Source organism: Topomyia yanbarensis, chromosome 3 (assembly GCF_030247195.1).
Source record: "Topomyia yanbarensis strain Yona2022 chromosome 3, ASM3024719v1, whole genome shotgun sequence".
Lineage (NCBI taxonomy): Eukaryota > Metazoa > Arthropoda > Insecta > Diptera > Culicidae > Topomyia > Topomyia yanbarensis.
In genome coordinates, this window is record NC_080672.1 from 53,403,085 (window position 1) to 53,547,263 (window position 144,179).

Sequence of the window (144,179 nt, forward strand, 5' to 3'; positions counted from 1 at the left end):
TTTTTCATGAAATTCAACTCGGCAGCGGAGTAATGAGCGAAAGAAGTTTGTTTACAAAAATCTCAATAGCCCTTTTGAAGAATTAATATTGAAATGATCGATTCACCTCGATAACAGCAAATACTTTCATTCTTCTGTATATAGCACTGAGCCAGCCTTTCGGGATATTCCATGCATCTCCTTTAGCTTACTTTTCATGACGATATGATATTACCCTGCATAGCTACTACAGCCATTGAAAAAAAAATCTGAGCTCTTCGAACCTTCAAAGTTCATCCGAACCTGGGGAAATCCGGCACCCACTCTCGCAGCTGACACTCAGTTGGAAGCCACCGCTGCCTCCCCTATCGCGAGTTCCAAGCGCACCGAAAGTGGGTAAAAAAATTGCGCGCCGTATAAAAGCGTGCTTCTCGCTGGACGCTCTTTTGCGTTTACTAAAGTTCGACGTCGAATCGGACGCCGAATTGTTTGTTCTGTCTCGATTATTCCGCACAAGTCTGCTCCACCGTAGTAGTTAGGCTGCCGACTTAACTGATCCCCTCTCGCGCAAGCTAGCACCACTCTCCACCGGTGGAGCGCATTTTTGTCGTGTCGCCGATTTGTTTTTTTCATTCTTCTTCTTTCCTACTGCTGTCAGCGTTACCGTTGCCGCCGCCACCGCCACCGACAAGTTAACAGCCGAACCGCATCCAAAAAGGCAGCCCTAGTGGCCGTGCCTGTGCCAGTGTGCTTTCAGTGTGAATCAGTGCTTCAACGCCAGCGCCAGCCAGCAGCACTCAGCAAATCTCTTACTTTGGGGACACTGTATACCACTACCAGCCAGCCACGGTGGTGAACAATCGAGGATACTGTGCAACTCTAGTGCTAAGTGTGCTGTATAATTGTAACCCTCTAGCCCCTTAGGGAAGTTCTAACGAGCGCGAAACGGAAACCGAAGAAAATTGTACGGTACTGTGATCGAAGTTGGCCGTGCTGAAGTGCCCCGTCAGTGACTTAGCTGTGTAAGTTGTCCTTTTGATTTGATTCGATCTGAAGTGGGACAGTAGTAACGAACAAATAGGCTGATCGTAGCGGAAAATATGGCGAAAGTGTATGCCTTAATTGGCATTTTAGCTCTGGTGGTTTCCGGTGAGTATTTGTTTCTTCTAATAAGTTTTGAAATTGAGTTAAGGGATTCATGAAATCGTTCATAATTTTTAGAAAAGAGTGTATACTTAGAAAAAATGAAAATTAGATTTCACCATTTAGCGTTTCGTTTTTCTACTTGATAACAGTATATTACGAGTTTTTTGACGTTTAAAATAAAATATTGCATGTATTGAAATGAAAAATTCAACTGAATAAACTAAAGAATTCATATTCAGTTTACACGTGCTTAAATGTAAATTCGTGTTAATTGTTACGTACTTTTTATTTACACTCTTCATAATGCAAGATGCAAACTTACAGTATTTTTAGCAATTTAGGAAACTTAAACGCTTCTGACGACGAATCCGTTATTTGTATCCAACTTTCATTCCTTTATATTAAATACTGAGAATAAAACTATTAAAATTATCAAAAAACTAATTCGCATATAGTAACATGATTAATTTTTCACTGGAAATTCGATTATGACCCCTCTAACCACAATGTTACAGATTTATTGTATTTTTTGGTAGTTGAAGCGTTGGACTTCATTAGGTTCATTAGGAAAATATAAGATTTTCATAAATTTATTCGACAAACGTGTGAACATTTCCAAAGATAAAATTCTTCTTTAAAATTTACATTATTTTCACATTTTTTCTTCAAAATTTGTTTAATTAGCTTCTCAGCAAAAACTATTTCAACCAGAAAGTTTTTTTATTTTTCGCTAATCTTCGATGGAATAGGAAAAAAATCAACTAGGAATTGATAAAAGAATTTGGTGTCGTTCCTAAATCCATAATTATTTTCTACACTTAATAAACAGTAGAAAAACAGTATGCCAAAGTATTGCCTAAAATAATGAAATGTTTATAGTTTCTTACATATTCATTTTTCGGGTCATTTTTTTAAATTCGAATGATTCTAGAAAATTTGTTTTAGATACCTAGTAAAGTTTGAATCAAAAAAATTTCAGGCCAAACATCGCTGTTTTGCAACAATTTTCAACCCTAAAATTATTTTTTATTTGTAATTTGCCGAGTTTTGGTGGGACCGATCAGGTGTTTAGAAACAAAGTTTGTATCTAAGCAGCATTAGGATTATATATGTGCACGAAAACTTTTTCGAACGCTTAATAACTAAATTTTTAGTAGTCTTTCCGAAATCGATTGGCTAAATTATGGTACAGCAGGACGATTATTTATTTTTGTAAATGACTTTTTTAATTCGTCTATTTGACACGGTTCAATGCCTTACTTTAACGGAGTCGTGTGTCTTTTATTTATTTTCCACAAAAATCATTTAACTAAATATTATGTGCCCATCGATTTCTTTGCATGAAATTATCCATTACATATGTAAATTTAACGCCAGAGAGTTATACGGTCCTTTTTTTCTCTTTACGCATTCGTCAATGCACTCGGCACAGCTGGTGTCATGGAATATTGTTGATTGATTTGAACTGTATCTTCGATTTGCGGATTACGGTTGTCAAACCATGCTCCTAGTTTCCTAACATCTCGGTGGCACTTCTTCCAATGCGCTGAAGGAGCCGGTGTTACCGGTTGGATAACAGTTATTGTTGAAGATTTTGTATTTGTTTCTGTTTTGCTTATTGTTTTTGTCAGAAATTTTTGGAGAGCGCTCATTATTTACAGTACTGGTGAGAGTCTGATTATCATAAGTACATAGCGTTGTCTGAGAATAAGCAGATCCAGAGTAACGAAGGAAGGAATGAGGTTTTTCAACCGCATTCACACCACTTCAACACCGTTGAAAATGCATTTTTCCCTTTTTTATTAACGACTAAGAGTGAGTCAATCTTTCATGTTTTATGTTGTAATGACAACGTGAAACATTTTCCAATATTAAAAGCCATAGTACTCAAGAAAGAGCAAGGAATTGAAAGTTTAGAAAAGCGTGGAGTAGACCCTACTCCACGCTTTTCTAAATGAGCAAACTTAGAGTGTTCGTACATGCCACAGACTTAGATGATTCGCATCTAATAATGCCAAAATATCCTGATAGAAATTCGAGGTACCATTTGCATGCATATTGTACGCAGGGCCGTACCGTAGTCTTCTTGCGCCCTTGGTGGGGTCTCGCTCTTTTGGTGTTTACTTTGGGTCTATTTCAGTTCAACTTTACTAATTTACTGAGTATATAGAAATGGTATATTAATTATGTCTTATTTTATAATTTATAGTTTATAAAGCAAAACAAGATTTCCGCGCTCTCCTTAGGCAGATGATCTAGGCGATTACCTACCCAGGCAATGGATGCTACCGGCCCGCGTAGGTGAAATTAAATTGATTTAAGTTGCGACATTTATCAAAGCTAGCAACATTATCAGCGAATAAATGAAAAATTAAGTAAATGTAAGACAACCCAACTGGCAAGTAATATATATTACAATATCCCTTCAGGTTTAAAGAATGAAAAATTTGACATAGACAACTAATTACAACAAAAGTTGCATAACATTCCACTGACACAAACTAAGTGAGCAGAACATTCTCTTCGATAGAACAATGTTGATTTCGGAATCAGGAAGACCAGTTGTATCGATAGCATATAGTTCACTCTTTCCTCGTTTATATATCATATCATAAGCAATTTTGCCAACTTAACAAGGAAGTTTTGATTAAAAGCCTTTGAGAACTAAGCCCCCTTCAGACCCCCAGACTTATCATTTCCGTGCACAATTGGCACAGAAGATGAAATACACCGATGAAAAACTGAGCTGAATTAGCACATTAGACGGAGAAATTTTAACCAACTTTCATTGATTTTCGAAACATGTTTTACTTTATTCAAAAAAATGTGGAATCTAATTCCCAGACAATCTTTTGAAAGCGACGCACAGTGATGGATTTCCCTAAAAACCTTACCAAAAATCGAAAATGGTTTTGATTGACCTGCAAAAGTTTTTTTGGGGCGCAGATTACGATTTTGATGTCAGATTTTCAAAATACAAAATGGCGGATACAAAATGGCCGATATTTAATTATAAATATAAATAAATTTTCGCGAATGAATGGTTTTAATGGATCCAGTGTATGCCAATAACGTTTATAATATATCGAAGTTTAAATGGTGTGTAGTTAAATGACAGAATTTGTTGATTTGTACGCAATAAGATATTTGGGTGTTAAGATGATGTTTCTTTTATGGGAATTAATGTTATTAGTCATTTCAAACTATGTATTTTGAAATATTATACAACATAGCTATAAAACTTTTCAACTCTCTGTAGGTACGATTATTATTCAATTGCTGTCCGATGCACATATTTCTCAAAGAACGAATAATTTTTTTTTAGATTATAGAAAATATGCCGATTCTGCGACGAAATGCTTGGAATGAAAATTGATAACAAGTTTGCATGGAAATTGTAGTTACTAAAAAATGAATATGAATATGGATATGTAAACATCTCAAATATGGAAATTTTGAGCGTTTCGCTTAAAATAGCATGTGGCAGCACCATCTAAAGTACTAGAACCCAAAATACTACCATGCAATTTTCGACTTTTGGCCAGGCTTTTAGGCAAATCCGCCACTGTGCGACGCGGGAAACCGAAGTTTCTCACATTAGTTCTAGCAAAGTCGGCTCCAACAGAACACTTTGAAGTTTTGTGAAATTTTAAATATAAGTAGACTGCAGATTTATCTGTAATATCATCAATGCGGAGTTTGAAGACGGGTGGAGCATTTCCCGAACATGCAAATCGGTTAACTGAGCAACCGATTTATCGATCAATTCAACCGGCCTCTATCAAAAATATAAAAATTCGTTACATCTATTGTTATGTTACCAACCGGTATATTTCTTTCCGTTGATTGTTAACTTGTAAAAAACACCGAAAAACTTGGTTTCCTAGAAATTTACTGTGGTTCATTTCATGTCAACTCAAGCCACCAATCTAGAGCTGTAGATTCATACAATTACTTGTCGCTAGGTACTTGCAGTCAAATGACAAAGCATCTTTTCAATATACTTCATATCATGACGAGTATACTGTGGCAGGGATGCAATCCTCAGAGCAAATAAAGAGAAGAATAAAAACGCTCTTCACACTTTTCATACGAACCACCGCTCTTCTCTTTCACAATAAACCTCTTCACTCCGATGTGTGTGGCTCCCATATGTGCATTCTTCTTCATGGGTGCATATCTTAAAGAGTAGAAAAAGAGGTTCCTTAGTGTGAATCTTGGTCCCACGCGCACGGTAGCAGAGACGGCAACCAAAACATTTTGAAAACGCTCTTCTGATCAATCTTTATCTGAATTGTAGTTTGATTCGCCTTCTTAATTGCTTGCCAGTGAGGGGAGGCACAAAAAAGTGACTCTTTGTGCGGAATTGTGCGGCTCTTGGTGCACAGATCTTTCTCTTTTTCGTTTTCAAGTTTTTCTTTGTATAGTCGTTCTGCACATCGCAGTATTTTTGTGTTGCTCTATTTTACATCGGTGTATTTCACTCTTTGTGCACATTGTGGAGACAATTTCTGGAAGCTTTTACCTGGTTGGTGGATTGTTGATAATGGTGCATATCATTAGATTTAATTTAGCAGCTCAGATGCCGTCACGACAGCACAAACAAATAAAACAAAGGTGCTTTTGTAATCTGCTGCTGTTAAAGGTTTTCTACACACATCTCTTGCCGCTTACTATCGGTTTTAACATTTGCTATTAGTACCATCCTGCCATACATCACGAAAAGCCTGACGTGATAGATATCCCGTAATTTATGTCTCTTCCTTCGCATTCTTGAAGCTTTCACTTTGCGCCGGGTTCTAGACCCGTGCATAAAAGAACTCTCCTGAAAAGACCTAGTGGGATGTCGAACAAAATTCGTCTTCGAATACTCCGACCGTCTGTTGAAAATCATACAAATGGAACTCAGTTGGCCTCTAACTGATCTACTTCCAATTCAAAGATAATCCGCTAAGTATTCTGAAGATTTCGAAATAATGCGTCGCATATATTTTCCCGTACAAAGTGTTGAGATCGACGGCGTGATCACCGATTCGAATTTGTCAGGCGTAGTTCTACTGAAGCACGGGGTGAGCTAATATTTTGAATGGCAAAGAAATGGTGTGGCAAGCGGGCAGAGAATCATTAGGACGACTCTTACGTTACGAATGTTGAAAATCTGTTGGGGAGTGTCCACATGATCCATTACCATTCCCCGAGAGCAAGTAGTTCCCGGAAAATCTGAAGCATTCCTTTAAAAGACGCTCTAAGCACTCTTTTGCAAAAAAAAAACTAAAGAAAGCTACACAAATCACCACGACAAAATGCACTCTCTTGGCTCAGAAAGAATGCCGCTCTGGCATCCCCTTGTGGAGACATCTGTTACAGCACCTAAACCTTCTTTAATACAAAGCCTAAGCAAACAGCCTCTGATCTTAATAGCAAACAAAAGCAAACGAAGAGTTTCCAGCGCTTCAAGGAATACCAAAAATCTCAAGTGGCTCAACTTAGTGCTCAACAAAAGATTCAACTTAGTGTGGGACTGCTTGTGCTTAGGTTGGACATTTTGTGTTATTGCGGAGACATAAATTCTCACGGTACGGCAAAAAGCTTTCTTCTCATTTTTTTATTTCAATTATAGGGGTGTTAATCTTAGAGTCATTCGTCCCTTTTCTGGCTAGAACAATCTCTGTAGTAAAATCTCTAATCCCATGTGCGGGGACTGGAATCGATCCCAGGTGAGCTACGTACAAGGCAATCGATTAACCAACTACGCTATGCACGCTCGGCACTTACGCCACTCACTGAGCGTCATCGAGTGAACCCACTCAGATCACTCTGAGAGCGGTTTCAGATTCATTTCAGAGTAGGTTTCCGCAGTCATTATCAGTTATCAGTGGTTGAATATCATTGTTAAAAATAATAAATAAATCGTGAACGCAGTATAAATTATACAAATAGATCTCTTTATTCCTTCTTATTCGATTATAACTATAATTATAATAACAATTAAAAATAATTGTTTTCCTTTCTTTCTGGTATCGTGATGCGGCAGAAAACGCGTTGTGTGGCAAATGGCTCTGGTCTAAGGGGAGTAATAACAGGATTTTATACAATTTCAGTCATGTCATTGCGTAATTTTAACACTTAAATGTGAGTGTAAAACCCCTGAAGATATTCGTAGGTATTAGGAAATTTTTCGTGTACTTTATAAAAAATCTTGCTATTAGCGAAATAAATTCGTCATCAACCTAAAAAATTTGTTTTGCGTAATTCATGTTTTTTGCTAAAATCCCAACAATTTATAATCACAGAAAATAGTTACTATCAGAGCGTATCTAACTTTTGTAAACATTTTTCGTAAATATCAAAAAATACCAATATCATTCTAGTACTTAATAGTGGTGAGTAGTTTGAAATAAAATCGATTTTGCCAGATCGATCCTTAAAAATCGGTGTTGTCAAACATCAATCTTAAAAGATCGGATGAAAAAAATAATATGTAAATAAATACGAAAACTATTGTTCGATGAAGGAGAAAAAATTCGTGCGTCTAACGAAATCGTTCGTACTATATACGAACATTTATTAAAATAATGAAACATTTCGTTTCATTCACGAAAAATAATTTCTTTATCAACGATAACTTACGTGCAATGTACACTGAAGATGTAAAATTAGGAAAACTTTCGTTCGTTAAGCGACCATTTTTTCAGTTCGTGAAATGAACGAAAACAACTATTAACAATGCACGAAAATACTTCGTTGCAGAAAACGACGAATGAATTCTTACATTGTACGATAAGTTTCATTCTATATATGAATTTTGAAATCCCAGCAATTTAAATTCAACTATTTGACATATTCTCCCCGCTGAACGTTTGATTATATTCTCAATTCGACAATAGAAAGAAGGACTTTCAGTAAACGGAATATATCAGGTTGAATACAATTTCTAAGCTGGATTGTGGCTAGAATTAACCGAATTAACTCGAAATTGGGTAATGTCATTGTCTCAAGAGTGGCTGTGGCTATGTCTCTAAATTTTTAGAACTTTCCCCACTCAGTAATCTGTAGCTAATTGAATGTCGTTAAAAAGTAAAAAGAAAAAGTGACAACATATTAGTCGAAATAAAAAAGGTAATTGAAGTATTTAAAAAAGACTCGTACTATTTCTAGTGAGCAACAAGTTTTGAGCAAGATTTTTCTTTTTCAGATATTTAAAAAAAATTCTTCAATCTCATTGATATTTTTACGACCATTTCAAGCAGAATATCATCAAGCTTAGAGAATATTTGAAAATAAAGTAGTATACGGGATCTTCATTTCAACAATCTAAACAATAATCCTAGAAAAAACTTTGTGCCACTCTTTCAATAGGTCATACAAGCCACCAAATATAGCTAAATAGACGTCCCTACATTCGGTGTGCAATATGGACTCGCCATTGAATACAATAAACGATTTGCTCATGCAGTTCCAGCTCGTTAAAACCCCCTTCAATTTGGCATTGTGAAATAGCTTAGAAAGACCCACACGACCGACTCACAGTAATTACCCAATTCTTAGTCCGTGTGCGATTTTTTGCACGTACCTACGTACAACACAATCATGCATGCTGCGTTTTTCTTCACTTTTAGTTTGGCACTATTGAAAGTTGTTTTTCTTCTTCATCCAGGTTGTGGTTTGGTTGTTATATTCTTTTCCCCTTGTTTTTTTTAACCTGTTGTCCGACGTCCGACGCCTTGTCGTGGTGGCGACTGGTTTGTTTCAAAATATCTTTCAATACTAGGTACATACGTGCAAGTAGTCTTCTTGATGTTTTTAAAACCTGTGCTTATTTGCTACTTATTGAGGTTAGTTAAGTCTAGAAAAACTCAGTTGCGGACTTAAATGCACTGAAAATCGAAGAAATGGTTTTATAAAACCTTTTGTTTTTAGTTTTAGAGGATATGTAATATTTAACAAGTGAGACTGACTTGAAGGTGTATAACCTTTGAAGTCAGTTAAATCCAATAATTCTATGGTATAATTAAAGTCATATACAAACCTGCTAAGGAGTACCAAGAAGTTCCCTAGAAAAGTCTCTAATCTTATAGCGTTCGCGGTGACCATACTGTCTCCGCAACCAATGTACTGGTCGATTCGAGTTCTTCTTATAACAACTAGTTTGAGAAGTCGATATTTATATGGAATAAGAATTAGCCATTTCCGCAAATTATTTTCATCGATGCGTACAGTAAAATATGTTGAACTCTTAAACCAAAAATCAGAGAAATTGGTGCATTGATTATGGAAATATCGTGAGTTTGAAACAACATCAATTTCAACTATTTTCACAATATTTTTTCCAGGTACATGAAAGTTTCTTCTCTTTTATAGTCCAAAGCTTTGTGAGAGACTTCAAGAATATAATTAAAATATCGGAAAAATCTTTTACCGAGTTCAACGTTAAAGAACTTAATGCTGTATAACACATCCAAACAAAATTACACCATTGAGCTGCTTATGTCAGATTAATCTATACATATTCAAATTGCTATCGCTGTAGATATAACTTACGTACGACAAAGCAACCACCTATGGACCTATTTGTCCACCATGTCTGGAAATGTCCAAATAGAGCCATCCACTCTGCCAAGACCGGTTCATCTACAAATAGCACACATCTTGTTTTGCCAAGTTTTCTTCTTCTATATCTTCAGCGTTTTCATTTTGCACCTTTCTTCACATGTTTCATAACACATCTCGGCCGAACGAGAAAGGTGACGTGTGATATCAAAAACGAAACTCTTTTACTCGTTAGAAAATGTTCAAATCGATCTGTAAACAAGATAACTACCGATGTTGTCCATGGCAAAGATTCGAAACATTCTTCTCGACATTTTGACTGTTGAATGTAACCAAGTTGTGTAACTATCCATCGACAACGGCGACCATGAGTTTCATAGTATCGTTCAAGCATCCGGAATTCCGACTACAACTGGCACATTTCTTTCGAGACAGACTTGGGCGCCAAAATAAAAAAAAAATGGTTAAGTAAGAGAGTAAGTAAACTTTTCGCACATATGCCTACGTACGTTTTTTTACTCGCTCATGTACACTCCCACCGGCATTGCCGTCTCGCGCGCGCGGAACGCGTAGCTGGGTGCGGTCTACTATAGCCAACAGGTCGACACGTTACATCGGCATCTTGTCCTAGCATACGAGTGAACAATTTTTACTATAATCCAGTTTACGCGTACGTACCTACAGGTTAGGTATGTGTATCTGCGTAAGATGGCTGAATACCGGTTCGCTGCTGGTTGGAATATTTAGTTGCAGATCGAGTGTTTACTTGACGCAATTTCGGTTCGCAACCTTCTGGGTCCGGTACTCGATTTGGTCTGGATTGCTTTTTGGTAGCTTTGCCCAATACACTGACTTATGGTAGGATAATGTGGCATCTATTGGAGGACGTATTTCTTTCAAGGTTTTTTTCAATTTAACCGTCATGTTCCTACAAAAACATGTATGTATAACATATCGACAGGATTCTCAGGTACCCACAAAGATAAAATGCACTTATCTTTGGCCATTTCTTTTATATTTGAACATTTTGGATGTTTGTGGTGCAAGACTCATTGACTATTAGACGCTACGAGAAGCAGTTTCTGTAGTTATATTCCAGCTCTGCGAAACATTCTGTGAATTTCAATCAGGTACGTTGCGAACTCATCAACGACCATGCTATCATTGACGTCCGATTCGTTTGTGACGTGAAACAGGGCGATGTACTCGTTAATCTATTGTTTCACATAGCGCTCGATGTTGCGATACGAAAATCTGATGCGCAAAGGAATGGAACCATCATCATGTTTTTTGACTTCGCTTACGACATTGGCATTATTGGCGTTGATCGCAGAGAAGTAGAAGATGCATTTTTTATCTTTAAAAGGAAGGCTGCGAGTTCATGATAACTGGCAGAGAGCGGGGTAATTCGAACGATATTGATTTCGAGGTGGCAACCGATGGGACTCGGTACCACGTTGTCGACGAATTCATAGGTCTTGGAACACACGTGACTAGTGATGACGATGAGGTAAAAAAGCGTGTTGCTGCTGCGATAAGGGCTTCCTATAGTTTGCATAAACAGCAGAAGCTATGTTAAAGTATGGCTTTTTTGATTTAGTGTTTCGAATTTTCCTCGTCAGTAACTAGCACCAAATGGGTGTCTAGTTAGACGATGTATCTAAACTAGTACCAAAATTAGCACTAGTTGGCCACTAAAATCTAAAAAGTCTCGTGTGAATTCTAAACAACTGTCTTATACCGAGTGATATCTCGATAGTAAGCACAGAGGTTTTGTTTGCCGACGAAAAATATGAACCGAAACTGTCTTTTGATATAAGAACCAAACGCCAGGGACGATGCAAAATTCCCAAATGGGAAAACTTTGGACAATACCAAATTTTTGTGCATAAGGACACATGACCATACATAAAGTATGGATTTTTGTTATAGTGTTTCGGATTCTGCTCGTCTGTAACTAACATCAACTGGGTGTCGTTAGACGATGTATCTAAACTAGTAACCAAATTAGCACGAGTCAGACATTAAAATCAAATTTTGTTAATTTTGTGTACTTTGCTTTTATTTCAATTCATTTTATGATTATTTTGTGTTCATTTTATGTTCATTTTGTGTTCATTTTGTGCTTATTTTGTGCTTATTTTGTGTTCATTTTGTGTTCATTTTGTGATCATTTTGTGTATATTTTGTGTTTATATAGTGTTCATTTTGTGTTCATTATATTTATTTAATTTATTTTATTTATTTAATTTATTTTATTTATTTTATTAATTTTATTTATTTTATTAATTTTATTAATTTTATTATTTTATTTATTTTTTATTTTATTTATATTATATATTTTACTAATTTTATTATTTTATTCATTTAAATAATTTTATTAATTTTAATTTATTCGTTTTATTCAATTTATTCATTTGATTCATTTGATTCATTTAATTCATTTGATTCATTTGATTCATTTGATTCATTTGATTTATTTGATTCATTTGATTCATTTGATTCATTTGATTCATTTGATTCATTTGATTCATTTGATTCATTTGATTCATTTGATTCATTTGATTCATTTGATTCATTTGATTCATTTGATTCATTTGATTCATTTGATTCATTTGATTCATTTGATTCATTTGATTCATTTGATTCATTTGATTCATTTGATTCATTTGATTCATTTGATTCATTTGATTCATTGGATTCATTGGATTCATTGGATTCATTGGATTCATTTGATTCACTTGATTCATATGATTCATATGATTCATTTGATTCATTTGATTCATTTGATTCATTTGATTAATTTGATTAATTTGATTAATTTGATTAATTTGATTCATTTGATTCATTTGATTCATTTGATTCATTTGATTCATTTGATTCATTTGATTCATTTGATTCATTTGATTCATTTGATTCATTTGATTCATTTGATTCAATTGATTCAATTGATTCATTTGATTCATTTGATTCATTTGATTCATTTGATTCATTTGATTCATTTGATTCATTTGATTCATTTGATTCATTTGATTCATTTGATTCATTTGATTCATTTGATTCATTTGATTCATTTGATTCATTTGATTCATTTGATTCATTTGATTCATTTGATTCATTTGATTCATTTGATTCATTTGCTTCATTTGCTTCATTTGATTCATTTGATTCATTTGATTCATTTGCTTCATTTGCTTCATTTGCTTCATTTGCTTCATTTGATTCATTTGATTAATTTGATTAATTTGATTCATTTGATTCATTTGATTCATTTGATTCATTTGATTCATTTGATTCATTTGATTCATTTGGTTCATTTGATTCATTTGATTCATTTGATTCATTTGATTCATTTGATTCATTTGATTCATTTGATTCATTTGATTCATTTGATTCATTTGATTCATTTGATTCATTTGATTCATTTGATTCATTTGATTCATTTGATTCATTTGATTCATTTGATTCATTTGATTCATTTGATTCATTTGATTCATTTGATTCATTTGATTCATTTGATTCATTTGATTCATTTGATTCATTTGAGTCATTTGATTCATTTGATTCATTTGATTCATTTGGTTCATTTGATTCATTTGATTCATTTGATTCATTTGATTCATTTGATTCATTTGATTCATTTGATTCATTTGATTCATTTGATTCATTTGATTCATTTGATTCATTTGATTCATTTGATTCATTGGATTCATTTGATTCATTTGATTCATTTGATTCATTTGATTCATTTGATTCATTTGATTCATTTGATTCATTTGATTCATTTGATTCATTTGATTCATTTGATTCATTTGATTCATTTGATTCATTTGATTCATTTGATTCATTTGATTCATTTGATTCATTTGATTCATTTGATTCATTTGATTCATTTGATTCATTTGATTCATTTGATTCATTTGATTCATTTGATTCATTTGATTCATTTGATTCATTTGATTCATTTGATTCATTTGATTCATTTGATTCATTTGATTCATTTGATTCATTTGATTCATTTGATTCATTTGATTCATTTGATTCATTTGATTCATTTGATTCATTTGATTCATTTGATTCATTTGATTCATTTGATTCATTTGATTCATTTGATTCATTTGATTCATTTGATTCATTTGATTCATTTGATTCATTTGATTCATTTGATTCATTTGATTCATTTGATTCATTTGATTCATTTGATTCATTTGATTCATTTGATTCATTTGCTTCATTTGCTTCATTTGCTTCATTTGATTCATTTGCTTCATTTGCTTCATTTGCTTCATTTGCTTCATTTGCTTCATTTGCTTCATTTGCTTCATTTGCTTCATTTGCTTCATTTGCTTCATTTGCTTCATTTGCTTCATTTGCTTCATTTGCTTCATTTGCTTCATTTGCTTCATTTGCTTCATTTGCTTCATTTGCTTCATTTGCTTCATTTGCTTGCTTCATTTGCTTCATTTGATTCATTTGATTCATTTGATTCATTTGATTCATTTGATTCATTTGATTCATTTGATTCATTTGATTCATTTGATTCATTTGATTCATTTGATTCATTTGATTCATTTGATTCATTTGATTCATTTGATTCATTTGATTCATTTGATTCATTTGATTCATTTGATTCATTTGATTCATTTGATTCATTTGATTCATTTGATTCATTTGATTCATTTGATTCATTTGATTCATTTGATTCATTTGATTCATTTGATTCATTTGATTCATTGGATTCATTTGATTCATTTGATTCATTGGATTCATTGGATTCATTGGATTCATTTGATTCATTTGATTCATTGGATTTATTGGATTCATTGGATTCATTGGATTCATTTGATTAATTTGATTCATTTGATTCATTTGATTCATTTGATTCATTTGTTTCATTTGATTCGTTTGATTCATTTGATTCATTTGATTCATTTGATTCATTTGATTCATTTGATTCATTTGATTCATTTGATTCATTTGATTCATTTGTTTCATTTGATTCATTTGTTTCATTTGATTCATTTGATTCATTTGATTCATTTGATTCATTTGATTCATTTGATTCATTTGATTCATTTGATTCATTTGATTCATTTGATTCATTTGATTCATTTGATTCATTTGATTCATTTGATTCATTGGATTCATTTGATTCATTTGATTCATTTGATTCATTTGATTCTTTTGATTCATTTTATTCATATCTTTAATTTTATGCGTTTCATGTACAGTCATTCGTTATATTTCATTCAATTTGTTAGTATGAGTCAATTTATTTTATTAATCTTATAACTATTTCTAAATATAATCTTAATTTTTATTTAATAACCTAAACTAATTTGATTCGTGTATTTTATAATTTTGATTTATATTAATTTTTCTACTTATTTTATGAATTTAAAAACCTATTATTTCATTTTTTGCTTTACTTTTTTATTTCGGTCGTTTTGTTGATTTCTATAATTTATTCAGTTTATTCGAGATTTTATTCGTGCAAGACTAGAAACTGTTTTCATCCCACCTCTAGTTGGAAGCCTACTTCTCGTGAGTTCTGCAAACTAATCCAATAGTGAAATATGTAAGAAATGTCTCATCTCACTGCTAGGTGGATTAAATCGGTTTTTATGTTATAATTTTATCAATTTTATTGATTTTATCTATTTCATTTATATTATTATTTTGTCGATTTGATTGTTCTATTAATTATTATTAGGTTATTCATTAATTGTATTAATTTTAATAGTTTTATCAATTCGATTAATTTTGTTAATTTTATTGTTTTTAATTATTTAATTCATCTCATGCTTTTTTATTTTACTCACGTTATTTGCAAATAGTGATATTTGAAATCATTTGTTTCTTTGCTAAGTTGATTAAATCGGTGTTTTCGTTATAAAAGAGTCTAATTATTGACATGAGCGCTGCATTTTAACCGTATGTAGTATATTCAACCATTTGTGTCACACAAAAACATCGTTCGCTACAGTTACTGTTATTCCTAAATCAGTGAAAATTGTGAAAACCAACACCTAATCAAAATTCTCCTGTACACGGCTCACAGAAAGGAGGCTTGCTATTCCGCGAATTGACAGTTATCGGTCACGTCAGAGAAATCGTTGAGATAAACAAACGGATTTCTCGAAAGTTGTTAATTGACAATATTTGAGCTCTTACGGTGGAAAAAATAGTGTGCAATGTATTTTTGACGTAAATTACGCCATAATTACACTAGACACAGTAGATAATCAGTGCATCTATGTGATTATTAGCGTAAATCGGGAATTTGGATGGATGCCATAGAAAACATATCCCACCGTAATTTTCTGATCATAGCAAAGGTTTTGGACATCCGCATAGCTTCCTTGTGATTTACCGGGTGCCGATTATTCGTTAGAAGCAAACAATATATGAATTTCATGTAATTGTTTTCGTCGACGATTTCTATGACGCGCTCTCGTCAAATGTTTACGCTCTAACGAGCTAGCCTAGTATATGTATGCCGTGCTCCTGTAAATTTCCTAAATTCCCATTGTCTTCGGATGATAATTTTAATGATTGTTTTTGACTTTATGTAAGCAAATTCCAGATTTTACCGGTTACTTCTATTTTATTGTACATTCCAATATAAAAAATATGACGTGATAGATTTCTTCATTATTGAAAATTACAGAAAAGACTAAAGAAACTCAAAACATCCTGTCGACAAAGTTTGAACGAATTTTATTCAGTACTTCGGGTCACAGTCAGTCCGAAGAAGGTCGAACAAATTTGAGAAAGCGCGCATTTTTCCTTGAAATGAAAACCGTTTTTTATAAATTTACTGACAAAAGTTTAGAAGTGTCCATATGGCGGACGGTAGCGGTACAGAAACTAACCTCTTTGGTGCATAGCGCGACCAAATGGTACGGTTTATATGAACGCTCCCGTACAGCTTTGTTGCTTATCCACTGCACAAACAGTACAGTATCGTTAGGCCCGGCTGTGAGGTGAAATGCGTATGCCACAGTACACAAAAGTACTACCATTGCGGAAAAATACTATAGCGTTTGACATTCAACTAACTAGCGTTAGACCTACACATCGCTTGATATTAAAGCAAATAGAACTTACTCTCACAGAAGTGGCCATCAAAATATTTATTTTTCATAAATAATATATATGAAATCAAAGAACAAAAAAAATGCCGTGAATCTGGCGTGGAACGACCCCTAAACAGCATAGCCATTAATAAAAAAAACTGCTCCACCTCCCCCACGGAGATTTTAAAAATATAATCGTCGATTAACGTTGAGGGTCGTTATTATTACGATGTTTCCATCGATGTCTAATTCAAACCGCGATTCCCCTCCTAATATTGATGAGCACCGACCCTTCTTTTATCGCCAGTGCAACACCATAACGAAACGAGTGAATCGCATCTCGCCTGGCAACAACTCCATTTGAAACGTAGTTTTAGCGAGTTTACTGGCAGGCACAATGAAAAAGGTGCCAATTTATGGGAGAGTACGAAATGTATAAAGATCAAATGTCGCGAAGAAACATTTGTCTTCTACTCGTTCATATGTCACAACTCAACACAACGACGCCATTATCCGAATCGATCTGATCGCTCGGGACCGGCGGAATGCCTAGAACTTGCATCACCCGGGCGAATCGACCGAATCAGAAAGTCGTGCCTTGAAACAAACATAAAGAAAAATGTGTTCATTCCTCCCCGACCCAAGCGCCCAAAAGCTTGCTTATGAATGCGCAGCCTGATGATGCGGTGGTGCACCGAGTAACCGCAGCGTTACTCTCCGTGCTTGATAAATCAATTCGATTTCAGTGTTGGACCCCGAAGCCATCGGCATATTTTTCTCCGGTGACATTTGAAGTTTTTATTGCACACTATAATTTTGAAACTGATACCTGCTCAACCTTAGGCCAACCCCGTTGCTGTGCTGTGAGTCTATTCTTTGCCACTCGTAGCATGGATATCGCTATTTTACACGATGGCACCTTTCACGTTCGGCGGCAATGAAAGAGATGAGATTGAAAGTGGCATGAGTGGATAACATTGAACAACATTCACCATGCTCTTTCGAATTTTTTTTGGGCGAATATAAAAATTAATTGAACTGAGTCTCGCTTTAACAGGTCACGGATAGTAAAAAAAATTTCAAGCGGGGTTAATTATTATCAATAATGTTATCAGTTGTATAATTAAGTAAATTTGGCACAAATTCCTTACTGTCAGCGCTTATTTATCTTAAGTTTTAATCATCAGTTTTTGCATAAGTAGTTCCGCCTTTGTATATAGGCTAACCCATAACCCAATCAATTAGCGAATTGGTGTGCTCACTCTATCAAAATGAAACCTTTATCGACCGACGGTCACGCCCGCATGTTACTAATAGTTTGACACATATCAATGCGTCCTAAATTTTTGACAAGTCCATTATGTATTGAGAAGTGGTTTGTTTAGCCAAAATGTTAGCTGCCGAAAATTACCCAATACACACAGATTATATCATTTTCCGTGATGAGTAACTGCAAAACTCCAGATACGGAACAGTTGCAACGAAACGATGCGATAATTCGACGCGAAGGATGATAATTTGAGCAAAACAAAAAACACATCACGTGCGGTATCATTATTACCACATGAGATGATTGGCTGGTGTTGATGATGAGCGTGATTGAATAATGCGTGATAAATTACGGACGGGTGGTATTATTTGATTGTTTCAGTCCAAATTAGGCTTCAAGGAACTTTTTTTTTCTGTTGATAGGATTATGTTTATTTTTCTTTCCTGGCTCGTTAAGTTGCATTGAATTCAAATTACCAATTTATTCTATTTTTTCTATTCCTTCCAGCCACGGCCACCGTACGAACGAAGCGACAGGCGGAGGAGACTAAAAAGGAAGAATCGTTTGAGAAAGAGCTTTGCAAGGACAAAGACGCTGGTGAATGGTTTCGATTAGTGCCCGGTGAGGGCGACAGCTGTCGTGATGTCATCCAGTGTACATCGTCGGTAAGTGTTTGTCAATGCATAATTGGTACTTTGAACTTGGGTTCGTTTGGGGTGCTCAGTCGGTTAGTATAAGTCGAACACGCGTCGTCGGTAACCATAACCGGGCAATGTTTTTCATTTCATACACTACCGGGTACTACCACGGGATTAATTTTTGTAGAGCATCATTGTTGCTGGTTAGTTCAGTGTGTAGCCTTCCGGCCGGCACGTGTGTGTACTAAAACTCACCTGTTAACTTTAGAAGGGGTTTGCCAGCCAGAGATTTATATTATACAACATAACTCACGGATGATGATTTTGGTGCTGTAACTCGTTTTCCTCACCTTTTCTTTTTGGTTCGAATTCCACAAGTGAACTGATCCTGGCAAAAGAATTCACAAACGTTGTTCGCTGGTAGATGGTTGGTTTATTGTAAAAATCTATGTGAAGAGCATACAATTCATAGGATCCATTCGATTTCTAATTTTCAGTTATATAGTTTAATGTTTCTTCTGATTAGTCTAGCCTTGTGTGTGAGTGTGTAGGTGTGTTCTAAGGGTATACCACGGTGGTCAGGCACATTTGAGGCCAAACTTAGCATCGGTTCGTGACCCCCCCTCGGCGCATCGGTCAGAACCTTAGGTTAACACAACGGTTCCACAGTGTGCGTGCGGTATCAATGCATGTTTGTCCTCCTCTCGTGGTTATAGTTTTAAAGTAGTGGATGGATTATAAAAACCAGGTTAGGAGGCATTTTATGTTTCAATATTTTATATTGTATTAATTAGCGTGGCGTCTTATTCTTTTGTGAACATTTCAACGCACCGAGTAAACTCCAAAATAGCGCCTAATTCCTCATCATGAGCTGATTAGAGTTACATAGCTTTACTGCATGAAAGAGTTTTATATTTAGTAATAGATATGCATTTTATGTTGTGTATTTAGTTTACCCATTTGCTGGGCAGCTGAAAGCTCTCGCCGCTAACGATCAGAGCGCGGCTTCGGTCTATTATCTGAACAGCGTCAGTCGGGGTTTTGCCCCTTAACTCTGTAATTATTAATGTACTTAGGATGCTTCTCTGTTTTTTGTTATTTGCTTGATTTACCACTTTTCCGTACTATTAACACTTAATAATTTTTCTCGCGACTTTAGTTTTAAATGGTTGATTTTTGCCTTCTTGAAAGTAACTATCGAGATGCAAAGTATTCGTAACGGACACGAAGAAATATTCCTATGTCAGGAATACTTTTTATTAGTTTTTTTTTGTTTTAAACCATTTTTAATTTTTCGTTTTCTTTAACAAAATAACTTACCATCGTACTAAGCATTTTTATGATTTTTGGGCATGCATGTATTTTTGCAGCGAGAACTCACACAGCTGTAACCGTTGTAATAGGGTTTTTCCATCTTCAAATTCGTTTGTGTTGATCTGTTGTACGGTGTTATGAGTTTAACATTTAACATTTATAAACTATCCTGTTTCTTTGCCAGAATATATTTTGCGTTGTAAGCAGGCATTGTAATTCTCACTCACTCACGTAAGAAGAACTCACGCAAGAAGAACAACTTTTCCGAGATAAAGTGAGTCACAAAATTCTCCGACTCCACAAATTACGTGAGAATAATTTTCCCGATACAATTTTTTTAATTTTCCCCTTCTCACGGGGAAGGTGACAATATTTAATTTTCCTAAAAATCGATAAAGGTGTCAAAATTTACACTTCACTTCAAAGAAAAGCAACAAAAAAGTTCGACAGACTTGTATTTTCGTGTTTTGTAATAGCGGTAGCAAAGCAGAGAGCACGAAAACGATACCACGATAATTTATCTTTATTTATCCGAAGAAATAATCCGAATTGTAGGGTAGACGAGCCCGTATTCATCTCATTAGTCAGGATGTCGCACTATTTCATTAATAGCTCGGCTTACAGTGATTGGATTGCGGTTAAATAGGTATCATCATCTTTGCTTCGTTCCTAAGAATGAGCACAATTAAAAATCTTACCTGGAAAATGTGACCTAGCCTTAGGTTCGCGTAACGGTCACAACCTTCTAGCGTTTTCTATAAAACTATCGTTAAAATAAAGATCGCGTCAGTACCGTCTTTAGACATGGGCACACTGGACCCGGGCTAGGGGGCCCTGGGATTTTAAAAGCGACAGACACTCGAGCAACCAAATAATCGCTATTCCTTTTGCGCGAGGCTCGAAAATGAATAATCCTAATTCTAAATCATCTGAAGGGGATTCGCCAACACAATATAAATAGATTTCAAAGCCTTCTGTTGGTGAAGGGGAATGTTAATTGAAAAACAAAACGGATTTTTTTTGCCTTACTCATATAGAAAGGTTAAGGTCACTCTAAAAATCGATAACCCAATCCAGGCACGCGTGTGTTTTTTTTTATAGTAAGGTTAAAAAAGCTTCAAAAGCCTGGCCTGTAGTGTATTGGCACTGTGTGGGACTCACGACTCACGTTCGTGCCTAACCACTAAAAACATTCCTTACTTTTTACACCCTTCTTCCCCACGGAACTCATCGTACTCTTTCTGCTGCTCTATCTCGGAGCCTCGCTTGGTGCATGGAGTGGCACGACCTATGAGCTTTGATTTAACTCTCGGTTCCTCTCTTGCTTCTTGTCTCCATCTTACGTCGCCGTTTATTTCTCGTCCCTGTGGTGAGCCGTTTAGGTGCTGATTCCCTCAGCCATTCAGCTCATGTTTCCGTGAGTCATTCAGCTCCCGGCCTTATCACGATCCGCTTGGATAGTGCTCAACGGCGAACTTATCTTACTCCGACCTATGGTTCCCCGACGAAGGAATTTCCCCCGACACCGATACCCGCTTTCTTGAGCCATTTAGCTCTACTAAAATCTTCCAACTTTACCGCTTATCCTACTCCGATTGAGAGTTCCCCGACAACGGAATTTCTTTCGTTACCGGTGTTTGTTTCGTGAGGCAATTAGCTCCCCTTTTCGTCACGATTCTGTTGGGTAGTCCACGGCGCCGTATCAGCCCTATCGTGAATTCCACGGCGGCAGACCGCTCCCGATACCGATGTACGTTTCTGTGAGCCATTAAGCTCCCCGCCACGTCTACTCGGTCTAGTCCCCGGCGGTGGACCTAGCCTACTCAACGGCCAGCCAGCAGATGCTGAGGTCCATCCAGCGATTCCGGGTAGAGCGAAGCTTCCGGTTCACTGGCGCCCCAACGACCCATTTCTGGCTATTCGACGCGGTCTACTCGGTCTAATCCCCGACGGTGGATCTAGCCTACTCACGAGCTACCCGGTAGAGTGTCGAGGTCGGTCCGGCGATTCCGGTGGAGCCTGACGTCCGGTTCGCTGGCGCCCCGACGACCCGAGCCCGGTGCTACATCACGTACTATTCAACTGGTCCCCGGCGGTGGAGCCAGCCTACACCGTCGGTGAGTTTCCCGGCGGCGGAATTTCTCCCGAAACCCTATTTGTGGTTCTACTGCGGCGTTCTAACCAATGTCGTTACTTTGTTGGTCCCTTCGCCATTTCCTTTGCAGCTCGGAGAGTATACTCGTAACAACTCTGTTGACAGCGTCCCAGATATGCTCGTCGCGGCACATCTCTTCGACGATGTTATCCACTGTTATATCAGGCATACCCCTTTGGACTTCTTCGAATCTGAGGCATTCGAAGACCGCGTGTTCCGGTGTCTCTTGCACGTTCACACACTCCGGGCAAAGGGGTGACGAAGCGTGTCCAAACCGATGTAGGTATTTCCGGAAGCATCCATGCCCGGACTAAAACTGCGTCAGATGGAAGTTCACCTCTCCATGCTTCCTATGTACCCAAGTAGACACATTTGGGATGAGTCGGTGGGTCCACCTTCCTTTCTCCGAGTAATCCCACTCTTGCTGCCACTTAGCCAACGAGTCCGCTCGAACCAGTCTCCTTGCATTACGTTAATTTCTCCGCTGGTAGCATTCTACGTCCTCAGCCAGAGTGATACAGATGGGAATCATCCCGGCAATTACGCATACCGCCTCCGACGATATCGTTCTGTACGCACTTGCGACACGAACAGCCATTAGGCGAAAAGTGCTTGTCAACTTCGTCCGGTTCCGCTTTGAGTTCAGCGCAGCAGCCCAGGCCGGTACGCCATATCTCAGGATTGAGGATGAGACGTCTCGTGCTGCCTCTTGCCCCTCCGTGATTCGGCATGATCCTTGCCAATGCGCTAGTTGTTCTCGCAGCCTTTTCACATACATAGTCGACATGGCAGTTGTAATTCAACTGATCGTCAACCATCACACCCAGGTGCTTCAGCGCGCGCATCGATGGAATGGATTGTCCCCGACGCTGTGTGTGTATGTATGTATGTGTGTGTTTTTTTACTTGGTGATAAAGCTTTTACGCCGACCCAGCACACGTTCAGTAGTTAGACCATACTACCGATTTCGTCCATCGTGTGCCAGAGTGAGGGACTCTGAACAGAGAAGATAACTCTGAACCCTACTTCTCTAAACTCCACAAAGGAGTCCGACGATTCCATTTGAAATGACTACTTCGGGGGGAGGCGTGCTAATGCACTTCCCATGATTCCAGGTCTAGCTATTTCGCTGGTCTCATAACCGCCATATCAGTCCTGCACGGCATGATATTCAACATGTCCTCCTCTCTACGTTGACCAGTAGGATGCCGTGGTCGATCCAGCGATTCCGGTTGGAGGGTGGCTTCCAGTTCACCGGCGCCCTGACGACCCTATACTGATGGTTTGTCGTGTTCGATGCTACTCGGCGTAGTCCCCGACGGTGGATCTAGCCTACCTTGGCGGAGAGATCCCTGACCAAAGAATGTCTCCCGCAACCGTTGACGGATCCTTTGATGCAGTCCGGCAGAATGCCGAGGTCAGTGAAAGTGGAGGATCTTCCGAAACCGATGCTACACGGGCAGATGCCGAGGTCGGTCCTGCGATTCTGGGTGGAGAGTGACTTCCAGTTCACTGGCGCCCCGACGACCATTTGAAGGTTTATGGTCTACTTTCCGATCTACTCGAGCTAGTCCCCGGCGGTGGGCCTAGTCTACTCCGACGGAGAGATTTCCCGATGTTGAAATTTCTCTCGAAACCGTTATCTCGATGCTGGTCGGATAGGTGCCGAGGTCATCCTGCGATTCCGGGGGGGGGGGGGGAGTATGACTTCCAGTTCTCAGGTGCCCCGACGACCTACCGTCGACAATGCGTACGCTCAGGCTAGTTCCCGGCGATGGATCTAGCCTACTCCGGTCGCGCCCGGTGGGTTACTTCATCTCTCTTCCTCAGACTGACTTGTCAAGTGCCGGTCCGGCGATTCCAGTTGGAGTGTAACTTCCGATTCATCGGTGCCTCGCCAACCCGAGGCCGTATACTGCTACGTTGCTGGTCGTTGCTCCTCTCGCCAGCTTCGTTGCAACGCTAACATGATCTGAACGACTGTTCTGTCCACCAAGTCCCATTTTTCTTTGTCCTCACACATTATTTCGACAATATTGGCCATGTTATCGTCCTCACGCGACAATGGTTCTCATTTCGTTTCGCTCGTGCTCGAATCGCGGGCATTCGAGGACCACGTACTCATGCGTTTCCTCTGCATCTCCGCACGCGATGCCGAACGGCAAACTTGCGTGGCCGAACCTGTTCAGATACTTTTTGAAACAGCCATGACAGACAAGAACTGCGTCATGTAGAAGTACGCCTCACCGTGCGCTCTGTTCACTCATACCGACAGACATGGAATTAGTCGATGGGTCCATCTTCCGTTTACAACTTTATCCCACTGATGCTGCCACTTGATTAAGGTGTCAGCTCGGGTTCGTTTATGGACTCCTCTCGTGCCTCGATCCCAATAACACTCGCTATCTTCTTCGAGAAGAAGGTTTCTGGGAACCGTCCCAGCTATCACGTAGGCTGCCTCTGATGAGATACTTCGATACACGCTAGACACCCGCATGGCCACCAGCCTGAACGTGCAGTTCAGCCGAGATGTGTTCCTCTTCGTCTGCAGTGCCGTGACCCAAGCAGGTCTTGCATATCTAAGCACCGATGTGGAGACACTCGCCAGTATTCACTTTAGACTGCTGCTGATCGCCGAGTTGTTGGGCATGATACGAGATAGTGCCGAGATCACTTTTACGGCCCTCCCGCATGCGTGGTCGATGGGGCTATTTAAGCTTAGCCGGTCGTTTAATATCACTCCCAGTTGTCTAACTTCCCGCTTTGAGTTGATGATACACTCTCCGACCGAAATTGCCGTTGGATGCCGATTGCATCCAACAGGGGGCTTGCCTGGCTTCGGCCATAGCACTAGCTTTTGTCGCTTCCAGATGTCGGGGAAGTCACCATCGTCGATACACTTTTGCACCGCGGTCCTAAACATATGCGGGTTCGATAGGATTGCTGTTTTCAGAGCCACGTTGGGGATACCGTTGGGTCTCAAGGCCTTCATGGTTCTCAAGGTTTTTGCCACAATCATCAGCTCCTCGTTGGTTCTTCTTCGTAGTCATACTGCGTTCCGTATGGCGTGGGCAGCCAGGCCGGTGGTTCATGCTGTGGAAATAGCGCTTCTACGATGACTTTCATCCTCTCCGGGCACCTATCCGGTGGTACTGCCGGTCCTCTTATCTTCGCCATGGCAACTCTACAGGCGCCGCCCCACGGGTTGGAGTTGGCGTTGCGGTAAAGCTCTTCCAGGCAGCCTTGCTTACTGAGCTTGATTTCCTTCATGCTATGTTGCGTTTCGGCTTCGCCTCATCAGAAACCGACACTAACACATTGTCGGAATAGATTAGCGCCGGCTTGACGCAAATCCCTTAAAACTAAAACACACTATGTGTTTCAATCAAACGACTGATCAAACGTGATGTCCCGTTCGAGCAGAAGTTCTGTTTATGCCGATGAGACACAAGTGAAGCCGAAACTTGTCTTGGCTTAGCAGGCCTATGCGAAAGCACTAACCAGCGCTAATCTATTCCGACAATGTGTTAGTGTCGGTTTCTGATGAGGCGAAGCCGAAACGCAACATAGTATGAAATAAGGATTTGTGCCCTCCTGTACAAAGACTGGTTTTTACCAACAAATTTTCACCCTAGTGAGAAATTTTGGTTTTTACCAAATTTTCCTCCTTAGGGTGAAATATAGCATAGTTGATTTCCTTGTTAAGTGCGGCTCTTTCTTCCTTGTACGCTGGTCTTAGATCATCTCTTTCCGCGACGTTTCGGGCTCTCTGCATCTTCCTCCGGGCTCGGTGGCAGCATGCACGTTGGTTGGCAATCGCCGAATTCCACCAGAAAGCTGGGCGGCGATCGTACCTTGGTTTACCTTCTCTTGGCATGGTTGCATCGCGCGCTCTTGCTAATGCCGTTATCACTTCGTCTGCACTGAAGTCACTCACGCCTCAACGCCTCGAAGAAGACTCCCTTGTCGAACTTCGTTGTTTTCTACCTCCACTCGTTTGATTGAATCACACGCGCTTCCGACTGCCTATTGCTTCCGATAGTGTACTGGATCGCTTGGTGGTTGCAGTGGATGTACCCCTAGCACACTCTCCAATTTAAACTTCCACCAGCCCGGTGCTGCAGAAGGTAACGTCAACAATGTCGTTTGCAACTTCTACATTCAGCTTTGCAAAGGCCTCGAATAGACTACTCCCCCTTAAGTTGATAAAGCGGCTGCCCCATTATACTGCCCAAGCGTTGAAATCGCCGGCTATAACGACAGGTCTCCGATCGATAAGCTCTTCTGTCAGCTTATCAAGCATTTCTGTGAATCTATCGGTCGTCCACCGCGGAGGTGCGTAGCAGCTGCAGAAGAAGACTCCATTGCTTTCGGCGATTACGAAGCGTCGCCGTTGCAGTCCCCTTTTTGAAGGCCGGACATCGTGGGCCTCCTGTAACGTTAGATTGTAGAAAATTGTTATTTTCAAGGTGGCGACGATGTTGCTACAACGACACAACGTTCAACCAGTCGCCCCGTGTTATGAAAATATTATTCGACCAGTACAGCAAACCCCCTCACTCACAGTTGCGAATATTGCTTGCACTAGTACCTACTAGCACGCACTGCTCTTCACCGCCCAATAAAAGTTCGAAGTTTCGGAGGGAGTAAGAAAGTAGAAACAGTTAATGTTTTCCAATTAATACATGATTTAGCAAGCGATCTGCTCATGTGGCAAACGGGGTGCGCCGTTCGTGACTACTGGGACTGTAAACGGGGAGATCTACCTCAAAGAGCGTCTACAGAAGCGTATGCTTCCTCTGTTGAAGCAATACGATCTTCTGGCCGGATCTAGCTTCGTGCACTACTCCAATGTTGTCCTGGAAACCAGCCAGAAGAAGCTGCAGCCAGACGTTGTACAAAACCTAACAAGTGGAGTTAAACGTAAGGTGCGAGCGTACGGTAATAGTATTGAAGTTGAATAAAATAAATATGTCTAAAGCTTACTAATTAGATATATTTTATTGTCAGAATGTTTTAAAAGGATCGGTCCACTAGGTAATTTTCTACAGCGTTTTTGTCGTAATGCAATTTGATGTGGGACTTTACTTATTATATCGATTTTCGTTCTCACCCATTTTGGTAAAGGAATTTCATATGACCGATTGATTTTAATTTCAAACAGATCGTTTCCGACTACAAACGAGCTCTCTATTCGATAAAACAGTTTTTAAGTGCATTCGAAGTAAGTGTTCTTGAATAAGAAAATCATAAAACTATCATGACTTATGGTAGTCTCAACATAGTTTTAAGCAGGTCTTGAACACCATTATAAGAATGCAATCTTTAAAACTTAAAAGTTTTAAGAGACCCTTGAAAAAAACTCTTGAGAAACTTCCTAAATATGGGCTTTATTCGCCTTAAGAGAGGTTCATGGCTGACTAGAATCAATTTCGTAGAGTAATTGATTTTATATTTGAATTTATGAGATTAGTCTTGAAGATATCTTCAAGTGAACCATAAAACAGAATTTTTTCAATTGGGTTGTTATGTAAAGGGCACTACTCCAAATTTAGGTCCACCATTTTGGTTTTAAAAATGACGACAAGGATCAATCGTCGACCTATGGAAATTTTCCGTGGTTTCACATAATAACCTGTCAACGAAAGACCGCCACCTAGAATTTGTTGTTTGTTGTTGGAAATGCGGTTTTCAAAAATCAGGTTAGATTTTTTCAAGCCGCACCTAAATGACTGTTGAGATCCTATATTCGTGTACGTGTGTGAACTGAGGAACTGCCCCTTCAGTAGCCATCCCCATGATGGGCAATTTCTAACCTACGTCTAACATTAAATGACGTGAAAATCCAAAATGGAATCACATATTGTTATGTAACGTGGCAGGAAAACCAAATCAAGAAAGCGAAAGTCGTGGAAATAAAATGATTTAAATATGAAATATTGGCGCTTGTAATTGTCAGGTTTTTAAGAACACGGCAATAATTCTATTGTTTGTTATCATATACCGTGTTGAGATCTTGAATCTGATTGGATAAAATTATTCTAAAAACACAAATGATGATAACTTGTGGTACGAAAGTCTGCAAGCCGAACAACGGAATACAAAGAATCCTTGGATAAGGTATTTTATGATCAAATCTATCAAATCAATTACCGTAGAAAGAACAGCTCATGTCATAAAAAAGGAAATATGTCAATCATTATTTAACTTGTGTATCAATGCATATAGAATATGTTAATGATTTTATATAGCAATAATCCAAAATCCAGATATCAGAGCCATGTATAATTGGCTTAATTCTAGAGTTTGATCGTAATGATTTTGGCGTGAGGGAACATGGGGAGACTTGACCAGGTTTTCAGCAAAAACTGCATAAATCTCTAAAAAGGCCTCAAAAGTGATTGAGATATAATGTGCAAAGTTATTGTGCGTCTTCATGATTTTTTGCAGAATTTTTAATTTAATTTTCGAAAAGTTACAAAAGTTTTGCCGAGATCGTTTTTTTTGTCAAGTCTCCCCACTGCGGGGAAACTTGACCAAGAGAATTTTAAAAATTCATAACAAAAAATAATGACATAAAACAAACTGTAATTATTTTTTTCCATATTGTCGAGATCTTTGGGTAGCAGCAAAAAAATACAAAAGGGTTGCATTTGATAAATTTCGATTTTTTTAATGCATTTCTTTTTAAGAATTAACTGTACTGCTTGCATTGCATGTTCACACATCACGAAATCAGTCGCACTATTGCTAACTTTGTTTACTAATACTAAAATATAAAGGCTTATGTTTGAGATGGGATTTTTTATGGCGTGATTAATATTAACAGTAGGTACCAAAGCATAATAAATATCAGGAATTTTGTATCTTTCTTTAGCTAATTGCCACTTGGTCAAGTCTCCCCAACATTAGTTATTGCGTTCAATGTCATTCAACTTCTAGTAATAACTATTCCAATGTTCCAATTTATGTAAAATCATTTCACTGCTTCACAAAGACAAAGATGCTATATTAGTACATTAATAGTAATTAGTAGTCGAGTAGATATGTCCATACAAAGTTTGATAAAAATTACATCATTTAATGCAAATTTATTTATCAGGTAAGACTTTCTGCAAGGAAAGGATTCTTCATTCTAACCTTTTAAAATTACCTTAAGAAATCGAAACAAGTATAAAAATATTTTTGAAAAATTTTATGAATCGAATAGAAGACACCCTAGCCAAAAATAGAATTTTGCGCTTGGTCAAGTCTCCCCATGTTCTCCTACCTTTGCATCTTTTTCCAAGCCCTTGTTAAATTTACCGCCTCATTAACCTACACAAAAATTGCCTCATAATCTATCAAAACAGTCTTCCGGCAATTTCACACGCATTGCCCCTACAACGAGCCCATTGCCAATCGGTTCCATTCGATAGGCCAATTAAGTGCCACTGCATATGTAATTTGTTCCGACTGCAATTTGCGATTTTCCTTGGCACCACTTCTAAACTCTCCCATGAAATTGCAAATTAGTTTCACATGGCATCACCATCACCGTTCAGCGCGTCCGGACCACAAAATGCAGTGGGCACAGAAAAAAAAACGACGACGACGAAACAGCGAAACTTACACACGACTATAGGTATGGTGGTGACCTTCGATGCGCATCGCAGATTTACACATAAACTGCTCCAAAGCGGCGACTGGGTAATCCAAACTTACAGCGATTTGAATTTCAATGCGATGCGATACGCTTCACGGTTCTATAATAGATTGCTAAGCGCAGAGAAGTGATGGTTGCTTAACGCTTTAAAAACTTTCAGTCCCACACGAATCGAATTAACGCAAAATTTTCCATGTAAAAGCATCGATTAATTCGTTGCCTTATCTAGATCCAAAGAAAAATTTTATGAGCCGGAAAAACTAATAATCATGAATTTTCTGCCCTCTTTCTCCTCCCCCCACAGGGTCTGCAAGCCATTCGGTGCCCGGCCGGTCTGTACTTTGATATCGAGAAGCAGACGTGCGACTGGAAGGACGCCGTCAAGAACTGCAAGAGCAAAAATCGCGAGCGCAAAATCAAACCACTGCTGATCACAGACGAACCGCTGTGCCAGGATGGCTATCTGGCCTGCGGTGATGGAACATGCATGGAACGGGGACTGTTCTGTAACGGCGAGAAAGACTGCAACGATGGTTCGGACGAGAACTCGTGCGGTAAGTTGAAACTTTAAATTAAGCCCGAACTCACAGCTAATTAAAACGCTATTACACGCCTCAGTACGCGCGGTACTAAAATTAACGACCGACTGTAATCTGTTCCTGCTCAGACAGCGACCCAACATGTTTTCTAATCGTTAGATGCAGATCAGCAAACAAGTCGCAGAGTGGGTCAGCTGTCTAGTGGAGCTCGGAGTGTTTTGCCAACAGCGTTCACCATCAATAACCGCAACCGCTAGCCGGCCCTGACAAATATTTGCGCTGGTAGAGAAAAAAAATCCGAAATTCGCCCCGAAGCGTTACCGCAGACTGCAGACGTAAACGGGTTTCGGTTTTAGTAATCTTGCCTAGGTACATTCGTTTAAGATCGACTAGGGTGTTTTTTCTGCTTTTACTCCGCGCTTTTTTACATCTTACCCAGCAGTAACAGGTTGCGGCAACAATAACTGGTCTGCCTTCGGTATACGAATCTACATGGTCTTCTAGAGATTATGTGCAGCTTTTTAAGTTTGCAATATCTTACCATTTGCTGAAGTGCGGCTGTTTATTATCTGAGCTACAGTAATAGGTTTTCTTGGTACTAAGTCTGTTCATTGCAGAAGCTCGAACTGGGACGATGTTGGAGCTTGCAACATTCGCAAGTATTCTGAATTTAGGAATGGGACTCCATTGGCACTGTAGTATTGATTAAGGGTAGGTTGAAACTAAAGAAATTGTGAACAACTTTTAACATTATTTTTCTGTCCAGAATTAGTTCAGAGATTATTTTACAACTGTTCAAAAATAAATTCCAGATTGGCTGAAAATCGACATTCAGTACCGTAGAACTGATTCAACTCATCTCCGATGGAAATTTTTTTAAACATTAGTGGATTAGCATACAGATGAATTCCGAATGCGATAGCCAACCATTCAAAAGTCAGAAAAAGTAACCAAACTCGTCCGGTTGGCCCGGAGAAATAGAGCTACAGCATTTTTCTGCTTCAAGGACGACCAGTTCGGAACCGACTTTCGGTCGGACTGCCAGCAGTAGGTCACACTCAAATCGAAACCGGACTTAATGATCATATATTTTATCGGCATCTTCGTTTCGAGAATTTACTATAAACTCTCGATTTTCATTCCAGTTTGGCATAATTTAATTAGCAGGAGACGTAAGAGGATTTAAATTCTATGACATTGATCCTGGTGTTTTTCGAAATCTCCTATTCTGACTTGCTAATATATGATGGTAGTTTAGTATTTCGCGTCGTGAATTTGCAAGTTAAAAGGGGGTTGTAGACGTTGATATCGCTATTTAAAGTTATCGAATTTATTCGCGACACAATCCGTTTTGGGTTGCATAAGTTGAACAACCGGTTTGACTACAAAAAAGCTACATTCGATTTCGATGGTTACGGCAATTCGCATTAAAAGTTGGGAAGGTATTTAAGCATGTCATCAATAATTAATTTCTATCGACGGTAATCCAGTCAAACCCGCTGGAATTTGAATAGGAATTCTGGCATGAAAATTGGATTTTAAAGTTTCAAATTCTACACATCAGTAACTGATGCCAACTTGGGCTCAGTCAGACAATAAATCCAAGCGGACTCCAAATTTGTATTAGTTAGACACTAAATCCAAACAGTTCACACAACATGTGTGAACGTAGAAACATTAAAATTCTAGATTGTGCCCTCATACTCTCTCTCTCTCTCTCTCTCTCTCTCTCTCTCTCTCTCTCTCTCTCGAGAAAGTTAATAATGTGCCATTATTTCAGGCATTTGACTCTCAAGCTAAAAGACAAGAATTCGCTCTTGCTTCCTCGCCGGCAAACAAGAGCTTCTGTGTTAGCTACCCGAGACATCACTCAGGCCAGCCTGTTGCTTTAGGGGGTCACAAAGGTTGTGTGACAGTTTAGGTTTAAAGTCTAACTTTCGCCAATCTGGTATTAATTTGACTTTCTCGTCTAATGGGCCCCAAGTTGGTGTCAGTTACTGACGAGTAGAATAAAAAACATTAAAAGCCAACTTTTTTAAATTACACTCGTCCTTTCTAAACGAAATTCATTGGAAATCTTATGTCATTGCGTTTAATTAAAAGATATTGGCTGAATACGTAAAAATTCTTTTTATCTTCGTAGTTCTATGATTTATAAAAAAATATTTTCAATGAATTTATAAGAACTTTTTCCGTAAATTGTAGTTTACATTAATTGTAATCGATTGATCTATAAATATGTATATGTCATTGCTTTGAATTCAAAGTTATAAGCTGAATAAATGTTTACCGCGCTTCCATTCATTGTCGTTTGATCAAGCGGCCAAAACTGCCAGAGCCATGTTGGTCCAAGCGGGTGCACGACAGCGCAAGCTGTTTGCGGCGTCAATCCGTTGTTCGAAATCTTAACGCGGCGACGTTCGGCGTGGAATAACTTAATTATTACATGTGATATTTTTTTTCCAAACAAAAAGATGTCCAGACGACCTTTTTCCATATTATTATAAGCAATTCATACAAAAAATACATGAAAATGAGACTTTTCGGATTGGAAAAAAATAACGACAAATTTGTATCTCTTGAGGATTTCATTGCTGAATTAGACGTTAAAATCGGTGAATTGAACCGCCTGCAATTGATGTTGATAAAAAAACGGGTTAAAATCTTTGATCTTTGGTGAAATTTCAGTTAAAATTTAAGTTAAGTTAAGTCTATCTGGATATAATTTTGCAATGGCTAATACTAACGAAAAATGAATCTATAATTTTATGAATTTTGGGTGGCCTGTTTGGGGAATTTTGACTAAATAATAACAAAGAAATCATTCGTCATTATTTTGAAGAAATTCCAACACCTTTCTGTAGATGCCGCTCATTATCCACCACACGCCTTTTTTGTGTATATTTTGACACGACCGAACGCGTTAGTAAAACTGAGCCGTGGATCCTATGTTTTCACAAAATTAAAAAAAAATGAGAGAAAAAAATTGCAACTCAATCCCATACTCAGGACTTATTGACGCAGTTTGCTACTGCGTGTTGCGATCGTCTTTCTTGGTAGGTAAGCTGCGTTGTTCGCGGCAACTGCACTGGGAATCAATCATTCTGCCTTCTCTCATTATCATTCACATCTATTTCATCATCATGTTCTTGTTGGTTTCTTGTTCCTAATGCTCGCTATTGTGAATCCGTACTCGTCGACATTCGCTCCTTTGCTACAAGCTTGGAGACATTGGGCGCCGCTATTGTCGAGTGAATATTCGTTCCTGTCAGATCCGTAGATATTGGTGTTGCAGTCGTTTGTGGTTTAGCATATGATCTGCATTTAGCGTTGATCTGCACAAAATGGTTACGTTTGAAGGGATTGGTTTAGTCGGGCGCATTCTCACCACACGAACACTCAGGAAGAAATTACTCAAACCAGCTATGACATATTTCACTTCTCAGTATCTTGACATGAGTTTTTTAATTACGACGTCAGAAGTGCGCGGAGATAAATCATGTAACCGAACTTCTATAGAGTCATTCCCAAGTAACAATTGAAGTTTTATAGCATGCTACAAGAGTAATCTAAGTTTTATAAGTGGCTAACAAACTATTATAAAACCTCAATTGTTACTAGGGTTGACTACATATACGAGAATGCTGTTTTCAACGTTGCCACATTTCTTTTTATGTTTTAATGACATTCAAGTAGCAAAAGACAATTGATCGGTCGATTCGTCGCGCGTGAAGTGAAAAAGTCTTCCGTAAATTGCTGTCATTTCGGGACGTTTTTGCCCGCATATTCGTTGGAAAAGTGTACCAAAGCATCGTCGGACAGTCGGACATTATGGAATACATCGAAAGAAATAGATTCCTGAACTGGGATGACTCTAAAAAAGCCTTTCTCGAAGGTTATCTTCCCCCGTAGAAGCATCGTCAGGATAGACGACAAGCGGGGCGAAAGAATACACTTCCGCTCCCGCCGCTCAGCACTTCCCTACGAACGCTGTTGCTGCGAACGCGAGTGTGAGAAGAACCAAGCTATTGCAAAAGTGAGACGGTCGAACCCACTGAAAAGAGCGTGTACACACTACACGGAGAGCTTTGTTTGGTTATCGATGGTGTGTTTTTCTGTGTGTCTCTCGTTTTTTCTGCTGTGGAATTTACGCGTTGGGCGCATTCGGCCTGTTCACTTGTTGAGTGCCTACTGGAGGTGTAGCCCCAATTAAATCTGTACCGGGAGTTGAAAAATCTTTTCTAACTGTACTCTTCTATCGAAAAATCTGTACCAGATTCTGTACCCAAACAATAACAAGATTCTTTAAAAAAAAATCATTTTTCTTATACATATTTTTCATTCGGGGAAATCAAACCAGACATTCTGACTCGGTTGTTTTATTTGATCTGGAATTCCACAAGAAACCAGTTAGAATTTTGGATGAGTTTAACTGTCAATATCAGCTCCAGCTCAAATTCTCGCTGCCACTTTGTTTGCAACCAAATGTGGCAAACAGAATGGCGACGAGAAGTTGAGATGGGGCTGGCAATATCAATAGGATGCGAGAAACCTGCTTGCAGGAATTCAAATGGAGCAGGTCAGAGTAAACGTATGCACTCCGAGAAGATTCACTCGGCTACGACTTATGGGGTTTTTCATTGGAAAACACCGAGGCAGTGGATTGCACTGGTGTTGCATTTTCTAGACGTGTTTTATTTCCACTTCTGCTAAAAAGTGCAAAACCAGCGCAATCCACTGCCCTGGTGTTTTTCAATTAAAAAAGACATTAGGCTTCATCCCATTGATTGGCTGGAAGCAGGTTTCTCGTTTACCGGCTGTTTACTGGGATGCATCGAAGGGTTAAATTATTTTACCTTGCTGTCATGTAAAAAAATCTGTACCAATCTGTACGTTTTTATAAAAATCTGAAATCTGTACCGTACAGAATCTGTACCAAAATGCTTCAAAAATCTTTGCCTTTCTAGATAAATCTGTACTTGTGGCGTCACTGGACGGGGGATGTGTGGGCTCTGCATGTTTTTGTTGCTCGGTGCATACCAAGAAACAGAAATATGCGGACTTCGCATGTTTTCTGTTTCGGTCTCTTTTATTCTGCTGTGATTTTTATGCGTTTCTGGAGCGTACTTCTGTTGAGCATTCGGCGAGTGTATAGACCGTGTATGTACAATTGAGTTCTTGTCGACCGGTCTCACCAACACTAATACAGTTTGCTGGTTGAAAACAATCCCATTTGCTTTTGCCGTCTTTGTTTATTATTTTCCATCAGCTAGTGATGTAGTATTTGTGTCATTGGTAAAATTGGTAAATTGGTAAAATATAAAAAGTGATATATTTTTCTATCAAGATATTTTAATTTATATATCAATTATATTATATTCAGTTAAATGCGTCGATTTCTTACCGCATGTAAGGAATCAAAAGTCTTATTGTAATGATAAAATCCACTTGATACTACAAACATTACATTAAGGCGGGGCTGGTTAATGGAACGATTACCTTGGAACACGGTTTGCCCTATATACGAATATATGCCCTATATAAATCCTGGAATCAAGTTATTTGCATGCATGCATATAAATGCATGAAAACATTTTGTTTTCTGTAAACCGCTGCCAGACAGTGGGAGATAGGATAGGCACACACACACTAACACACACACGCGCGCGCGGAACCCCCATCCCCCCGGCCCTACTGCGACTTGCGGAGTTGGATTGGGCTCTGCTAAACCTCTAAAAAAGCCATAACTCCGAAAGCAGCTCCAACGAACCGAGTCTGTGCCGCTTCTGCTAAGATCCTATGATTCCAACAATCTAAGACCTTAGCAATAAAAACACTCTAGCCCAACCGGAGTGCCAACCGGCACATCAGGATCGACGCCAGTAACATCCTGATTATGGCATACTGACCATGGCGAACGACAACGGACAGGACACGGATTTCGAATTGGACGGCGACTTTGGGCTGACAGGCGTACTGTTCTACTCGCTGAGAAAGAAAGGATGACACCGACTTGAAATGGCGAGTGGGCTAACAGCCCGGCTGCCACCGTCCAAATAAAACCCTGGCAGGTCTCCGGGTACGTTCAAAACTCGTCACCATTTAGTTGGTGGTACTAGGTTCGGTTGCAGAATTCCCGATTTTACGCCGATCCGGCTCTGAACACTACTCCCCATGAAGGATAGTGTCAACCCTTGCATGACCTCCCCGACTATGTACAAATCCCCGACTATGTACGGGGAACGTGCCATTTGAGCCAATATATTCTGATTCCTGATTCCTGGGATCACGAGAGGCCACTATGTGCAGCGAGTAGAGGTAGCTGCCCGGAGTTGGGACCCAATAAAATGGAGAATAAACAAGCAACTAACATAAACGGAGCAGGTACGGCGAATCCGTTCGCCAGAGGTGGATTAGTGAGGCCACTTCCACCAGCAGCAACTGAACTCATTCAGCAAGAGCAGAAGGTGGAGAAGCAACAACAACAGCCAGTGCATAGCGGGATGAACTACACCCCACAGAAGCCAAAAGTAGTGGCAGCGAAGCACTTGGTGGAGAAGCTCCTCAAGTTTGAGGATGCGAGAAACAATGTCCATAAGGACATCAGAATCCGACAGGTGCTACTGTCTGCCGTAAATGTCAGATTCCGTGACTCCAAAGAGGACAAGATCCTCGCCAGGAGACGGAAGACCAGGCGGGCCCAAAAAGCAGACGCTCGAAGATGCTGTGGCTGTTGCCGAAGAAAAGAACGTCACCCAACTGAGAGAAAGCTGGAGTACCGTTGTAGGTCGGAAGGAGAAGCAAGGGAAACAGCAGAAGAAGAAGGAAGAGCAGAAAAGGGAGCAGAAGAAGAAAGGAAAACCATCGGCCCGTCAGAAGGCGCCAAAAGGAGATGCACTGATCGTCGAAGCGAACGATACGAAGTCCTATGCCGCACTTCTCAAGAAAGTGAGAGAGGACCCAGAGCTGAAGGAGTTGGGAGAGAACGTTGTTAGAACGAGGCGCACTCAGAAAGGCGAGATGATCTTCGAGCTGAAGAAGGATCCTTCCGTCAAGAGCTCGGCCTACCGCGAGCTCGTTGCTAAATCCTTGGGATGCGAAGCGAACGTGAGAGCCCTGTCGCAGGAAGCCGTAGTCGAGTGCAAGGGTCTAGATGAGATAACGACCGTTGAAGAACTGAAGCGTGCACTGATCGAGCAATGCAAACTGGATGTATCAGCGACGATCCGGATTTGGAATTCGTATGGAGGAACGCAAAAGACGGCGATTCGACTACCGGTGGCCACTGCCAGCAAGCTGGCGGAGACCGGCAAGATAAAAGTAGGATGGTCGGTGTGTTCGCTGAGTCACTCCGCGAGTTTCCAAGCAGACGGAGCGTTGCTTCACATGCTTTAACCTCAGACACCTGGCGAGGAACAGCAAGGGCTCCGGACAAGTCTGCATTGAGCAGAGCAGAGAAAAGGGGCACGTTGCTAGAGACTGCACGAAGCAACCAAGGTGCTTGATCTGCAAACCGGAAGACGGAAACGACCACATGACGGGAGGCTTCACATGCCCTGCGTACATAAAGGCGAAGGCAGGCCAATGATGATGATGGAGATAACCCAGCTTAATCTCAATCAATGCGACATCGCACAGCAACTGTTGTGGCAGTTGACAACAGAAACGAAGTGCGACGTTGCAATTATTGCAGAGCCGTATCGTGTTCCTCCCGATAACGGTAACTGGGTGGTGGATAGTGCAGGGATGGCTGCAATACAAGTGATGGGCGGTTTCCCTGTTCAAGAGGTAGTGGATAACACACAAGAAGGCTTCGTGGTCGCCAGGATCAACGGCGTGTTCGTCTGTAGCTGCTATGCTCCCCCAAGGTGGATACCAGAGCAGTACAGTCGGATGCAGGACGCACTAACTGACTCGTTAGTCGGACGAACGCCGATTGTTATAGGAGGAGACATTAACGCTTGGGCCGTGGAATGGGGTAGCAGGCTGACCAACGCAAAAGGTTACAGCCTACTGGAAGCACTGGCAAAGCTGGACGTAAGGCTGTGCAACGAAGGTTACGCTACCACATTCCGCAAAAACGGCCGGGAATCCATCGGAGACTAACATTCTGCAGCGCGTCGCTGATGGATAACATGAATTTGCGTGTTAGTGAGCAGTATACACATAGCGACCACCAGGCGATCCACTACAACATTATCTCAAAAACTCAACGTAGGGGTTAGGTATTTTTTACATAGAATGTATAGGCAAAGTTTGAAAGAAATCGGATAAGTAGTTTTTGAATGACAGGTAACACAGCAAATCATATTTTTTTTCAGAGAGGTTCTACAAAAAGGTTCGTCGCCGAGTCGCTTGTCGATATTTTTGTACAGAAAAATTACAGCATGTTATTGAAATGATACACATGAGCACAAGAATTTTTTTTCGTTCAAAATTGGATTTTAAGCAGAAATCATCATGTGAACGAAACGATGGTGGGATTTTTTCGAACAAGGGAGGAATATTCGACGCGATAAATTTTAGACATTGCAAAAATGATATGCCCATACTCCGTTTCGATGCAGAGAATTGTGCGTAACGTGTCCCCGGGGAACTACGCAATTCACTCAAATTAAACGACGAATTCCCATAAGGTCATGCAAAAATAGTACACCCAGGTTTTTTTTACGCGGGGGATACATACCACGTAAAAAAAACCTCGTTAATTGGAAAATCCGCGTAAAAAACCGCGTTAATTGGAAAATCCGCGTAAAAAAACCGCGTTAATTCGAAAATCCGCGCAAAAAAAAAACTGTCAGCAAAAGACGTAGAATATTTTTGGAAGTTTTTATTTTGCGCGAGTTTCGTAATTAACACGGTTTTGGAAAAAAATATTCTAAGTCCTTTTGAATGCAAAAGATTTTCGGAAAGATGGAAGAGACGGGTCTGGAAGATTCCTTATGGCCCGCAACCCAACAATATGAGTATTTTCGGAATGGTCTTGAAGAGTAGGTTCCAGAAATTGATTTTTGACGCCATTTTGAAATCAACGATGGCGACTTCCGGTTTAGTGAAATTCCCTATAACTCAATCAATATGGGTATTTTTGGAATGTTCTTGAAGAGTAGGTGCTAGAAATTGATTTTTGACGCCATTTTGAAATCAAAGATGGCGACTTTCGGTTTAGCGAAATTCGCTATAATTCAATCAATATGAATATTTTCGGAATGGTCTTGAAGAGTAGGTGCCAGAAATTGATTTTTGACGCCATTTTGAAATCAAAGATGGTGACTTCCGGGTTAGCCACATTCACTATAACCCAGTCAATATGAGTGTTTTTTGAATGATCTTAACGAGTAGGTTCCAAAAATTGAATTTTTGCAAAAACCGCGGTAATTGGAGAATCCGCGTAAAAAAACCGCGTTAATTGGAAAATGGTCCACGGGACTAGAGACAAGTAATATTATTTGTTCAGCATAAACCGGGATTACCAGCACTCGACCACAATTCGTATCGGCCGATATCAATGCTATTCTACTTGCTATTTGGTTCAGGTAAATGGTTTGCTTCCAAATTTACATTCAATTTGCCTTTCACAAGGAAAAGAGTACGTAGGATTAAAATTAATGCGCTCTCCGCTCACCAGGTATAAAACGGAGTTGGTGGTTGTTCTTTTGTATGTAAAGCCATAATGTGTAAATCTAACATATGTGATTTTCTTTTCTTTTATTCACGAAATAATCCTAACTTAGCTTATTTTAAATGTGACAAAACCATATCGTGATCAGATGGTTTTTGGACGAATGCGGAGCTCAAGAAATCTATTAACGATGTGCATTTTCCAAATACTTGCATAATTTGAGTAAGACTGAGAAACTTTTCGTATAGATTCATGACCTAGCACAATTCGCACATTCATCAAGTAGTTCGGAGATTAGGCAGCATGACTCAAAACTTCTAGGAATATCTCGAACAATATTAATGTACAATATGGGTATTTGAGAATAAATATTATCATTTTGGTAATTGCGGGACTCTTTCCGGGACATTTTACTATGCGGGATAAAACTCTGAAATCCAAGACTGTCCCGCCTATTCCGGGACGTCTTAACACTTCACTGCATGCCAAATGTTTTTAAAATTCGATTACTTTTGCTTTATTTTCCTACATTCAAGAAACTTTTTAAGAAAGTTTCACAGCCGGGGAGAATTTATTATTGTCATAATATATACCTTCCGAGAATTTTCCATAAAGTGCCTGTTTCAAATTATGCAAAAGCCTTGAAAAACACCGTTCGCTTCTTTGAGATTCCTCCTATGCTACCCTGTATCAGATCCATGAAAGAAACGTACAGACACCAGACGATCATGTATCATCCGGATGGACATGTATGCGAATTATCAAAGATACAACAGGCCTTCGAATGTCCAACCTTAAACCTGGGTGCCCGTTGTTCAATGCCCCATGAATGTCACATATCGTAGCCTGCCGGACCGTAAAAAATAGTTTACGTAATTGAGTGCTGATCGAACTGATGTAAGCAGCTCACACAGGGCATAACGCTTTCCCTTTCACATACTATTTATTGACCGGCGACCGACCGACCGATCGACCGGCGACCGGACTGGCTGAGTTCAATCGAGGACGGACCCCATAAAGATCGCCATGCAGGGTTGTCCGCGCCATGCAGTCATCTACGGTGGCAGGATCGAACGGACGATGCTTTCACATTTTGCATGCTTCATCGCGCAAGTGAAGTGCAATTTCGCGAACTCATTGATCATTCCATGCTATTGAAAAATTGCGCATGTTGTGTAATGATGTTTGTCTCCGACTTTCTCGGCAGGTGCTGTTTGTCTACCGGATGTTGCACTCGTGTAAGATCCAAGGTTAGTTTTGGCGTAAAAACTGTTTTAACGGGTAAGGAAGTAGTATGTAGCAAAGTGAAAGGAGATATATTGAAGTTCGAACGATTTACACGATTGGATTAGTGATGATTATCGGTCAGTGTGCAGCCAAAGATCAGTTAGAGTTCGGCAGAGTTCGTCGGGTCCGCGGACGGGGCTTAACGAAGATTTTTACGACTGTATTTTTTGCAAGATTAAATTTACCGTTGCAAGTTCGTTTGCGGAAAATTTGCCCATGTAAGGGGTGTTGCTAGGAACGAGGTGGAGCAATTATATACAATGCACCCGGTTTACCGAGAACCACTTGTTGCTGGTAGCGTTGTGATAGACACTACCTGGGGTTTCGTAATAATTTGAATGTTGGATACGAACAGTACCGCAGTACGTGTTTCGCATTTTGATCAGTTTTAGATGTTGGATCGTAAACCACTAGCCAATGTGACGAAGAAATAATAGACGACGTTTTGTCACGAACTGTTTATAAATGAGGCGTAATCGATAGGTCCGTTGGCGACGTTAAAAATTGTGGGTTATTGTCGGTAAACATATGATTCGATCACGCCGGGGTAGCATATTGATAGAGAACTCGATAAATAACAGTGTTTGGTGGAATGAATGTTTCTTTAATGGTGGATTTTATGATTGCTTACGCCCTGTGATCGGCGATAAGTGTCGTGTTATTATGTTTTTATTGGGTCCGGGTTGTGAGATTACACGAACGTGTATCGTGTTATGATAATCAAAAACAACGGACGAAGTCTCTTATTTTGAAAAAATTCCTACGATATTGAGGACAGCCGATTAAAGTAAGAAAAATTGGGCTTTTTCTTGCTACGAACGAATTTTTCAGTTCAGTTATTCTAAATTTCAAGCACTTTTATAGTTATAGTTGTCTTTATCTTTGTCTTAAACCACCCGATAACTTTAAAAGTAGACTAGACATGGTACCGCATTGTTCGGAAAAATTGTGCCTTTTGATGATACAAACACTTTTCCAGAATATTTTACATTATAAAATCTCTAATCAAGCTTTCACAAATAACGAGCTATAACTATAAGCATCGAAAATAAAGACTTATACTATGTGCAGACTACGAGCTAAACGTGTTTTAACAGTGCCTTGATGACATTTTTCATAACATGTTTAAGTCTATAGTGTGAACATATTATTAGTAGCTTGGATGAAATTTATTGCAGAAATAAGCTCCAGAACTTTGCTGTAGACATCATCTCATAATATTTGCTTGAACAAAAAAAATAAGTTGAAATAATACCTCACCAATAAGGGATTAATCACTAAAACACAACACCAAAATAATGAGCTTGGAATGCTTATTCACTTCTTCGAAGATACTTCAACCCGAACATTATCATTTTGACATTATTAAGAAGATGGCGGCACCTCATATGACGTATTTTTTGGTTCTACAGGGTCCGGCACTCGAAGTACAGACCGCCCACGTAACTATCGCACTGGCATCAGCTGTCTGTAAATTGACTGAGTAACATTTTCAAGTATTACAAGCGCACAACATCATTTTGGAAAAAGTGAACGAAAAAAGTGATCTGTGATGGACTTCAAAAGAAGGAGTTGTTTCGCTTCATCGAAAGCGATCAAATTTCGAACATCTTGTTTTCTGACATTTCTTTTTAATTGGAGAAATTAGTGAACGCTTAAAACGACAGGATCCACTTCTCATATGAGATTTTTGAGTCATCGGTTGGCCGCCAGGAGGCAGTACCCACTACGAATATTTATTTTGGCCGCTGTAACCGCAGATGGATGCTTTCCAATCGTTTTCATTGGAAACCATGGACGTTTCAACAAAACTCGGCACCCATTTCGACCACACCATGGCTCTCGAATTCACTGACTTATTTTCCCTGGGCCCTTTTGGAGAGCAAGGTCCAAAGTAAAAAATACAGCCTCGAGACGCCTAACAAAGCCATTGTCCGTGAGTGGGCAAAAATACCGGCAAGTTCCATTTGGGCAACTTGCGATTCGTTTTGTTCATATCGAGCAAAAGTGAATTATTTCTGAATTTTTTCACACATTATAGTAAACAAAATAATTTTCCAAACCGAATTTATGACCTTTTCAATTGGTTACAGTTCGATTGCTGGACCTTGTATAGAACAATAGCAAGTATGGTATGTATGGTTTTTATTATTGATAATATGATTTTTCGTAAAACTGTGCACACACGAAAAATCTGTTTTAATCCACCTAACACTAAGACATATCCTAAACCTCAATTTGTCCATTGATCATTTTGCAGAATTATGGCGAAGTACGCATCCAACTAGAATGTTCATATGAAAAATAAATGAAATAAAATAAAATAATGAAATAATTAATCTAATTAATACGAAAATCGAAACAAGAATAAAATATATAAATTGAATAAAATCAGTAACCTACTCATCATGTTCATAGCCTATGGGTGCTGTAGCTACCAGTAAAGCAATCTATCAATTATAAACTCATCGCTTTGTTGTTTCCCCACTACTCAAACAGTACAGTACCGTTCACAGTTGTTTTTTGCAACACCGTGCGATAAATTATTCACCCAAAAACGGTAAAACAACAACGATGTCTTCTGTGTTGTTTTATGGTGTTCCAAGACCTTCATTTTGGTTTAATTTACAATGATTAGTCCTCCTTGAAGTGAGATATTATAGACCGTTGTTTATGCAAGAGCCCTCAAAAACATGTACCATAAATATCGTAGATAAGATTTCAGCATATTTCAGAAATTTGTTTGCCTTTTCAAAATACAGATGGGTCATTCTAAGCGAAGTGACACGTGTAATCGACCTTCACTGATTTTAACCAAATTTGGAGGAATTGTTCATATATAAAAATCGAAATTTATTTATCATGAAGTAGACGAGAAATGATGAAAAACTACGTTATTGGTTTGCTTCTAGCAGATCTAGGTCGATTTTAATGATCGTTTGAAGGTTTTCTCAATTATGGCCAATTGAAATGAAACTAGAAGAATTTATCATTAAAATCAGAGCTGCAAATGACAGACCTTACTATTTTTGAAAATTATTCTGAAAACGCTATTGACGTTAACTCAGTCGCTTCAACGCAAACAACAATTACCATTTGAATCACTATATTTTTCAAAAACTGCCGAATTACTTCGAGAATACCATTGATAATATTGTAAAACACTTAAACCTCCGTTTACGAACTCTTTTAATATTCGATTTACGAAGCATTTTTACGAAGTAATTTCGAAGTAACGAACTCTGTTTTTACGAATCGTTCGTAAAAGAAGTTAAAGTACGTGCAGTACCGTATGAAGGTGTATACAATTTAATATATTCTTAGCCAATTTTTAGAAATAAAAGTAGAGTATTTTAGGAATGGTGTTGATGAGTATATGACATAAATGGATTTGGAATCCAAGATAACGACTTCCGATTTTGATTGGTTCTCTATAACCTCAACAATATGAATATTTTCAGAATGATGGAAATCGATGTCGGAAACCATTTTGTAAACAATGATGGCGACACCCGCTTTACATTAATTCTTTATAACCTCAACCATATGAGTATTTCTAAAATGGGGAAATTATGTAGTAGATGAATAGGTACTAATATAGTGATGAAATGGTTATGGAAAATTTGGCTCAACCGGAAGTCGCAATCTTGGGCCTCAAAATGACGACACTTGTTGATTTCCGCAATCTACTCGTCAAGTCAATTTGAAATATACCGTTATGGTTACGGTTATAGAGAATTTCGCTTTACCGAAAGCTACCATCTTGGATCTCAAAATAACGCCAAACTTCCATTTCCATCATCTACTCGTCAAGCCTGGTCAAAAAATACCTAAATTGTTGTGCTATATTCATTTAATTTTGTGAACTGCTTTGACGATTCAATTCGAAATAAGAATGTGAGGCAAACTTTTTTTACGAAATAAATCCCAAATAACGGACACTTTTATTACGAACAAACTCCTGGTTTGGTACGTAAATGGAGGTTCCAATGTATGGGAAGTTTTTTATAATGATACTAAACTTTCAAAACAGAACTCGTCAGAATGATATAAAAATGCTATATTAAAGAGTTAGCTTTTAAGGGGTCCTCCACGAAAAACATACAATAATATTGAAGATATTAAAAATAAAGGCATTGTGTCTCTTCAGCGAAGCATTTTGGCAAAATAATGCAGTACAACTTTGCCGAAGACATAATCTTAATTTATGTACTTGCAAATAAGTTGGTTTGATCACTGAATGGTGTCCTTGTGGGTGAGTACCATAGTGATGGACTTTGAACATACTCATGTAAGAGCTGGTGCTGCGAGGTGAAACAGGACGCTAAAATCTTGACCGGTATTTACATTTTGTGAGGATAAATCATGAAATAATTCAAGATAATGTGCCATATCCAAGTGAACTAAACACTGAAAAGGAAGAGAATGTAAACATCAAAGGGTTGCAAAACTAATGTAGTTTTTGCTAGAGGAGAATCTGAGTCGGGTTCTAACTCCAACTGCTGTTTCAACTGACTGATCCCCCCATGGGGGGGCGGACTGTTTCAACTGATTGATCCCCCCATGGTCATTTAGACGCGGTATTCCTTCATACAAGCCTCGTCACCACTAACGTCATTTGCTTGCTTTAGACCGAATATCACAATTCTGAACTTATCTGTACGACCTTTTGGGATATTTGTCACTGTTGAATATGCCTGCGTTAGTTCTTTCAAAATCTTTACAATACTTAGCGGATTATCTTTTGTCTGAAAAAAAAGCTCAAATATGGTCCAACAGAGAGTTCAATTAATGTTTTTGAACGAGACGTCGGATTCTGGATCTTTTCAGAAGAGTTCTGGTAGAGCAGTACTCGGAGCATTCCCAGACAATATGTTCAATACCGTGATAACCGTTGCCACAGTCGCAGATAGTGCTATTTGCAAGCCCAATACGTCGGAGATGAGCGTCCAAGAGACGAGACATTACACATTACCTTGAACTAAGGTTTCGTCGATACCTTAGGGATTATCGAATGTAGTCACCTTCCTAGTTCCCCATTGCTCCATCCAGTATGTCAGCTTTCGAGGGTTTCCTGATGAGTAATACTGAAAAATTCGCTGAAGCAAATTGGTCTTTCATATATGTCACTTGTATGAAAGTCAAGTTTATGAACGTGTTTGAGGACTAAAATGAATAAAACGAGGAAGTGAATAAAATTAATAAAATAATAAAAATATAAAATTAATAAAAGGTATAATACGACTAAAGTAAATAAACTTAATAAAATGGATGAATTGAACGAAACGAATTCAATTATATATGAATGGGATATAAGTAATAAATTAAACTAAATGAAAGATGTGACTGAAATGAATAAAATTAATAAAATAAATAAGTTTGATGAAAATGAGCGAAATGAGCAAAACGAGTAAAAGGACTAAAAGAGAATAAAACGAGTAACATGATGAAAATAATTAGATTATAAAAATCATAAAATGCCTAAAACGAAATTAAATTGAAAAGTAGCAATTCAATGTTTCGTGTTCCAGTAACTAACACCAGCTTGTTGCCAGGTAGACGATGTATCAAAACTAACACAAAATTGGCGTCAGTTAGACACTAAATCCAAACAATTCACACAATATGTGTGAACATCTAAAGCAACTGGCTGGTACCGAGTGATGTCTCGGTTAGCTACAGGAAAGTATAACATAGTATAACGAATCGAACTGACCTAACCTTGAAATTAAATTGTTTCAACAAATTCAAATTTGATGCATTATATTAATCAATTGAACTAAACTAAATAAAACGACCTAAATAGAATGAAATAAAATGAAGCAAATAAACAAAGTCAATCAAACCAAGCTAAATAAATAAAACGAATAAAATAAGTAAAATTATCAAAATGAATGCCATGAATAACATGGAAAAAATAAAAAAAGTGAATAAAATAACTATAAAAACTTATTAAATTTATAAAACGAATGAAGTGAGCTAAATTAATCAATAACTTAAATCATAGAATAAATGATATGAATATGAATAAAATTAATAAACTAATAAACATCAATATGATGAATGAAACAACAAATATAAATAAAATTAATAAAATTATTCAATAAGTGATATAAAATTCATTGAAAAAATTAAAAGTTTACAATAATGAATTGATTAATCACAAAATAAATTTAAATTTTAATTAAATATTTAAAGAGACTTAAATATGATTAAATGAATAAAATAAAATGAGAGGACTTAAATTTTTTTTTTAAATATGATTAATGATTCGAGGAAAATGAATAAAGCGAAATGAAATGACTTAAATTAATAATAAACTAGAACTGAATGAATAGAATGAAGAAAACTAAATTAAATTAAGTAAATAGATAGAACCAAATGAATAAAATGAACAAAACAGCAAGTCAAAAGTACATAAAATCACAAAATGAAATGAAAATTTGTGAAACGATCTAAATAGGATTTTTTAATAAAATATGATAAATAATGAATTATTGATATTAATAACATGAAAAGAAGAATATTAATGACTTACATGAATAAAATAAAAATAATTATCCAAATCAATAAAATAAATAGAATATATGAAATGGAACTTTGAAATTAAACCATGAAAAATATGAACCAAGCTAAAAAATAGAAAAAGGTTTGAATTTCGGAAAATGGCCTCATAAAAAACGAAAAATTCTGTATTTTAATTCAAAATACGCTCAATTTTTTTTTTTTTTTCAAAATAATGTGAAAAAAAATTGTATTCAGTTTTCCGTGATTCATCGACTGACTACATATATTATGCACTCTCATAAAAAATTCAAATCAATCCGTTGAAGCTTTTGAGATATCGCGTCCGACAATTTGAAAAAATACGGTTTCTAGAAAACGCTATTAAAATTGCAGATAGATTGAAATCTGCGTGTGGTACAGCCAAGGATGCAAAATGCCTACCTTTTCTACGGCTGTAATTGTTTTGCCTACATTCTCCTTTCTCATACTTCTTATACCACGCTGATGTCGTTCGCTATTGCAGGACGCCCAGTGATGTACGGCAGCCTGTTAGCAAAGCAGTAACATGACAAAAAAATACTGCCCCCAGTACAGCCACCAGACGCAAGCGGTATAGCTTCTCTTTTCTTATTTTACACTTTTTAATATTTTTAATCACAGACTACGACAATGAATGCGGTTCATTTATGCCACGACCGGCATCAACGCTTTCGTGTGCGGGTCTCTCCCTTTGACTATGCAGAGAAAAGTGTACAAAGCGCGAGAACAAACTTTACTATGCCACACTGTCATCGAGCAGTCGGAGTACAGCAGCACAACAAAAATATATTTTGCTGCTGTACGGATAAGTGTACTCGGTTTAGGTACCGTTCTCGCAAGAGCAGTAGTGATGCGTCGCTGTAGCGGTCTGTATGGCTTGTGCAAATGTAAATGTACCGGAAAAAATATAGTTTACTGGTACCGTTCGCATCCGTGGGTACAGCAAATACGCGCGAGGAATATATGGCTGGTTAAAACAAAACAAGTTCAGCATGGCTACCGAGTTTGTAGGAGACTATTCTAGAGTTCAATACGAACCATTAGGCGAATGAAAAAGAAGTCGATTTTTTTGCTCGCTATACCGGACGCCCCTCTCAATAAAATGAAATTAAATTGATTGAATAGATTGAATTAAATAATATAAATATGGCGAATAAAATAAAACGAAACGAAGAGAATTAGTAAACAAATCATAAGCAAGTAAGCTAAATCATAAATTGAATAAATTGAGATGACTAAAAAGAAAGAATGAGATTAAATTAGTAATATAAACCTTTTATTGATTAAATCATTAAATGACACGGTTAAAATTAGTAAGATAATAAAAGCAATGCCATGAATAAAATGAATAAAATACAAACAATTGAATAAATCAAATAAAATTAATAAATTGAATATTTTGAAAATAATAAAGTGAAATAATAAATTAATACCTAATATTACAAAATGAATAAAATAAAAATAAGTTGATGAAACAACTTGATGTATAAAAATAAATGAAATGGAATTAAATTAATTAAATTAATATAACGGATTTAAATCAAATAAATGAATAAATTGAATAAAGTGAATAAAAAAATGGAATAAACTTAATCTAAGCAAACTAAATGAATCAAGTTAATTATATGAGTTAATTGTATAAAATGGACAAAATAAATAAAATAAAAATGTGTAAAATATATTAAATGCATTCAATCAACAAAACGTATACAAAAAATGAAATAAAATGTTAAAAGGAATAAAATCTATTAAAGTTTAATGATTGTGGCTTAAATCAAAAGAATAAAAAATATTAAATGACTTAAACTGCCGTTCGACGCATAGTTGTCTCATGTATATAGGGAATCCCATAGAACATGGGACAAATATGGTTATAACAGCAGTAAATAAATAAAATAAAATCCAATAAACTAAATAAATGTAAAATCAGTACAATGTAGAAAAACGAATAATATAATAAAAAACGCTTTTAATCCACCTAACAGTGTGATGAGACATTTCTTATAACTCTTATCACTCTCTTCTGATATTATATCGTATGAGAACATTTAAAACTTGATGCTTCGCGATGTTTTTGATAACACATACTACATGGGATTGTGGCAGGACACAGAGAATCGCTCAAATCAGCATAGGACAACATCAGTGCTAGAAATCTCAAACCAAATCAATAGGAAAGCGAAAAAATGGCCCATAAAATAGACATACAAACGAATTATTGCTAATGCTCTGTTAATAAAATATCTAAATTCCTCAATCAATGCATTGTGGTGGGAAAACTGAATTTTCCTAAAGGGGTTATGTATATTGTACTGAGCCAAAAAATTGATTTTTTTTTTTGAATCGAAATGAAGTTTATTCTTTACTCAAATTTCCAACGCGACTGAGACCTAAAAATCAACGCTTTTTCTGGAAAAAAGCGACACTAGCAGTGACACCATTCAAAGAAAATCAATAGTGAATATTTCCAGACTTGGTTTTATTTCCTATTTAAGAACTATTGTGTTTTTTACATCCTAGATTGCATGATTCAGTGATCGAAACCCAAAACTTCATGAAGTATTTGAAATTATTAAATTAAAATTTGTGTTTGCTATTGAAATTGACAAAATGATAGTATCGCCCCTTTGACGATTGTTTAGTTTTTCGGTCCCACCTATCAGCATTGAAGTATCGCCCTTACGTTTTTTTTACAATACCAATTTTACAATTGGTGGGGGTTTGGTGAAAATCGATCTAACTGTCCAAACGGCATAATTCCGAAACCGTAATTTTTGAAGTTTTAAAATTATGCAGAATTAATTTTTCAGAAAATAGTAACAGAGTTCGTGTTTTTAGCGAATTTGTTGAGACTTTATTGTAGTCATGAATATTAACCTGAGAAAATTCACCATAAATACTTCTTGGACGATATACCGCCAAAATTATTTTATCAAATGATGCGCTGTTTAACGTTTGTAAAACTCATCGAAGATACTAAACCTCCGAAATTGGCGGTTTAAAAATGATGTTATCTTGACCTTAAATTACTGTTTTTGAACATTTGACCTATACATATAATTGGTCATACAACAAAAATCAAATGCTCATCAAAATCGATCAGGACCTGCTAGAATCGAATGGAAATCGTCATTTTTCATAAATTTCTCTCTACATTCGGAAAGTGTTATCCTCGTTATTAATCATATTACGTTTGCGTCTCAACTCGACGCATTCCCAAAATATAAACCTGTTTTAATCCACCTAGTGGTGCAATTGTGCTTGTCTCCCTTGTCCAGACTACGATGGTTATGTTCAATAAAATGGTGGAAATGAATATTTCATGTTCAGTACGATTTGCACATACATACAATGGATCGACAGCCACGATCTTGAGATACTATGTGATACTGAAACATCGCTTGACCGCCGCTGGTTTCAAGCGATGTTTCAGTATCACATAGTAAGATCCGGGAGGTCCGGGTCCTGCCGAAAATTTTCAACTTGTTAAGAAATTTTAAACTAGTTTTATTTTTAAAGTAGCAACCACTCACTGCATACTCCCTCCGGGCCGGTATGATTGACGATTTTTAGATTGATTGCATAACCTTTCTGTATGAGAAAGGCAAAAGGGGGTGGGCGTGGCGTAGTTGGTAAATTGATTGCCTTGTACGCAGCGCACCTGGGTTCGAGTCCCGACCCCGCACATAGGGTTCGAAATTTTTCACAAGAGATTTTTCTAACCCGAAGAGGCGAATGACCTTAAGGTTAAAACCTCTATAATCGAAATAAAAAAAAAGAAAGGCAAAAATGTACCAAAGTCCAAAAAAATCAATTTTTGTCAAACATTATTTTTTTCGAGTTTACATCAAATCTCGATGTTTCATGCATTATAAAGTCATTTGGCATCAAAAATACAAATTTGATTTTGAAAATTTTTCATTTCAGTTTATATGGGAATTTGCTGTGTGATTGCACTCTTCAACTCGTAACTCCGGAACCGGAAGTCCAATCAATAAAAAATCAATTGCAGCCGATGGGAAGGTTGTACCTTTCATTTGAGACTAACTTTGTGCAAATTGATCCAGCCATCTCTGAGAAACAGAGGTCACATATTTTTCCACATACACACATACATACACACAGACATTTTCCGATCTCGATGAACGGAGTCGATTGGCATATGACACTCGGCCCTCCCGGTCGGGATTAGATTGACGAATTTTAGAGTGAATGAGAAAGGCAAAAACATTTTTAGCAAATGTTGAAAGTTATGCATTTTTTGGTGCGCAGTTCTATGTTTCATAGACATTAAATCAATTTTTACTTCGCTTCCTATTAAATAAAGACCCTTATTACAGTACATCTCTACAAAAACGAGCTCAATTTGAAAAGAAATCTGAGGATCATGATTGAAAACAGAACTCTGGAATTTTCTATTGGAATGTTTTCAGGCAGGATTTTGATATTGATGCAATTAGACAACTGTGAAATTAAGACCAAAAGATCAGTTACATATCAGGACCCCATTCCGACAATTTATCAAAAGTCCTCATGATGTTTGCAACAACAGAATATCAATGCACGGATCAGATAATTGTTATTGTAATTTTGAATTAAATCAGTCTGCATCAATAAATTTTCAACTTCAATCCAATTTTTTTTGTGGGTGTGGTGGGGGGGGGGGGGGGGCGTTGTATGGTGTTAAACCCCAAAACCTTCTCTTGGCTACGCCGTTGCTTGGAGTTAGTTATTTCACTTTTCATTTTCCAACATGTTTCAGATCGATCCGATGGTCATGAATTAGAAAAATTGCAGTCAGAAGATTCGCACAAATGAACATTTTTGCACTGATAAGTTATCAAGTTCCTTCCAGACAACTTGGAAGTGTTCGGTGATTATTTCTAGCGGTTGTAGATAGAAAAATGAAATACAAAATTCGTTTTATCGAAATAATGTTTGGCTTATTTCAATGGATTATTACTATATTGAACAATAAATAGGCGACAAAGAGTAATCCACAAACAACAAGCCATAACTTTTAAAGTATTCAAAATAGATATTTGAAGTCTTCAGTAAAGTTATTTGCAAAAGTAAGAGCTACAAATTTGCTGAAGGCATCATTTCGATATAATCACTTCCAAGAAAATTTGTGAAAATATCTCACTCATAGGGGGATTAATCAGCAAAAGCACAATACCAAAAGAAAGGGCATATTGCCTCCATTAAATTCACCATAGATACTATTGACCTAAAATAAGCCGTTTTGGCGTTAAAAATAGATTACATGTTTTTGGTCATATTTCTGGCAATGGGAAATGATAAAAATCTTTCGTCCGCATTTAATGTTAAATATCTCTTTTGATAATAGTCCAATTTCAACAATCTGTAGCTTGTTCGACAGGTATTCGTTAAAGCTGTCTAAAAACATATAAATTGCTATTCTATATTGTCAATTTCGGCAGATAATTCAAAAAAACTGCAAAAAACGCCATTTTTACGCATTCAAACATTCATATCTTGGAAACTAAACATCAGAATCAAAAACAAATTAATAGCGTTCATACTGTTTTTTAGTTCTTTCATTTAAAATTGGTTTGGATAAGATCGGTTCAGCCATTGCTGAGAAACACGAATGAGAATTTGTCCGTTACATACACACACACAGACACACACACACACACACACAGACATTGTCCCAAATCGTCGAGCTGAGTCGATTGGTATATAAGACTCGGCCCTGCGGGCCTCGGAAAAAATCTTGAAAGTTTGAGCGAATTCTATACATTTCTTTTATAAGAAATGTAAAAAAGCTTTCCACAAGCATTGTATCTATAGTTTCATTTTCAAAATTTGTTTGCAAATTTAAACAAATCATCTCAAGTTAGCCGATAATTCGCTTTATTCAATATTAAGAAGCGAATTCCCTCAGAATTCATGCAAACTGTGTTTTGCCAAATTCAGAAAAAGATAATGAAGCGAATAAAATTGTACAACAAAGTTTTTATGCACCGATTTTAACAAGACAAACTCGATTTTCTATAATAACTGAACAAATTTATTAAATGCATTATGTTCTAGCACCAGATTCTGATGATCTGCGAAGCTACTTATTTTATCAACATCCGTCATATCTCCCTCCCCAGTACACCTGAGTGTAAAATAAAACCTGACTTAACACGGAACAAGGAAATTGAACTGCTTCAGCAAGGACACCTTCTACCTATTTATCCCATGGACTCGTTACCATTCATCAAACCACGCATTCTGCTACTCCCGTCCGTTCAATTAGTCAGTGGTTGTATGCGACATGTGCTTCTACGTATGTATGGAGAACGTCTTCCAAGCGAGACTTGCCACGTCTTCGATTTTTATTTATTTATACCAAATGAGCACCATCTGCAGAATGATATTGCAAGTCAGAGAATCTTTCGAAACCTCGCAACCTCGTGTAGCAATTTTGGGCCCGTCATGGAGCATGTCTTGACGGCAGCAGAACATGCACGATCGCATGTCACCCTCGTCGTCGTCGCCGCCACCGCCATTCATGGTGCGCTTTTGTGCAATAACTCTTCGCGTGACAACGCCTCAAGTGGTAAATTTGTATTTTTCTTTATTCGTTAGGAACTATGTTTGCTGTCTCTACGGCGCAACTTGGCACGGCTTACAGCCCCCACAAGCGGAGTTGCTTTGTGGGAAACTGCTTCATTGTCGATATGAACATTTTTTCCGATTAATCATCATCACTGATGTTGCGTGGTAAAATTCCCGCGAAATTAAAAACATAAAAGCTAATCCGAAAAAAAACCAACAACGCGCCTGTCAATCTACAGCACGATTTGTGGTGGACCTTGAACTGAAACACCTAACACTCCCACCGACTGTAGCCGCAAACTGATTCAAACCATCACCCTTCTTTGTTTCCATCCACAGATATCGAAAGTGATCCCAACCGTGCGCCCCCCTGCGATCCGGCCGTGTGCGTGCTGCCCGATTGCTTCTGCTCCGAGGACGGTACCACCATTCCCGGCGATCTGCTGGCCAAGGACGTCCCGATGATGATCACCATCACATTCGACGATGCCATCAACAACAACAACATCGATCTGTACAAGGAGATCTTCAACGGCAAGCGCAAAAACCCGAACGGGTGCGACATCAAGGCGACGTACTTTGTCTCGCACAAGTATTCCAACTATTCGGCGGTGCAGGAAACCCACCGGAAGGGACACGAGATAGCGGTGCATTCGATCACGTGAGTTGGATTTTGGTTCTTTTTTTTTTGTTGTTTTGCGTGTAGCTTGTTGCTCCCATTCACACTGCGTAGTAGTAGTGCTCATTGTCTGACGAAGAATCCAGTTTCCAGGTTATTTACTGCACACGAAGTTAGCAAGTTTTTCTTTCTCCATTGTTATATGTTTTGAGAACTATTCTCTCGGTTTGCCAAAGTGGAGGGAAACATATATTGGGTACCGAACTCCTAGTCTTTATTTTATACGAAACCCTTTTTAATCTCTAATAGAATTCCAGGGTAAGTGTTTTTTATCCAAATCTTTAATATAGGCCATCTTTAAAAACAAAAAGGCCGATGTGGCCAAACATTCATGAGATATATTTTCTGGAGGGGTAAAATATCACAATTGGCATGAGCCAATAAACTTGGGATTAAACTATCTAAAATTGATGAAAGATCGAAACCAATCGTATATTGCCAAAAGCACATATTTTTAATTCTAAATGTTTACAATATCTTTAATATTTCAGAAAACATTGCTAATCATAATTCTCAACAATATCAAATCCTTTCTAAAACCTAACAAAACACACTTTTCTATTACCACCACTTATTTGGTAATTAGATTTATCTGGATGCGTTACTTTTAGTGTTAACTTGGTCGCGGAAAGAACTAATAATTTGCTAAAAATTTTGCTAACTGAAAACTGTAATTTGTTATTACTTCATATTAGAATATTGCTCTATTTATCTTATGGATCTATTTCTGTATATTATTAATGCATGGTGTTTGGCCGTGCATTGCTGGTTTTTGGATATTTGCAACTTTTCATCACCAGGTACATTAATAACAAAATGTGTGGCATACAATTACACTGATAAAAAATTCGTAAATAGCGCGACGATTGTTATATAATGCCCGTATTCATTCGTCGTTTTCTGCAATGAAACATTTTCGTAAAGCATTTATCCTTAACCCATTCATGCCCATGTTGTTTGTGGACAACAACGTTTTTAAACAGCTATAACTTTTGATTAAGGCAAGATTTGCTCACAAAAACAAGTAAGGCTAATAAATGTGACTATTGGCTTTCTTTTGAGTATTAACGGCTACAAGGATCAGCACTAGAACTGAAGTTATTGCAATTAGTCTTATTGAACTCCGATGGAGCAGTGCTGCCAGGGACCGTTTACGTTGACGACGGAAAATGAATTTTTCATATAACTTTGTTATGTTGCAATATTAGTGAAAACTGATGAAACTTATCAATTTAGACTATTTTTGGCTACGTTTTCCACGCAGTTGGACTATTGTAAATATTCTAGGAGAATTGTAGTGAGCATTGGAAGGTAAAAATTGAGCAGCTTCTAGCACTGCAAGGAGAGCACCTACCTTTATGAAAAAAGGTTTTTCGAGTTTCTTGACACCACCGTTTTAAAGGAAAAATAGTTTTGAAACCATACATGCACTAGAAAAAAGTTGGGCACGAAAGGGTTAAAAATCGGATGAAAAAATCGACATAGATCTTTCATTAGGGCTTAAATCGCAAATGTAAACAAACTGCGTTTTCGCGATTATGACATTATGCGAAAAAAATACTACAAGATTGAGGCAAAAATTAGTTAAAATGGTTGTTAGTTCGATTTATAATTAAAGAAAACAAAACGGCGAAACATGCATTTTCTTCGAGTTTTCGAGTTAGGCCCTTATTCTCATATGGAATATAAAAGCTAAACTTACATTTTTTGACAGAACCGGGCATACGGTTATTATTCACAAAATTATTCTGTAAACATATCTACTGTGATTATGTCTACTCGATAGTTGCTGCACATAAACATTCGAATATTTCGATATTTTCATGAAATTTGAAGAAAAGATGCACGCGCCCTTGCATTTACATAGGGTTTCTATGCGCCCATTTGCTGAGCCCTATTAAAAAATATACTGTCAAGCTCGCCCATTTACCCAGCCCTACCTAGCAAGACAGAGTCAGTTTAGCCCATTTACAGCGCCCTTCTGAAAATTTTGTTCACGGTTTAGCCCTTTCGCAAATGGTGGTTGCTGAAGGGTGAAATCACGACTGGAATGCAAATTGGGCGTAAGCATTTTTTTAGTTTCTACCCACTAAAAGCACATAGGAATTAAATTATTTGTTATATTGTCATAAGGTTTAACCAAAGATGCTGCAGGAAAAACATGGTCATAAAGTAATTCATACCTACAATAAAAGCTACATTTAAAAAAGCATCGCCGAATATTGAAACTGATTTTTCTCCATTTGAGTACATTGCGACTTAGGCCCTAATGAAAGATCTGTGTCGAAATATACGAAAATTTTGTGCGGTGTGCAAAAATGAAATCGTGTGGCTAACGAAATATTCGTGCTATATACAAACATTTAGTAAAACAACGAGAGGCCAGCGCTTTCAATCACGGAAAATAGTTTCGCTTTCTACGATGAATTTCGTGCAATATACAATAAATATTTATAATTACGAAAAATTTCCTTTAAAAGGTGCCATGTTTGTAGTTCATGAAATGAAAGAATTCAACTATTTACAATAGTCGAATTCGCAGATGAACCGATTTGTAGCAAATTTACGAATAAATCCGTTCAGCGATATTAATTTTTTGTGCTTAATTATTTTGGGGAAAAAATCGTCCATATCATAAAAAATGTCGTATAATAGAAAGACTTTCGTGTATTTCATCAAACAACTCGTTTGATTAATAGAACAGTTTCGTAATCAGCCCACGAAAGTCGTTTGGGGGTTTTGCGAAAAATTTGTAATAAAAATAGAAAACATTTCCGTAGAACTACGAATGATTCATCATATGTACAAAAAATTCGAATAGTTTACGAAAGTTTTCTGAACGAAAACTTTTCGTATCAGATTTACGAATATATTCTTTCAGTGAATATGTTTGCTTACGAGGGGCCAGCGCTTCCAACGGGGAGTCGAAATCTCGTTCCGCGGGCTCTCAGCGGATTTGCGACGCTTCTGTTCTTTGACCTTGGTTTTACGGCCAAACCACATTACATTGTTGGTGTGAATACATTATAAAAATTATTATATTAAATCCTGGATATGACATTAATTTCCTAATTACTAAATGTGTACTAAAATATCATTGAAGACCATTGATTCTACTCCATTATACAAAAGATGGGTGGGTAATGTCTAGGACATAACCGGAGTGTCGTGACTACTCGTTTGACTTGTAATTCAAATCGAATGATACTCAATGAAATATGTGGGAATGTTTCAAGTTATTCTTTATAATAATTATGGTGGTTCTGAAAAGAACCTTTGTTGTTGGCGTCTGCGTTGATAGGGGATGCGCTGGATTCTAAGCTCGTTGAGACATTCATTCATGAAATGAACAATTTTCTTGCTTTGAAATATCAATGTTAAAATCTCTCGAAACAACCATCGGAATCTTTTCCGTACAGAAATGAACACGCTTAGCGAAAAACTAGGGGCGGGTAATGTCCGGGACATAACCGCGATGCTCATATTCTTAAAATTCTGCTTGCATCTCCTTCAAACGGCTAAATTTTGCGCATTAAGTTCGATTAACCGGGCTCAGCGAAATTTTCCTGGGGATCCCGTTCGTTAGTATATTCAGCAAAACTATTTTATTACCGAGTTCTCCGCGTTGAATACAGGTCAATAATTTCATATAATGATTTCAACATGCAGACAATGTACATGTATGACAGGTGGGAGTGTTCTGAAGTGGTTTTAGTGGAGGTAACAACATAAAATCATGTATTGGACATTTTACAATGATTCTCCTTAACCCTGCAAAACCACGTGGTTGGCAGCAGAGGGTTAAGTTGTTTGGAAGAGATGACAGTTAATATATGATAACTAAAAATATAAAATTGTTCTATAAATTGCAAAGTTATTGCCGCGTTGACCTGAAAATTTGTCATTTCATTCATAAAGGAACAATCATTGAAATTATGTCAATTTATGCTTTGCAAGATTTGAAATAACTTCGAAGTGTGGTCACGACACCCCTGTTATGTCACATACATTACCAACCCATCTTTTACCATTTTGCCTTTGTCCTAATAAGGACGGTTTGTGGATAACTATGTTGATTCAAGACGGGAATCTTTTAAAACAATTCAAACCTTGCCGACGATTGTTTTTACTGCGTACATCCGTACGATCTTTCCCCTTTCGCAGCTCACACCGAATGAGCACGGTTTTCATCATGGTGTTCCTATTTATTGACTTTACAATGCAGATGGATGGACGTCCTTTTGTTCGATAAATGAAAATATTTTCATCATTCGTTTTGGTGTAGCTTTCGCTTAGTGGTAGAGTTGCCACATTCACTGATTTTCTTGGAAGGATTTGCAAAAACCTTCGGGTTTGTAGATTAGAAAAACATTTTCTGATTCACTGGTAAAAGTACAGAATTACCAAGCGCAAACTTAATACCAGTTAATAAAAGAAACTTTCTAATTAAATTCTTTTTCCATTTTGTATTCGTCCTAATAAGGACGGTTTGTAGATAACTATGTTGATACAAGACGGGAATCTTTTAAAACAATTCAAACCTTGCAGACGATTGTTTTTACTGCGTACATCCATACGATCTTTCCCCTTTCGCAGCTCACGCCGAATGAGCACACTTTTCATCAAGCTGTTCCTATTTATTGACTTTACAATGCAGATGGAAGGACGTCCTTTTGTTCGATAAATGAAAATATTTTCATCATTCGTTTTGGTGTAGCTTTCGCTTAGTGGTAGAGTTGCCACATTCACTGATTTTCTTGGAAGGATTTGCAAAAACCTTCGGGTTTGTAGATTAGAAAAACATTTTCTGATTCACTGGTAAAAGTACAGAATTACCAAGCGCAAACTTAATACCAGTTAATAAAAGAAACTTTCTAATTAAATTCTTTTTCCATTTTGTATTCGTCCTAATAAGGACGGTTTGTAGATAACTATGTTGATACAAGACGGGAATCTTTTAAAACAATTCAAACCTTGCAGACGATTGTTTTTACTGCGTACATCCATACGATCTTTCCCCTTTCGCAGCTCACGCCGAATGAGCACACTTTTCATCAAGCTGTTCCTATTTATTGACTTTACAATGCAGATGGAAGGACGTCCTTTTGTTCGATAAATGAAAATATTTTCATCATTCGTTTTGGTGTAGCTTTCGCTTAGTGGCAGAGTTGGCACATTCACTGATTTTCTTGGAAGGATTTGCAAAAACCTTCGGGTTTGTAAATTAGAAAAACATTTTCTTATGATTCACTGGTAAAAGTACAGAATTACCAAGCGCAAACTTAATACCAGTTAATAAAAGAAACTTTCTAATTAAATTCTTTTTCCATTTTGTATTCGTCCTAATAAGGACGGTTTGTAGATAACTATGTTGATACAAGACGGGAATCTTTTGAAACAATTCAAACCTTGCCGACGATTGTTTTTACTGCGTACATCCCCTTTCCCCTTTCGCAGCTCACACCGAATGAGTACGCTTTGCAGCCTTCGATGTTTTGGTGGCATTTTTAGTGGCAGTTACTACCACCTTTTCAGTGACTGCGTTTCTTAGCCTTTGGCTTTTTGGACTTCTCACCGCCACCACATCCACCAACGTTTTTCTTCTTCTCTCCGATGGTAGCTGATTTGATTGGTCGTCCGATGCAGCTTCTCACGACCACGCACGTCTGTTATGCACTGCGTCTTACACACGTCTGGCTTTGAGAAAAGCTGCGACACCCCTATTTATAGGTTTTATCATTAATGTTGATTTCATTAAAAGTAGTTTTCGAACATTTAAACAAATTTTATATAGCAAAGAACGTATCGGTAGCAAGCATTGAACGTTTTCCTTCCGATTTATGAAACAAGATTGGCAATCCGTTTTGTAGAAGAAAAGTTATTAAGGTTCAAAATGTACGTAACGCTTTCGCTAATATGCACTACTATCGCTTTCTCGGTCGTTCTCGTGGCGTGCATGAGCCTTTCCTTTCCGTCCGACTTCTAATGGCTTAACCAAAATTAATATCCCGGCTTTCCCCCACCAACTGCTCTCGTCAAGCAACCCAATACGAATAATCATAGGAACAAACATGTCGTGGACCTTTATATAAACTTTTCATTATTTTATTGTTCATTTGCTGCACCATTTTGACGGCTCTGTGCGGGATGGGCTGAAAATTTTCACTTTTCCGAGTCGTTTTCGAAAGATTTTTCAAAACACTATTTTTCCGTTGATAATGAATATCCTACATATTCCAAAATTTAATACAACATTGGTACAAATATTTTCGACAAAATGCCGAAGAAATTGATTAAATCCATTCAGTACAACAAAAGATATAAGCGTTCAAAATCTTACATCATTTTTCTTCCGAAATTTTGAAAAGGGGCCCCTATATTGAAAGGTAAGTCGTTAGTCACGACAAAAATCCATTACCTCGACGGTCATTACTTTGAATATTATTGCCCCGCATGCTTCATTTCTCGGGATTCCTATAGTCCGGCTTGTATTTCTTTGAAAATTTATTTATTTTACCTCAACGAAAATGTTCAATATTATTTTTGTCGAAATAAGCAAACAACAATGGTTTCTTTGTGAAATCCTTTAAATATTTGTTTGACTTCATCGAACATTACTCATTGTCTCCATTGAAAGTCGTCGCAATTTAATCGAATTTTTGCTTTGCTTGCTTTTCAACCATTTGTTTAAATCCTTGTTTTTATCATGAGCTGTTCCTTCGAATTATATGTAATGCAAAATATTCTATTCAGCTAGACCAATTAGATAAATTTTTTATTTCGTCTAATATGTAGTTACATTTTCTATTTTATATTTTAACGACATTCAATTAGCCAAAGATTACTGGGTAGGGAAAGTTATTCAAGTAAGAGCCAGTATGTGAAGTATATAGATCGGAAAACTAGAAGTAGCAATATTCTACAGGTTTAACTTTTGTCTTCATTTGGAGGGGGTCTAGCTTAGGCAGCACAGCTACGAATCACTGAAGTCCACCAACATGCCTCCTGGTAAAGACAGACTGTCCCTCTTTACCGTGAGAACCGGTTGAATCAATTCAGAGAAGACAATTGATGCTTCTATCTCTTCCGTATTAAACTTTCAAATATTACGCACATTGGTTGGCTATATTGAGAGTTGCACTCATACGTTTCATAAGTATGTATGTATAGAAGATAAAAGTATTATGATGTGTCATAAATGTGCATGGAAAATTTTCTATACAAATAAAGCTTCATTTACTAACTTTTATTCATATCTTCGACTTTATTTGGTCTAGAAACAATCGATGAGATGCATTTGAAAGAAAATTGGTCTTGAAAAAATAATAATTTTCAGTTACAGTGTTGCCAAATATGCAATAGTTCCATTTTAAAAGTAAAAGTGAGTTTGTCTCGTAATGCATGTATTACTATTTTGAAAATTATTATGCCATTGTGTTTCTCAAACATTTTATAGAGAAGAATATCAACTTTAATATAATTTGAGACAATCCCAAGATACAGTTATTTGATGCAAAAAACTCACAATTTCTCATCAAGTTTTCGCTATATTTCAATAACTAAACAGAATTTCAAAATTCTGAAAACGCAACTTAGTAGTGATTTTTCAAACCAATAATGTGGTATGTTTCCCAAACGGATCCTTAGCTACATTAATAATGTACTACCCGTTTGCGACGACACAAACAATTCGCTTTCAACTAATGTAGTGGATTCTGGCAAGTTGTAACATGTAGAGCAAACAGGGACAGCCACAAAAGATAACCTGAATAGTGGTCGCAGTCGAAAAGTTGCCCCTTCTTTATTCCTGATCCGGAAGTTAAGAAATTTTCAAAAGTAATTCAAAACTCTCATGGAAAGGGTTTGAACCCCCAAAACTCTCCCCTTGCGCACGGGCCTGATACAGTTAGTAAGGGAAAGGCTTAGCAAACAAAATTAAATACTACTTTTCCAAGTGTATATCATACTGTAGTGTGCGTTCTAATTCAATTTGTTTCATCGCGGATTTAGCTGTATTGGTATAATGCAATCACTAAGTTTGGTTTGTAATGCAAAGAAGGAATTACTCTAATTCAGTATATTAACAAAAGATTGTAATGTGTTGTTTGCCTTTGGGAAACGTTTTGGGTGAAATTCTGCAGTAGAAGATCCGTGACATTGAAAACAAATTGCCTCGAATCCGACTAGACTAATTGTCAACGTAAAGTAAGCTACTGAATTATTTGGACAGGCTTCTATAAAGATGGTATTATCATTAGGATTTCGGAAATCACTCAAGTTTTTTTAACATTTTTCTTGTAGCCTTGGTCATCGTCTACTTAATCTGTGATATTTCATTATCGACGCCACCTTCAATATATTGCCCAGTATCCAAAAATTATGCCCTGGACTTTCCCCTCAAAAATCAACAACCCCTCCCATCCGAAAAGAAGAAAGAAAAATGCACTAACCTGTGACAACTAAAAATCTGGACTGGCTTTGAAAGGCGTCCAAACACGTTCAGGTTTAATTCGATTTTATTTTAATTTTCAGGAAATCCACGTAAGTATTTTTATTGAAAAAATTCTGGACTTGATAGAACAACAACAACAACACCTCCTATTGGCGACCCCCCGGTCCTAGTTCAAACTAGTGAGCATGCCTTTACTGTCTCTCCACAAATGGTACTACTCCAATCTGTCCACGGTCTTGGTAACTCCAGTAACCACAAGAGTGACAACCATCACCCATCATAAATGTTTTCACACTCCGATCCTACCCACCCATCCTGTTGGTTGGTGGACGGAAATAACCATTTACAAGGGAAAACAATGCATGTGCGTTTTAGGTTACATACTCACACATGTCGCAGATAATATCATAGCAATTTGTGTTCTATGTTTAGTTTCTATTTATGTACCTATACTCACTACCACTTTCAACGCTTCGCTTGTGTGCTCACAGAAACGATGAAGGGGTTCACTATGAGGAATCGTTCGAATTCATCACTGATATGTGTAGATCTTCTCATTGTTGAAATGCTCCTTTTCCGTATAAGCAGAACTTTAAGTTAACAATTGTTTTCTGTTTCTTTACTCGGTTAGGTTAGATTTTGAAATCTTCCAAATAAGTCAATTTTACAATTGGAACTATTTTTTTCTTAATCATAATAAAAATTGAAAATTATGAAGGTTTTATTATAAAGGTTTTTTTATTATAATTGTATATATTATAAAGGTTTGAATCATAGGCTTATTGCGTCTCGTTTTACCTGGTTAGAAAACTTCCAAGGGGGTTCGGGAACTGAGCGCAGGTAAGCTGTGTATAAAGCAATCGTTTTATTAACTGCGCTATACCTGTCCTCGTGTATGGAGCACTTTAAAACGGTTTTATTGACTGTTATATAAACTACACAGTTTAGATTTTGCGCTTAACCTATTAATACCCCTGCTACTATATCTAGTAGGTAATTGGAATAACTCCTATTACTCAAATAATAATGTAAAACAGGCGTTATCAATGGCATAATATTGTGCGCTTGCTGAATACGTTTAGCGTGGTTAAATCAGTGTGTCATATTCCGAAAGTTCATATATTAAGGAAAATTCCTTCAAAATTTCATCAAGATCGGAGCATTGCAACTTGAGTTCAGCAATTCATAGACTGCTACCTGTTGATCACTCGTCGTTTGATACACAGGACCGTCACATCGCTGCACCGTATGTTCCATAATTTAATAATCTCAAAATTATCTGTTCTTGAAATATTTTTTTGCGGCAGCACGATATCTCAATCTGAATATTTTACCGGTTGTTCCTTATTGTATCAGCTAGTTCGTATACAAAAATATTTTTACATTTGCATTTTTCCCCAACCGAAAAATTTAACTTTTGGTGCGCATGAAGAATAGGCTGGGCAAAGAAAACTTTCAAATTACACTCAAGTTTTTTTTACGCGGTTTTTTTTGCGCGGTATTTTTTACGCGGTTTTTTTTACGCGGATTTTGAAATTTACGCGGTTTTCATTTACGCGGATTTTGAAATTTACGCGGTTTTGAAATTTACGCGGTTTTCATTTACGCGGTTTTTGAAATTTACGCGGTTTTCATTTACGCGGATTTTGGAATTTACGCGGTTTTCATTTACGCGGATTTTGAAATTTACGCGGTTTTCATTTACGCGGATTTTGAAATTTACGCGGTTTTCATTTACGCGGTTTTCATTTACGCGGCTCGTATCCCCCGCGTAAAAAAAACCTGAGTGTACTTCAGAGCATAAAATTCGTCCCAAATAATAACGGATTCCAAAATGTTCATTTTTTCATATATTGAAGAAAAAATAAATTAGTCCTCAAATAATGTGTGAAATAATAACTGATTGCTGTAGTATCAAGTCTTCTATCGTTACAGATGAACTACAAAATCATACATGTCCTGTTAAAGACAATTTCCGTCGTATTTTACTCATACGACCTCAAAACTAGAAACTCAACAGCTCAATTTTACTGCAAAATTATTCAGGCAAAAAAAATTATGCACTTTTATGTTGTATCCAGATGATGGGAAGATGAAATCTTAGAGGTACAGTTAACAAAATAAAGGCTCATATTATTAGTAAATTTTATAAACATCAACGCTTCCATGGCTGGATAAGAAGTTAGTAAATCTTTCCCGTCTGCAACAGAAATCGAGTAAATATATAACATGTCCATTACCGATCATGAATGGGTCTACATCTAATTGTCAACTTGGAATATATATAAAAACAAATAAAATAAATAAGTTTTGATGAGACATTACACCTAGTTGAAGACGTAGCATCAGTTTTGTGATCAAGATCAAAAAATTTCCGCCATAATTAAAAAAAAACATTACACAAAATGAGCCCATTACGAGAAATGTTTGTTTTGTCAAGTCCACAATTTTTTCATTAAAAATGCACAACACGAAAGATTTCCACACAAGCACAAACACAATAAAATCTGATTAATCCTGATTTTTTACAGCTCATTTTTCTGGTTACCGCATGCGTGACCGATTTCCGCTTTAACCACACCTTCCCCTAACCTAGCCCTAGCCTAGATAACATGTACTCAGAAACCTCAGCGAACATACGGACGTAAACTGAAGAGTTTGTATTGAATTTTGCAAGACTAATGGCAGGTAGCGTATATATATAAAGGGCAATGTATTTGCAAAACATCAAAGTCAGTTTTTTATCTTTTTTACTGTGAGCAGTAATAATGTGATTGTATTTTCTGTTAAATAAATTATTGGACATTTTGTAATCAAACGACTGTTTAGAATGCTCACATTAAACTTTGAAAAAATTATGTGTTTGGGAAAATAATCCATCCACGGCGTGGAACTAATGAACAAGTTACAGTTTTATCTAAACATTTTTATGATTGGGACATGACAATGGAATGAATTGGTATGTTCATACATCGAAAACAGTGTAATCTAAGCTTGGTTCGTTAAGTACAAGAACCACTTCGAATGTTTATTACGCTACAATTGTACCCGTCACATCTGGTGATACCCAGAGGTGGGTAAAAAACCAAACCGGTACGAACATGCACCGGTACAGTTAACAAAATCTCACCATGTGTAAACGAATTGTGCACACCGTGTGTGGTTTTGATTTCGTTCATCAAAACCTCAACCGAGTCTCGGCTTCTAAAACACAACCGGGTCACACAGCATCGTTTACCTACATGTGTGCATGAATTTCAACTCGTGTTGATGTATTTTCAACGGCGGTTTTGATTCGGCTTTTTTTTTCTGAACACGGTGCTTCGGTTGAAAGAAGAGACAGTAAATTGATATGCAGTGCTGCCGAATAGACAACTGAATTGAATGAGATTAATTGTTCAATGTTGTCGGGGAAATATCGAAATGTTTCTCGACAAACATATGATTTCGGCTTAAAAGACAACTGTCAAAATTTGGAAGAAAATCCCGGAAAAACCGTTACTCGCCAATCATAGATGTTGGTAGTAAACAAAAGAGAAAAGTTTTCTCTTTCATTAACTGCTATGACCTGTGTTTAGCCAGTAACGATTCGCCCGGAATTTCCTTTAAAAGAGAATTTAGAATTTTTTAAATTGGCTTTTAAGCCGTAATCGTATGTTTGTCGAGGTTCGATTCCGGAGGATGTCTACAGTTCCACAATTTAATTTCGCCGTCCTACTAAAAACCAAGATGGCGAAGGCGGATTCAAAATGACGACCTGGTTCTGACTATTATTCGTTATGGGTCAATAATTGAGGTGCGCTGCAATTTTTAAGTCCAAGCTCTTCAACCAGTACACTTTTCGTAACAATTGGTTGTAACACTACGCAATATAGGTATTTTCAACGGAAAAAAATTCTAGAGGCCGAAAATTTATGCCAGTCGTAATCAGCGCAGTTCTTGTATGGAAAATAATAAATATTGGTGTTCGCTGCCATTTTGTAATCCAAGAATGTGGGACCGCATAATTTTCGATTATAAAACACCATGAAAAGGCTGTTTTGAATTCGATTTTGGTATGGTTTATCATTTCCAATATATTCCCATAGCACGATTAGGGAGTAAGGGTAACAGTGGAACACATTTTTCTACGATTTAATTTTGATTGTGATACACGTTATTTGTGTAGCCAAAAGTGATACATAGTTAAACTATGTTGTTAACTAATACATATATTTTTCCAGTTGGTAAAATTTACGGGAAATTACTTTTTTTTGGAAAATAAACAGTCGGTGGTAAAATGTACCAGTGTGCCCCATGGGTAGGAACTATGAAACACGACGTCGTCTATAGTGAAATATTCTACTCGTAAATTTTATTCTTTTGTTTTGACGAAGAAAGATCCTAGCGCTTCTAATTAAAGTTATATTGAGGGGATAATTGTTTGTTTACGAAAGAAATCACTATCTCATCGCGTAACATAGGACCACCATATATGCATATTAGACAGGCAACAATTTCGATTTTTTTCGGAACACTGCTAAAATCAAACCTATAAATTTACAATGAAAATGTTATATGTGCTATGAAAAGTATACGAGCAGGGTTCCATTACAAAAAAAAATTAAAAACCCACTCAACACCTGAGACTCGGACCGGCAACTGGCAACACTTTGCTCATTTAGAACGCTAACTATTTTACAGTTTTTAAAAAAAACATAAATTAAGATTCAACGATAGCCAAAAAACTAATAGATCTAAAACGAAAAGACTTACGTGTAATCACAGATTTATTTACGGGACATTGTCCTGCTAAGTATCATCTGAAAAAAAAATGGCAAGAGTTCCGATGACATTTGTCGATTCTGTACCTATGAGCTCGCAACATATTCTCTGCCATTATGCAGTATCGTTTCTTCGAAGCATAGGCGGCTCCAGATGGATGGTAGGGGGGGGGGGGCACGTGCCCTCCCCCCTATTCGACCAGAAAGATTTCCATCCTTAGTGGCTTCCTTAAAGAACATATTAAATAAAAATTCTGTGTTTGATTTGAGAAATTTTTCGCCACACTCCACGTATGTCGAGAAATGCGTTTCCAGTGCTTCGAAGGAACCGACACTTCGGAAGGCATCTTATGATGCCTCGCGAGGTATGGCATACCTGTCTCAAACGGATCCCCAGCTACATTAATAGTGTACTACCCGGTTGGTAGGACACATGAGGACAAGCAAACAACTCGCTTCCTGCAATATTGGATTGAGACAATTTGTAGCATGTAGAGCAAACAGGGGCACCCACGAAAGATAACCTGAATAGTGGTCGCAGTGGCAAAGTTTCCCCTAACAAAACAATCTAATTCAGTAATAATCATTACCATCGTAACTGCAGGCTCTTTACACACAGACTTGTGGAGACAAAAAGAGTAAAACTAGCAACCATGAATATAAACTGGCATCACAGACAATCCCATAAGCTTTTGCATGGGTTTCATCTTCTCTTTTCCTCACGATACCACCATGCTGTATTTTTCCGACACTTCGCTAGTCTGTGTGTAAAGAGTCTGTAATCGTAACCAAACACTCCGAGTGTTCAGAATCATATTAAAATGTATTGCAAATTTAGCACTGGACTCAGGCCACCATTCTCCAGTCTCCTTGTGTGCCCGTGGCACGTGTATCGTTCTCGATGGTATCTGCTTCAAAGTGAATGAACACTGTCAGGTTTTCTGGCTTACATCCGGAACCGAGAATCAGTAGTGACTGGATCAAATGGCACGTTGGTTGGAGTTTAGTGCCTTGCCGTGATTTGTCTTTTCATCATTTCCTAATGGGAAGGATTGAGGAAGTCGTATGGTTAGGGATAAGGAAAATTACGACACAGAGAACATAAACAATACGGAAGTATTCTTCCCTCCCAAAGGGATAAAAGACACTTCTCGATAAGCGGATATATCAACACTCCCGAGGGGATATTGATATAACAGAACGACAACATCCACGAAGAGATCTTTCAAATACGGCTTGAACTACAGTTCACACTGGGTTACGTTATCCTTGAGTTTCAGCTCTCTGTACCCAGATTCATCTATGCATGGAGAACCAAAAATCCGTCAGTTACATATCTAATAATATGGAGTTCCGTAATCGGATTCACAAAGATCATACGAGTAATGCTCATACATACCTACATGCATACAATAATACACTGACTAGAATACATACTGTAATTGCGCTTGCAGCAAATTCCATGACATTTTCAGACTCACATCCGGTAGAAAAGTCTTTGTCTGAACGCAAGTTTGCAAGCTACGCCAGTAGCTGGCATGTTGGGATGCAGCACATCTTGTGCTTTAGCCAACTTATCAGTGGTGGTAGAACTGGTTCTGGACCAACTAAGTCAGTCGCAGCTCTAGCCACTTCGACCGCCCATTCATTTCCAGTAATACTAGAATGACCGGTTACCCATAGAAGGTAGATAGCATTTGAAATGCTAAGTTCTTCGATTTGAGTCCGAAGTGCAATTATTAAGTTCCATTTCGAATCTGCCGAACTAAGTACTTTCAGGGCAGCCTGACTGTCAGAGCAAAAATAAACTCTTTTACCGCAAATTCCCTGTTGAAATGCCGATTGTACGCCACACAGAATCGCAGATTTGTGCTTAGAATACTCATTTCACGACAGTAGACACCAGCACCGGCTCGGCCCTACAACAAAGAACCGTTAGTATAATAAATTACGTATTCTTCAAGTTGTCGCTCCATCCAGCCAAACAGCCATTCCTTGCAAGGAGGAATTCTCACATTGAAAATATTTAAAGGAAAACTACACGTGTGTGTAAGGTCACAGGGAGCAAGTGTATACTCATCCCAAGTAAATATTTGGGGCTACAGTCTTGTGTGGCTAGTTGGACGATCTATTGGGTTATTGTTCCAAAGCCCAGTAACCTTAAGAGGATATGCACAAGAAAGTGCTTCTTGTTTCAGAAACACATGTAGTGGTTTTATGTTCAAGAGTGCCTCTAGACCAGTTGGCGTTTTCGAGAACGCACCAGTCACCGCCATCAAGGCCATCCTCTGAAGAAGGTTTAACTTTGATGGGATTGTCATAACTTCTTCCTTTTGCCACAAAACAAGGCACCCTTAAGCCAGTTATGGTCTAACAATTGTTGTGTAGATCCACTGAATGTACTTGGGTTTGAGTCCCCAAGATTTGCCGAAAATCCGTCTACATTGGCCGAAGGCCAAGCAAGCTTTCTTGATCCTTAAATCGATGTGAGCTGTCCAATTAAGTTTTGAGGCAAGAATTTACCCAACGTACTTAACTTGATCTGCGACAATAATTTCAGAGTCAAGGAACTGCAATGAACGAGCTCCGGTTGTATTCCTTCGTTGCGTGAAAAGCACCATTGATGTTTTATTTGGATTTACTGATAGTCCAACATGAAGACACCATTGCTCAACAATAAGCCATTCGCGACGAGGTTCCATTAGAGTGGTGACAGTACACCGCCTTGAAGACATCCTCTCGGCTTCTTAATCTATATTGCGTGTATCCAGTTTGTGATATATGAAGGTACTCCATATCCTCGTGCTGCTTCCAAAATGGATTCGAAAGACAAATTGTCAAAAACACCTTCAATGTCGAGAAAAACTCCTAAACTTTATTGCTTTTGTGAAAAAGCTTTTTCAATGTTGTAGACGAAGTTGTGTAGTAGACTTACCCTGATATGCATGTTGCATTGCCTAAGCTAACAACCCGAATGTAGTGATCGACTAAACGTTCCACTGATTTGAGAAGGAAGGAGGTCGGTGTGTTCGGTCTAAAGCTCTTTGCCTCCTCATAAGTGACGCGGCCACCTCTGGAAATGAATTTTACAGTTATTTCCTCCAACACTAATGAGAAATATCCTGTTGCAAGACTACAAGTAAGAACCTTTTTTCAAAATATGCTTTAAAAGTTCATATCCTCTTTGTAGTAGAACCGGAATGATTCCATCTATTCCCGGAGACTTATACGGAGCAAAACTTTCAATCTTCCATTTGATCGATTCGGTTGTCACAATCCTACGAGCAAATGCACAAGAATCAGAACTACCTGAAAAGAACTCAGAGCAGTCGTCAGTAATGGCTCCGTACAGCCTGGAAAGAGTGTATCAAAACGACAGCTGAGTACTACGTTTTCGGCAGATGAGTATTCACCATTAGCAGTTCTAATCGAAGGTCTTTTGATTTCGAAAGTAACTTATTTAATCTACTAGCCTCGTTGAGGCTTGAGACATTTGTGCAGGTCCCAGGTTTGTAGAGGTCCTAGTTCGTAGGTTTGGGATTACGAATTGTGCAGATACCAAGCGAGACGTTTAAGAAAGGCATTTCGAGCTCGTTTGGTACGAGCCAGTTTGCCAACTCATGCGTAGTACCATCAAAGCAAAGAGTTACATCTAACACCTCTTTTCTGCTAGCTCGTGCAAATGTTGTGCAGATTTGTACTACTTAAGTATTCCATTAATTCAGTGCCTCTTAAATTGATATCTGAGCTGCCCCAAATTATGTGGTGGGCCTTTGCATCACTGCCGATTATGAGGGGAACCTATTTCTGCCACAGTATGATACAACCCTTTTGAAATCATCAGAAGGTGATGCTTCATTTTGCGGCTAATATACCGAACAATAGACGTATTTCTTGTTTATGTAGTCAACAATCATATTTACCGTGACAGCAAAAATAGTTAGGATTTCGGATATAAGACATGCGTCAATAGCACTATTCGCAAGTATACATTCACGAGGTATTTCACGTGGATTTGTCAAGCCATTTTTGTTGAAAGCTGTGAAGACAGGGTTAAGTAGCTATCCAACATAGAGGTTTCCTTTATGGAATCCCGGTTTTTGAACCAAAGCTATGGAAGTTTTTCCTTCCTGCATAAGGCGGGATAGATCATAGTTGCTGTACGTTTGTGCTGAAAATTAATTTGTGCTACTTCAACCATACTCGGATCACAGCACCACACATTTCATTATCAGCACTTGTTGTACAGCAGCTAGAAGATATCAAACACGTTGGCTTATAGCCGCCTATAGTGAACCCCGAAATGGGCATTAGCGACATGACCATCATTTGAAACAAACGTCTATTGTGTCAGGGATTCGCGTAACACAGCTATTTTAGTCCTGCCAGCCATTTAGTTCTCGGCACGAAAAGTACCTTGATTTGAGTCAGAAATCCTGTTTTCAGTGGGAACAGGAACCCAGTGGATTAATTCTTGGTTGAGATACCTCAACCCGCCGGATGGCAAACGGCCTCTAGGTTGGTTTTATCCAAAGAAGGATAATAGACTATTACCAACTTCCTAGTGGACCACAGCCAGCACGATCATAACATTAACAACAAAAAACTAACTAAGTATTCTCAGTTCACCCATAATGTATAGTGAAGTAAACGAGAAATTATGAAAAACTAAGTTTTTGGTTTGCTTTCAGCAGATCAGGATCAGTTTTTATGACCATTTGAAGATTTTATCAACATTGGCCAATAAACATGGAATTTTATATGGGAAAATGTGAGTTTGCCCCTTCAAAACGTTGTATCTTTGGAAAGGCTCAAATTATATTGAGTTTATAAATATTTTAATTTTAAAATTTCTGAGAAACACGATGGGATTTGAATTTTCAAAATTAAAATGTATTGTAGGAAAATTGATCTTTTAATATACATAACGGGAAAAATCGTAAAGTTTGCAACACTGCCACTAAAAACTAATATTTGTTTAGACTCTTTGGACAATAACGTCTTGCGCTTAGATCAAAAGAAAATCAAACGTTTTGGCAATTTGTCAATGGCCCGAGGGGTGGTTTAATTGACACAAAAACTGTGTTTTTATAGATTGTCCCTAGGTGAAGGATTTTCGCATCATTTTTGTCCTTTCGCGTGGAATGACCGATATCCAACTTAGTTTGTCCGAAAATGGCGATTGTCATAAAGTAACACAACAGCGATGTTAAAGCTTTTCACATCAATGGAGAGGTTTATTGGAAACAAAATTATAGAAATTCATAGGAAATCTGAGATTCCACTAGGATGTTTCAAGAATTCCCAATAAATTTAACAAAAGTTTTAAAGTTAATTGAAACCTATATTAATTGCAATCAATTGATTTATATAAGTGTATATTTAATCGCATTAAATTTAAAGTTTTCGATAACATAATTTTCAAAACGTATTCGACATCCCCCTGACTTCGACCAGCAGTTTCTATTTCAAAATATGAAGCAATTTGCTAAATTCAGCTCTCTGCATTCCTATATCCCTTCCAAAGCATATTGGATATTAAAATTTGAATCACATGGTGGTTTGCTTCTTGCAGCCGATCACTTTTAACATGCGGCTCTGATGTCATCCTTAATTAAAAAAAAAATCGTTTGATGTCATTCTTAACCTAAAAAATTCATACAGATATAGCATATTTTAGCTTTACACTCTTTATCTTGGCTACTGCTATTTAGCGTGAAATTTGGAAAATAGTAGATCAAGTTATACTTTTCAAACGCAAAATAAACGAAAGTCAAAATCAGAAAATACGATTTAAAATCTGAATATTTAAAGTATATTTAAAATGATTAATTGCGCGATAACGACACATCTACGGATAATTACTTCACACTGGAAAAGAAATGGGTGTGAAGAACTTAACCTGACATTTATTGAATGATTTATCGAATCTATCTTTCTTTAATGTTTCCTTATTTGACCGTAACTAGAATACAAAAATGGTTTCGTGAATATAAACAATTCAACATTTTCTGAAATACTTGAGCTATTCATAAAATTCATGAAATAGTTAGCTTATATTGTTTTCTTTTTATCTTGAACTTTTCGATAGCAATGCCTCTGTATCAATACTATCGCGAAACCTACTCTAACACCTAACAGCCTTCCCTACACGCCATTGTAGATAACATCTGAAACTGGTTTCCTACGGGTCAGAACCTAACCGATTCACGGGGGTTGGCCATACCATGGGCGGGTGTCCCAATATCCCTACCCGTTCAACAACCCAAGTTCCGGTAACATGTACTTCCCTTTGTTTCATTCCCAGCCACAACGACGAGGAACGCTTCTGGTCGAACGCCACCGTCGACGACTGGGCCAAGGAGATGGCCGGTATGCGTATCATCATCGAAAAGTTCGCCAATTTAACCGACAACTCGGTTGTCGGAGTTCGTGCTCCGTACCTGCGCGTCGGAGGAAACAACCAATTTACCATGATGGAAGAGCAAGCTTTCCTGTACGATTCGACTATTACCGCACCACTGTCCAACCCGCCGCTATGGCCATACACAATGTACTTCCGCATGCCACATCGCTGCCACGGAAACCTGCAAAGCTGCCCGACTCGTTCGCATGCCGTCTGGGAGATGGTCATGAACGAGCTAGATCGCCGAGAGGATCCAACAAACGACGAATACCTGCCCGGCTGTGCAATGGTCGACTCCTGCTCCAACATTTTGACCGGTGATCAGTTCTACAATTTCCTGAACCACAACTTCGATCGGCACTACGAACAGAACCGTGCTCCGCTTGGTCTGTATTTCCACGCCGCCTGGCTGAAGAACAACCCCGAATTCCTCGATGCTTTCGTCTACTGGATCGATGAAATCCTGTCCAACCACAACGATGTATACTTTGTCACAATGACCCAGGTTATCCAATGGATCCAGAATCCACGTACAGTTTCCGAAGTCAAGAACTTCGAACCATGGAGGGAGAAGTGTGTCGTCGATGGTAAACCAGCCTGTTGGGTGCCAAGCTCGTGCAAACTGACCTCCAAGGAAGTTCCCGGGGAAACCATCAATCTGCAAACCTGTGTACGTTGCCCAAATAACTACCCATGGCTGAACGATCCGACTGGCGATGGATTCTTCTAAGTCAGTGTAATTTCGGATTTTACCCTAGAGAATTCCTAGCCCTACAATTTTCAATTTTAACAGTATCAAACCTTGAATTTGAGTCTTTTCAATAAGTTTTTAAAAACAACTATCATCTAGCCTTTCATTGCCCCACTTACTAATCTGAATGAATAAAAAAATAAAACAAGACTTTAAGAATAGTTCTTCGGACCATCGGAAGTTTGAAGTAAGTGTTCGAACACAATCTAGCAAAAGATGGATGGAAAATAGATCGCGTTAGAAAAACATCAAACCATCATCATATAGAAAAGGCTGGCGTCGCTCCTCACGAGAAACCCCGCTCTCAAATTGTCCTCAATCAACACCAGCAACATCCCCTTGTGAAGTATTGTGAATGGGAGACGCCGAACTAATGCAACGAAAATGAAAGATTGAGATTGAGAGAACAAAAATGCTGTGGATATATTTGTGTCGTTTATAATTTATAATTTAAAGAGTGAGAAAAAAAATTGGAAAACAATCTTACGTAGTTGACAGAATTAAAATGTTTATGTTTTATAAACGTAGTTATTTTTGAAGCGACTTCGTAATCTTAATACCTAATCTTCGAGCTACGGACTTTTATTTCGTGTAAAATGTAAATACTGTGCAACTGCATAATTTTAAGTGACTTGTCCGAGGAAGGAAAGAAAAACAAACTGAAGTGGCAAAAATACAAACAACTTTTTATTAGCACTTTGACGGTATATGATAAGGAAGTAGTGTTAAAAGTTCTTTTTCAAAACAGCCAAGCACCATCTGTTGCTATTTTCATGATTTTTTGACAGCTTGACACGACTAAGAGAAAAGAAAACACGAAATGTGAACAGTTGTAGAGATAAAATAAATAAAGTTGAAAAAGATTGAAAAAATGATCAACAGTATTGTCTTTTCACTGACTTCATGAATCAAATTTAAGATTATCACAACAATCCCTACAGGCGGCGTTGATTACTTTTTTTCGGGCATAAAAGTTCGCCTTTGAAGAGATGGTAAGTAGAAAAAATCGAAGCAATTTTCTTACTTCGCAAACCATGCGAACTTCAAGGTGATCCAGTCGGTGAGCTCTCTACCCAGATCTATCTTTCAATTTTGTACGCGTAGAAACGCAAGTCAGTTAACAAGTTGCGAAACCGATTGTCGAGGGGAACCACACAGCACGCAGCCGCCTTGCATACGATCCCTAACACTAGGGATAGTTTAAGAGGTCAAAGGTGAGTACAAAAAGTTGCCTCCAACAAACTTCAAACTCATATTTACTGCTTCTCACAATACATAATCTTTACATGCGTCACATATGTTTGATTGATAAGTATCAATTAAAGTAGATATGGCTAAAACTGGCTATAGATACGTTTCACGTAGCAAACGTGATCGTCCCTTGTGAAACCGAGCATTCTTGTATCAAGAGAAATCTTTATCGACACAGTTAACCACACTTTCTTCACAGTTCACTCAGTGGCGTAGCCAGAGGAAATTTTGGTAGTTAATTACCCAACCACCACTCCCTCCCAAGAAAATAGCTTTTATTTTGCAATAGATTTGTTTACTTTTCATCTGACCTGCATTGGTATCCATGAAGTGAATGGCTGGCGTTTAGGGTTTGCAGTACCGACCCTTTTTGGCGAGAACCGGTACTACGGTACTGAAGCCCTCAGTACCGGTAAAGTACCGATACTTGAATATTTTTTTAAAAAATTCGAAAAAAGCTTCAAACTGAAATTGAATGCTGAAACTGATGATCTTATTCTCAGATGATTGATTTGTGCTGATCAAAAAATATGTTAATTGTTTTGCTTCGGAATGGCAAGACTCATTTCACAAAAGATATTTTTCGTATAGAGCACCTTCTTTTATTTCGATATCTAGGCCACTTTGAAATCAATAACTGCTAAGTGGTGCGACTTTCGTCGACTTGAACAGATGGTAAATGTAAGAAACCCAATTAACAACAGTAAATCAAAGCGAGAATGGCAGTAAATCCGAGCAGGTTAATCGCATTTCCTCTCTTGCTTTTCTGAAAATTGGTTTCGACCTTTATGTCGTTTGCCTACTATTCTCTAATGCATATCAAGGTTCCTTGCTTTCCTGAAAACTATGGAGTTTTGCTGATTTTTCCGATCACCAATAATTACAAATCGCCCCATTTGAAGCAGTTCACCAAGTCTAAAACTGTTAGCTACTAAATCGCTGTTCGTTCTTTTATAGATAAAGGTTTAAGAGCAAACCAAAAACAGACATGACTTAGACTATAGTCTTATTACGCGCAAGCCAGTAAATAATGGAAACCAATCAGAATGTCGCTAATAAAACTTTAACTTCTAGAATTATTAGGATGATGACCTCACCTCATTCCCACAGAAAGGTGTTATCTCAACGATTTATCTAGAAGGCAAATTAATATAATTAATCGTTATATTGCAGACCGATATTTTGAAACAGATCCCCCTACAAAGTTAACATATTTGTCATAAAAAATTGTATAGTACCGAAAATACCGGTACTGGCTTTTGTTCAGTACCGGTATTACGGTACCAAAAATAGGTCAGTATTCCTGGGATTTTCGGTACCGGTATTACCGATACCACAACCCTACTGGCGTTCAAAAGGGGAACTCAGAACAAAAGTTGGCTAAAATCTATAAATCTCTCGAAATCACTAAACTAGGTTATTTTAGTACTCTGGATTCCATTTCGGCATATACGATTTCATAAAAAATGGTTTTGGATTGATTAGGGTGGTCCCAGCACACAAATAAAAAATTTCCTACCAACATAGAAAAGGCTAGTTTTGGCTTTAGTGCTACAATCTGGTTGAACGGTATATTATTCAAAACCAATAAATTTCAGACATTTTCCTGATCTTTGAAAATATCGTTTGTGCTTTCTATCCGTTTATAAATATATCGTTTAACCACTTCTATTTTTTCGTCTGTGTTAGATATATTATTATATGTCTTGTAAAACATCTCTTCTTTTTAAGAAAATTTCTATATAATCAAGTAAACAAATGATTATAATAAATAAAACCCATCAGATCTTATCATTTCTTACAATTATTATTCGAAGTCATCCTTAAAAATGAAAAACAGCTTCTTTCAATAGTGCAAATTTTAAAGTATGTTTCACGCCTTCCACGGTAAGCTTCTATCTGAACACAAGGGTGTCCCAAAATGACATCATGTTAAAAAAAGTCATCGGGCTCACTTCTTAAATGAAAGGTTAGAGTATCAGGACCACTTTCTTCTTCGGAGTGAATTTGCTAAAACTACTGGTGGCGAATTTTGATTTTTTGAAAAATGGGACGATTTTGGGTAAAATTTCAAATTCATGCTTGTTGAAGTGCTTCTGAACTGTCTTAGATTTTTTTCAGTATTTTTTTATTTTTCTGGAGATCCAAATGGTGAAGTTTGGTTAGTCAGTTTAAACAAATTTTGAAGTACAAGAGCGGCAGAGCCATTAAAACTTAGTAAAAAGTGTAATATTTGGTGTTTTTCATTAATTTTTCTTCAAAATTGGGTATCTACAAATTTTAAAAAGTATAGAGAACACTTCAAATAGTTGAGCCAAATATAGGGTCGTAATTTTGTTAAAGAAAGTGTATAGCCACGGTAAAAGGGGTATGAGTTATATAACTTTTTTTTTTTTTTTTTTTTTTTTCAATTCGTTTATTTGATAAGGCAGGTTTGCGTTAGCTTAAAGGTGCCAATTTTGTTTTGTTTCACATTTTAAATTACTTAAAACTAGGGGCTTACATATTGATTTTTGAAATTAAACTAAGGCTAATTTATAGCTATACATATACACAAGGGGGTAGTATAATTTTCGTAAGATTAGGGGGTCATTTAGTTTTTATGGCAATATAGTTTGACATTTTTAGCAATGAGATTATTGGAGCAAATAATGTTTAACTAAGGGGGAAAATTTTTACGACTATCTTAAAAGTAGAAATAATTAGAGGGCGTGATTAAATTTTGTAAAGATTCGGAGACATTAATTAGAGTTATTTTATGTGGTAGTAGAGTTGGGCATTTTTAACGAGATCATATAATATAATAGTTAAAACTAGAAAAGGCAAGAAGAGCTAAATGCTTCATGAAGATATTTGGGGGGGGGGGGGAAGGGGTGTTACTTCTGTGTATAAGAGTCAGGGGAAGTAGGGTGGACAAACATGGCAGGGGGAGAACATTGTTTCAGTTTCAGACTTCGGGAGATCAACGGATGGATTACAGAATCAGGGTGGTCTTCATCAGGAAGAATCATGTACTGGGACGCCGGGTGGTCGTCCTCGAGATGGCAGGGGTTTCTCCAGACGATTTCGTAGTGCGGCTCAGATGTTGATCGGCTACATTTCGAATTGTGCGTGTGATGTTCGTGCTTTAGGTCCCGTGTTTGTTGGCTCATTCGACAGGGATGTTTTGTGTCGCCTTGGAGTCGCATCAAACCATCGTGGGTGTATGGTACAGGTGGAAGAGAGCGTTTCTGAGAATGATAAGGAAAAAGGGGCAGTTAAAGTTGGATATTGATGGTTTTTATGAAGGTGTATATAAGGGACATATAGAGGACATCGCGGCTTGCCAACACATCTCGAACCGGGACGTTGGGTGGTCTTCCTCGGGCCCGGAGGGTGTCCATAAGCCGAGACCTGGCCGAACTGTACTCGGTGCACGCCCAGACTATGTGCTCTATATCGTGATAACCGTCGCCACAAGCGCAGATACCACTCTCCACGAGCCCAATACGTCGGAGATGTGCATCCAGCGTGTAATGGTTCGCCATGAGTCGGGACATCACACGAATGAAGTCACGACCCACATCCATCCCCTTGAACCAAGGTTTCGTCGATACCTTAGGGACTATCGAATGTAGCCACCTTCCTAGCTCCCCATTGCTCCACGAGGTTTGCCAACTTTCGAGAGTTCTCTGATGAGTAATACTGAAAAATTCGTGGAAGCAAATTGGTCTTTCAAAAACGTCACCATCAATGGCACCCACCTTAGCTAAGGAGTCCGCCTTCTCATTGCCCGGAATGGAGCAATGAGAAGGGACCCACACCAAGGTAATCTGGAAAGATTTGTCAGATAAAGCACTCAGTAGCTCCCGTATTTTCCCCAAAAAATACGAGGAATGCTTTCCATGTTTCATCGAGCGAATAGCGTCAATAGAACTCAGACTATCCGAGACGATGAAGTAATGGTCTGCGGGTAATGTGTCAATGACTCCAAGGGTATACTGAATAGCAGCTAGTTCTGCGGCGTAAACTGAAGCAGGGTCACTGAGTTTGTAGGAGGCGGTGAACTTTTGATTGAAAATACCGAAGCCAGTGGACCCTTCGAGGTTTGATCCGTCAGTATAAAACATCTTAGAACAGTCGACTTCTCGGAATTTATTATAAAAAATATTTGGAACCACTTGTGGGCGTATGTGGTCCGGAATTCCACTAATCTCATCTTTCATGGATGTGTCGAAGAAAACAGTAGATTCAGAAGTATTTATGAAATGCACACGGTTGGGATTGTAAGAAGAAGGATTAATATTTTGCGCCATGTAGTCAAAGTACAGGGACATAAAACGGGTCTGAGAATTGAGCTCAACAAGCCTTTCGAAATTTTCAATCACCAACGGGTTCAAGATATCGCATCGAATGAGCAATCGATATGAGAGTTCCCAAAATCGATTTTTCAGCAGGAGAACGCCCGACAGGACTTCGAGACTCATCGTATGGGTCGACTGCATGCACCCTAAGGCGATACGCAAACAACGATACTGAATTCTTTCGAGTTTGATGAAATGTATGTTCGCGGCGGATCGAAAGCAGAAGCATCCGTATTCCAGTACCGACAGTATCGTTGTTTGATACAACCTAATTAGGTCTCCTGGGTGGGCACCCCACCATGTTCCGGTTATTGTACGAAGAAAGTTGATCCTTTGCTGGCATTTCTGTTTCAGATACCGAATATGGCATCCCCAAGTACCTTTCGAGTCGAACCAGACCCCTAGATATTTTACTGTGAAGACCTGAGCTATAGTTTGACCCATTAATAGAAGCTGTAGTTGTGCTGGTTCACGCTTCCTAGAAAATACAACTAGCTCAGTTTTCTCCGTGGAGAATTCGATACCCAGCTTAATAGCCCATGCAGACAAATTGTCCAAGGTATTCTGTAATGGTCCTTGTAGATCGACAGCTTTGGGTCCCGTAACAGACACCACGCCATCGTCTGCAAGTTGTCTTAACGTGCAGGAATTGTCAAGACATTCATCAATGTCGTTGACGTAGAAATTGTATAACAGGGGGCTTAGACATGAGCCCTGGGGAAGGCCCATGTAGCTAAATCGTGATGTCGATAAGTCACCATGCGAAAAATGCATGTGCTTTTCCGACAACAAGTTTAGTAAAAAGTTGTTTAAAGTCGCTGAAAGACCATGCTGGTGCAGCTTCTCTGAAAGAATGTTGATAGAAACTGAATCAAAAGCCCCCTTTATATCTAGGAACACTGATGCCATCTGCTCTTTACTAGCATAGGCCATTTGAATTTCGGTTGAGAGCAACGCAAGACAATCGTTCGTCCCTTTGCCTTTGCGAAAGCCAAATTGTGTATCTGACAGTAAGCCATTTGCTTCGACCCAATTGTCGAGGCGGGATAGGATCATTTTCTCGAACAACTTTCGGATACAAGATAGCATTGCGATCGGTCGATACGAATTGTGGTCGGAGGCTGGTTTTCCTGGTTTTTGGATGGCGATGACCTTCACTTGCCTCCAATCGTGTGGGACAATGTTAGCCTCAAGAAACTTATTAAATAAGTTCAACAAGCGTCTCTTGGCAGAGTCTGGCAGATTCTTCAACAAGTTGAATTTGATTCTGTCTGGCCCTGGAGCTTTATTGTTACACGACAAGAGAGCAAGTGAGAACTCCACCATCGAAAAAGGTGTTTCGTTCGCGTTATCGTGACGGGACGCGGCGCGGTAGATCTTCTGTGCCGGGGCGGAATCCGGACAAACCTTCTTGGCGAAATCGAATATCCAACGGTTTGAATATTCCACGCTCTCATTAGTACTGTTTCGATTTCGCATACGTCGGGCTGTTCCCCAAAGAGTGCTCATCGATGTTTCTCTCGTTAATCCGTCGACGAACCGGCGCCAATAACCGCGTTTTTTGGCTTTCATCAAACTCTTCATTCGCTTGTCTAACGTCGCGTACTGTCGAAAACTAGCGGGTAACCCGTCGTTCCGGAAGGTCTTAAACGCGGCGGCCTTCTCTGCGTACACGTCTGAGCACTCTTTATCCCACCAGGGATTGGGAGAACGTTTTTGTATGTTCGCGCCGGGTACTGGCTTAGTCTGAGCTTGATTCGCGCTGTCGAGAATCAAGCCAGCCAAAAAGCTGTACTCTTCCTCCGGAGGAAGTTCTTGAGTAGATTCGATGTTGTCGGATATCGCGGCAGCATAGCTCTTCCAATCGATATTTCGTGTGAGGTCATACGAAATATTGATTGTTTCCAATGGCCTTGAGCCGTTATTGATTGAGACTACGATCGGCAGATGGTCGCTACCGTGGGGATCAGGGATTACCTTCCACGTGCATTCTAACTTTAGCGAGGTCGAGCAAAGGGATAAATCTAAAGCGCTTGGGCGCGCAGGTGGGGGAGGAATCCGTGTCATTTCACCCGTGTTTAGAATTGTCATGTTGAAGTTGTCGCAAATATTGTGAATTAAAGAGGAACGGTTATCATCATAAAGGCAACCCCATTCCGTACCGTGAGAGTTAAAGTCGCCTAAAACTAGTCGCGGTGCAGGCAGGGATTCTATGATGTCATGTAGCCGGCGATGCCCAATCGCGGTGTTGGGGGGAATATATATGGAAGCTATGCAAAGATCTTTGCCTTTGGTTGTTACTTGACAAGCGACAACTTCAATACCTGTTATCGAGGGAAGGTTAATTCTGTAGAAGGAATAGCGCTTTTTGATCCCCAAAAGCACTCCTCCATAGGGGGTGTCTCGATCCTGGCGAATAATATTAAAGTCGTGGAAGTTGAGATCTATGTCGGAAGTTAACCAAGTTTCACATAATGCAAATGCATCGCAACTCAAATTATTTATTAAAATTTTGAAGGAATCGATTTTCGGGATGATACTTCTGCAATTCCACTGTAGAACAGTGATCAAATCCGTGACCTCGTTCGATGAGTTAGCCATCGAAGGATACAATCGCTGAAAGGAGGGGCCATTTAGCAGTCAACTGCTTCAAAAATGTTCTTACTGTAGGGAGAAAAGCTAACATAAGACTTTTAATAGGATCAGTTATATTGAATGTTTTTATTATCCAGTCCACAATGTCCGAGAGTTTGATAATTCCAGTGCCGCGATTATTCTCGAACTGAAACAGAGGAACACTTGGGATTTTTGATGTTCCGGGAAGTGCTGGGAACTCCTTCTCTGAGTTTAATCCTCCGAGACCAGGAGCTAATTGCTTCGGTTTGGTTGCAACACTTCCAATAGATGTGACTTTCTGAGTCCCGTCAAGGGATACCTTCTGGCCTTTACAACGAACTTTAGGAGAGGAAATGTTCCTCCTCTTCCTATAACTTCTAGGCGCCCTAGTAGATGTTCCCTCTTGTGGGTCATCAGCCTCGCCCTCGTTAGGAGGCAAGTGAGCATAGATGTTTGTTGAGGTTGGTGGTGTAGCTTTCTTTAGCATTTCTGCGAAAGAACGTTCGGATCGTCCAGCAAGGGAACGTTTTAGTTTATCCCCGCGTAGTTTGTACGCGGGACATGCCGAGATATCATGCAGATTCTCTGCACAGTAAGGACACTTCTCAGCATTCTTACTGCACGAATCATCTAGATGATTCTCCCCGCATTTTCCACAGCGGGCCTTATTGCTACAATGGGTGGCTGTGTGACCCAATTGTTTACACTTTGTGCAATTCATGACCCGCGGCACAAACAGACGCACAGGCAGACGAACCTTGTGCAAGAGGACGTAATTTGGCAAAGCGGTACCAGCGAAGGTCAACCGATAAGAGTTTGATTGGGGGTACGTTTTTGAACCATCCCCCGCAACTACTACTGAGTGCAAACGCTTGCACTCGAGTATTTTCACTGGCTGAAGTAAGCGGTCTCTGAAACGGCCAACCCCGTACTGCAGCAGATCCTCGCATGTCAAACTGTCATCGGTGACAACGCCTTCAGACTGTACTTTCACAGCTGGAATATACACGTGATAGTCCTTCGTAAAGTGCTCGCAGCAAGCAATATCGTTTGCCTGCTTTGAGTTAGTCAGCACGACCCTCAGCCTGTCTGAGCGGACCTTTTTTATTTCGATCACAGCCGAGAACCGTTCCGTTAGGTCTTTTGAAATCTGTAATAGATTCAGCGATTTTGTTTTGGGCCGAAAGAAGACCACAAAGGGACCGGTCGAGAGCTCTGGATATTGTTTGGGTCGGGGGAGAGCCTTAGGAGTCGATTCGATCTCCATTTGGCCATCCGGGGAGGAAGCCATCGACACCGTCAACGCACGGGGTCAGCGCCCGCGCAGACGGGAAAAAGCCGTAAATGTATCAAAAAGGTAGATTTCACTTATCTGTATACTCGTTTCCCACGACGCACCAGTCCAGCTTAAATAGCTGGTTATTGTTCAATCCTCGCTTTACGAACAAAAGGTTGAGGAATGTGGCCTAACGGTTAACACACGCACAAAAGAAAATAAAAGTCCAAACCTCGAAGAGGCAGAGAATGGCAAAATAACCTTGAACGCGGATTACTGCACTGTTCTTTTTCCAACAGACCGAAAACAAAACACTTCTATCTCGATCGAGCGATGCGTAGAGACTGATGATATATATATATATATAACTTTTTGTTATATAACCTTCGACATTTTTAGCAATTCATCAAAAATAATATTGTTCCAAAAAATAAAACAATTCAAATGTGCTTAGACCACATATTGTTTTTTTGGAAAATAGAAGGAAAATGATTTAAAACGGCGTTTTCTGTTTGTATTTAGTGCGTCAGGATCGGGTTTAATGAGAATTTGATGATTTTTTGTACCATCAATTATAAAAATAATGATAACTTTACTAATGATACCAAGTCTCTAATTACTTTTTGGAAAAGTTAATTCTCCATAATTACTTCTTGGAGGCTTATTCACCAAAATTATTGTACTAGAAGATGCGCTGTATTCTGTTGTAAAACTTTTTCCAAAATACAAAGCCTTCAAAATTGACTATTTCGAAATTATATGATCTAAAACGTAAAGATCAGTTTTTCAACATTCACCCACCCCTTCTGCATGTTTCTTCACTCTAAGGTATCTAACATGGGAATGAGACTTTATATACAAACTCTGAATACTCTAATCAATTCGGCATACAAATATACGCTATAACTTGCCACTAACTCGACATATTTGCTTAATTTTCATGATTTTCAACCCCACTGAGTGGGGTTGAAAATCATGAAATACTAAATAATTTTAAAAAAAATAGTCAAATGCTCATAAAAACCGATTCTGATGTAGTAGAGACAAGAAGAAAGCATCATTTTTCATCATTTTCCTCATATTTTACGAAAAACAAAATGCGGACAAAGCACACTGAAATTGTTTTGCTTTGTGGAACAGTGTTATTTTTTAAAGTTTAAAAGGCTCTGTCGCTCTTATAATCCACAATTTGGACAAACTAACCAAACTTCTCCATTTGGGTCTCCAGAAAAATAAAAAAAATAAAAAATGCTGAAAAAATCTAAGACAGTTCAGGAGCACTTCAACAAGCATGAATTTGAAATTTTAAACAAAATCGGCCCATTTTTCGAAAAATCAAAATTCGTAACCAGTAGGGAGGGTTTTAACAAATTCACTCCGAAGAAGAAAGTGGTCCTGATACCCTAACCTTTCATTTAAGAAGTGAGCCCCATGACTTTTTTTTAACATGATGTCATTTTGGGACACCCTACTGAACACTTCCAAATTTAGTTTCTTTCAATCTGTCAACGAACAAAGGGTAACTTTCAAATGCGCGTACATTATTAAGAACTCCCCCCACAGCCTCAAAATATTCATTATTTTCAAAAACAATTATAAATCTTAGATGCGTTTCATCTTCTGTTATTATTTAATTACATTTAAACATTTCTAAACATATTTATCGTACGATTTTTCAACATACTATAAAGTAAAACGCACAATGAATTTGAGGACGCAGTCGGATATTGTACCCTAGAATATATCTAAGTCACTAATTGCAGCGCCAGCTTGGTTCATGCAAAGTTAATACGAAAGGAAACACGCGTAATTGCAACAAATTCTTGCTTCTCTTATTATTTCATCAAACCTTTGACGAAAAATAGTTACCTATCAAGCTTGGCGCAATACACCACTATGATATTCTGAAAGATGATGAAATTTTCTATAATGTGCAACTAATGGCGTGCTTTTGCGATTATAATGAATATTCAAGGCTGTATGTTAAGACGGTATTCTTTATCATAAAATGCTAAAATTTACAAATTTTCAAGTATGTTTTAATTCAAAGTTCATTTTCGTTGCATATTGAGGTAGCATGCATGAATTTTAAAGATATTGGGAATTAACTTGCCATGAATATGTTCTAAGTTCAATTATGAGTTAGAAGTGCTAAATGAGTTCGAAACCTGAAAATACCTCATTTCTAATCAGATCTCAAAATCCAAAAAATACTTAGAGATCTTCAAACACCACAATTTTTTGCAGGCTAATAATTCTACTATTTTGGTCCATAAGAAAAATATTTTTGATGATAAATATTGAATTTCATATTTTTAATTTTGGCCAGCTTTGCATCACTGTGCATCTGTTACTCGAAGATAGCTGAACCGATTTCATCAAACTTAGTCTCAAATGAATGCTATTAAATTTCATTAGATTCCGACTTCTGGGTCCAAAGTTACGGGTTGAAGAGTGCAGACGCACAGCAAATTCACATTTTTGCCTTTCTCGTATAGAAAGGTAATGCAATCACTCTGAACTTCGTCAACTCAATCCGTCATTTTTTTTTGACTTCTATAGGTTTTCTGTATTTTAACAGGGGCGTAATTAGGGGAATACGGTAAGGGGCACCTCCTCTCTCCCACATCACTCACCACTTTTTCCTAAACCGCCCTTCGCTCATCATGTACCTCCCTACCCGAGTAAAATTTTCTAGTTCCTCCAAAATAAATGTTCCTAGTGGGTCTGAAAAACCAGTGAAAAATTTGGTTTGAAATGATTTTGAGTTGAGAAACTAATGTAAAATTTCTTAACAAGTTTAAATTTTTTGGTGGGGTCCAAACTCCCGAACCCTCCTCCTGGATCCGCCGCTGATTTCAAGTGTTTCAGCGTCACATAGCAACTCAAGTTCGTAGCTGTCGATTCATTGCACGTATGTGTAAATCGCACTGAATATATAATTGACATTTCCACCATTATATTAAACATAACCAGCCATGTAGTTTGGATAAATGAGAAAGGCACAATTGCACCACTAGGTGGATTTAAACCGGTTTTGCCTTTCTCCTACAGAAAGGCTATGCAATCACTCTGAAAACCGACTTTTAACCGAGGCCCGGAGGGCTGAGTCTCTTATACCATTCGACTCAGTTCGTCGAGTTAGGCAAATGTTTGTGCGTGTGTGCGTAGGTGTATGTGTGCGTGTGTATGTATGTATGTGACCAAAAAATAAGCACATCGGTTACTTAGGAATGGCTGAACCGATTTTTTTCAATCTTTGTCTCAAATGAACGTTCCCATAGGCTGCTATTGAATTTCATTTAATTTTGACTTCAGATTCCGGAGTTACAGGTTGAAGAGTGAGGTCACGCATGAAATTCCCATATAAATCGGAATCAGCATGGTATCTAAAAGATGCAAAACGTGTTCAAAATATTTGAATTTATAGTTTCAGCTCACTGATGCCCAATCAAACCCACGTTGACCACATTGGACAACTTCGGCGGAACCGGAAACTTCGGGAAAGTGGTTATGTTCCTGAGTTGAATTCACATCTGCTTCTCAAAAATTAAAGCTAGAATATTCCTATTGAATGCTATTCAATTTCCTTTGAATCGGAGCTCTGGTTCCTGTGTTACGGGTTAAAGTATGCGGTCACATGCGAAATTTCCACATAAACCGGTAATCTATATATGTATAAATGATGCAAAACGTGAACTTGAAAGAAAACGAAATTCAATTCATTCCCGCTGCGATGAATGAAATGTTTGGTTCGTTTCTTTCGTCATTCGTTCTCCCGACGCAGCGCATTCAGGTTCGGACATTATCGGTTTCAGAGGCAAGCTGAATTTTGTTTCTATTCTACATACGAGAGGGATTTTTCAGCAAAAGTGCACCAGATATAGATTACACAGTTCGCTTATGCTCGAAAATCTAAAAGATGTTAACTTCTGTCTTCAAACTGTCGACATAATATCAAATGAATGCTTTGGTTAGTGAAGCTATTTTCATTCCCTCTGATCTTAAGCATTCAATTCTGCATGAAATTTCAGTCAGTTGGAAAGTGAATGAATGAGGGAGGCGTTGAATCTGAATGTCGGTTTCGGTAAATGCAAGCAAAAATAGGTAACTGATTTTGAAATTTCCGAGCACTGCATCGGTTACTCGGAGATGACCGAACCGATTTTCTCAAAACAAGTCTCAAATGGAAGGTATAATACGAAGTTTGGTGTAGTATCGCCCCCCACTTACCCTAACACCTCCACCTTTTATCAAGCCCCCCCCCCATCTTGGCCACCCTCTCACCCGCATTAGGGCATTGCAAAAACCACTCATTTTTGAAATCTCAATGGCCTCCTATTGTGACAAATAGCAAAGTAAACTCAGATGCCAAGTTTCATATCATTTGGACAATTTTAGACCTCCGCCCACTTTGCTTGAAGTTTTTGACATCAGTTTCACGGGCAAATACAGTGTGTTCCACATTTATACGTTCACCCTAATTTCTCAGAATAACTTTTTTCTAATCAAAAAAACTGCACCAATTTTTAAGTGTTTCTTTTGAAGCTTAATCAACGATGTTTTTCGAAATTTAGAAGTCCTGGTGCGTTTTGTTCGTTTGTTATGGTAGTTTAAGGGAAAAAAGTGATGTCCCATATTTATAAGTTTACCTTACTTTCTTTGCATCATATAGAAAGATTATGCAATCAATCTGAACATCGTCAACGTAATACCGGTCTATCCCCACATCATACACCATCCTTCCCCAAATCCACCTTCCCTCATCAATTACCCCACCCCGAAGAAAATTTCCTAGTTCCTCCTAAATAAACTTCCCTAGTAGGTCTGTAAAACCAGTGAAAAAATTGGTTTCAAATGATTTTGAGTTTGAAAACTACTTTAAATTCGAAACTAATTTAAAATTTGTTAACAAGTTGAAACTTTTTGGCGGGGTCTGGACCCCCCAAATCCTCCTCCTGGATCCGCTGCTGGGTTCGAGTGTTTCAGCTATGACACATAGCTTCTCAAGTTCGTGGCTGTCGATCCAGTATATGTATGTGCAAATCGTATTGAATATGTAACGGACATTTCCACCATTATATTGAACATAACCAGCCATGGAATAGCACACGAAAAAAACAGTCATAAATTCATGAACAAAAGGTCCCGATTTCGTGAAATGAACATTATACGAAAACCATGGCCACGTTCTTGAAATTATGAATAATAAGCCTCGAACTCATGAAACTATTTATGTTTTCAAAAAACTAGTTCATCCCGAAAACATGGCGTGTCATTAGAATGTTTGGTTAGGGTACTGTTATTGTTCCCTGGACATGTTTAGTTTTTGTTGTGATTCTAGTTCATTATTTGGGAATATACAGCCGACAGTCAAATGATGTTCATGATTTCAAGACCTTATTCTTGTGATTTCTCATCACGTTATTGTGCTATCTTATTCATGAGTTTACTATCGCATTTTTCTGTCAGACTAGCGGGAATAAAATTCGTGATTTCAGGATCTTAGTTGCGATTTTTGTAATTTCTATTCACGTTATCGTGATATTTTAGTTATGAGTAGAGTGATTCATGTTCATGTTTTCAGAATCTACGTCACGATTTTTGCAACTGCTGGTCATGTTGTCGTAACATTTTAGTCATAAATAGAGTAATTCATGTTCATAATTTCAGGATCATAGTCATGAATTTCGTAATTTCTGTTCAAGTTAACGTAATGTTTTATTTTAAAACTTACTTCCAAATTTGACACGAAAAGTAATATGGCTAATGTTCACGATATCAGCAGTTTTACCATGGTATTCGTAAATTCTCTTCGTCTAATTGTGATCTATTACTTTTTGGTAACTATCGGTTTTTTTTATTCAGAATAACGAGACAATATGAACTGGATCATAAAAATATTACTGATTCGCGATATCTTGTTCTGTGAATTATATCACGCACACTATTTGGGATTCTCAGCGCAGTTTTCGTTTTCTATCCAGACATCACCATTAACCTTATCAAACGAATAACGGTGTTCGAGGTCCTAATAGTTTTTTATATCTAATGCTCGTGTCTATTACTATGGTCGCTAGCAGCTGGACATTTCATAAAACAGTGCATGGAATTAAAATGATTCCACGAATAGTTCTCCAAATTTTGTGAAAGAGTTCACGGGAAAATTTCATTATCGTGTTGCATGAAATTGTAAATGATTAGCGATATCTTCTAAATATCACCAGCACGCAAAATAGATTGTAAATCATGTACTAGGCATCATGGACCAGTTCACGAATACGTGAATAATATGTAATGATTTCACAAACTATTTTACAAAAATGAAGGTGAGTTTTGACTTATACTAGATATCATTAACCAGTTCACGAATACATGAATTATATTTCATGATTTCGTGAACTATTTCACGAGCACGGATATTGGATCGTACCTAATATATTAGAGATCATGAATTAGTTCACGAGAATTTAATGGATTCATGAATACAATTTTTAATTTCGCGAAATAGTTCACATATCTAGAATATTTTAATTTTGTGAACTAAGGCTCCTATATCTATGAAAATCATCATGAGTCAACCTATGGTTTTATGAATAATGTTCATAAAGTTGTGGACTAGTTCGCGTACTGAAAATCGCATTAGAAATGACTTCGCGGAAACCGTGACTGAAGTTCACAAAACAAAACAAATAGTTCCTTTAAAATAAGCGTTATGCGGGCGTTACGGAAGAGAAATTGAACATAATTATAAAACACATGATTTTTGTTCATGGTCCTGTTTTCATAACGTAAAAACACGATTGTTCCAGGATTCATGGCACTTTATTCACGATTTTGGGAACAATTTTATTCCATGTATTTTGGATTAATGAGAAAGGCACAATTGCACCGCTAGGTGGATTAAAACAGGTTTTTTTTAAAAAATACTCTTGAATCAAAATTGTTCGATAATATTTCCAAAACAAAAGTTAATCTAATTCGGAGAAAATTTGATCGATTTTTTCTTTAATTTATCTGAAATAACTCATTTCTAAATTATTAATGTGTATTGTGACCAAGACAACAAAACAATCTAAAATTGATTGCTGTCGGAAAGCCAGTGTAAAGGTATTATAACTACAAACCAGTAATGATTTGGAATACTTATCATTCCAGTAACAATAACTCTTCCCGAGCTACTCAAAAAACAGGTCATGCGAACGAAGAAAAGGCTACATTACGCGATGTGGTACAAAAAAGGTAGACAACCAGCGCCATAGCAGTCGCATTGCTAGCTGGCAACATGAAACGCATGCAGTATCTACAAACCGGGGCTTACCCGAGAGGAGGAACGAAAAAAGCGTGTTTTGGATCGTGGTGGTGGCGTGGTCGTAATATGTGGCTATGAAAAAGCCGATTTGTTAGTACAACCTGGAAAACTAGTGCAGAATACATTCCTACCCCATGCTCGAGCTCAATTTGTTAGGAACCGAACGAAAGTGAGTTGGCTTAGACTTAGTAGCTGCAACTGGTCAATTAGAAGCTAGAAATCAGCCCATTCCATTGAACACTAAGCACTGCGTTAAACGGATAGCGAGCTGCAAATTAGACTGCAATGCGAGGGACACATGTCGCTGTGTGGCACAGGGGACCTCATTCGTAAAGAATGTGACTTTTTTGAAGGAGAAACTCGTTGAGTGAAACTGGCAACTGCGAAGGAATGTTACCGGCTAATCCAAATTTAATTTATTGAGCTAAACCATTAATGTGAACTGATGAAACTTACCCAGGCTGTTAGATTAGACGAAGAGCTGTCCTGTGGGTGTTCTTGAATCTTTACAGATATCGGACTTTTGGATTTGCAAATTACCCATAGCTATTTCGTTAAATAACGGCAATAGAGCGAATGTTTTGATTGGTTAGTCAGTCAGCTCAGCCAATCAATAATTCAAACCAAATCGGCATTTGATGGATGGGAATTTCAGGATAGGATGTTTATTGTTTAACCTAACAATTATCGTCGGTCTGTTCGAAAATTAAAAATAATATCCGTAAATCCGAATAAAATTCCTTCCACAAAATAAATACATGCCAATAAATATTCATTTAGTTAATAATCGATTCCTCAAAGTTTGAAAAAAATATATATATATATATTCCCTTCGCACAGATTGTAACACATCAATTCTAAAAACTATTCATATTTTCCCATTCACTGAAGGGTCATCGAACTCTCGGCTCGGCCATAAATTCATTCTGTCCACATCCGTGGTGAGAGGCTCCCGTCATAGCAAAACATCGACATATCGCCAACAGCAACAGCTCATCGTACAGTTTGTGCACGTTCCAAGAAGACATAAAACAATACAACAAATAAGATCGTGATGGACTAATGCACCCTGGCAAGCCAACACCATCCGTCGGTAGTAGGAGGGTTAACAAAGTTTGTTAGTTAGTTGGGCCGATTCGTTACGGTTCGTCAAACACACAGCTCGCGGTAGTCAGTGAAAAAAGTTCGATTGAAAATCGAAACAATTGATAAACCTCCCACGACCGATATGACGCGACGCGAGAAAGTTCCGCAGTCGTTGTCGTCGTTGTCGCTGAGTTTGCATAATTTGTATGGATGCTACATAAGGTCTTAGGTATGATGTTTACATACAAATTCAACTGCGGAAGTTTGTATGTTTCTGTCATGCAGGTGTGTTTGCTCACTTATTTGTGATGTATCAAACAACGGGTTTTCACCAAAGCCTTGTGAAATTAATGTGTTGCAATCGTTAGGTTGTAGCCTCACAAACATGAAAAAGCAATTAATAATTATTGTTTAATTTCTCATGAAAACAAAACAGTAGTTGTGTTCAAACTGCAACGATCACTGTTACTAATTATCACCATTGTCATGTACTTCTCATTAAGTTTTTTGGAAGATATTTATTGAGAAAATTTGCTGGAATCGAACACTTGTCCGTGAAGGCTTGAATCCCTTTTTCATTCGATCCAAGATATTTAAGATTAAGCATTTTACTACAATTTCTCTATGCGGCCTGCGATAATCAAATAGAATAATTTCGGGAGAGATGCCGCATCGGGTAGGATGCCGCACTCTCTATATATCGTATATAGAGCACTTTTGTTCGGTAATATGATATTGCGAGTTTGTTTTTCGAGGAATTACAACACTGGAGACCAAACCAATCCTTATTATTATCCAACCAAAGTATTAATTATGATTAATGTGTGTCCATGTTTTACAATTGGTATAAATGCCGCTTCGAAATTGTGGTGGAGATGCCGCACTCGATGGCGGAGGATGCGTAGCCGAAATGTATTTTTTCACATCGGAATGTCATTAACACTCGGAATTCCAAGGGGGTAAAAAATCACGCGGACTACCAAGGGGGTCAACTAAATGGGAACGCATCCTTTGACCTCATATCTTAGCGTTTACTTATTCGATTTTAAATCTGTCTTCACCAATGGAAAGGTATGTCTTTTGTTAATACAATAATAATAAAATATGGAAGAATAGAGTTATCTGCCGTAAGTTGTAGCAAAAAGAGTTAACAAACAAAGTCAACGAAAACAAAAATGGCTTTGACATGCCTAAGGTCCTAATTGCTAGATTAAAACGTCAGCTACATTTTTGTGTCATAAAAGGTTCCACCACTCAATGGCAGCGCTGGGCGACGATTTGCAAACCTCTACGTTTTTCCATACCCATTCCATTTATCATAATTATTTTTGTTTTGAGGATGGCAATAAATGAAACACGCTGTATCTCCTTTCTATAGATAACAAAAAGTCCTGCTATTTCTGAGAAATCGAGGGGGTCCGAATTACCCCCACTGTCTTAATAGTCCCAGGTCCCCCTATCTTTTACAAAAACGGTGATCACAAAAGAATGAAAAACAAATCGTAAAAACAGTAATTGAAAGTCAGTACAGACAAAAAGAGTTTTTTGTTCAAAAAATCGTATTTCGACTGTTTGTCAATCAATTTCAATTTTCCTTACACTAATGAAATCCTTAGAGCTTCTAGATTTGTAATGTATGCAATAGATAGTAGATTTTCAAAAAATACTATACCTTTTTGAGGTTCAAGGCGGTGTGATTTTCACAATGCGCGTGATACACGGTTGTTTGAATTTTTTAGCGCCTTGTTTAGCTTTACGGTTTGAAATGTAACCTGTTTACTCAATAGTTCTGCATATTACATGTGGATATAATTATATCAAAATGTTCGTACAAACATGAACGCCATATTGTATGTAAGTTAAAAAATAATAGTATGTAATAGAAAAAATCTGTAAACGCGAAGAAGTTCTGAATTGTTAAGATATAACCTTAAATTTAAAACGATGACCTATACTTTTTATATAACATTCGATTGTAATTGATGACGGCTACAATTTCCAAAGGAATAATTTTTTATATTTTCTAAAAAAATAGACAAAAATACGTAGAACTACAGAAATTTCATGTAGCTGGTAAATAACTTCAAATTCAAAGGGACGACCTACACCTTTTTGTGTATTAATCGATTGTAATAGATTTCGGCTGCAATTTCTGAAAAAAATTACTTTTTCTTTTATACATTTTAACGACTGGGTAGGGAAAGTTATGAAAATTGTCGGTTGACACGGTAAAGATGGACACGTCTATCGATACCAGGACACATGTTAGTGAACTCGGGTGATTCGTAGTTATACTGCCTAAGCTCGACCCTCATTAACAGAAGACAAAGATTATGCCCGTACGATATTAAGCCTGTTCTAATGACCCTGCCACTTCTAGTTTTCCGATCTGTTTACTTCACATCCTTGCTCTCACTTTAGTACTATGGCTCTAATTTTCATAACTTTCCCTACCCAGTAATCTCTAGCTAATTGAATGTCGTTAAAATGTAAAAAAAGAAAATGTGACTAACATAGTCGAAATAAAAAAAAGGAAAAAAGAAATCTTTTGCTCATAGACAAAAATATGTAGTAATTCAGAAATTTCATTTATTTCGCAAATTTCATCGAATTCAAAGGGACGACCTATACCTTTTTACGTACCAATCGATTGTAATTGATTTGAGCTACAGTTTCTGAATGAATAAATTCTTATATTTACTAAAAAAAATATTACAAGTCACGACCGCAGTTACATTGAAAATGCAGCATTATTAACCCTTAAAGGCGCATTTTTTTTCATTATACATTCGTCCTAATACGGGGACGGTTTACTAATAACTGTTTTGCGATACGGGACCATCCTTTGAAACAATTCGAACCTTGCCGGCGATTCGTTTCTGCTGCGCTTTTATCAACTTTTTGGTGCAGATGGAAGACCATCCTTTTGTGCGACAAATAAAAATATTTTCATCATTCTTTTTGGTGTGGCTTTCGCTTAGTGGCAGGGTTGCCACATTCACTGATTTCCTTGAAGGTTTGGATAAACTATCGGGTTGGTAGATTATTATTTTGAAGAATGTTTGCATATATTATGATTCACTGGTAAAAGTACAGAATTAACAAGCACAAACTTAATACAAGTAAATAAAAGGAATTTTCTAATTGAATTATTTTTGCCTTTCTCCTAAAAAAAGGCTATGCAATCACTCTGAAAACCGACTTTTTAAGCGAGGCCCGAGGGCTGAGTCTCATATTCCATTCGACGCAGTTCGTCGAGCTGGGCAAATGTCTGTGCGTGTGTTCGTATGTGTGTGTGCGCGTGTGTATGTATGTATGTGGCCAAAAATAAGCACATCGGTTACTCAGGAATGGCTGAACCCAACTTAGTCTCAAATGAAAGGTACAACGTTCCCATAGGCTGCTATTGAATTTCATTTAATTCCGACTTCCGGTTCCGGAGTTCCAGGTTGAAAAGTGGGATCATGCATAAAATTCCCATATAAATTGGAATCAGCATGGTATCTAAAAGATCCAAAACTTCATAAAATTTGTTCGAAAATGTTTGGATTTATAGTTTCAGCTCACTGATGCCCAATTAAACCCACGTTGACCACATTGAACAGCTTCAGCGGAACCGGGAAAGTGGTTATATTCGTGAGTTGTGAGTTCACATCTGCTTCTCTGAAATGTCTGACTCGATTTTCACAAAATCAGTCTCAAATGAAAGCTAGAACATTCCTATTGAATGCTATTAAATTTCCTTTGAATCGGACTTCTGGTTCCTGTGTTACGGGTTGAAGTGTGCGGCCACATGTGAAATTTTCATATAAACCGGTAATCAATATATGTATAAATGATGCAAAAATAATTAAAATGAGTTACAAATTACTTGAAATTGTTGGCCGACAATCTTATACCATTCGACTCATTTCGTTGAGTTCGAAAAACGTGTGCATTCGTATGTGTGTAAGTCTGTGTGTGACCAACAATTGCGCATCGGTTACTCGGAGATGACCGAATCGATTTTCTCAAAACTAGTCTCAAATGGACGGTATAATATGCAGTTTGGTGTAGTATCGCCCCCCCCCCCCCACATACCCTAACACCTCCACCTTTCATCAACCCGCCTCCCCTTGGGCGACCTCGCACCCGCATTAGAACATTGCAAAAAACACTCATTTTTGAAATCTCAAAATTCTCCTATTGTTACAAATAGCAAAGTAAATTCAGATGCCAAATTTCATATCATTTGGACAATTTTAGACCTCCGCCTACTTTGCTTGAAGTTTTTGACATTGGTTTCATGAAAAAATACAATGTGTCCCACATTTATGCGTTCACCATAATTTCACAGAATAATTTTTTTGACATAGGACTACGTCTTTGTTTTCGATATGGGGGTGCACTTTGCAAATTCTACAAAAATGGTATGTAACGAAAAGTAGTCCAATTTTAAACGCATATAATTCAGACATCTCACGATAAATTTTCAAATTTTTTGCACATATCGCCCCGAAATACTTCTAAGAATATATTCCAAAGATTTTTGATATCATGACACTAAAAAATTAAATAATGTACAACCTAGTCAAAATATCGCGCATTTACACACAGAAGATAGCGCTTCCCACGGAACGACAGATTTGTGTACCCAACATGCACGTTTCTATGAATGACGTCATCATCGACTATTTAAAGAACGGATTTGGCCGGACAAGCTCAGTTGCCTATTGAACGGCAGGCGGAGCAGATCACTGCGCTGTGTTTTCGCGGCCAGTGTAGCTGAGTTAGAAGTCCGTTACACTGGCTGTAGAGGTACACTACCCAGAGCCGTTGAACGCGACTGAGCTTGTCCGTTCAAACACTATGCTTTCTTTTGTGTTATGCTCGTTTCCAGCACACTTTCATGTACAATCTCGAACACAATTTTTCGTACACAAAATCGCTTGCACATTCGAGCTCCATTTGAAAACACGGTTACCATAATGTCGTGGAACTAGTTGTCTCTTTCGCTCTACTCATCATCGTCAGCGTTGACTCATTTTGCTTTGTGCGCCTGGGGTCAATGTTTGAGGCGAATGTGTAGGTAGGTATATCTAATTTGTTAGCAGGGTTGCCATATTCACAGATTTTTCTGTAATGTCACAGATTTTTTTACAATTTTTGATCACAGATTCTTTTTCGCAGATGGCAGATTTTTGGCATTTTGATGAAAATTTCACAGTTTTTGGGAAATATTGTGACTTTTCACAGATTTTTCGGAAATTTATCATAGATTTTTTTCCTGTTTCAGTTATCACAGATGGTTAAAAGATATTTTTGACCGAAACACAGATTTCAATGTGGCATCCCTGTTTGTTAGCGGTTGCATGTATAACCTGCATGGTAGCAATCTGTGCTTTCGCTGTGCAAAGGCGAAAACTTTCTAAGCAACAAATCTACGCGGATTCATTTCCACTCAGTCTATCCTATTTTGATTGTGCTAATAGGTACATACCACAAAGCCTATTTATGAATGGCCACTCGGAAAACCATTACAAAAACGCATCTAAGTCCATATCTAAAATTGTTTTCGATTCTTGTATATTTATAGTTTCGATATATGATTAGGACCACTGCATTCGCTATATTCGTATGCGTACTTTAAGAAGGTTACAAAATATAACTAGAAAGCTTGGTCTATACATAACATGGTATTATATTGTCTAAAATTTTATTTTCTTCACCGGCCCGGGTTTTTTACCACACACAATCGAAAAGTTTTTACAATTTTTAAAAACTGACCTTGTGCTATAAAGATTAAGTTCCAGATATTAGTTCGGTCACGGTTTTCTGTCTTCTTTCTTCAGATCTTGTCAAATAAGTTTAATCGGATTCGATTTCCTACTACAAATGAAATGACCTGATAACCGAGAAGGTTTGATTCAACATGTAACATGCGATGTTGATAGGTTGTGCTTAAACTATACGTAGGAAATATATTTGATTTATTATTACTCTAAATGTGCTAAGAATATTTTACATTAAGTGGTATAGTCTACAGTTCGTGCAACCCCTTAGGGCTGCCCCTTGTAGTTTTTCTATTTAAACAAACTGCACCAATTTTTTAGCATTTGTTTTGAAGCTTAGTCAACGATGTTTCTAGAAATTTAGAAGCCCTGGTGCATTTTGTTCGTTTGTTATGATAGTTCCAGTATTTATAAGTTCACCTTACTTTTTTGCCTTTCTCATATAGATAGGTTATGCAATCAATCCGAACATCGTCAACCTAATCCCGGTGTATCTCCCCATCACACACCATCCTTCCCTAAACCCACCTTCCCTCATCAATTACCCCACCCCGAAGAAAATTTCCTAGTTCCTCCTAAATAAACTTCCCTAGTAGGTCTGTAAAACCAGTGAAAAATTTGGTTTGACATGATTTTGAGTTTGAAAATTACTTTAAAATTGAAACTAAATTAAAATTTGTTAACAAGTTGAAACTTTTTGGCGGGGTCTGGACCCCCGGAACTCTCCTCCTGGATCCGCTGCTGGGTTCAAGTGTTTCAGCTACGACACATAGCTGCTCAAGTTCGTGGCTGTCGATCCATTGTATGTATGTGTAAATCGTACTGAACATGTAATGGACATTTCCGCCATTATATTGAACATAACCAGCCATGGTACACGAAAAAAACCAGTCATAAATTCATGAACAAAAGGTCACGATTTCGTGAACTGAATATTTTACGAAAACCATGGCCAAGTTCCTGAAATTATGAATAATAAACCTCTAATTCATGAAACTGTTTGTGTTTTCAAAAAACTAGGTCGCCCCGAATATATACATCGCGTTACATTAGAATGTTTGGTTGGGGTACTGTTGTTATTGCTTGGACATGTTCAGTTTGTGTTGTGATTCTAGTTCATGATTTGGGAATATACAGTCGATAGTCTGTTCATGATTTGTATTTGTATTTGTATTTGTATAAAAAAAGTCCAACTGACAATTTGTCTTAATGAACTATACTAAACTAAGGTAAACTAAATATAATTAAAATAGTGACAATACACGACGACGAAACTGCGAAGAGTTCATGACGAAGTCAAAAATTTCAGCAAACTCGTTGAAGCGACGGCTCATTGCTAAAATTGGACTATTGGCAGCGTAGTTAGTGCTGCGCATTTCAGAATGCAGCAGGGCTCGAGGGCGAAGAGAACGGGTAGGCGCGTAGAGGTGGATTTGCGCTAGTAGCTCCGGATCATCATATTCAGCCAGCAGAATCTTTGACACGAAGGTAGCTTGCGCTGCATGTCTCCGGCGTGTTAAAGTATTAAGTCTTAAAAGACGACAACGGTCCTCGTATGGTGGCAGGTTTAATGGATCGTTCCACGGCAATTCACGTAACGCATATCGTATGAATTTACGCTGGACTGCTTCGATCCTAAGGCTCCACGTAGCTTGATACGAGCACCAAACGACGTTTGCAAATTCCAACTGCGAGCGCACCAATGAGCAATAAAGAGCCTTGAAGCATAGAGGATCCCGAAATTCGTTGGATATTTTGAAAATAAAGAGAGAGAGAGTTCCTGCGATGTTATAGTTGAAGGTCACCATATTTCTCGTTCGATAATAGCTGATGACAAAACATTTTGCAACGCTAAGGACCATCATGTTTCTTACACACCAGCTATAAAAGGTGTCAATAAGATGCTGTAGCTCACGGCAATCGGCTTCATTCCGTATAACAAGAAAAAATTTTAAGTCGTCGGCAAAAAACAGCTTTCCTCCACGGCTTAGAACGAAAACCGCATCGTTCACGAACAGTGAAAAAAGTTGTGGACCTAGCGTACTACCTTGAGGAACTCCGGAAGTGTTGAAAAAGGATTCTGAAACAATATCGCCAATTTGAACAACGATTTCACGGTGCACAAGGTAGGATCGAAGCCAATGGCAGAATCTAGTAGAACACCCTAGCTTATCAAGCTTTGTTATCAGTATCTCATGATTAACTCTATCAAAAGCTGCCTTTAGATCAGTGTAAATAGTATCCACCTGCAATTTCTTAGACATTTGTTCCGTGCAAAATGACGTAAAGCAGACGAGATTCGTCTCGAATGAACGTCATGGGAAAAATCCGTGCTGAGATGTACTAATGTAGTGTCGACAAGCAGAAAATAACGCCTCGTTAATAATTGATTCAAACACTTTAGATTCGATTCCTAGCGAAGTGATTCCGCGATAGTTCGCTATGTCGCGTTTGTCACCTTTCTTGAATACCGGGAACATAACTGAGCATTTCCAATCCTCAGGAAACGTTTGCTGCTGAAGCGATAGGTTAAAAATATATGCAAGTGGTGTTACAAGTAAGTCCGAACATTTTTTCAATACAGTTGAAGGTATAGCACTGAGGCCAGGTGCATAAGATGACTTGGTTTTCCGGATTGCAGACATAACCATTTGTTCAGAGACAGTAAACACATCCAAATCAACAGCACAAGCAGGAACGTCGCGAGAGGCATTTTCGAGTTCGATTGCGGTTGGCGAGTCAGTTGAAAAAACACTCGAGAAGAATCTGGCAAACAGCCTACATTTCGCCACAGTTGTCGTAGCTTCTTCGCCGTCGTAAAGCATCCTTGATGGAAGTCCAGTTTTTTTTTTTTTTTTTTTTTTTTTTATTAAAGACTCTTTAAACGCCGTGCGTTCATTCGAGTCTGTAAACTTATAATATAATGATAACTAAAACTATTTACAATATCAACAGTGAGACTTTCACTTAGTGGATTTTAAATTCATGTTTAGTTAGAGCTTCGTCATCAGGCCCGTAAAGTTTAGGAACTTCAGGACTTTGTCCTCAGTGGTCTGGTCGTAAGCTAATACTTCGCCGATGGTGTTACTAAGACCGCATTCTTCTCGGGCCGTTTCGAATGCTGGGCAATCTAGAAGCAGATGTTTTACGGAAGAAATCTGTGAATTACAAGCAGAACAAGACGGATTAGTTTTGTCAATTAGATAATGGTGCGTTAGCCAAGTATGCCCTATTCTTAGGCGTCGTAAGTTAACTTCATCACGGCGTGATCGGGATGTATAGGGCCAAGAAGAGGTACTGTTTTTTATCTCCCTTAATTTATTGTCCGTGGTATTTATCCACGTTTCGTTCCAGGCCTGTAGGAACCTTATTTGGATTTGTCTTTGTGCATCGTTTAAGGGCGTTTGTATATTTACTGGTTCAAGCGATAGGCCAGTTTTAGCTGCATTATCTGCTTTGTCATTACCGGCAATACCCTTGTGGCTGGGTACCCAACATAGTTCAATGTGAGGATTTTGTGAAACAAATGCCTTTATTTGTTGGATCCAGGGGTGTCGAGAGTCACATGATTCTACAGCTAGCAAAACGCTAGCTGAGTCAGAGAAAATAACGGTGGGATTTAGGAAAGAGGTGCTAGTCAACTGGCGAAGCGTATAGAGAATAGCGAAAGCTTCCGCAGAAAAAATAGTAAGGTGTCCGGGGAGTCCAATCGATATTTTTTGATCTTCGTCTTGTTTATAGATACCAGCCGCTGCAGTTTTTGTATCTTGGGATTTTGAGCCATCAGTAAAATTTTTTGTGTGAATGGCAAAGTTTTCGCGTACCAAAGAGCCAAAAGAGTTTCGCAATATATGGGGGTTACAGTGCTTTCCTTCTTTAGGTAGAAGGTCCCAATTTATGATGGGTTGAGGAAGGTTCCACTCGATGGGATAAGGGATGAATGGTTCGGGCATGGGCAGTGACCAATCTATACATGACTCGATATGGTTAATTACTCCAGCGAAGCAAGTTGAATGTTGAGTTATTGTGGGATTGAAGACTCTTAACCGGCAAACGCATTTGGCAAGATTTGTGTTGAAGGAAAATTCAAAAGGTGGAACTCCGGCTTCCGCCATAATGCTTATTATAGGACTAGTGCGAAAGGCCCCGATAGAACAACGGATGGCTTTGTTATACATCACTTCAAGCTTTTTAACTGCTGTCTTGTTAGCGTTTGCTAGTGCAGGCAATCCAAAGGAAAGTCTACTAAATATGATGCTTTTGATAACAGTTTTTGCAACCGACCGAGACGGTTGTGCCTCCAGGTGGAAGGTTTTGTTCTCGAGAGAGTGACGGAGTGCGAGACGCTGTATGCGTTATTGTGGGAGAGAGAGAGAGAGAGAGAGAGAGAGAGAGAGAGAGAGAGAGAGAGACCAGTTTGTTAAGTGTGAGTCGACAGTTGATACGTCGGAGGCGTGGTCAACGGCATCCTCGACAAGTGGTGTTTTCACAGCAAACCGCGGGTAGACGAATTTGCCTACCGCGGTGGCAGAAATCGACAGTGATCGTGCCTGTACACACAGAAAAAAATATAGTGTATTGGTGTCGTCGGGCAATTCTAATCGACGAGAGGGAAGCGTCACAGGTAGACCCATTTGCTCTATTTGTCTACCGCAGAAGTGGTACGACGAATAGTGGCACCGAAAAGTGCCGCATCGACAGTGGGATTTTCGCAGCAAGCCACAGGTAGCCACATTTGTCTACCGAGGTGGTGGAAACGGAGAGAGCGCGCTTGTGGTGGTGATACCAACGAGCAGCTTAATCGGAGAGAGTTTTGAAGTGTTGCAGGTAGGACTATTTCTCTACTGAAGAAGCAACGCGACGAAGAAGGACAGCAAGTGTCACATTGTCAAACAACGGGCACCGAGTTTACAACGTAACACATGATAGTAGATAACAGGTATATTTTTCATTCCTTTTTGTGATAGTTTTTCTTACTAGGTAAAATGGATGAAGAGATGGGAGAACGAGTAACAGACCCTCCCCCTAAGCCTTATGCTGAAAATGTAAATCCGACTAGAATTAAAATTTACCCAGAGTCGTCAACGGGACCATGGATTGTATTTATTAGGCGTAAAGCAAAGGCGCTAAATATCATTCAAATTTCTAAAGATTTGACTTCGCGATTCTCGGATGTAAAAGAGATCGTCAAAGTTAATAAAGATAAAATACGCATTGTCGTTGGTAGTTTCAAACAAGCCAATGCAATTGCTTCTTGCGAGCTTTTTACGCGTGAATATAGAGCGTATATTCCTTCAAAAGAAATTGAAATTGATGGGGTCATCACAGAATCGAGTTTGACTGTTGATGACTTAGTTAAGCATGGGGTTGGTCGTTTCAAAGACACCATACTTAAAGACGTAAAAATACTTGAATGCAAGCAATTGCATTCAGTATCACACGAAGGAGATAAAAAAGTTTATCGACTGTCTGACTCATTTCGAGTGACTTTCGCTGGGTCTGCGCTGCCCAACTATGTCATTATCGATAAGATTCGTCTCCCTGTTCGCCTTTTTATCCCTCGTGTAATGAATTGCCTTAATTGCAAACAGCTTGGCCACACAGCCACTTACTGTTCCAATAAGGCACGGTGTGGCAAATGTGGGGGTTCTCATCAAGAGGATACATGCAATGAAAATTCAGAAAAATGCTTAATGTGCGGAGAAAACTCACATGAGCTCCCTGCATGCCCCATTTATAAATTGCGTGAGGATAAAATTAAACGATCCTTGAAGGAGAGGTCTAAGCGCTCCTATGCAGAAATGTTGAAAAATGCTACCCCTAAACCCATCTTCTTAGAAAACACTTACGCATCTCTATTTTCGGAACAGTCTGACTCTGACGGAGCGTGCGAAGGTACATCATTTGTTTTACCCGGAAATTCCAGAAAAAGAAAACAGTCTTCTTTTCCCAAGCTGCCAAGAAAGGGCCTTAAAATTTCTCCACCAATAGATAAACTGCGCCCAAAACCGAAAAATTCCGATTCAAAACCGAAATCAATTCCGCCCGGTTTTGGGAACGTACAATCCAAACAGAACACCATTACTGGAAATAATAAAATTTCGACTTCCTCTGAGCCTCAGCCGGGGGTAGGATTATTGAAATTTTCTGAAATTGTTGATTGGATTTTTAAAGCATTCAATATTTCTGAACCACTAAAGAGTATACTTTCAGCTTTCCTCCCAACAATTAGAACATTTTTAGAGCAGCTGATTGCTCAATGGCCCATCCTTGCAGCGATTATATCTTTCAATGGGTAATTCACCTCCTCCAATGAAAGATTCCATCACTGTTTTACAGTGGAATTGCAGAAGTATCATACCTAAAATTGATTCCTTAAAAATTTTACTGCATAATTTAAAATGCGATGCTTTTGCTCTATGTGAAACATGGCTTACCTCAAACATTAATTTCAACTTAAATGATTTCAACATTATTCGCCTAGACCGAGACACTCCGTATGGAGGAGTGCTTCTAGGAATTAAAAAGTGCTATTCTTTCTATAGAATTAACATCCCCATGATTGCTGGCATTGAGGCTGTAGCAGTCCAAACGAATATTAAAGGCAAAGACATGTCTATCGCTTCTATATATATACCTCCCAAAGTTCAAATTGGACAACGTCAAATTTTTGAGGTAGTGGAATCCATGGCTGCTCCGCGTCTGATACTGGGAGACTTCAACTCGCACGGTGTATTGTGGGGTTCCCTCTACAATGATAATCGATCCTCTTTGATATACAATGTTTGTGACGAATTTAATATGACAGTTTTAAATACTGGCGAATCAACACGCATCCCCAGACCTCCTGCACGTCCAAGTGCATTAGATCTATCTCTGTGCTCGACATCACTTCGGTTAGATTGCACGTGGAAGGTTGTACCTGATCCTCACGGTAGCGATCATTTGCCAATCGTTGTTTCAATTAACAGTGAATTAGGCCTTACGAATTCAATCAATGTTCCTTATGACTTAACACGAAATATTGATTGGAAAACATACGAAACATTAATTTCCACTTCTCTTGCTTCGACAGAAGAGCTACCCCCTACCGAAGAATATGAATTCTTAGCGGGTTTAATTATTGAAGCAGCAGAACAATCCCAAACGAAATGCAATCCTGGAATGACAATAAATAGACGGCCCCCTAATCCTTGGTGGGACAAAGAGTGCTCTGATGCATATGAAGCTAAACAAGTTGCCTACAAAGAAATTATGAAACAGAAAGGGGGTATACGTGAGAACTTTGAAAATTATTTCATTTTGCAAAACAAATTTGACAGTATACGTCGTGCCAAAAAATCTAGTTATTGGAGACACTTCGTTAATGGCTTGTCAAGAGAAACATCAATGAGTACTCTTTGGAGCACAGCCAGAAGAATGAGGAATCGAAACGTGACTAATGAAAGCGAAGATTTTTCGAATCGTTGGATATTTAATTTTGCCAAGAAAATTTGTCCCGATTCTGCTCCTGCGCAGAAAATCACTCGCGATGCTCCCACAAGTAACGATTTCATAGATTCGCCTTTGACAATGATGGAATTCTCAATTGCACTCCTCTCATGCAACAATAATGCTCCGGGACTAGACAGAATTAAATTCAACTTGGTGAAGAATCTGCCTGACCTAGCAAAAAAACGCTTGTTGAATTTATTCAATAAGCTTCTTGAGCAGAACATTGTCCCGCACGACTGGAGACAAGTGAGAGTTATCGCTATTCCAAAACCGGGAAAACCAGCCTCCGATCATAACTCGTATCGACCGATTGCAATGCTATCCTGCATCAGGAAATTGTTGGAAAAAATTATCCTACGACGTCTCGACAATTGGGTTGAGGCGAACGGCTTGCTATCAGATACCCAGTTTGGTTTTCGGAGGGGAAAGGGAACGAATGATTGTCTGGCGCTACTCTCGTCAGAAATCCAACTTGCTTACGCAAAAAAAGAACAAATGGCGTCTGTGTTCTTAGACATAAAAGGAGCATTCGACTCAGTCTCCATTGATGTTCTTTCGGAGAAGCTACATCAATGTGGTCTTTCACCAATATTAAATAATTATTTATACAATTTATTGTCAGAAAAGCACATGCATTTTTCATATGGCGATTTGGCGACACTCAGAATAAGTTACATGGGCCTCCCACAAGGTTCTTGTTTAAGCCCCCTTCTCTACAATTTTTACGTGAATGATATTGATAATTGTATTGTCAGCCCATGCACTCTAAGACAACTTGCAGATGATGGCGTGGTTTCTGTTACAGGACCAAAAGCCTTAAATTTACAACAACCACTGCAAGATAGTTTGGATAATTTATCAAGTTGGGCTTTGAAGTTAGGCATCGATTTCTCTACGGAGAAAACAGAGTTGGTTGTTTTTTCAAGGAAGCGTGATCCAGCTCAGCTTCAGCTTCAGTTGGTTGGTAGAACGATAGCCCAAGTCCTGACTTTTAAATACCTTGGAATTTGGTTCGATTCTAAAGGCACATGGGGAGGCCACATTAGGTATCTAATAACGAAATGCCAACAAAGGATAAATTTTCTGCGAACAATAACTGGATCATGGTGGGGTTCTCATCCAAGTGACATGATAAGATTGTATCAAACAACAATACTTTCAGTAATGGAATATGGGTGCATCTGTTTCCGTTCAGCTGCGAACACTCACATTATTAAACTGGAACGGATACAGTATCGCTGTTTACGAATTGCCTTAGGTTGCATGCAGTCGACCCATACGATGAGTCTTGAAGTACTAGCGGGAGTTCTTCCTTTAAAAGACCGATTCTGGGATCTCTCTTCTCGTTTACTTATCCGATGTGAGGTTATGAACCCACTGGTAATTGAAAATTTTGAAAGACTTGTCGAGCTTCAACCCCAAACCAGATTCATGACAGTGTATTTCAATCACATGTCACAAGAAATAACGCCTGCTAGGTATGTTCCCACATACGTCAATATACTAGATACTCCTGAATCCACTTTATTCTTCGACACGTCCATGCAAGCAGAGATTCGTGGAATTCCGGATCATCTACGCTCGCGGGAGATCCCTAAAATATTCACAAGTAAATATCAACACATAGACTGCCTTAAAATGTTTTACACTGATGGGTCACGAATCAGTGAGGCCACTGGTTTCGGTATTTTCAACAATAATTTTTCAATTTCTCTCAAACTTGCAGAACCCGCCTCTGTTTATATAGCGGAACTAGCAGCAGTTCACTATAGTTTTCAAATAATTAATACTTTACCCCCGAACCATTACTTTATCCTCACTGATAGTCTCAGCACAATTGCAGCTCTACGCTCAAAGAGGATTGATAATCACGATCCATTCTTTTTGGGGAAGATACGAGAATCTCTGAGTAACCTGACAAGAAAATGTTATAAATTTACCCTAGTGTGGCTCCCCGCCCATTGCTCTATTGCGGGCAATGAGAAAGCTGATAATTTAGCCAAGATTGGTGCACTAGATGGTGAAATATATGAAAGACCCATCGCTTACAATGAATTTTATAGCGCTTCTCGACAGAGGACACTTACTAGTTGGCAAACATCTTGGGACAATGGAGATATGGGACGATGGCTACACTCAATTATCTCTAAAGTATCAACGAAGGCATGGTTCAAAGGATTGGATGTAAGTCGGGACTTCATCCGTGTGATGTCTAGGCTCATGTCCAATCATTATACTTTAGATGCGCATCTCCGTCGTATTGGGCTCGCTGAGGGTAATCATTGTGCTTGTGGAGAAGGTTACCATGACATTGAGCATGTTGTTTGGTCCTGCACTGAATATCGTGAAGCCAGATCACAATTAGTAGATTCTTTACAAGTCCGAGGAAGACCAATCCATGTTCCTGTTAGAGACATCCTGGCGTATCGCGATCCTCTATACATGGAACTTATCTATCATTTTCTAAAAACAGCGTCTGTCAAAATTTAATTAAATTCGTCTCCTCATACTCTCATCCAAGGCTAATCATTCACCAATTAAAGTGTCCTAGAATATTTAGTTTTTAAATTTAGACAATAACAGAAAAAAAAGTAAATAAATACACCCGAAAATACTAGATCAGTATGAAATACAACAATGTAAGGAAAAAAGCAAACAATAAAGTGATTTCAGTGTTAGTTTTAGACAAAGTACTAGTATAGTTAAAATTAGTCTTAAGGATTTTTGTAACGTGCTATGTAAAAAAAGAAACTGGCGTAAAAAGCTTTTGCAAATGTCGTGTCAAATAAACGTATGGAAAAAAAAAAAAAAAAAAAATATGATGCTTTTTGCAATATTCATCATTGTTTTAGAGTTTCCCCCGGTGTTGATGTTACTAATCGCTCTCAGAATATTGTAACGTTTCTCGCAAATTGATAGGGTTTCTTTAATAAATGGCGTAAAGTTAAGTTTTGGAGTGAATATAACCCCAAGCCATTTCACATGTTCTTCCTCTTTAAGTACAACATTATTCAGCCGTAAGGGGTCAGAAGCTACAGGAGATCTTTTATTGGTAAAGCATATCGACACCGATTTGCTGGGAGAAAGCTGGAAGCCTGTTTCATGTGACCACTTTTCTATTTTTTTCAATGCATTTTGTAAAGATTTTCTGTTACGCTTGGTTGACCGTGAGGTGGTGTAGAGAAGAATATCATCAGCGAAAATAAGAATTTTTATGTTAGTTGGGAGTTTCTTGAAGATAGTATTCATGGCTATTAGAAAAAGGTAAACACTGAGCACTGATCCCTGAGGTACTCCATTTTCAAGGCGCTTGCTCGAAGAAAAGGTACCGTTGACGACGACTTTGAATGATCTGTGTTCTAGAAAGTTTTTGATGAATAGGAGCATATTTCCACGTATGCCCCAGCTGTGTAGTTGTTTGACAATATTGTATCTCCAGGTGGTATCGAAGGCTTTCGAAATGTCAAGGAAGACTGCGTCAGTAATTTGTTTCTTTTCAAAACCTTGCTTAATATCTCCTATGAACATTGAGAGATGTTCGTCCATGGATCTCCCTTTTTGGAAAGCAATCTGGCGCGGGTCAAGGAGGTTTCTATTTTTTAAAACAGCAGCCAGTCTGCTAGATACTATTCTTTCCATAGTTTTGGCTGGACAGCAGTTTAAAGAAATAGGGCGGTTGTCATCAGGATTTGTTGATTTTCTACCAGGCTTTGGAATAGGTACGACTATAGCCTCACGCCAAATTTCTGGGTACTCTCCTGTTGTCCAGAGTCGATTATATTCGGCCAAAAGTGTACGTTTTGCGTGGTATGGGAGGTGTCTGATCATGTGATAATTGATGTTGTCTGGTCCGCAGCTTTCGCCTTTTCCTAGATCGATGGCTTTTATAAGTTCGTGCATGGTGAAAACGGTGTTGTATTCCTCGGTTGAGCAGGGTTGTACCGGAATCTTTTTCTTTTCTTTTCGGTTTTTGTGGCTTAAGAACACTGGATCATAAGCTGAATTAGCTGACACTTTTGCAAAGTGATCGGCTATAGATTCAGACACAATAAAGGGATCATCGGAAGTACCGTTTGGGGTATTTACCACGCGCGTTTTGGACAAACTGTGGGTGCCACGAAGGGCCCTAAGTCTACCCCACATTACGCTAATTGGAGTTTGGAAGTCCAGTTTCTTTTCGCTTCGTGTTGACAAATGACCAAAAGCCCTTCGGGTTTCGGCGTAGATTATTCTGGATGCGGTTTACATAGCGTTTGTACAGATGCTTGTTGTAACAACAATACTCATTACTGGCTAAAGTGAACATGCGCTTAGAAAGAGGACACCGTCGATTTGTGTACGCACGTAGGGTTTTTGCTCGAGTACGTTTTAGCTTTCGAAGAGTGCTGTTTGACCAGGGCGGCTTGCTAGGAGGCTGACATTTAGGCACTGAGATCTCAACACAGTTCAGTAGTAGTCGCTTGTAGATGGCAACTGCAGCATTAACACTCACTTGGGCATGCAGTACACTCCAATCAATTTGCGACAGAGAACTGCGCAGCTTTACAAAGTCAGTTTTGCGAAAGTTGAGACGGTCGACAGAAAGAGTTTCTACATACTGAACTGATCGAATAGTACCAATTGAGATTTCAAGCGCGGGATGAAAGTTGTCAAGTGGAACAATCACGCTGGATGCTTCATTGACGGAACACACAGGTATAATAGTTTCACTAACAAAGACGAGATCCAGAAAGCGTGACTGGTGGTTAGGAATCATGCTTACTTGACTTAGCCCGTTGAAAGCAAATCCGTCCAGTAGCAAACGACTGGCGATGTTGGTTGTCGAAGCATTCGGGTCTGGGTAAGCGTATCCGTGTCGTGACGGCACCCATATGAGCCCTGGCTGATTGAAATCACCAAGGACAATCATCACACCATCCGCGCCAGCTTGTGAAGAAGCGTTATTCACAGCATCCATGTGAAGTTGCATGATATTGCAGTCGAGTCGCTTTTCAGGAGGAATATAGACAGCACCAATATAAAAGTTCCTCGATGGAGTTGTAATTCTAACCCAAACAGCCTCAACACTGGTTAAACTACCTACATCAATCTCACATGAGGCAAATGCGGTGGAAACAGCAATCAAAACTCCTCCTCCACGTCCCCGAATACTGTTGCCACTATTTCGGTCCGCACGGTATACGGTGTAAGCATCGCCGAACAGCTGCACTGATGTTATACGCGCATCGAGCCATGTTTCGGTGAAGACGCAAACATCGTAGTCACCGTCCACAGCAGCTAAATACACGTCATCAATTTTCGTCTTAAGCCCTCTCGCGTTCTGATAGTAAATCCGCAAACCATCAGTGTCATGTGAGAGGTGTCGTGCTGCATTCTAAGTTTCAGGACTGCGGGCTCGATGATCACTATCACCGCAAATAGCGCGGGGAGAGCAGGATGTACTGTTGTCAGGAAGGGAAACAAGCTGCGATGCGGAGGGAATGACTGCGTCATAACTGTTGTGTCCAGCGGCTGACTGCAATGGGAGGCATACTGAGCGGACAGATGCGATGCGATCGAAATTATCATTTTGACATTGAAGGTTCGCTGGAGCGGTAGAGTCGATTGAGTTGTGTTCAACAGCAGACTGTAAGTGAAATTTACATTGAGGGTGTGCAGCATCTTGAAGTGCTTCGGAAGGACATATACCCTTCTTGGCTTTACCTGACACAGAAGAAGTCGCCGATTCGTCAAGTAGTCCGATGTCGCTCACCTAGGAACATGAAGTTAGACAGACGACTTTATCCGGGATAGCTTGGCGCTACTGTCCACCACCAGATGGATTTTTCTCCGCAGCAATCCTGATGATAGGCCGTTGAATTTTTGAATTGGTCACAAATTCACGAAAGTAGATGTTCTCCGGCCAAGAGTCTTTGGACAGAGCCTTATCCCTGCATGATTTGCTAACGCCAACTTTGAAGGTGATGAAGCTCAGCGATGAGAGATCCTTGTCCTTAGGAACTAGGCGAACTATTTTTGGTTGCATATCCTTTCCCAGACAATCTTTCACAAGTCTAGAAACTTCATCGTCCGTCGTGCTGGGATCAAATGCAGACAAGTAGACCCATAACAGCTCCTCAGGTGGTGATACTGTTTTTATCGTTTCAAACGCAGCTTTTGCTCCACGAATATTAGTGATTTTTGCTTTGAGCGGATCATCTTCACGCTTGCGCTTAGGAGTGTTTGGAACGGGATTATATGCAGCAATCCTTGTCCAAGGTGTATTTAGCGTTGGAAATAGCGGTTTTGTGTCGACTTTAACCGAGAGAGTTTTAACGACATCTTTTAAATCAGCTATGTCATCCTTTAATGATTTCAGAGAATTGTCGTCGGGCATTGCATTGTCGCAACAACGCGAAGCCATTCTGCGGAAATTATCGTTACAAAACAAATCAGCACATCCGTTACACATCCAGAATAAATTCCGTGAGTGGATACCCAGGACATCACGAACATCATAATCCAACTTGACACATATCATGTGAAACGAATTTCCGCAATACCCGCGACAGGTGATTCGCTCAGAATCATTTATGACTTTCGAGCAGTTGGTACAAGCCATGCTTTTGAGCGAAGAAATTAACGCCTACCGGGTATGCAATAAACGCAGCAAAAATTAAGCGAACTTGCATGCAACTATCAGCTATCCACCAGAAGATGTCGCTTTTGCCAACAAATTGAGCGTAACGTTGTGCAAAGTGATAACGTCAAGTAGAAAAAAAAACACGAAACTATCACTTTCACCAAAAACAACACTTGCAGCTATCAGATATGATGCTGGTTAAGTTCACGAAACTTCAAAGTTCTTGCACAACCGATTAACACGAAAAATAAATAGTACAAAGATAAAAACGATCACGATTGTTCAACAAATATAAATTAAAAAGAAAACTACTAGCTTTATTGACGACCGGGGTGTAGCAAACAGTGATGCCAAGAGCCTATTCGCGATTCTTGTGATTTCTCATCACGGTATTGTGCTATCTTCTTCATGAGTTTACTATCGCATTTTTCTGTCAGACTAGCGGGATTAAAAATCATGATTTCAGGATCTTAGTCGCGATTATTGTAATTTATATTCACGTTATCGTGATATTTTAGTTAAAAGTAGAGTGATTCATGTTCATGATTTTAGAATCTAAGTCACGATTTTTGTAACTGTTGTTCATGTTTTCGTAATATTTGTCATTTAGTCTTGTTCTGTGAATTAAATCACGCACACTATTTGGGATTCTTAGCGCAGTTTTCGTTTTCTATCCAGACATCATCATTAACCTTATCAAACGAATAACGATGCTCGAGGTCTTATTAGTTTTTTTATATCTATTACTATGGTCGCTAGCAGCTGGACATTTCATAAAACAGTGCATGGAATAAAAATGATTCCACGAATAATTCTCCAAATTTTGTGAAAGAGTTTACGGGAAAATTTCATTATCATGTTGCATGAAATTGTAAATGATTAGCGATATTTTCTAAATATCACCAGCACACAAAATATATTGTAAATCATGTACTAGACATCATCAGCCAGTTCACGAACACATGAATTATATTTCATGATTTCGTGAACTATTTCACGAGCACGGATATTGGATCGCAGCATATATTAGAAATCATGAACCAGTTCACGAATACATGAATAATATTTAATGATTTTGTGAACTATTTCACAAGCACGGATATTGGATCGTACCTAATATAATAAAGATCATGCATTAGTTCACGAGTATTGAATGTATTCATTAATGAAATTTTGAATTTCGTGAAATAGTTCACGAGAACATATTCAGAATATTTTGATTTTGTGAGTTAAAGCTCCTATATCTATGAAAATCATCATGAGCCAAAATTAGGTTTTATGACATAAACTTGTGAAATAGTTCGCGTACTGAAAATCGCATTAGAAATAGCTTGGCGGAAACCGTGGCACAAAACAAAAACAAATAATTCCACTAGAATAAGCGTTATTCTGGCGTTACTGAAGGGAAATTGAACATAATTATAAAACACATGATTTTTGTTCATGGTCCTGCTTTCATAACGTAAAAACGTGATTGTTCCAGGATTCATGGCACTTTATTCGCGATTTTGGAAACAATTTTTTTTTCCGTATAGTTTGGATAAATGAGAATAACACAATCACACCACTAGGTGGATTAAAACAGGTTTTTCCATTATATATTCGTCCTAATAAGGACGGTTTGCTAATAACTATGTTTTAGGATACGGGACGAGAATCCTATGGAACATGCTCCGTCCGGAATCCGAACTCAGCTTTTAGCTTCTACGGCTAAATTGCAACTCCAAACGGAACATGGCTTCCCCTTGCCATTCTAATCTCTTTAGTGAAAACTATGTTATCTCGCCGTTTGACGACCCAAAGTGATTGCGTAACCTTTCTATATGAGAAAGTCAAAAATTAAAACTAATTCGCGGATTCCTCCAGACGCGATTAAATGTAAAATTTGTAAATGTGTAAAAAGATAGATTTCGGAGAAAAAATCAGGCCAGCCATTCATCTAGTGAATCAGTTTATCATAAAGTAACCTGCACTTGGAAATACCATTTTATCAAATTGCTTTTGATCGACTGCCGAGCTGTATTTCGTAGTGAACAACTTCAACTACGCAACCGACGGAAAACGATGATCGGCTATTCGGTTTAAACTGCACCCAGCATCCTATTGATAACATATAGTGCAGCATTATGAATCGGAGGACATATAAGGCGTGTGCAGCATAACATCCTCTTAAGTGCCATGCCAACATGCATTGATGATATGCAAGCAGGTAGCGAACACCCATCATCATTTGGATTTGTATTTTCCATTTCCCCTAACGCGTTGCTTTTTTGATTATTACTCACTTGATGGTTTTTCGCGTGCACCTGTCAAACCACGCCGACTTGCAGAATATGATATCTGGTTGTGGAACGCTCAAACGTAGGTTGTCTTATCGTGTGAGCTTATGTATTCAAACACGAAGGGAAGTGGGTAAACAGGTTGAATTAAAAATCAATTGACATCATGAATTCAACTGTGAAACAATTTGGATTGAAAATATTATTTTACAATCCTCGATACCAAAAAACCACCGTCCAGCGAAAATTTGAATTATCGAACGAAATTTCCCTCCGTGCCGTATTACTTACCGGTTAACAGTTTGATGGAAAGAAAGCGGAAACCATGGATTCCGGTATCGGTCGCTCGGTTGGTTGGTCGATTACGACGCTACAGTGAACCAGGCCAAACGCGCCAAAGCTCTTTGCCATCCTACCTATACCTACAGCGCTGGTATCTGCTCATATGAACAGGCGCGGCTCGTGAGCCACGGGCGGTCGATGTGGCATCCGCATCCACAGCGTGCTGGTCGATTTTGATCAGACGAGCCTACTGCCTACTATGTAGGTAGGCAGGTAGGTACAGTCGCGGTCGGTCCCCCTTTCGCGATAAACAACGCATTTCTCCCCGCGTGTGAGATTATGCAATGTGATTAATTTAAATGATTACAGCATCGGAAAGGTAGGATTTCTGCGGATGTGGATTGCTCAAGAGATCGAACCGGGCAGTGGGTCGGGTGGATGGCATAGTGATAGCATCGAGGAAAGTGAACACGTTGTTTTGGCCTCTTTGTTGGATTGATCCCCGCTGTAGTAGGTCACCTCCGCCACTTGTATAATGCCATAATTTACGTACTTTGTATGCGAAGTCTGTCCACTTAATTGTTAATTTATTTTGAGTTGATTTTACTGGATTTCGGCATATTTCTCCTATATGACTTGAAACTATGTGGCTAGTTTATCCGGCTCAAATAATTGTGAAGCTTAAAGTGTGTTTATGTGAATGGTAGAAAGATGACACGAGAATACGTCAAGGCTCTGGTTATATTGTTTGTATGTACATAGAACAGCTTAGCTTAGCTTAGTTGACCGCCCGTGAGTTTCCCGTGATTGATCAAAGCCTGATGAAATTGAATATTGAACCAATTGTATTATACTTGGGAGTAGTACATAATACTCAACATGCAACCTAAAGAGACTACGATTATTGTATGATCAATAACGTAGATGGTCACGCCCATGCAGGTCGATTTTGGGATGAGAAGGAATGTTAGTTCAACATTTGTGATTATTATGACCGAGGAATTCTCTGCATAATTCACAAGTGTCACAGGATAGGATTGGTGTTAGAAATTAGGGAGATGAATCAGGATATATCTATTTTTGTATTCAATTCATTTATTTGATAAGGCACGTTTGTGTTAGCTTGAAAGTGCCGTTTTTTATTTGTTTTACATTTTGAATTTCTTAAAACTAGGGGGTTACATATTTCAATATAGTATAGTATTGCACTTTAGGATATTTAGAAGGGAGATTTTTGGAGCAATTAATTATTAACTAAGCGGAACATTTTACAAGCTTATTAACTAGAAATAACTAGAGGGAGTGCCATTTAAATTTCTGTTGAGAGCAACGCAAGACAGTCGTTCGTCCCTTAGCCATTACATAATAAACATATTGTGTATCTGACAGTAAGCCATTTGCTTCAACCCAATTGCCAAGGCGAAACAAGATCATTTTCTCGAACATCTTTCAGATACAGGTCAGCATCGCAATCGGTCGCTACGAGTTGTGGTCGGAGGCTGGTTTTCGGATAGCCTTCACTTGCCTCCAGTCATGAGGGACAATATTACCCTCAAGAAACTTATTAAATAAATTCAACAAGTGTCTCTTTGCAGATTCTGACTGATTCTTTAACAAGTTAAATTTGATTCTGTCTAGCCCCGGGCTTTTATTGTTATATGACAAGAGAGCAAGTGAGAACACGGTGATTCGTTCGCGTTATCGTGAGGGGACGCGGTGCGGTAGATCTTTTGTGCCGAGACGGAATCCTGACAAACCTTCTTGGCAAAATCCAATATCCAACGGTTTGAATATTCCACGCTCTCTTTAGTACTGTTACGGTTGGATGTTTTCTGTTTTCGGTCACCGTTGGTAAATGCTATCGTTTTTAGTTTGATGTTTTTCGGTGATTAAATAAGAAGAGTTTTTAATATAATCACCGAAAAACATCAATCTAAAAATGATAGCACTGATACGGTTTCGTAAGCGCCGGGCCGTACCCCAAAAAGTGCTCATCGATGTTTCTCTCGTTAGCCCGTCGACGGACCAGCGCCAGTAGCTACGCTTTTTGGCTTTCATCAAACTCTTCATGTGTGTTTTCGCCATCGCGTACTGTCGGTAGCTAGCTGGCAGCCCGTTATCCCGGAAGGACTTATACGCGGCGGCCTTCTCCGTGTACACGTCTGAGCACTCTTTGTCCCATAATGGATTGGGGAGACGCCCGCGAGAACTCGCGTCTGGTATCGAGAATCAAGCCAGCCAGGAACCCGTACTCTTCCTCCGGAGAAAGCTCTTGAGTGGACTCGATTTTATCGGATATCTCGGACACGTAGCTGTTCCAATCAATAGTTCGTGTGAGGTCATACGAAACATTGATTGTATTCGGAGGCCCTGAACCGTTAGCAATATTAATTACGATTGGTCGCTGCCATTGGGATCAGAGACTACCTTCCACATGCAGGGCCGTCAAGAGCCGCGTCGGGCCCCAAGGCTTGTATTACTGCAGGGCCATGTTAAACCTAAGCCCCCTAGTTCAGTATGTGAGTCCGTGGTTTCTATCACTCTCCGGTTGACTCATATTATCACGTCCACATATAGTGTGTCAGACATGTGAATTTCGATAGCTTGTTATTCCGTGGTATCCAAATCCGGTAAAATTGCCATAGCTACGCGTTTTTAAATTTGTGGGTACTCAGGAATCAGGAATCGGTTGCATCTAACTCAAATGGTACGTTCCCCATGTTGATCGGAGATTTGTGCCTTGCCATGAATTGTCTTGTCATGATTTCCCTGATGGGAAGGATTGGGGAAGTGGTATGGTTCGGGGTAACGACCCAAGAGACCACGAAGCATTATTTAATGGCTTTAGACATTTCTATATTCGCATACTAAACATATTCAGAAGCCCCTTAATGGCTGTCAGCAATGTTAACATAGATAGAGCCGCGTTTTTAAAAAAAAACTCTTCCCTTCTTTATCGACACAGCAAAAGAAAAACAAAACTTTCAATAATGTACCAACCCTTCCTCTCTTCTTTCGTTTGAAATACCGACTCTTTAAATTAACGATTTAGTGCCTATAGAAATGGGATTCGATTCGCAGTCTAAAACCTCGACTCAATTTGGTAGATGCGTTTGATCACTGATCGGTGAGAAGATTTGCATGTATACTTGGTTTAATCCAAACTCTGCCTAAATGATTGGTTGAAATAACGCAAACGTCCATTGTGGATTATATTTGCAAGTGTATTTTTTCGAGAAATCGTGCAGAATTTTGCCTATGTATTAGCGATGTATGTGTATTGGTAAGTAATTTGAGTTAAATAAAAAAGGCAGCTGGCATTGAAAAATTAGGCCCCCCGCGGGGAGATCACTAACCAACACTTAGTTCATCCAACCATGCTATCAGACGATTATGATTGGATAAAAGTCGTATATAAACACTTGGATACTTTCACGATTAATAAAAAAGTGAAAGACGCACCCAGATTTGAACTCACGTCCTTATGCATCATTGCAGTGACTATAGACACTTTTCTATCTTAGCACATGTGGATAGAGCGTTAAAACTCGTATAATCGGCACATCCGCCATTTGATGCCGTCTCGTGTGTAATGAATAAGTCACAAAACTGCGTTTCATGATGTTGGTGAGGAATGAATAAAAAGTAGACGGAAAATAAAGTCGGTTCCGACAGCATTACAAGTTACTTTACGCTTGTCCGGACATGCCGTAGACTCAGGTGATTCGCATTTCTAATGCCAAAAGACCCTGACTCCTACGGTAGCAGACAAAAGGTTAAGTCGCCGTTGAGCTCTAAGCATTGGCAATGCTAACTTATAGCTTATCTAGAGTTTTAAATTAGATCTTATGGTAACTTGGGTAACGACACAAATAATTTAATGCTTCTGCAGCCCCGGAAGGATGCTGAACGATCTGCAGGGATTTAGAATTTTTATTTTAACAGTGAACGGATATATTCCGTTTTCTGCTTGATTGATGGTCTGGAACATAATCAGCACGCTAAGTCTAACATAGTAAAATTGTAGGGTGTAAACATTGGACATCTAATAACGTTGTTATTGTGGTGAGAATGCTTCCATATAAATCAACTTTTTCATGCGCAACCATTTTATACAGATCAACAAAAAATGGGACGTTTCATCAGACAATACTGGTTATGCAACCATGCTAGATTCCTATGCGCGAATTCTACAAAAAGACACTGCACAACGGAAAACTTTGTGCAAAAGCAGCTTAGAAAAGCCCACCTACTATAACCGTAATCAGCACACCGTTATCTCATGCCAAACCACAAACGGCTACAAAATCAATATCTACGGATCTAACAGGAACAAATATTCACTCAGCAACAATCACGCCCAGTGTCTCCAAGCCAACAATCGGCGCTTCAGCAAAGACTAGGACGGATGCGTTTGTCCGTGCCCTCACATTTCTGTTTGACGCTTTCTTCGAAAATACTTTGAATTGGCTTCTCAATATATTGTATGTAATGTATTCCGTCGATTCAAGCAATAAAACTCGTTTTATAAATTTGTACACAAAGTAGACAACTTCCTTGAGAACGTTTGTTTTAACAAATGTCAACTATCAAATAAAGTTTTCAATTTTTAACCCTTTCATCATATAACAATTTAATAAGGCGAATGATTACAAAGAAATTACTATTGCTATTTTTATTGCTCTCTTATGAATTCCGGACGTGTTCGCCTATCTTCCGGGTAAAAACGCGGGGCCCCAAATACGACCCGGGCCCCAGGGCAATTGCCCTGGCTGCCTCCCCCTCTCATCGGGCCTGACCACATGCTACCTAACCGCAGTAGTGTCGAGCAGAGGGATAGGCACTCTGGCGCCTGGAGGGGCCGGAATCCGTGTCATTTCACCCGTGTTCAAAATGGTCACGTTGAAATTGTCGCAAGGCTCATGCATTGAGGTATATCGATTATCGTCATGAAAGCAACACCATGCCGTACCGCGGGAGTTAAAGTCACCTAAAACTAGCGAAGATTGGGAGAGGAAATGTTCCTTCTTTCTCTATTGCTTCTAGGCACAGCAGAAGATGTTCCCTCCTGGGGTTCGTCACAGTCGCCTTCGTCAGTAGACAAATTGGTATAGATGTTCGTAGAGGCCGGTGGCGTTGCTATCTTATGAAATCGCTGCAAAAGATCGCTTAGAACGTCCCTGAAGGGAACGCTTGAGATTATCCTCGTACTGTTTGTACGAGAGACATGCCGGGAGATCATGTGGGTTTCCCCCACAGTAGAGACTCTTTTCGACATCCCTTCCACAGGAATCATCCGCATGATTCCCTCCGCATTTCCCACAACGGACCTTATTGCTACAATGGGATGCTGTGTGTCCCAATTGTTTGCAATTAGTACAGTTCATGACCCGCGGCACAAAGAGGCGAATAGGTAGACGAACCTTGTCAAAGATTAGGTAGTTGGGTAGAGTAGAACCGGCGAAGGTAACCCGATACGAGTCTGAGTTGACGTAAACTTTCTTCCCGTCAGCTACGACTGATGCTGAATGCAAACGTTTGCACTCCAGTATCTTCACTGGCTTAAGCATGGGGTCTTTGAAACAGCCAGTCCCATGTTTCAGCAGGCCCACGCAACTCAGACTCGAATCGGAGTCACAGCCTTCAACCCTTTTATCTGGAATATACACTCTGTACTCCTACGCAAAAAGGCCCGTAGCCAGCAATATCATTTGCCTGATTTATACTGTTTACCACCACCCGAAGCTTATCAGGGCGAATTTTCGATATTTCTGTCACGGCCGAATACCGGTCCGTCAGAGCTCGAGAAATCTGCCATAGATTTTGTTTCGACGTCCATCTCACCTTGAGATGAACCGCCGTCAGGGGAAGTCATTTTTGCACGGGCCTATTGCCCAGTGCACGTTGGTAAAAGAACCAAGAAGGGGAAACGTAAATTAATACTTAACTTGTGTGTGTAACGGTATGCAGACGGTTTACTAGAAGAACACTGCTTCACTGGTCACTGACCGGCTAACGGTACTCAGAAACAGAAACACAGAAGAAGGGAAGAAATACTGAGGCGGAGAGTGCGCAAGATAACCTTGAACGCGGATTACCACTATTCTTTGTCGCTATAGACTGTACTAACTGGCAATAAAACACATCTGTCTCGACAGAGCTCTTGAAAAAAAAATCTTAAAAAAAATTTCATGGAAAGGGTTGCCTCTATTTTTTAAAAAACATCTGATAGTTCAACTAAAAATGTCTGGCCAAATCTGACACGTTACGTGCATCAATCGATTTTTTTACATTTCTTATAAAAGAAATGTATAGAATTCGCTCAAACTTTCAAGATTTTTTCCGAGGCCCGGAGGGCCGAGTCTTATATACCAATCGACTCAGCTCGACGATTTGGGACAATGTCTGTGTGTGTGTGTGTGTCTGTGTGTGTGTGTGTGTGTATGTAACGGACAAATTCTCATTCGTGTTTTTCAGCAATGGCTGAACCGATCTTATCCAAACCAATTTTAAATGAAAGAACTAAAAAACAGTATGAACGCTATTAATTTGTTTTTGATTCTGATGTTTAGTTTCCAAGATATGAATTTTTGAATGCGTAAAAATGGCGTTTTTTACAGTTTTTTTGAATTATCTGCCGAAATTGACAATATAGATTAACAAATTATATGTTTTAAGACAGCTTCAATGAATACCTTTCGAACAAGCTATAGATTGTTGAAATCGGACTATTATCAAAAGAGATATTTAACATTAAATGCGGACGAAAGGTTTTTATCATTTCCCATTGCCAGACATATGACCAAAAACATGTAATCTATTATTAACGCCAAAACGGCTTATTTTAGGTCAATTGTATCTTCGGAGAATTTAATGGAGGTAATATGCCCTTTCTTTTGGTATTGTGCTTTTGCTGATTAATCCCCCTATGAGTGAGATATTTTCATAAATTTTCTTGAAAGTGATTATATTGAAATGATGTCTTCAGCAAATTTGTAGTTCTTACTTTTGTGAATAACTTTACTGAAGACTTCAAATATCTATTTTGAATACTTTAAAAGTTATGGCTTGTTGTTTGTGGATTACTCTTTGTCGCCTATTTATTGTTCAATATAGTAATAATCCATTGAAAAATGCCAAACATTATTTCGATAAATCGAATTTTGTATTTCATTTTTCTATCTACAACCGCTAGAAATAATCACCGAACACTTCCAAGTTGTCTGGAAGGAACTTGATAACTTATCAGTGCAAAAATGTTCATTTGTGCGAACCTTCTGACTGCAATTTCTCTAACTTATGACCATCAGATCGATCTGAAACATATCGGAAAATGAAAAGCGAAATAAATAACTCCAAGCAACGGCGTAGCCAAGAGAAGGTTTTGAGGTTTAACACCATACAACCCTCCCACCCCCACCACAACAAAAAAAATATTGGATTGAAGTTGAAAATTTATTGATGCAGACTGATTTAATTCAATATTACAATAACAATTATCTGATCCGTAGATTGATAACCTGTTGTTGTAAACATCATGAGGACTTTTGATAAATTGTCGGAATGGGGTCCTGATATGTAACTGATCTATTGGTCTTGATTTCATAGTTGTCTAATAGCATCAATATCAAATTCCTGCCTGAAAACATTCCAATAGAAAATTCCAGAGTTATGTAATCAATCATAATCGTCAGATTTATTTTCAAATTGAGCTCGTTTTTGTAGAAATGTACTGTAATAAGGGTCTTTATTTAATAGGAAGCGAAGTTAAAATTGATTTAATGTCTATGAAACATAGAACTGCTTACCAAAAAATGCATAACTTTCAACATTTGCTAAAAATGTTTTTGCCTTTCTCATTCACTCTAAAATTCGTCAATCTAATCCCGACCCGGAGAGCCGTGTGTCATATGCCAATCGACTGAGTTCGTCTAGATCGGAAAATGTCTGTGTGTGTATGTATGTGTGTATGTGTGCATGTGGAAAAAATATGACCTCTCTTTCTCAGAGATGGCTGAACCGATTTGCACAAAGTTAGTTTCAAATGAAAGGTACAACCTTCCCATCGGCTGCTATTGAATTTTTTAGTGATTGGACTTCCGGTTCCGGAGTTACGAGTTGAAGAGTGCAATCACACAGCAAATTCCCATATAAACTGAAATGAAAAATTTTCAAAATCAAATTTGTATTTTTGATGCCAAATGACTTTAAAATGCATGAAACATTGAGATGTTTGACAAAAATTGACTTCTTTAGACTTTGGTACATTTTTGTCTTTATCATATATATAGGTTATGCAATCACTCTAAAAATCGTCAATCATACCGGCCCGGAGGGAGTATGCAGTGAGGGGTTGCTACTTTAAAATTAAAACTAGTTCAAAATTTCTTAACAAGTTGAAAATTTTTTCACAAGACCCGGACCTCCCGGATCTTTCTCCATGATCCGCCGCTGGTTTCAAGCGATGTTTCAGTATCACATAGTATCTCAAGATCGTGGCTGTCGATCCATTGTATGTATGTGCAAATCGTACTGAACATGTAATATTCATTTCCACCATTGTATTGAACATAACCAGCCATGGAATCGTAGTCTGGACAAATGAGACAAGCACAATTGCACCACTAGGTGGATTAAAACAGGTTTTTATTTTGGGAATGCGTCGAGTTGAGACGAAAACGGAATATGATTAATAACGAGGATAACACTTTTCGAATGTAGAGAGAAATTTATGAAAAATGACGATTTCCATTCGATTCTAGCAGGTTCTGATCGATTTTGATGAGCATTTGATTTTTGTTGTATGACCAATTATATGTATAGGTCAAATGTTTAAAAACAGTAATTCAAGGTCAAGATAGCATCATTTTGAAATCGCCGATTTCGGAGGTTTAGTATCTAAACTACAAACGTTAAACAGCGCATCATTTGAAAAAATAATTTTGACGGTATATCGTCCAAGAAGTATTTATGGTCAATTTTCTCAGGTTAATATTCATGACTACCAGAAAGTCTCAACAAATTCGCTAAAGACACGAATTCTGTTACTATTTTCTGAAAAATTAATTCTGCATAATTTTAAAACTTCAAAAAATACGGTTTCGGAATTATGCCGTTTGGATAGTATGATCGATTTTCACCAAACCGAATTTCTGGCTACGCCGCTGATTTCAAGTAAGTAGAAACAAAGTTGTTCTACACTCGTTCAAAAGAAACTTCTTCGAATGCTGAATATCTATTATAACACATTGAAACCCCAATTTTATCAGCCAAATATGAACATATGTTTGATGGGCTCTAGCAGACGAACAAGACTGAATTCGAGTAAATCCTTTCTTGAGCATGTTTTCCTTATCATGAAGATGGAAATATGCAAAAATGAAAAGTTCATCATAATCAGAAATAGTTATCAGACTACATCAAGGGACGAGAAGAATATTTTAACAGCTTCAGTTTATTATAAAGAGAAAAAAAATTGCCCAATTTAGTCAATGTCCCCATTTTGTCAGCCTAAAATACACCATGAGACTGATAAAAATGGGTCTTTATTGTATGTATTATTCGCTGTTTCACATTAATAGGTACATTTCATTTTTGGGGATTTTTTTATTGCATCGAACTACAACAATTTTTAGGTAGCTTTCAAGGGGTTATTTTATAGACTTCTTCCAAAATTTGGCGAACCTATTCCAATTCGTATACCAATTAATTGGTATACTTAAGGGTTTATATGTTGCAGATAGAGAAAATACTGAAATTTTCAGCTTTTTTCCTACACAATATAACGAAAGCTTATTAAACCATTTTACCTAATAAGTTTGTGAAAATTATAAACTATTTGAAATTTTTTAATAGTTTTATTTTTTATTTAACCGTGATTTTTTAATAAATAGTGACCATCGCTTCACAACGTAGTCTATTTTTCATGGCTTGCGGTGAGCACGATCTCTCGACTTGCTGAACTGAAAATTATGAAATAGAAATTAATTTTAGTATTCTTTACAGACCCGCTGGTGCCCTAAGACGATTTCGCTAGATTTTCAGAGCACTGTGCACCCAGTGCATTAACGCAAGTGACGGAAGGTTATCGAAAAGTTTCGTGAAAATGAAAATTCCAGTAATGATGATGATTTTCCCAAACGGTTCGTTTTCGTGAGGTTTTTATTTGTTCTTTGGCATTAGGATTAGCGATAATAATTCAAATCAAGGATACTACTGGGAAGTCACCTTTAGAAAAAGTCGATGTCGAAGTAAAATTTGGAACTATGCACGCATGCACTTCAGAGATAGCGTGATATCAGGAGCTGCGATTTCATTCCAACGCTTTTTTGTGAAAAGGGCGATACTTACAAATGTAAACATAGGGCTTTTTTCATACATGCGAATGAGGGCTTTGAAACGCAACAAATTAACCTAAAAATTTTGATTCTACGATATTGCTTTCTTAAACTACAGCAAAAAATACAACGGGCGAAACTGTATTTTTGTTTGTTTATTTAAAGTTTCGCCCTCCGCGCTCCATGCAAACAAACAGGGCGATACTTTTTTTGCTAGCCGTTTAGAGGCGAAACTGTTATTTTCGTATTTTTTTTAGGATTATCAAGCTGATACCAGCTGTAAATAGTAACAATGATCGCTATTGAAAAAAACACGGACGAAATCGGTGGTGCAGAACGGTAGTTATTGTAAAAAAACGTAAGGGCGATACTTCAATGCTGATAGGTGGGACCGAAGAAGTAAACAATAGCCAAAGGGGCGATACTATCATTTTGTCAATTTCAATAGCAAAAACTAATTTTAATTTAATAATTTCAAATACTTTATGAAGTTTTGGGTTTCGATCACTGAATCATGCAATCTAGAATGTAAAAAAACACAATAGTTCTTAAATAGAAAATAAAACCAAGTCTGGAAATATTCACTGTTGATTTTCTTTGAATGGTATCACTGCTAGTATCGCCCTTTTCAAGAAAAAGCGTTGATTTCTTAGTTCTCAGTCGCGTTGGAAATTTGAGTAAAATATAAACATCAAATCGATTCAAAAAAAATCAATTTTTTCTGGCTCAGTACAATATATAACCCCTTTAGGAAAATTCAGTTTTCCCACCACAATTTAGATATTTTATTAACAGAGCATTAACAATAATTCGTTGATATGTCTATTTTATGGGCCATTTTTCGCTTTCCCATTGTTTGGTTTGAGATTTCTAACACTGATGTTGTCCTATGATCATTTGAGCGATTCTCTGAGTCCTGCCACTATCCCATGTAGTATGTGTTATCAAAAACATCGCGAAGCATCAAGTTCTAAATGTTCTCAAACGATATAATATCCGAAGAGTGATAAGAGTTATAAGAAATGTCTCATCACACTGTTAGGTGGATTAAACACGTTTTTAATTTAGGAAATAATGACCCAAATTTCCAAAGTTTGTTAGCGGGCTTCTATAATTTAAAAATCTGGCATTATAAACGGTTTGTCTTTTTGTCTGAAAGCTACAAAACACTCTGGCTGTGCCAGATAAATCTGGCGTAATGGCATCCCTGTACGTGAGCATATGGAATATTCTTACGGCACGAGCCTTTCATTACGAACGCACATATATACGAGTGAAGGTGTCCTTTGCATGTGGATCAATGCGGGGTTATTTTAACACCAATACTTCTACAACGTTTAATTTATCAATACATTTCCAATTGTGGGTTTGTGTAAGTTCCTACAGTGTGGGGGTGGGCGTAGCGTAGTTGGTAAATCAATTGCCTTGTACGCATCGCACCTGGGTTCGAGTCCCGACCCCGCACGTAGGATTAGAATTTTTCCATAAGAGATTTTTCTAACCCGAAGAGACGAATGACCTTAAGGTTAAAACCTCTATAATCGAAAAAATAAAATAAATAAATAATAATTCCTACAGTGTAATAACAGTATAATACATTTTTGTCCCAGACCCATAACGCTTTATGTACATTATACCAATTATAATGCATATTTCGTATTAGAATCATGTTTATTTGCATGTAAATCATACGGGTCGCGTTTTGGGTGCAATTGATAAATTCATGGCCGAACCGCAGGATATCACAAGCCTCTAGGCTGGTTTTGTCAGAAAATTAATAATAATAAATTGTTATTAGGTAAAAGGCACCTTTTTTGAAATTTTTAGGGATACCGCGAGTGGTAGTATATCACAAAATTTTCATATAATAACGCAACATATGAAAAATATTTTCTTAAGCTTTTATTCCAAAATATTGAAAATTAACAGTTTTTGGGTGCACTTCATAATTCAAAATTTATTGAACCAATCTTTTCCGAAGTATTTGTCCATATAATTGCCCAGGTAACTACGAAAGCTTCCATTATTTTAGCTTTTGAATTTTTTGGCTCCTTGAAGTCAAAAATTCAACTTCCGTTAATAATCGTCTAACTTTCTATTGCTATAACAATATTAATAATATTGTTTTAAATGCCTCCCCTAACAACCTAAGGAATGGTGTGAAGAAGAACTGTGTAAAATTACAGAACGATTGGTGCAAGCGACCGAATTTTTGTGGTACTGTGAAGACCCGTTTTCGCAGCCGCTTGGTGAAATTTAGGCTGATAAAACCGGGAAATTGACAAAATCGCGACGCACATTTTTCTCTCTTTTTAAGAAACCGAAGCTTTAGACATATTCTTCTTTAGTCCCTAGATATAGCCTCATTGCCATTTCTGACTATTTGGTTTAAATTTCCCATAAAGGGGTCTGACAGTACAAAATTTATTGAAAAATTTAAAAATTTTATTTTTGCATGTTTCATATTTCTAAGATAAGATAAATATGCTCAAGAAAGGATTTACTCGAATTCAACTTTGTTTACCTGCCTATCAAACTACCAATTTTCATATGGGGCTGACAAAATCGGGTCAAAAAGCTAATAAATTCGGGGGCTGATTCACTGTATCTCCCAAAAATTTAATATTACTCCAATTTCCAACTTTTTGCAATAAAAATCGTGGAAAATATTGTTGAAATGATGTATTATTTTAAAAAAATAATTAAAATTCCTTGTATCGCCAAAAAACTAGAAACGCGTTTTTTCACCGTAAATACCTTATCTTCCCCCTTAATGCTGACCGGCTGCGTTCGACTTAATTCCACATTAAGGACGACTGAAAATGATACCCATTGCAGCAGCTCGTAACATATGAAGAGTACTATGCTATATTTCACCCTAAGGAGGAAAATTTGGTAAAAACCAAAATTTCTCACTAGGGTGAAAATTTGTTGCCAACAAATTTTCACCCTAGTGAGAAATTTTGGTTTTTACCAAATTTTCCTCCTTAGGGTGAAATATAGCATAGTGCTTTCGCATAGGCCTGCTAAGCCAAGACAAGTTTCGGCTTCACTTGTGTCTCATCGGCATAAACAGAACTTCTGCTCTAACGGGACATCACGTTTGATCAGTCGTTTGATTGAAACACATAGTGTGTTTTAGTTTTAAGGGATTTGCGTCAAGCCGGCGCTAATCTATTCCGACAATACGTTAGTGTTGGTTTCTGATGAGGCGAAGCCGAAACGCAACATAGTATGATATGAAGAGTAAATTTCCCGGTAATTTCCAAAGATTAATTTCCTCGTGTTCCGTCACAGCTCTCGAAAAGTAACCCCACATCGCTCGGTTGGTTGGCCAGTGTTATGTAAGTTTCAACAGCAAAGGAAACAAACGGTAAACAATCTCATTTAGCTTAATTTGACTGCCGCAGCCAACCGGCCGACCGACAGACCAACCGACCGACTGCCCACATGCTCGCGTGGCTCACAATCAATTGAGTAATCGTGCTTTCGATCTATAATTCACAGACTCAGACACACTCTTGTCGCCGGTCGGTCGGTCGGTCGCTGATAGCGTCCGTCGAACCGCACATATGCCATTTGTGGAGATGGAGCGGATCGAGTTCGCGATGCAGGTGTCGCATCCGGTGATCCGACGATGCACACACGGTAATCACTTTCATTACGTATGGTCCTCAATCAGATCTCTCACATAATCGATGATAATGATTGGCGCTGTAAGGTAAGCTGTTGTTACGACTTGACAGCGATATGCGTCAGTTTGATTGCGATGTGAGGTTTTCTATCTGATACTAACTGCTTGAATTAGGTCAGTTGATTATCACGAGCGAAAAAAAAGCAGTTGGAATTTAGGCCAATTCGAGGTAATATTGAGTTGCAAATTTATGCCCATGCCAGCGAAATGTCAAACGAATGGCAATATAATATCGAGCTTAAATCAGACTGCAACATGCATATTCATTTCGGTATCGTCTTCTTCGAAACGTCGTCTGTTAAGTGAAGTCACACGAAAGCAGGTTGCCGAAAATCAACGGCTAAATGTCACTGCCATTTGGCGACCCTAGACATCAATGCTAGCGCGGTCTTGATATTATTGATGCACACTCGAATTTGCAATAGATACAATCTGCCATTTCAGAGAGGCCAAAGCGGTATTGTAAAATTACTTGGGGTTGAAGTATTAAACGGGTGACGAATTTCGCGCTAAATGGTATTCAGAGTTGGCAGCACTCTCTCAGATTTTAATGAAACTTTCTGTACATGAAAACTGTACTGTCACAAAAAGCCACTTTACATACTTTGTTTTTCCAAAAATGATCTAGACTGTCTTTTGAAAAGGGTCAAACTTTTTTACCAATTTTTTTCAAACAACTGTAGTCTAAAAATGAAAAGTCCTACCAAAAAATGTTGTAGGAGTGATTTTCACAAAATTTTTACTAATATTTTTGAATAAATATATTGAAAGAACTCTTTATCGACTCCTACCCTGAAAAAACCGATTTTAAAAATTTAAAGTCGGTTTACAAAAAAATCCATCTTTGATTTAGATGAATTTGTTCCAAGATAATTACGTTCCCTACCTACCGTCAAAAATTCAAGTTGGGCACTTTAAAGGAAAAAAAGTTATTTGAAAAAAACTTTTCCTTGTCCAAACTTTTTTTTTTCAGTGTATCATTATCGAAAACTAAGCCAATGAAAGTCATAATCATCTCAGAATCCAATTTCACAACTGCTACTAGCCTGATACATTCAAGAAGTATCAGCAACGAATTTGGTATATATTCATAACAAACTTGAAGGAAGAACTGGAAGACTGGAAGACTGCAGTTCAGTTGTTCATCTCAAAAATAATAAATTTTATGAAACAATCGACCAAGTTTTCTAAAATGTATTTAATGTCTGATGGAGCACAGGCAAGCATGGTTGTGACTATTGTACTAGGAATCATGAACCAGTTCACGAATTCATGAATATTTCATGATTTTGTGAATTATTTCACGAGCACGGATATCGGATCGTGACTAATATATTAGGAATCATATATTAGTTTACGAGGATCGAATTAAATTTAATAAAATTAAATTGAATAAAATTCCGAGTTTCGTGAAATAGTTCACGAGAAAATATCCAGAATGTTTTGATTTTGTGAACTATTGTTCCTAATTATATGATTAACATCATGAGTCAATCTTTGGTTTTATGAATAATGTTCATAAAGTTGTGAAGTAGCTCACATACAGAAAATCGATTTGATAGTGACAGGGCGGAATCCGTGACTGAAGTTCACAAAACAAAAACTAATATTTTCACTAATATAAGCGTTATGAAGGCGTTACTGAAGGGTAATTGAATATAATTGAAAAACACATGATTTTTGTTCATGCTCTTGTTTTCGTAACGTAAACACGTGATTGTTACAGAATTCTTGGCACTTTATTCACGATTTTGGGAACATTTTTTTTTTTCGAGCAGGCAAAAAAAAAATTTAAATTACAAACTCAGGTCCTATCTCAATTTAAATTTTGTTCTTGTATCATAAAGGCATTCTTTCAACATTACACCAGATCTCAACGCTACATGACATTGTTTCTCGATTGTGCTCAAATTTTCCATGGGAGTTTTTCAGCGAGATGCAATACTTTTGAGGTGCGAGTCCGGTTTGAAAATTCAGTAGCTAACTTTGAACTGGTTGGTGGATAGTTGATTGGGGTGCAAATCGTTAGATTTAAATTACCAGGCCAAGGGCCGTCTTGGCATTCCGGTTGTATTCCAGATAGCACCCACCCAACTTTTCACACAGATTAAGTTTTTCACTTCGTTCCAGTCATAAAAAATAGTTGCATCCAGTCATATATCGAGTGAAAACAGATGACAAAACTATTCTTTTATTCAGACTTATCTTTCAAATCATATCCCCCATGATTTCTGCCTCTTCCTTCATATAATACAGTTTTCACTATGCGTCTAGCTCTAGGTCCGTGCATAAATGAACTCTCCTGGGTATGACCCAAGTAATCTGAGTTTCCATTTAAAATCAAACACGATCGAATCCGATATTCTTTCGGATCAAAGATAGTGCGTTAGTGTTTAAATATTTCGGAAGACGCAGAAATATTCAGCTGTGCCGGATATTTCGAAAGCTTGCTTAGATAAGCTCAGAATTGCGATATTTTATTTGAAGCAAACAAATGACGATACTAGCGACAAAACTTTTATGAAGCACTAACGCGTTTACATTAGACTGCCCAGAAAAATGATGAATTTTTGAAAACTCAATCGGCCCACCCCTGAGTCGATTCCTAGTCCCACCAGGAGTACTTGTACCAAATTTGAAGGAAATCGGACAAGTCTAACTATCGGACCAACGTGCCTGAAGTTTGTATGGGATTTTTAAACAATCTACACGGAGAAAACTCACTTGTTTGTATTTTCACCGCTAGGTGGCACTGTATGCATCGTATTATCACTGTAAGTGAAAATAAGGAAGATATTTTAATTGTCTACACCTTTGTCGAAGACTGCTAGTAAATCCGGCTATGTTAAAAGAAGTTATTAAAATTTAAAGAAGTGATGTCTGAGTCAGTTTTGCATGGGGCCTAGCTGTGCATGGTTGTGTATCAGTACTCGAGCCCTGCGAACTATATATTTTTGTGAAATAATGGTTAGATTTAGCTGAAGAGTATGTTTACAAGAATTGTAGTAAATAATACGAGTTATGTTTTGGTTAGAAAATTTTAGTTCCACCTGTGACCACATAGAGGGCGCCACCACTAACTTTTCATAGAAAAGAGATAGAGTATCAAGATGTTCGGAAGAAATACTGAAAAATTCCTGTTCTATAACTTTGTAGAAGGCACCAAATTTCTATCTCTTTCCGCTGAAAAGTTAGTGTTGGCGCCCTCTATGCGGTAACAGGTGGAACTAAAATTTTATAATCAAAGCATGACTCGTATTATTTACTATAATTCTTCTGAACATATCATTGAGCTAAACCTATCGATTATTTCACAAAAATGTTTAGTTCGTGTGAATCTAGTACTGATACACAACCATGCACTGTTAGGCCCCATGCAAAACTGACTCAGACATCACTTCGTTAAAAGTCTAATAACTTCTTTTAACAAAGTCGGATTAACTTGCAGTCTTCGACAAAGTTGTAGACAATTAAATTATCCTTCTTATTTTCACTTACAGTGACAATACGATGCATACAAAATGCGTGCTGGTGGGTTTTCTCCATGTAAATTGTTGAAAATTCCCATACAAACTTCAGGCATGTTGGTCCGGTAATTAGACTTGTCCGATTTGCTTCAAATTTGGTGCAAGTACTCCTGGTGGGACTAGGAATCGACTCAGAGGTGGGCCGATAGGGGTCATTTTTTCCTGTCACCCTAGTTTACATACCCGCTCACAAAGTTGAGATCGATGGTGTAGTTATCGATTCGACCTTGGCATGCGTGGATCTACTAAAAGACGGAATTGGCTGTTTCAAAGACCCCTTGCTCCAGTGAGCGAAGATTTTTAATGACAATCGCACCGGACGAGACAAAATGGTGTGTTCCTTCAAACTAGTACCTGAGTGACCTTTGGAGAGACTGCTTTACCGAAGATAAACTCAAGATAGAGTGGTCAGGTATTTTTCAAGTACAATAGAAGTACGACCTCTCGCTGCATGCGGTTCACCGTCAGAATGACAAGTTACCGATTAATTGAGGGGAAGCTTTGCGCAACAGCAAGCGGCGTCAATCTACGCATTGTATCCACGGGGATGTTTATTATAATTAACAAACCAATAATAATTCTGCTAAAATAGGTAATTAATATAACAAACCTGTAAATTTTGTGGATTCTGGAATCATATCTCCCATAGCGGATTTACTAGAAGATAAACTAGGTGCATGATAATTTCTGAACAAATCAAGTAACGAAATTTTTTTTTACAAATAAATCATGCATGAAGCATTGCATCTTTTGCACTGCACTCTACCTGTACGAACAAAAAACTTTCTGTTATTTATGAGTATCTATCATTTTTATATTGACTAATATTTTAAAGCGATCGAACTTACAATTATGATGCTTTAGACATGTTTGTTTTATGCGGAGAGTTTTTGTTTGTTTATGTATCCATGGCATTTCACGGACGCGCTTGAAAATTTAGACACGCGATCGACGCCTATCAACGAGGGGGGCAGCAGAAGCACACTGTGTTCGAGTTTATCGGTTCACGGGTGCTGAACCATAATTTTTCAATCGTTTGTATAGGACCTAGTAATCTTGCGTTTATCTTTGGCTTTACGTCTTCTTCGACAAGGATCTTCTGCATGATCGGTTGGTTGTGGCCCGTGTCATGCATGAAGTATTGCACTAATTACATAGGTCTTTGTAGCAATCACTTTTGTTTCTGTATTGCGTAACTCCTCCCGGCAGCGAGGAGACTTAAATTTTCACGGTACTGCATGGGGTAATTTTGTAGATGATAATTAATCCAGCTAATTCTACGATGTTTGGTGATCTGTTTTACTGCTCATGATCACATTTCCGTTCCCCTTGTTTATATGAAACTGAGAAAACCGGCGGAAAAAGTTTGCAATAATTTTCATTATCTTTGTTGAAATTTGAAGTCTTTGTTTGTTCTGGACTAACATGATCGTAGCGTAGTTGTGCACCTTTCTGATGTCTATTTTGGCTTTCTTTCTCAGTTCGAATTTCGAACAATAATTTTGTGTGTACCTGGGAATGATACTTCTATTTTATGACTTAACCTCACTTATTTTATAAAGCAGACCGAGAATTTAGCGCCCCCCCCCCCCCAGATTAGCGCTCTTGGCGGGGGCCAACCAGTCCAATCACGCGCTACAGCTCTAGCTACAGGTTCAGTATATTAAGACAAATAAATTCAAAATATCTAAAAGTATTTCTAAAGTCATTTTAATGAAAAATCAAAACTGTAAAAGTTATATAAATAAAACCAAATTTAAGAATCACCTATTTTCGGTAAAAAAAATTTAAAATGAAAAGTACAAGACATAGAGTTCCAGTGTCTTCGACAATTTTTTTTAAAGTTTGATTTTCCTTAATTTTCTGGAACACTGCAAAACTCTATCTCGAACCACTAAAAATTATTTTTTTCTGTTTTTAATAAATTTAGAACCACCCTACTATACGATTCAAAATGATAAAAAAATTGTAAAGTGCATTTTTATCACGAAAACAAAGCTATGTCTTTTATTTTGTTCACCGTGAAAGGAATTTAAACATGAGGAATTCCACGAAGATCCGTCCGAAAATCTTTAAAATCGTGACTTTACACATTTCACCGGCATGGAAGACTAAACATTTTTCACTATCAGTTAGATTATTTTGAATCAAGAGCAACTTTTTAATAGAGCGTAGACATTTCTACGTGCATTAATTTTAAAAAAAATTGTTCGATTACTGTATTTTATACAGCAAAACTTCCGGAGAACGAGTTAAAAGGAATGAATGCTTCTGTACGCAAAAAATATGCACTGAAAAAAATGTTGTGTCATTTTTCATAAAAACAAAAATTTGCGTTAAAAATTTAAATTGCAAAATACCCATTTTTTCTAATTTTTTATATTTTGTCAACATAAACTTAGAGAGAAAAGGAACATTTTCAATATGACTGTATGATGGATAACTTATCGATAAAAAAGTTTTTCTAACAATAACTTTATACATGTTTTAAATTCCATACTGATTGACATACAAAACTGTAATTTTATTACAGAATATAATTCTAAGTATCGTTTTAAATCAAAATGAATTTAACAAAAATCTCCCAAAATGCGATAGTTTTCGAGATATTTGGAATTTCGTTCCAACATAAACAGTTAATTCATGTGATTATGCCCTTTTCAAAAGTTATTCGTGTTACCCCATCATAAAATGTCAAAAATCTAATGTATATCGTTTTAAAGCCGTAAAAGAAGCTTCTTCAGTATATTTAGATCATGGAGAAGCTTTCAATAAAAAAGTTTTCCTAACAACAATTTTTGACATATTGTTGTAATTCATACTATTTGCAGTCAAAAATACAATACAACGCCATTTTAAATCAAACTGCTAATAACAAAAAATTTCTAAGATGTGGTATTTCTCGAGATATTTTAAATTTTGGTTACCATTTTAAAATATCTCATTTTAGAAAATTTTTGTTATTCACATTTTGATTTAAAATGGCGCTTAGAATCATATTCAAAAATAAAATTGTATTTTTGACTGCATAGTATGAATTATAAAAATATGACAAAAGTTCTATGTTATATTTCACCCTAAGGAGGAAAATTTGGTAAAAAACCAAAATTTCTCACTAGGGTGAAATTTGTTGGTAAAAACCAGTCTTTGTACAGGAGGGCACAAATCCTTATTTCGGGATTTGCGTCAAGCCGGCGCTAATCTATTCCGACAATGTGTTAGTGTCGGTTTCTGATGAGGCGAAGCCGAAACGCAACATAGTATGAAATAAGGATTTGTGCCCTCCTGTACAAAGACTGGTTTTTACCAACAAATTTTCACCCTAGTGAGAAATTTTGATTTTTACCAAATTTTCCTCCTTAGGGTGAAATATAGCATAGTGCTTTCGCATAGGCCTGCTAAGCCAAGACAAGTTTCGGCTTCACTTGTGTCTCATCGGCATAAGCAGAACTTCTGCTCGAACGGGACATCACGTTTGATCAGTCGTTTGATTGAAACACATAGTGTGTTTTAGTTTTAAGGGATTTGCGTCAAGCCGGCGCTAATCTATTCCGACAATGTGTTAGTGTCGGTTTCTGATGAGGCGAAGCCGAAACGCAACATAGTATGATGACAAAAGTTGTTAGGAAAACTTTTTTATTGAAAGCTTCTCCATCTCCAATACAATGAAAAAGTTTCCTTTACGTCTTTAAAACGATAAACATTAGATGTTTGGCATTGTATGATGGGGTAAAACAACTTTTAAAAATGGCAAAATCACACGAATCAACTGTTTATGTTGGAACATAATTCCAAATATCTCGAAACCTTTCGCATTTTGGGAGATTTTTTTGAATACATTTTGATTTAAAACAATACTTGGAATTATATTCTGTTCTGGTTATTGTTAGCAAAACTTTTTTATCGATAAGTTCTCCATCATACAATCATATTCAAAATGTTCCTTTTTGCCTTTCTCATACAAAGAAAGGCTATGCAATCACTGTAAAAATCGACTTACTAACCGAGGCCCGGAGGGCCAAGTATCATCCACCATTCTATTCAGTTCGTCGAGATCGGCAAATTTCTGTGTGTGTATGTATGTGTGTGTGTATGTGTGTGTGTATGTGTGTGTGTCATTTAAACTCACACAATTTTCTCAGAGATGGCTGAACCGATTTTCGCAAACTTAGTTTCATCTGAAAGATATAACGCTCCCATAAGCTGCTATTGAATTTTAAGTTGATCCGACTTCCGGTTCCGGAGTTACGGGTTGAAAAGTGCGGTCACACAGTAAATTCCCATATAAACTGGTACCACCATGATGTTCAAATGATGTAAAACATATTAAAATTGATGTAACATTACTCTAGTTTGCGGGTCTGGATCACTAATGATCAATTAAAGCAGCTTTGACCACATTGGCCACCTATGACGGATCATGACGCCCCCGGGGAACCCGCCAAGTTCCTAAGCTAATATCACACCCATTCCCCAACGAATTCTCTACTGATTTTTACAAACTTGATTTCAAATGAAAAATACAGTAATACCATTAACTGCTGCTGAATTTCATTCGGTCCTGACTCTTGCTTCCGGAGTTACAGAGGTGTTAGTAAGGATACACTGGAATTTCCCATATAAATCGGTACAATCGTAATACCTCAGAGGCTGAAAACTATTGAAATGGTCACCAAATTACTTCTAATCGCAGATCTAGATCACTGATTGCCAATCAAACATTCTTTGAATATATTTTCCACTATCGACGATTCCGGAAGTCCGGAATTCCGGGCATATTCCACAATTAAAGTCACATCGGTTCTTCGGTGATGACTGAACCGATTTTTTCAAACCAAGTCTCAAATGGAAGGCAAAATATGCAGTTGAGTATTGCGTCGCCGCCACTCCCCCCCCCCCCGCCTTGCTCTTACACCTCCCTCCTTCATCACTCCCCTCCCCTTGGACCACCCACACGCCCGCATTTCCTTCATCCACCCCATATACCGAAATAAGATGAAGGATTTCTGACGCATCCTCCACTCCCACTCTACTAACCCCCCATTCCCTCCACTTTCAAACCCATTCCACCAACATTTCAAAATATAATCACATGAAGATAACATTGGACTCATGCTGATTAAGCTAATTAAATATTATTCTTTTGCCTTTCCCATATAGAAAGGTTATGCAATTGAACAAAAACCGACTTTCTAACAGAGGCCCGGAGGGCCGAATCTCATATAACATTCGACTCAATTCGCCGAGATCGCAAAATATCTGTGTGTATGTACGTGTATGTATGTATGTATGTATGTATGTATGTATGTATGTATGTATGTATGTATGTATGTATGTATGTATGTATGTATGTATGTATGTATGTATGTATGTATGTATGTATGTATGTATGTATGTATGTATGTATGTATGTATGTATGTATGTATGTATGTATGTATGTATGTGCGGATTTGTTAACAAAATGTCCACATCGGTTTCTCGGAGATGGCTGGACCGATTTTTACAAACTAAGATTCAAATGAAAGGTATAATATTCCCATAGGTTGCTATTGAATTTCATTTTCAACCGACATCTTGTTCCGGATTACGAGTTGAATAGTATGGTTACAAAACAAAATTTGTTGATTTGTCCACATCGGTTTCTCGGAATTTTCTGAACCGATTTTGACAATCTTGATTTTAAATGAAAGGTCCATCAGCTGCTGTTGAATTTTGTGTGGGTCCGAGTTCTGGTTCCTGGATTACAGGGTAATATGTACGATCACGCAGCAAATCCCGATTCTAACGAATTCTGCGATGAATGTAAAAAGGTGATTTTTTTCCAAAATGTAAACACAACTGTTGAATTTGTAGATCTAGGTCACCAACAATCATTCAAAGTCTCTTTGGCATCCAAATTCAGAATAACGGTTACATTGGTTTCTCGAAAATGGCTAGACCGATTTGATCAACTTAGTCTCAAATGAAAGGTGTTGCGTCCCCGGAAACTGATATTAAATTCCGTCTACATCCGACTTCCAGCACCGGAGTTACAGGTTGTGGAGTGCGATCACATAGAAAACTCCGATTGAAACCGATACCGCGATAAATGCAAAAAGGTGCTCTTATATATACTTACCAAGTGTAATAAGAATGAAAGACATTTCCATAATTTTATATTGTACGAACCAGCTATTAAATCATGGTTTGGAGAAATGAGAAAGGCACAATTGCACCTCTAGGTGGATTAAAACAGGTTTTTCTGTAGGTTTTTGTCGACTTAATATAAAAATTAGTAAAAACCCATTATTGCAATTTAAATTTTTAACACAATTTTTTGTTTTTATGAAAAATGGCACAACATTTTTTTCAGTGTATATTTTTTTCGTGCGATTTACAGGCAATGAATATTTCTATTCACTCCCTGTAAATCGTTCTCAGAAAGTATTGCTGTATAAAATAAAGTAGTCGAACAAAAAAAAATTGAAATTAATGCACGTAGAAATGTCTACGCCCTTTTAAAAAATTGCTCTTGTATCAAAACATTGCAATTGTCAGAGAAAATCAAGGAGATTCATAAACCGAACTCAACTTCAAAGTTTCGTTCGAATCGCCGTTGGTCATATTTTGTGGTCGGCCGGTTTCCCATGGAATCCCTCACATATTACCAAGGGTAAATTCATGAAAATCCAAATTTTTAATATAACTTTTGAAGTTTTCATTTTTTGCTAACATATCCTTCAGAAGTTTTCCCGAGTTTTTTAGACAAACATTTTCTTCTAGTACGTCAAAACTCTAGCTTCCATTATTCAAGTATAAATACCTATAATATCAAAACTTGATTTTCTGAAATCAATTTTGTGAAACTTTAAAAAATATCGCGTTCGCTATTTTTTGCTCAATTATACCTCATATCATGACCTTATATGGTCGGTGTTAAGTCAGATCGGACTAAGTCGCAAAACATAAAAAATAAGGTAATCATAATATTGGATATAGAATTTCTTCAGCTACATTCGAATTTTGCCAGATTTGAAATATGTAACAATAAGCAAGAATTATGGTGAAAAGTAGGGTTCCCACCTCCGGCGAGGCTTTCACACGGAGATTTTTACTGATCTGGGATACAAGCCTAGTGTACGCACGAGTGTACGTTTAACCAGACCTACCTGCTGAATTGTAGTGAGATAAGAATACTCTTGCAGTCCTTTAGTAAATCGTCAAGGTATCAATTACCAAAATTGACTCACATTCACCATTTAGTGGTTTGTTATGGCGAAGCATAATGCATACCACGGTTCTGAGCTTTTCTCATTAAGCTATCTATTTTTCGCGTTTGTAAACCATTTTTTTGATTTATATAGGGTAAATGTACTATAATTCGCCCCCCTAAAGCATTTGTTTGCGGAAAAACTTTGAATTTCAACGATTTTGAATTGCTCTAATTTTATTTTATCATTCTCATCACGTATCATATAATATCCAATAATACTGAATAAAAGTGATTTAAAACAATAAATTAACGAAAAAATAACATAATTCTAAATCAAGACGTGTTTCAATTTTCGTCCCCCTAAATTTAATCTTCGCCACCCTCTTGCTCTATTCTTTCGCCCCCGTGCGCCCACGCACAATTTCACGACTTTTATCATGCTACAATATCACAGAATTGGTAATCGAGAAAAGATTAGACAAATCCTGATTATATTTTCAAAAACTAACTATTAAACAAATAATACGTTAACTTACAAGCTCTTGTATTTATAGTCTTGTTATGTTGTGTTGCGAAACGAGCGAGAAGCACTCCAAGTCCGTTCGTTCGCGAGCGTGTACGAATAGCATGCCTAGCGCTCTTTATCGTTCGCGCCCGGGTTGAGTAAAATCTCGAGCGGGAATGCTCGCGAGAAACCCAAGCTTTCATCTAGTATGTAGGGCATATCCAGGAAGCTTTTCTTGCAAAGTCTCGTGTGCTTTGTTATCTCGCAAGCGAGAAATGCGTTGAAGAGCACACGCGAGTGTGGATGCACGAAGAGCATGGACTACTAATGGCGTTTTCGTTTTTTTCTTGGTGCTACAATGGTGTAGTGCAAAGAATGAGTTAGACTGATTACACCCAAGTTTGAATGAGTGTAGCACCGACTACACCGGTGTAGTGCACTGTCAAAAACGAATATGCCATAAGAGTGTTCTCGATATTTCGCGCGAACAAGGAAGGCGATGTACGCGCCAACGAACGAGAATAGCAACGTGCAAAAACGAACAAACCATTCGTTAACTAAATGGCACTACTAGAAAAATACTCTAAATGCTAGAAAAATCAAGACACCCCAAGGCTTCTCACTACATTTTCGTATTTGCACAGGATTAAAAATTTATTTGCTTCCGGTTTTGCAGCAGATGCAATGGATACATAAATTAATATGTCAAGCATATGTTTTAAAAATCATTTTGGAATTATCAACTGATATTCTTTATGTAAATCATGAATGAAACAGATATATTTTTTGGTAGTTGACTTGGAGCAACAATTTCAATTTCGTTCAAATATTTCGAATATGCCCAAAATGACTACAGATGCTGACTTAAATTAAAAGGATATATGTGTACATCCAAAAATCGAAACAATAACTATTCTTTTATCTTTCTTATCATTATACGCCAAAATACTCCATGTGCAATGGAATTCCCAATACACATGAGACAATTATACGTAGAGCGGCAGTATAAAGTTCTTAAGAATGTTTGCCCAAATTATTATAAATATCCAAGCAGTAGAACCAACATTATAGCGTATTCACTATTCCCTAATGAGGTCCCGGGTATATACTAGAAACTTTGCACGTGATTATCTCGAAATCATGTTTTTCCAAAAACGTCTTTGCTGTGACTACGACTGCCGAAAATGTTTTCAACCGATGTCAAATTTCTTTTTTTAATTGTTTATAATTTAACTGTCGTGTCCTTGAATGATTCCATTTTTTCGTCAAAGTTTTCAAATCAATGTTATGAATTTCTTAAAAAAAATTCTCAGTGATAATAGAAAAATAGTGGATATTTTGGAAAAATCGTACCCGTTCGCAAAAATAAAAAATTACAATGTATAGTTCAAGGACACCATGATTATATTTGTTTTTATGTTTTCAATTGAGCTATTATACAGCAATCGTAGTCACGGTAAATCTCTTAGAGAAAAACGCGCTTTTGTGGAAATGGTTATAACTTCGACAATTAGGGTGGATGTAAGAAAAACTTCTGCTAAAAATCGATGAATAGACCTATGGGCAATGTTAATGCATTAAACGAAAGCTTTCAATCCCTACTTCATAGGAAAAATATAAAGATGTACTAATAGTGGTGCAATCGCTAATTTCTGGTCCTATTGTTGTAAATCCCATTGATTTCTTATGGGACTTGCAACTATAGGTACACTATATCAACTATAGGTGCAGGGTAGCACCTATTTAAAATTCAAAGAACATAATTTTTTTCAACAGTTTTTGAGCAAATATCAAGGATAACAGTTTTATTGTTGCATAATTTTAGTGCGATGAATCGATAAAAAAATATTTGTTGATGGTTGGTACCTTAGCTAGGCGTATAACCCACTACTGAAACTATTGGTACACCTCAACTATAGGAGCATCCACCCTATTAATATTTAATCATGTTCACAAGTGGGTTTTGCAAATTAGACATTGTACTACGCTAAACGTATAATAAGTATTTGATATAAATATGGCTATATACCTTCATAAAATTTCAAATTTTTTCCCTTTTGTCCTGCACCTTAATATATAAAACCCCTTAATCACAGACAGAAACTCCGTTGTATATGTTTTCAATAAGGCTTTCCAAACGAATTAATTTTTGGCTTTTTTCTCTTTAAACTATTAAAAAAATGTATGGAGAGGTTGTATTTTGATAGGTTTTGTCTTCCTTACAGAGAGAGCCTAGAAACCTGCTCGGTGCTGTTTAGAATCGCATTCGTAAAACACCAAACATTACGTTTGTAAAAGGTTTTCTAATTATTATTGATATAATTTAATTGAATTGTTAATAACATATTTTAGAAATCGAAAATAACTACGCTGGATTCAAAGATAGATTGCAGAATCTGATTATCTTCACTGCAACTGAATAGGTAGAGAGCAGTCTTGGGGCGCTCTTATTTTTCCAGTATATAAAAAAGGTACTTTCGTTTAGTTACCAAGTAGTTTATCCGTTTTTACTTGGTTTAGAGATATAGAAATAGTGAATAGCTCTGTAAATAGCGAAAAGCGAAGCGAAAACAGGTTATGGTATTTTAGAAAATTGTCTATTTTAGCCGTCTATATTACTTTCTAGAACATCAGAAATCGCTTGAAGCTCCATAATCGAAGTTATGATAAAAAAAAAACTGTTTTTGAGGGGCCTTTCACAAACAACGCCCTGTATCTCGAAAACCAAGAGTTTCCGAAAGAAAGCTTCTTGGTAAGTTTTTGTACAACTTAATTGAAGTGAGTATTTTTCTATCTGAATTGTTGAAGAAAATAAATTTCGTAACTCACTATTAGTCAACGATCCGATGTGATTGAAAGAAAGAGCGTTTTATTTCAAGAAATTTCCTTAAAGACATCACTTAGCTAAAATCAATAGTCTACTTTGGGACCACTGTGGAACGGGGCGAAGATAAAAACCCATACGAAGAAAAGAACGCTATATGGGATTTCGCCAGGGGCGAAGATTAGAATTGAGTTTCATCTTGCGTTAATTTTCGCCACGTTTTAAAATTGTTCAAACTTAATTGAATAAAGGTAATAATCGCGGATGTGCGTTGACATGTATTCCTGCAATGCTGAAAAACATTACTATTGAATATTCTAACGCTTACTCACAACATTTATATAACTTTCCCCGCGATAAAAAATTGTCACCA

At 38.0% G+C, this 144,179-nt stretch overlaps 1 protein-coding gene across 1 annotated transcript; it reads left to right on the forward strand.

Moving 5' to 3' along the window:
- Window positions 1-440: 440 nt before the first annotated feature.
- On the forward strand, window positions 441-76,269 carry LOC131686736 (chitin deacetylase 1). Its single transcript, XM_058970673.1, has 5 exons — window positions 441-1,128; window positions 18,532-18,689; window positions 30,081-30,330; window positions 54,683-55,004; window positions 74,545-76,269. Exons 1-5 carry the CDS (start codon window positions 1,080-1,082, stop codon window positions 75,371-75,373), a joined length of 1,608 nt encoding a protein of 535 aa, XP_058826656.1. The 5' UTR covers window positions 441-1,079; the 3' UTR covers window positions 75,374-76,269.
- The last annotated feature ends 67,910 nt before the right edge of the window (window positions 76,270-144,179 follow it).

Excerpts from the sequence above, each read along its gene's own strand:
- LOC131686736 (XM_058970673.1), top strand. The coding sequence starts at position 1,080 with ATGGCGAAAGTGTATGCCTTAATTGGCATTTTAGCTCTGGTGGTTTCC. Across the intron at positions 30,331-54,682 it reads TTCGGACGAGAACTCGTGCG|ATATCGAAAGTGATCCCAAC; the intron begins GTAAGTTGAAAC and ends TTCCATCCACAG. Across the intron at positions 55,005-74,544 it reads ATAGCGGTGCATTCGATCAC|CCACAACGACGAGGAACGCT; the intron begins GTGAGTTGGATT and ends TTTCATTCCCAG.